This window comes from Mesoplodon bidens, assembly GCF_964165515.1.
Source record: "Mesoplodon bidens genome assembly, chromosome: 2".
NCBI classification, from domain to species: Eukaryota; Metazoa; Chordata; class Mammalia; order Artiodactyla; family Ziphiidae; genus Mesoplodon; species Mesoplodon bidens.
In genome coordinates, this window is record NC_138177.1 from 2349559 (window position 1) to 2493737 (window position 144179).

General features: G+C 43.3%; 2 protein-coding genes and 1 long non-coding RNA gene across 8 annotated transcripts in view; 1 reads left to right on the forward strand and 2 right to left on the reverse strand.

The window, feature by feature from the left end:
- Positions 1–809: 809 nt before the first annotated feature.
- On the reverse strand, positions 810–90121 carry CAMSAP2 (calmodulin regulated spectrin associated protein family member 2). 4 transcript variants are annotated; one of them, XM_081256197.1, is made up of 18 exons: positions 89832–90121; positions 70115–70374; positions 46295–46456; positions 37166–37249; positions 31281–31313; positions 28346–28487; positions 27911–28050; positions 23118–23211; positions 20990–21074; positions 17839–17921; positions 17497–17566; positions 14932–17104; positions 12112–12248; positions 11478–11698; positions 9434–9506; positions 8568–8683; positions 6900–7018; positions 5188–6266 (listed from the first exon to the last, which is right to left on the reverse strand). In XM_081256197.1, exons 1-18 carry the CDS (start codon positions 89968–89970, stop codon positions 5961–5963), a joined length of 4437 nt encoding a protein of 1478 aa, XP_081112323.1. In that variant the 5' UTR covers positions 89971–90121; the 3' UTR covers positions 5188–5960. The 4 variants fall into 4 exon arrangements, with proteins under 4 accessions (XP_081112321.1, XP_081112323.1, XP_081112320.1 ...); XM_081256196.1 differs by lacking the exon at positions 31281–31313 and adding an exon at positions 6759–6833 and having other exon boundaries at positions 6191–6266; XM_081256195.1 differs by lacking the exons at positions 5188–6266; positions 31281–31313 and adding an exon at positions 810–2132.
- A 32411-nt stretch (positions 90122–122532) lies between these two features.
- Positions 122533–125891, reverse strand: LOC308611766. Its single transcript, XR_014015025.1, has 3 exons — positions 125370–125891; positions 123425–123561; positions 122533–123211 (listed from the first exon to the last, which is right to left on the reverse strand). It is a non-coding gene; the product is annotated as an uncharacterized lncRNA (long non-coding RNA).
- Positions 125892–141629: 15738 nt separating this feature from the next.
- The window catches only part of DDX59 (DEAD-box helicase 59), a 21525-nt gene continuing 18975 nt past the window's right edge, over positions 141630–144179 (forward strand). The window contains exons 1-3 of one of the 3 annotated variants that reach the window (XM_081226432.1): positions 141630–141782; positions 142342–142699; positions 142906–143726. In XM_081226432.1, the coding sequence (XP_081082558.1) occupies positions 142917–143726 (810 nt within the window). In that variant the 5' untranslated portion in view covers positions 141630–141782; positions 142342–142699; positions 142906–142916. Of the gene's footprint in view, positions 141783–142072; positions 142175–142341; positions 142700–142905; positions 143727–144179 lie in introns of those variants that run through there. The other 2 variants (XM_081226434.1, XM_081226433.1) reach the window with 2 other exon arrangements.

Below are 144179 nucleotides of genomic sequence, written 5' to 3' on the forward strand. Positions count from 1 at the left end.
TCGACAGACACAAGAGGAGCCATTAAGATAAGCCCAAGCCCGTCCTTAACAGTTTGACCTTTTCTACGACTACCTTGACGACTTACCTCGGAATGTCAGACTGTGTTATTTTCGCGGTGTCTACTGGGGATCTCCTGCCGGTTGCTGTGACGGTGACCTGACCGTGCCGGCTGGGGAGGGCTCCCGAGGCGAGGTCCGGGCCCAGGCGAGGCGGCCCCGCGGTTGTCGGGGGGCGACACTCGAGATGCATCGGGACCCGAGGCTCACCTCCGAGAGCCACCCAACGTGAGACTGGGGGCAGAGGGAGGTGAGGATGGGACACGTGATGGGGGTCAGGGCCTGGGTGCCTTCTGTGCTGCACGGGGGAAGGAGGAAAGGACGCTCTTGAAGGTTTCGGCCTTGGTGGCTGGAGGCTGCCAGGAGGGAGTTGGTTCCACTGGGAGGTTGCTGTTTGGTTCCTGAGCAGGTTGAGCTGGGGATGGCCGTGAACTTCTAGGGGACAGGTCAGGCGCATGGTGGTGGCGGTCGCAGCGCGGGGGGCCGGGACCCTGAGAGGGCAGGGGGTGACCAGGGCCTGGGGTGGGCGTCGGGGAGAGCGGAGCTCTGAGACAGGCCCATAACTCGCGGGGGGAGATGGGGGCCCAGAGAGAAGGTCAGAAGGTCACTGTCGTGATGACCCAGCAGTTTGGAATTTCGAGCTACCCCTGGGTCCCAGGGAATGGTGTGTGAACCGGAGGGGTCAGAGCAGGAAAGCCAACACGGGGTTCTTATTTTGAGGGCAGAAATATCTTTAGTAGGAAAGCAGGGGTGGCCCAGCAGAGACCAGACTAAGTCTGTGTCTGATTTTCAATTCTGGGCCTCCACTGACTCATCTGGTGAATACTGACTCAGCACTGTTATGTTTATACACGGATCGCAGGGTCAGGGATGCAAGCACAGACTTCCAATATCCGCAGACACAGCTGTGCGCTCCCCCGGGACCCCGCGCTCCACCGCCTTCACACCCTGTGGGACGTAGGACGGACAACACAGTGGCTGCCTCTGGCCCCAAGGCAAGAGGGTGCAGTTTACAAGCCGCTACCTTGCTGAAGTGCTGTGGTCGTAAAAATAGGCCCTTACGGCGACTCAAAATTCAGGTCTGAGTCCACGTTGCACGTGCGTCCTACCAGCTGATACTGTAGGACCGTCTTATGTTTCTTACAAAACCGGCTTTCATGAGACTGAACTTGTTGCCCGTTAAGGAGAGAAGGACTTACTTGCCCCCATCACAGCAGAGACTCTACCAGCTGTTTTCAAGGCCTGAGTGCGTCTGCCTGAAGGCAGTCGAGTTCCCTGATGGAAGGGACCCTGCCGTGGTGACCCTCGCATCCGACGACTCTCCTCGATACGTGTAGTCCACCTGTTGGCAGGCTTCGTTGATCTCCAGTACACTTGCAAGCTCTCCATCTTCCCATCCTTGTGGATCTAGGTGTTCAAGGCCACGGGAACACACCAGCCTGGTTTTAGCTGCTGCTGCTGTGTGGATGTTGTTTAGAGAACTGGGCGCCAGAGGGAAGCCCACCTCAACCCTAAGGGCTGTTTCCCACCGCTGGTGAATGCGTGACCGCCTTTTGCAGCTGTCAGACTCCCTTGTCTTTTCATGCCACAGCACCTACGGCCGCGGGACATGCTGCCCCGCGTGGCCCGGGCGGGGGGGGGATCTGAAATCCGCAGGCGGACACGCTGGCTGGGACGCTGTCATTTCTTAGCTTTGTGTCCCTGACGGTCACTAACCTTCCAAGGCCTCATCACCCTCGTCTGTGAAATGGAGATGTCGATGCTCGCGTCTCCACAGACAGCGAATCAGAGAACCTTTTAAGTCCTCAGGCGACGTGAAAGGGGACGGTTTCTGTTTGGTCGGGGCTGAGGGCCACGTTTCCTTTCTCACATCGACGTGCACACCCCGAAGAACGAACCACTGCAGCCGAGTGTAACTGTCAACGACACACGCCATCCTGTGCGTCTTCAGCCTGCGATGCTTTGCACCCCAGCAGGTGCTCCTGAAGGAAGGCGAGGATTCAGCCACCTCAAGTCACAGACTGGGGCGAAGCAGAATAAAATACACCAGGAGCTGAGGTTCCACAGTGGCTTTGCTTAATATGGTAAAAAAAAAAAAAAAAACCCTTAGTGGGCCTTAAAATATTTTTTTGTTAACTCAATTGCCTTTACCCTCTTCAATGGAAAGTAAAAAAATCCTTCTTTTCTTTCTTTCCGACATAAATAGGAACTCACTCTTGTCGGGGCATGGGGTAGGGAACCCGGGGGTGCACAGGGCGGGCCACCGAGACGAGTTTCTAGAGCCCCGATGTGAAGAGCAGCTGACGTACCCCCCGAATGACACAAATAGTTAATTTCTCATTTGTCTCTCTGAAAAGCCAAACTTCCATTTTAAGGAGATGCAGGTCTAGTTTTTAAGCTCCCGTAGCTTCTGAGGGAGGGCAGAATTTCAAACTCACGCCCGATTCCTAGGTCAGAGCCTCACAGCTGTGTTCCCTCTGCTGTTCTCTCTCCGTGTGGACAGGTTACGAAATAAAGGCGCCTGTTCCTATCCACCAGGCTACCTTCCTCTGCCCTAAGCAAGGACTCCCAATGAGCCAGGCCAGGGGGCACACTCCCGGGCGCCACAGTTTGCGCATGCTTCTCTAGTGTCGCCTGAGTCTCATGGTTAAATACTTTCAGTTTTGAAAATGGAAGTGCCACTCTGTGCTGAGGCCTGAGTGTCCTGTCAAAGGACCAAAGGCGGAGAACACACTCGGGCTTGGCAACTGCAGACACTTCTTCAGCTGTGGAATTGTGCAGGAAGGATTTCTGTTGCTGGTAACCAGTTGTTAGATTTTTCTTTTCTTTTTGTTAAGTGCTGTGCTCTGAATGAGGAGAATCAGCAAAATCAAAGTGAAACTTATAGAACAATGACCAAGACCTGCTTTCCCACTGCTGCCAGAGACGGCGGGGTAGGGGGTGAGGGGGTCGCCTCGGCAGCCGTTCAATTCCAAAGGTACAGACGGTTAGTTCTGACACAATTGAATGACTAACTCACCAGAAGAAAGTGAAGCAACACGGACAAAATTAGTGCAGGATGAGCACAAACATTTACACACCACCACACAGACCGTCTGAGCCAAGCACAGGAGGCAACAGACTTTTAGCATTGCCTAAGTCAGGGTTCAAACGATATCTAGTATTAGTTACCTCTTATGAATATCTAAACTGTTCAATTTAAACAGAGGTTAAGAGATAGGAAAAATGATATGATGAGTTTGCCCACGTTCAAATATGACCAAAAAACTCATATTTTATTCAAGAAACAGAAAAGGTCATTTGGTGCCATGCTTTTATTCAAATGAAAGGGGAAAAACTACACTGTACCAGGAAGTAGCAAATATGACAGTATTTTACAGCACAGCATCGTAAAAAAACCTGTAAGCAATGCTCCAGAGTGGACAGTAAGCACACCAGACACTGTACACCACCCAAAGTGTCCATGAAACCACAATTAAAAAGCTGAATTTGGCTTTAAAAACAGCCAAATAAAAACTGTAACAGTCATTCTAAAACAAAACTGAAAAGCTGAGAGGAATGAAAAGCTTTCCAAAGCTGTGTCACATGGCAGAATTTGACAGGCCGCACTGGTAGCCATGACAAGTTTGTTTGGCAAACTTAATTGAATAATTATCCTAACAATGTGACCCTCCAATGATGAGAAGCACCAGTGTGTTTCAATAAGGTTGATGAATATCTCCAGACTTTATGAAATAGCATAATTTTCATTTGTATAATTTTAAAAACATAATTTAAAAAAATCTGCAGACTTAAATATATCCATATTCTTTCTGCATGAAGAAAGTAAAACATCATACTGAGAGCAAGGAACTTTTGTGGCAATATTCACATTCTACCTTTAGACATTGTGGACATTGTTGGACACACACACATTTGAGAATAAAGGGTGGTCCCGTCTGGTTTTACATAGTTAGTTCCTCCAATGTCTGGCAGCCAATTTAAAAAAATTTAATGGCCAAGTAATATCACCAAGAAGATTGCTTTGATAAAGGAAATTTAATTGATTGAAAAGAAGAAATTTAGTAATGTAGAACACTTATTAATTCTCCTTTTGACTCTATTATTTACCACATTTTGATTAGATTCACTTACTTTTTTTTTTAAACTAGTCAATCTAAGCATGTATTTGACAATCATTTCCTTCTCATTGTGATAGAAACGGTTGTCTGAAAGGTAAAATGTGCAGTCCCCCAGTTTAAATCTCCATATATTATATACACGATATGTATACACTTAAAATATAAGAGTTACATATATCCTGGTCTCTTACATGCAAACAGTAGATCACAAATAGTTCTGAGCTACACATATATCTTGCACAGGTACTGGAAAAAATCTGTGAAATATTTTTTTACAGTTTTAACAAATATACATAAATATAAGAACATAAATTACAGTAAAATATTGACAGCATTTGAGAAAATGTTGATAATCCAGATGCACTGATGCCTAAAGGCCTTATAATAATAGAAAAGTACAGTTCAGGGACATCTCATTCCTACTCTTTTTAAAAAATAAGTAAATACATCATATGAGATATTAGTTATTTCTCTAAGCAACTCAATTAGAGAAATGTATATATTTTAGTCTCTACTTCCCGTGAAAGAAAACAGACTACACATCTCATATATGCTACAATACTGTCTTTCCCTCTAAGTTTACACGGTTGTCACAACACTGAAACATAACAGGGTCACAGAATCATTCAAGTCTTTTCCTGAGAATGAAGTTTTTCCCCAACTAACCCTCTGGTATACACTGTTAAAGGAACAAAGACCACATAGAGAAGATTTCAAGTGTGTACTTAATCTAAGCTGAACCACCGGAAAAGGATAAAGAAGAAGAAAAACTCAACTTAAGCAAAAGAATGTGAAGCTCTTTTAAAATTAAAATGTAGCCCTTTGTACATGTTTAAAAATTCTAAATATAATTTTTTATATCAGTTATAAATATAATGTAAAGACCTCTTGAGAACTCACGGCAGGAAGTCTTACATCCTCAGATTCCGAGACTATTCTCCAAGTGTCCTTCACTTCTGCCAGCTTATAAAGTGACATACTTTAAAAGAGATAGAAAGCCTTTTTGTTAAAAGAACAATCCAAATTATTCTGAGTTGGCCAGAAGTGGTGTAAAAACAGCACTGATTTAATCAGCAACTTCTTATAACATCTTCTTGGTTAAGCTCATGTGGTTTAAGTGAACCTATAGCAGCTCTTCACAACTTCTCCTCTTATTTAATAGAGAAACATTAATACTTGAGTGAATAATAAATATGGAATTGTAAATACTTAGCAGAATAATTCTTGCAAATGCTCTAACACCATTAAAACATGAGGGTTACTGTAAAACTAAACACTAGTGTTTCTCTCAGCATCGTAAGAAAGATGCAAGTTACCTCTGAAGGCCTATTTCCTACTCGCATGATCTCCACATGAAACAAAATACAAAGGTATCTTGGAACAAACCCCCAGGAGAGAAAAACAGCAAAATAAACCATCTGAAGACAGGCATGTACGTTAAAAAGTTTTTTTAAAAAAGCAACAAACAAAACACACAATTCGTAATCTTAGCCGTATTTCAACTAGTGTCCGTGAGAACTCAGTGCTTCGATGTATCGAATACCAAGCAGGCGCACCTCCACCCGTAAGCCGGACAGCGCGTCACCACCGCCTGGCCTATCACCCAGGTGAATCTCCTGCACTCCAAACACTGCGGTCTACATTCCAGTTGTCATGACAACAGAGCTGGATGTCCAGTTTCAATTAATAAAAGTCTGTTGGCAATTAGAAAGGTTTTCTATAGGCAGGAAAGATGAAGTGCAAATTTAGCATGAATGTTCTGAAGCAAATATTTCCCGGTTCCTATGCTTTAGTGGGTAAAAGTTTCTTGGGCGTCACTGGTCTCTTGGTCTGCCATAAATGGCTGTGAATGGTAATTGCATCAACACTGGCAGATAAAGTTTTAGCGGGGATGTGGCTGAACTGTTTCCTGTCAGAATTATATTTGTAAAGGCCCTCGATCATCTTTTTAGTGATAGATTTAGGGCCTATCCCAGTCAGCTTATTAATCTCTTCAGTCTCTGGGCAGTAAGTATACAAAGACCTGAACTGGCAGCCTGAATCCCGGAACAAGATTAGGAAGTTGTTGGCATCTGACTTCTCCATTTCCTTTAGGATAAGAAACAAAAATAAAAGCCCTTAAACATTTTGCTGAATATAATTTATATAACTGTGTTACATTTCTTGGCCAGTTTTATGACATGTAATTTAAAATATAAATTCTTAGTAGCCAAAATGAGGCATGCGATCCACGTCCAGCACACGGGGATTGAGATGTGTGCAGAGACCTTACCGCTGAGGTCCTGTTGGCTGTGCCGGAATTGTAATCCCCGAGGGACTTAAAGGGCTGCAGGGTCTGCTAACTCTCTGTCTCAGTCAAACTGTCTCTACCACTAACAACCAGGCACTGGCGATCTCCTTCGCAACAGAGCTCCATTTTAAAAAAGGCAGATCATGTTATCTACATTTATGAAACGTGAACGAGTGACCCTGGGCAAGAAAATAATTTATAATTTTATATTATCATCTTAAGTCTATGCCTAGTCTTTAATAAAATCTGCGGTCTTCCAGAATCCCTTTTGAAAGTAAACTCAGTCTAACAATGAGAACATAGTTACAGATCTTTCATATGCTGTTGAAATTCTAGGAGTCCCCTGAAGAGTATTTCCTCCTGAACTGAAAGAGAAAACTCCTACAGTTTCACAATGTTGCCAAATCTAATTTTCATGCAAACATGCTTACCTCCAGTATTTTTTTCTTCTGACCTTCATTTACTTTTCCAGCCAAACAGCAATGAGCTAAAGCATTTTGTATTATGTGCTTATTGGATTTTGCACTGGGTTCTTTGAAGAGCTTTGGTCCTATGGCAGAATTTAATAACAGTAATAAAACAAAAACAGCATTCCTAAGTCAGAAATACGACTGTGTTTAAACGATGCGACCGTCCCTACACTGATTAAACTCTGTAACAGAAAACCACATTCTGTGCCTGAGGGCCTCTGGCTGCTCTGCAGCGGTCAGAGCACTGTTGCATCCGCAGGGACACCCCTGGGGGCCTTCGCTGGCCTCCCCAGGCCAGGCGGCTCTCAGGCCTTGCTGTCACACTGCCTGTTTCTCCTCTTTCTCGGGTTTGGTAAGGTTCCTGGTGAGCTTAATGCATAAGGGGACGCGAGTAATTTTAGCTTTTAAAAGACAAGAAAAAGCTTCATCTTTTTCTTCTTCCACACCTCTGGGGTTTTTTCTTAGCATTTTTTTTTCACAACGGTGTCTGTAAAGCACAGAAGCCCTTTTTGCCACTTTGCTGGGACATTCGCGCTCGTGAAGGGCCGTGTGCTGGCAGGCTCCCTCCCCCTCCCACTAACTCAGCTCTGCCCCAAGAGGCCCTCGGTAGTGTGCCGAGAAACTGGTTCTTCGGGAAAGAAAAAACATGAGCCCTGATTTTTACCTATTTCTAGAGTAAACTACTCCTACCATGGCTGACTCAGGGCCAGCAATTCTGCAGCCGCATAATTCCTGGAATTTTAACAGTCAGCCCGTGAGCTGGTCTGAGCTGGTCAGGTGCACGCCGCAGCCCTGCAGCTCTGGGCTCCCAGCGGTGCCGCAACACGGCCCTGAAGCTGGCCTTAAAGGCTGACACGCTGCTGAAGGAGGCTGTCTTAGAAGCCACAGAACAGGAAGGAAAAGCTCACACCAAGTCAGCAAGGTCTGCCTCCTTGGGCCTTTGGGGGCCACTTCCAGGGCCAAACGGACGCGGGCGGGCAGGAGGCGGGCGGTCTCTGTTCCTCCCCACTGTTCTTCTGCTGTCCTCCCACCTACCTCTCCACGGCGCTCACATTTCCTCTCCTGCTTCTTTTCTTTAGTTCTTACCTACTTTCCATTCTATGAGCTTTTCCTTCAATAACACCTCTGCAAACAGAGGCTGGAGGAGGGCCTGATGGGGACGTGCAAGGCCGGGTGCCCTCCTAGACCCAATGCATTCCCATGTCTTTTAGAGCCTCTCGACACTTTTTCAAGACGCACTGTTCCAGACACTGAAATCCCAACGTTAGAGGAGGGGCTCGGTGGACTCTAGCTGCTCCCAGTACTCAGGACCAATGCACTGCTGAGGGACCCGCTCTAACACTTCTTCAACCCAAACTACAACACAGAAACGGCCTGCATTTTTAAGGGAGAAGTAGAGGAATGAGGTGTAAGTGGTACTACTGCTTTTTAGAAACTTACCTTAATTCTTCGGGGACAAACCATATCACTGAAACCCACTTACCTGAAAGTGACCACCTGCGTTCACTGTTTCGGATCAGTCTTCCGTGTTTAGAACGAGAGGCAAGTCAGTGAACCTTTCTTAGCACAGCCTGCAGCTAGTCTCGGCCCCATGTTAAACTGTTTCCCTAAAGACGCACAGGCACTGACCTGTGTACTCTGTTCCAGAAGCCACAGAAGAAGTGGTCGAAGCGTTCTCCCAGTCCTTTTCGCCATTTCTACTGCCACAGCGGCTTGGAGATAAGAAGCCTTCTACAGACTCTGATCTAAATAATAAATAACATTTTATGCCTCAGATAGAGAAAAACATTTGGGGCTCAGAAGGGTATATGTGAGCACCAACCAAACTCAACCTAGAGGCTTTAAAACAAGAAGACGGTGATAACTTTGTCTCATTCACAGCTATACATCCAAGTCCTGAGAACTCAGCAGGCACTCCATAAGTGTCTGCCGAATGACAGAATGAATGGTTTGTCCACATGACAATCGGCAATGAATGCAGTAGGGTGGTAATGCAAAGATTAGAGCTCGGAGCTGATGACTGTCACTAGAAACGTTCTTTTCTTTATATGGGTATTATAGTATAAAATAATGAAATACTGACTTTTAGCTTCTAAGGTACATATATCCTAGAGAAAGAAAGAGACAGCGTACAAAAGAGATCTTTCCTAAGTCACAAGCAATAATTCCTTACTTTGGAATTATTCTAATGGAGAAGAAAACTAGAGGCCGGCACTATACAGATGAGGTACTTTCTGTTTTTACCATGATTGTATCACAACCGTAGTGGCAACGACTGATGTACAATTACGGTTAATGTCTTATTGGTGTCATAATTCTAAAATGCTAAAAGATAAAAAACTGAAAGATGAATAGACCTCTTTACATATAAATTTCTTTTAACAGAAACCCAAACTGTCCTAGTGAGCAACACTTATAAACATTTGTGACTATGGTTCATTCACTGGGAAATATAAAATAACGTCTTCTATGAAAACGCTTATGCTACAACTTACCTCGGGGTCCTCCTGCCTGAATGCACACTCTCGCTGTCGCCTGTGTTCAGTGACGCCAAAGAAAGGCTAGAGACTGAAAAGACACGATAAATCCGTGATCCTGAATAAAAACAAGATTAGAAATTCAAAAGGAACAAGTAGAAAAGAGTCTGCTCATTAGGCAACACCAGCATATGAGAATGGAGCTCACGTAGTTTCTTTTCCTTTTTAGATGCATAATATGTTTGCATGCATATATGCATAATTTATTCAAAATTAGCAAGGAACTACTTTTGAGAAATAACGAAATAAGTGAGGAATTAAGAGGTACAAACTTCCAGTTAGAAGATAAATGAGTCACGGGGATGAAATGTACAGGGTGGGGAACATACTCAGTAACTGTGTAATATCTCTGTACAGTGACAGGTGGTACTAGACTAACCCCGGTGATCATTTTGAAATGTATGGAAACATCAAATGAATCACTATGTTGTGTAACAGGAACTAACACAGTGTTGTAGGTCAATTATACTTCAACAAACAAACCAACTCATAGAAAAAGAGATCAGATTTGCGGTTACCAGAGGTGGGGGGAGGGAGGGAGAACTGGAAGAAGGTGGTGGAAAGGTACAACTTCCAGTTATAAGACAAATAGTCCTGGGGATGTGATGTACAGCAAGACGATTACAGTTTATAATTGATCTGACACTGCTGTGTGATATATGACACAAAAACTGCTAAGAGTAAATCCTAGGAGTTCTCATCACAAGGAACAAATATGTTTTTCTTTTCCTTTAATGATGTTATCGATACGAGATGAGATGACGGATGTTCAGTAAATTTACTGTGGTCATCATTTCATGATGTATGTAAGTCAGACCATTATACTGTACATCTTAAACGTATACAGTGTTGTACGCTAATTATATCTCAATAAAGCTGGAAGAAAAAAAAAGAAATAATGACAAAATTAATTGCTGTTAGGATTTAGTCCAGAAACAACGTGGTAATACAAGATATAATACAGTGATTATAAGAAAAAAGTTAACAATAAGAAAAATTAACAAAGAAATTAAGAAGAATAAAATATATTTAGGAATATCTAATTACCCGGTAGAAAATTAATTTATTAATTTCAGCCAATACCGGGTATCAAAAATTTTCACTGACTAGAAAAGGTAGAGTTCTCTTTATTTTTTGAATTGAAGTATAGTTAATTTACAATGTTGTGTTAGTTTCTGGTGTATAGCAAAGTGATTCAGTTACATATAATATATATATATTTATACACATTCTTTTTCAGATTCTTTTCCATTATAAGTCTATTACAAGATACTGAATATAGTTCCCTGTGCTGTACAGTAGGTCCTTGTTGGTTCTCTATTTTATATATAGTAGTGTGTACCTGCTAATCCCAAACTCTTAATTTATCTCACCCACCCCGCCCCTTTTCCCCTTCGGTAACCATAAGTTTGCTTTCTATGTCTGTGAGCATTAGAGGTCTCTTTAAACAGTCAATGTTCTGTTATTTTCCTTCAGTTTTAAAATTACTCTAGGAATTCTCTAAAATTTTCCATGGCATTTAGTTTTAATAAAGTAAACATTAAAAAAAATAAGAGTATGCATGTTGAATTTAGAAAAAAAATATTATCTCAACTCCAGAAATTATACATTTGGATTTTTGACCATTTATATCTTAAAGGAGGGACTCATGAACTCCTGATCTTATATTCCTGGTTATACTGACATGTTCTATACACATTCCAGGCACACAACGCTTATCCTTAAATTTACCAGTACAGAAAGGGCAGTTAATGATCCAGGGAGCTGACGTCTGAGGGTGAGCTCCCTGCCAGGTTAGTGTTTAAGTTGGATGTTCAGCCCCCGTGTTTGCTCTGTTGGCCATATGCATGCACTCATAATACACTCAAGTCACCGGAACCATCCTCTGCTCGTTCTGGTTCTGCACACAGGGAGTGTGCACTTCAGCTCCGAGCACCCCCAGCCAGTGTGACTGCCCAGGCTGCTGTGGCTATGAACAGACTCCTCACAATGCACGTGTTACCTGGAGGACCTTTTATGGGTGTTTTGGGGGATTCAATGTGGTCTCTGTGGATAGACTTCGGCCGCTGCTTTTTCTGCTTTGCTCCCTGAGGCCGAGGCTTGATGACCGTGTCCATGTCTTCCATGAGCTTCAGCTGCTTGCGCCTCAGGTACTCCTGCCGGATGAACTCCCGGCGGGCTCGCTCATCTTCCTTCTTCTGACGTTCTTCCTCGGTTTTACGCCTAGGAAACAAGCGGGTACATTTCTTTGTGCACAACACTGTCAGGTGTGCGCTTACGTGAGAAGGAAGAATGATTCAGCCCCTGGGAAATTGGTTCATTTAAAATGTACTTGAGATAATTTAGGTCACTTAAATATACCATTAATAAGTAACTACTTAAAAAATGTGTGTGTGTGTGTGTGTGTGTGTGTGTGTGTAAAACCCAGGGAAATTACTTTCAATTAATGTTTCTGGAGAACTTTAAGATGCCTCAAACTCAAGATAAAAACATGCAATCAAGTAACACTTTGGAAAATAACTTCTAAAAAGCACCCCAAATCAGCATTGTCTCTATATTCTGAAAAGGTCCCTAAACACCGTTAACAAGAGTCAGGGGGACGCCACCTCCCACGGACCCCGCGCAGCGGCCCCCACCTCGTCTCCTCTTTCTTGTGCTCCATCTCAGCTTCCAGCTGTTGCTTCCGCAGCTGGGTCTCTTTCTCCCTTCTTAATCGTTTCTCCAACAAAGCTGCCCGTTTCATTGCCATATCATTTTCTGCTTTTTGATCATCCTAAGAGTGAATGTCATTGAGAAAGAGGAAACATCTGAGGCACCAATATCCTCATGTTCAATGCTTGTGGCCACTTGGAGGGGTCACTCTTAATAACTGAAAATCCAAACTGTCTAGTGAAGCTCACTCCAACCTCACCATAGATGGACATGTTCCAAAATTATGAGGGAAGAAATGAATTAAAGTGGTAATACTTTTATCTAGTAACAAAGGACACAAACTTCTTTGATTACATGTTTTCAAAACTTAGGAAGTTAGCAAAAAACAACATAAAAAGGGGAAAAAAAAGACAAAGTTTTTTTGGGCCCTTATAAATAACTGATAGAGTGGAGAGTTTCCCCACAATTTTTAAAACTGCATTTAAATTGTATTTAAATACATGCTTAATACAGAAAACTCAAGTAAAAGCATCAAAAAAAATTAGCTACCCAAAGCTGTATCACATAAGTGAAGCTATTGCTGCATGATTTTTTTAAAAAAGTTGAGGTTCTGACAGTTTGCTTGCTGGGTTCTGAACTATACCACAGGTTTTTCCTTTGAAGAGAAGACGGGCATACTTATACTCCTAACCCCAGAGCTAGTTCATGACCTGTAGGTGTCCTGAGCCTGCCCCAGCTTCTACCTGAACGCTCAGGGAGCTCAAAAGTCAGGAAAGTAACCAGCTGTAGAAGTGGTTCCCTGTCGTAACGATGCCTTGCTTATTAATTCAACAAGTGTTTCCTGCGTGTCTAATACACTCACAACATAGTGTCAGACATTACAGATACTAAAATATGAAAAAGATAGGGCACCTTAGGTTAAGGAGCTTCTAGATCCCACGGGGAAGAGGTACAAACAAGGTGCTTTGCACAGAAACCCAGAGAGAGATGAACTCTGAATGGAGAAAGTCAGAAGATACCATTCAAACAGTCAGTCCAAACATTCACACGTCTGTGTCAAACAAACTACACACACTTCAATTTGCCAGGCACTTTACTATGTTCTGGGGATAAGGAGATGCAGTGTCTCTAGGAGTTCACAGTCCAAGAGAAATTGTAACAGAAGCAAATCACAAGGTAATTGGAAATTCTGGGTCAGCAGCATTACTATGAGGATGTTTAGGATACAAGAGACACAGAGAACATATTCACATCTACCCAAGGAATCATGAAAGGCTGCAGCAAACAGATGAGGCCTGAAGTTAGTCTTACAAAACATTCCAAACAGAGTTATGGGGGGAGAGGGTGGACCAACAGGCTTGGATCAGTCTGTGAAAGGCCCCTGAATACATGCTGAGGGGTTTAAGTTTATCCAACAGGCAACTTTAAGAGACTCCGTCAAGTTATGCTACCAAGTGGCAGTGTGACGAATGGGACCATGACAGAGGCAGGGAGCCCCGTGAATGAGCTATGACCACGGTCCAAGGGGGGAGTACTGGGCAGTGAAAACTGAAGTGAGGAAACGAGGGTAGAGATGGACGGTACGTTTTACACCCAAGGATGCCCCTCTGTTCTCCTTTCTCTGCAGGAGCAGAGGTAGCAAGGTCTCTAAAATTAAACACATCTATTACTGTCTACAGTAGCAGCCTATTAAAAAAAAATAGTACTTTTACACGGTTAAGAGACAAAACACAACCCACATTCAAAATTTTAAACATTAAAAAGGGCCGAGAGGGCCATCTCTCTATGACCAACTTCAAAGTAAGTTACCAGGTTCCAATATTTAATAATCCTAAGTAAAACTAGCGATTGTAACCACTTCAGTATTCGCGGGTTTTAACCCCAATAGGACTGCTGTACGTTTCATTTAAAACCCGAAATTATAAACTGTTGCCACTGAGTGCTGTCTTTCTATCTATATTCTTAATTGTGGAGCTATTCAGGATCACAAACTATCTACTTTAGTCTCTTAACTAAAAAAATAAACATGAGTAGCACACATATACATGTTTCTGATTATAAAAAACCATATTATTCCCTAGAGGGAATTTGGAAAAATATAAAAATGAAAAAAGGGATGACAGGAGAAACATTTTTAAATAGTATTAGGCTCTCTGGTTCTAATATCTATGATAAATTTCAAGATCTTACCATCACGAGGTGATACTGTTCAGTATCCATGTTAGTTGGCTGTAGTACTGTTTAAACACATGTCATATCCAACACCGATCCTGAGATTAGGGGTCATATGCTACACCTTCGCCAATGCTTCTAGAGAAGCTATTTCAAGGACAACTGCTCCAATTATATACTTTTAAATGTTTCACCTTGCAAGAGTCTGTCTGGTCAGTTTTCAAAAGATTTTTAAAAAAACAATACATATAAGGGGAGATGGTCAATATTAAGAAAATAAACTAAAACAGACTTACATGCAATGCCAAGTTAGGAGCTTTTTACAAAGTGGCCACTGAACATCTTTTGGAAGAGTGTGAATCACCTGGTTTTCAAAAGGCTTTGGTGAAAGTGAGAGAGAGTCAGAGGGACAAAAACAGCACGTCTAAACATGTACCACGATGTGATGAAAGGAGGGCTGTTCTAGAAACCAATGTGCCTGAACAGAACTGCAGTCCACAAGGGGCGGGCCAGAATACATTTTAGGATTAAAGGCAGATCTGTAACGAGAAGGGCTGCTGCCAAAGAAGCAAGCGCGCCGACAGAAAACACCCACCAGCGAAGAGGCCTAGGACCACGCGGGTTAGCTTTACCTTAAAGAAGAATCCACAGCATACTTTCTGGTCGTCATCAACTTGTTCTTTATCACTTTCTCCGTCATATTTTTCAACAGATACATCAGCCTTTTCAGGGGCTTTCAAATCTGAGAGGGAGACTTCAATCAGATTGGCACTTTTAGGAGCAGCAGGTGGGAAAGCAGGTCTGCAAGGAGGCTCTGCAGGTTGACTCACGCAGTCCTCACTCCGGGTGGGCCACGTGGTCTCCGTGGCGGGCTGCGCCAGGCCCTCGGGAGCCGCAGGGCGCAGGGCCCGCGCCTCCTCGTCCTCCGGGATGTGTCCACGCTGCTCCCGAGGGCCCGTGGACCCCTCCCCCTCCTCCTCCCCCTCCTCGTCCTCCGCTCCCTCCTTGCGTCCGGACTCCTTCGCTTCCGGCTCTCCGCCGCCCCCCAAGCACACGAAGGACCTGGTCTGAATGGGGACCTGACTCGGGGAGAACCTCCTGAGCCGAGGGAGGCTGTCCACAGACCGAGGGGGCGTCAGCGTTCGGTGCAAGGGCGTGAGTTTTAATTCATTTGGCCTGGGAGTCCTCTGAGTTTTCACGGAGAAGGAGGTGCTCTTCCTGGCAGCGGGCTGCGGAGACGGGTGGGCGGGGCGGGGGGCTTCGGCCGGTGGCCGGTGGGGCTTCCCTGCGCGGGCCTGCCGGTGGGGAGAGGGCGGGGGCGGGGAGATGACCCAGGCCTGCTGCTCGCGCATGTGCATCAGCAGCTCCTGCTGCAGCGCCAGGCGCTGCATCTCCCGCTGCAGGACGAGCAAGGAGGCGTTGAGCCTCTCGATGGAGCGCGTGTGCTCCAGCAGCTCGCCGTCCTGCGGCGGCTCCTCCGAGGGGCCGGCCGGGCTCCACGGCCCCTCGGGGTCGCCGGGCGCGCTCGGGGACGGCGGCCACCTGCCCACGGGGCTCTCCGCGCCCTCCTTGGGGTCCACCGGGGACCCGCTCCTCGGCCCGTTTGCCTTGTGCGGCTCCTTCTCCGGCGGCCGCTCCGTGTACACTTTCCCGTCCTCCGCGCCGGCCGCCTCCTCCCGGGCCGGGGAGGGGCCGTCCCCTTTCCTTTTCACCACGGTGAGAAAGGCCGTCCGTCCCATCTTCTGCCTCTGCTTGGTGAACGCGGCCTCCATCTTCTTCTTCTGGGCCTCGATGGCCCGCCGTTTCTCCTCCAGCTTCATCCTGAGATGCACCACCTCGGAGGCCAGCAGCTGCGTGGTGTCCCGGCCGTGCGGAAGGCCCGTGTCCTCCGGGGTCTGTGCCCAGGCCACCACGTGAGGGATGTTGAGCTCCGAGCCCTCTGGCGTGGTCTTCTGAGAACTGCTGCCGCTGCTTTTTCCGTCGGTGTGATTCAGCTTCCTGAATTTCTGTTCGGCAAAGCTGGTCATCTTCACGCCGGAACTGGAGGAGGCGCTGCTACCGGGCTGGGACTTGGTGCTGACGGTGCTGGGACAGGGACTCAAGGCATCTCTGGGGTTGTAGTCCTGGAGGAATTTGGACGTGTCGTCCACGTCAGAGTCCAGACTCACGGTGTAGTCTCTCAGGGAAGAGTCTTCATCCAGAGTTTCCGGAATGTCCTCTGAAGGGACGTGGATCCCCGTGTCCACCTCCGTGTTGTCAGTGACAGGGCTCGAGCCACCTTTCGTGTCCGCCATGCTCTCGGGACTGGACTGGCTGCGCGGGAGGCTGGAGTTCAGGACGCCCATCTCCTGGCTGTGGAGGAAGAAGCCGTTGGCAAGCTGGTCCGGCCGAGGGGTGTGGGCAGGCTTCTCGGTGTCGTGGATTATCTGTAAGGCTTCTTCGATGCTGGGGGTCCCGACCTGACTGCCGAACTCATCAAAGAGCACTCTGTTCTGCAGAGCTCCATTCGGAAGCCTGGGATGCACGTTCTGCTTAGAGCCTAGTTCGTTTGTGTTCAGGGGCACGTAGGCCGTCAGGTGGCCCTGAGAGCCCACGTGAAGTTCCTCTTCAATGCTTCCTGCTCCCTCCTCCCCATTTACTGGCTTGAAGGACAGATTTTTCCTGATGTTCTTGGATACACGGCTGTTGTTCAGAGTGAGTCCTTCATTACTAATGGACCGAGTGATTCCTTGGTTTGGAGCGGATCTCTGTAAACTACTTTCTTTATCAAAAGAAATGTCAAATGAAACGCCATGCACTGATGATCTAAAAAAAAATTAAAGAGAAAATCTTTAAATAATATAAAATTAAAATTTCTCTTTCAAAAATTAAAGAGAAAAATCTTTAAATAATAATCTTTAAATAATTTCTTTGTCGACGTTTTCAGAAAGGAAACAATCTGATATCACTGAACAACAGTTATTTGAAATTATGCTTCCTTTCTTTCCCATTTCTCATAGTCACATTGTCCTCAAGGCGAGGGTAAGGCTGTCGGGCCACCCGTCACATTTGGCCCCTTTGGTCACTCTATCATCAGCCCACGTTGCCCTTTTCAAATGCAGGTACTAATTAAATTGCAATCTGGCTAACAAGGGTGGGGGGCGGAGGATGGGCAGTTCTTGAGAACGTGAGTACACGAAAAATAAGTCTCTGTGTACCTTTTCTCCTTGGGCCATGTCCCTATGAAGCCGTCAACATAGGACATAGATGAAGACCTTCTTATTCCTCCTTCAAATGCATAAAAGTAGAAGTCATTGAAATCATGTCAAAAAAATTTAACTTACAACAATTTAACAGATTTCACATAAGGTAAGTACATGTGGAGAAATAAAGATCATTTTGTTAAGAAGAGCAAGCAGAGAGAAACAGAGCCCTTTTAGCGTGTCATATGTAACACTTTTTAGAAAAAAGAACTGGATACTTTTATTTACATTTATTCTCAATCATTTTCTAGTTAACCACTTAAATGGCATTTTCCTAGGCTTTTTCAAATACATTACCTGAGGCTGAAGGATGAGCTTGGGGACGTGAGTGTCTAGAAGGCAAATGAGGACGAGAGTGTGTAAGCGCAGCTCCTTCCCCACTGCAACGTAAAATACTGGTCACTCAAATGTCATAAAATGTCTAGCTCTTGCATATAAATTTTAGATACAACAGCTGAGGTCGGAAACAACACTGTGACTTCCGACTCTCCATCCTAAGTGAAAAAAAAGAATAAGGAAACATAATATGGTGCTTAAACCAAAGAGTGGCAGCGATTATATGTGTCTCTATGTATTTTATGTCTTTTAGCCCAAGAGCTTGAAACACTACTTTCATATACAGCTCAATGTCCTTGTGAGCTAAGATACGGCACATTATTTTCATTTTACAAATAGAAACAGAGAATTAAAGAAAGTGAAGTTGTCAACTTGCAATATTCTGGTCGAATCTCAATCTCTAAAAGTACAGGAATGATGAATCCTTGTGGAAGAGCCTGGCACCTCCTGCTCGTGGGCACTCTGTACATCTTTAACACTTATATTTTTTCTGATTTAACTCCACCCTGTTCCAATTAATGCAGCGGATTACACAGTCTACTTCTCGGTTTCTGATGACATTTGGCCACAATTTAGTTTTTCTTTTTCTGCGTTTTCAGTCCACCACGGCCTACCTTGTAGCAGGCGAAACTAAGCATCCTGACCCCAAAGGGCTGAGAATAAGCTGGGAGCAGGATGCAGTGACCTCTGCAGCTCTCTGCGACCACACTAGCTCTCGGCTGATGCAAACTGCGAAGATGAACAAGCAACTAAAGGATACAAAGGTAAACCACAATGCTGCATTCTTATGATTTAATGAAAGCTTAACTCACGAGCTTTCCAAAAGCAACAACACCCGGAGCACGTGTATACCTTTGCTTGTCGCTTAACCCCCCCCAGCCCCCGCCCCTGCACGGCACATCAGTGTCCTCTCACTCGCGTCCCCAGTCGTTTCCTGGGAAACCCGAGGGAGAGGACCCCACGCTGCTCCGTCACGTCCGTCTCTCTCATCCCTCCTCCAGTAGCCTTTCCACAGCCTCTACCCTTCCTACATCTACAACAGGAGTGTAATCCTGAAGAGATGCAAGTTCAGTTATTAAAATAGGTTCACTCTTTTCTTCTTCCCCAAGTAATGGCTAAACTGTTGTACCTTCCTACAGTTGCCTTACTTCACGCCTGCATAGAGGATTTTGATGTGGGGTGATTCCTGTACAGGTTAGTAGCCAAGCATGTGCAGTAGCTGCTACAAATGTCTTGCTTTACTGTCTTCTTCCTTTGGCTTTTTTTCCTCATAAGGTCACCACTCAGGTGCGATAACATTTGTAGATGTGGCTGCATTATTCTCAGGAAGAGTAGAAATCCTTGAATCCTTCCCCAAAAGTTCTACAATGGGAGAACTACAAATGGACCATATGGAAACTCATAGAAATGAAAGGATTACACAATGACTCTTCAAGGAAAAGGATTCAGACATCCATCTGGTTATAGGAAGTTCTTCTGCTGGGAGAAAGGAAAAAGGTAGCCACTCAGATATCTGAGAGACAGAGAAGAGATGAGTCTTCCAGAGGATCTTAAGACATTTCCCAGTGTCAGAAAGGTGGAAGATCGTCCACTCAAGTTCCTAGAAATAATAATCATGGAATAACCTAGTCTTTAACTGGAAAGTTTCAGAGGTTTTAAAGATTTAACAGTACGAGAGTTACGACCTAGAATATTGAGTGTTTTCTAAATTTTCAGGGAAGGAAATGCCGCTATCTGACCAACCCAGGAAAGCACTGAGGAAATAGCGTGTACAAAGAAGTTTCCGACGGGATAAAACAGAGACGCTCCTAGATCAGCCACAGTCTAACCTAATCTCTTTGTGGTACATCTCAGGGGTGGTTACGAAATAGAAAACTTAGTGGAAGTAGGAAAATTTATAGGAGTAAATCAGAGGGTAAGGGAAGGAAAATGTGTTCTTAATCTGAAGGAAACACTTAGCGAGATCAGAAGTTCACGGAGCTGAGAAGCCCTGTTACAGACGCAGTAAGAGTACTGTAAGGGTTCTGTCTATGCTCATTAGCACACAGTAGAGAGAGAAACTTCTTAGATGTGAGGAGGGGGTGACAACTTCAGTACAAGCTCATACTTCATGCAGAAAGAACTTTCAATTTCTTACTCATAATTTTTAAAATGTATTTTTAATAGATCTGCTTGAATTTCTAAAAAAAAATAATCCCCCAATACATCCGTTTTAAACTTAAAATAAAAATCAGGTAAGTTAGGGAGCCCAGAGTCAATACACATTTTAGGTTCTAAAAAATAGGCATTAGAAGTGCTTATATGGGCTTCCCTGGTGGCGCAGTGGTTGAGAGTCCGCCTGCCGATGCAGGGGACGCGGGTTTGTGCCCTGGTCTGGGAAGACCCCACATGCCGCGGAGCGGCTGGGCCCATGAGCCCTGGCCGCTGAGCCTGCGCGTCCGGAGCCTGTGCTCCGCAGCGGGAGAGGCCACAACAGTGAGAGGCCCGCATACCGCAAAAAAAAAAAAAAAAAAAAAGTGCTTATAGGATCTGCTGAAAGACATTTTTAAACAAATTAATGTCTCTATCACATACTTGGGTCAGAAGTCAGGATTATCTTGCTATTAAATGTTTACTTTGCTTCCAATTCAGTTCCCAATACTAAGAACTAAAGCATTAGATAAAGATTCAACAGTACAATAAATATTCCACTGTGCTCTATGCATAGCTACAGTAACCGGCAAACAAAACAGTAGGGAAAACTGCCTCAAAGATTAAAAAATTATTAAAAAATTGAAAAATTAAAAATTTCCCCCTGGCCTAAGAGTTACCTATCATTTAACCATCATATAATCTCAATTATAAACAAGTTATCCAGCAAAAGTTTAGTTTTAGGCTGATTATTTGGACCTTCGGATAATATTCCCCCACTTTTCAGTGTGATTCATAAAAGCCTATTTATGAAACATTCATTTCCGTGTAAATTTCAATTACGGTGATGTTAAAACAGGCTTTAATAGGGTAAGTTAATTGAAAAATTTATTTAGTTCAAAGTCCAACTGAAACTTTAAAAACTCTAATGTAATAAAATTTTGATTTCCTTAGTGAATGGAATCGATGTTCTGGACTCTACCTTGGGGTGAAGTCAGAGCTGTCCAAGGCGTTTCTCTGGTCAGCAGTTAAGACAGGAACTGAGGGCAGATCGTCCACAGGTTCAGCTACAGGAAAGGAAAAAAAACCTCAGAATTACATAGTTAGCATGTTTCCAACACTGCTTCAAGAATTATGAGCCACAAATAAATGTTTAAGTTTAACCGCAATTTTCCTTATTATAGAGAAATCTTAGCATATTTAGTTTTCTCCTTAAATAATTTTCAAAAGGACAAATTTTCTTTAAACTGTTCTTGGAAGTGTTCTGGCTTAAAAAATCCACGTGATTGGGGCTTCCCTGGTGGCACGGTGGTTAAGAATCCGCCTGCCAATGCAGGGGACACAGGTTTCAGCCCTGGTCTGGGAAGATCCCACACACCACGGAGCAAGTAAGCCTGTGCACCACAACTACTGAGCCTGTGCTCTAGAGCCCGCAAGCCACAACTACTGAGCCCACATGCCACAACTACTGAAGCCCACGTGCCCTAGAGCCTGTGCTCTGAAGCAAGAGAAGCCACCGCAATGAGAAGCCCGCGCACCGCAACAAAGAGTAGCCCCCGCTCGCCACAGCTAGAGAAAGCCCGCGTGCAGCAACCAAGACCCAAAGCAGCCAAAAATAAATAAATGAATAAAAAAAAATCCACTTGATTAAGGCTAATTGGGAGAAAAAAAGGCATAATATACGATGAATACACATATTTAAAATAAAAATAAACGAGTGTCTAATTTTGCTAAAAGCTTTCACAGAACTTCAGTTACACGCGGTCACTTTTACGTCTATGAAATAGTTGGTATTTTGGTAATCAATTAGAGACAGAATTTCATTGGTTGGCAATTAAAACCACTGGTATAGTTTACATTTGTGTAAATAACGCTCATTTATTTTTTGCTTTGGAGACCTAATATAACAGCTGTTGAATATTTTGAACAGTGGGCTTCACAGATGAGATCATACAAGGCAACGTACATGAAAACTCTAGGTTAACGGTGCAAAGCTGTACAGTATCGTTTGTGGTAACTACTGAAGACACCTGGCTTTAGGCAGTGGCCTTCAGGAAAGGCCTCAGCTGCTCTCTAGGTCTGCCTCGTTACATGACAGCTCTGCCCTAAGCAGCTCAGAGACACAACAGGTTAAACACTCATTTCCCGCATGTTTTACAGTATCTGGCCTGGGACGCAGTGGGCCAGCTGACGGAAGGCAGCTCATTCTACTCACCAGAGTGGTATCGCCCTCCCACATCCCTTACCCACTGCCGCCTCAGTACGTAGTTTTCCCTCCTTCTTGATCTCTTTCTCTTCTCTCATATTTTTTGAGGGAAGGGGTGGGGATGGGGAGAAATGAGGGAAAATACAAAAACGTGGCACCAAGGAAAGCAGCTGGCGAGCTGGGAGGCACAGTGATCCCACTTCGTGCTGGGCAGGGCGCTGGCAGCAGGCAGAGCCCAGAGTTGTGATGGAGGCAGGTTCTCTAGTGGGCCCTCACTTAGCATGTGGGATTGATTTTCCCCTACAGAAATGAAACTCTGGTTTTATAATGGAAGCCGGTGGAAAATTTGTTCTGCTTTAGAGAAAATAGAGAAAGATTTTTTTTGTTCTTCATTTCCAGAGATCTTTATAGTAACATACCCCTGTATTTCTTATCAGTGTCCTTATTATGAGCAATCAATAGATCGTGGTACTGTAACAATCACAAAACCTACTAGGTTTAAAAAGAAAGATAACAAGCCCCTTTATGGTTTAAGGGCAAGTTCAAATTACAGATTAAAGCCAAGCCATAATTTGAGTGGCTTCTGGGCAACAATGTTAAAAAACTCAGACTCTAACAGGGAACAAAAGCTAGGGATGGGGGTAAAAGATGCAGAGAGAGGAAAGTGGGCAAACAGTCAAAGCTAAAAGGTCCATAGCATAAGCCGCGGGATGCAGGGCTGTTCTCGCCACCTCCTTTTCCTCCCCTACACCACGTCTGTCACGGAGAATTTAGTGGCTTTAAACGTTGAGAGAGAATTTATCAAGGCTAGACTAGGAAACAGCAACAGGCTTTCCTGTAAAAGAATAACCAGGTGAGGCTATCTGAACGCTCCATCCTGCTTGTTTACGGGAACACTGATCACCTCCTTGCGGACGAGCATCGCGGGGCTGGACGAAGGAGGGCTTCACGACCTCAAACCACCAGAAGAGCTCCGCCATGAACACCAGGTAGTTACTCTGTGCGAGAGGCAAGAAGTTAGGAGAGAAAGCAGGTAACGCCCGACCAGAAAGCAATGACAGAGAGTTACCTATTAAAACACAGCTCGATATAGCATTCACCCATCAAAATCTGTGGGTTTTTTTTTTTTAAAGAAATGATAAAGCTTATAATCCCTAAGGCTGTGCTGTGGGTTCCTTCTCAGAAGCTTTCCATTCTCAGTTATATTTCTTTCTCCTATACGTTTATTCTTCTCCTCAGCTGAGTCCTTCGCGCTTGGCTTGTACACGTGCTCAAACCTCTGCCACTGAACGCAGCCGAAACCGGCACGCGATCCTTCATCCTCCGGCTTCCGTCCACCCGGCCTGCTCGTCGCTTCAGACTTCTGTAACACCGGCCTCTCCCAGCAACCTGCTCTCGGCCCTCCTCTCCCTAATCCACTCCGGTCTGGCACTCAGGCGCCCTCGCTCTAAGCCAGCATTTGCTTAAGTCACCAATGTCTGTGTCACTAAATGAAACAGATTTTTTCGTCTTCATCGCCCCCAAGCCCTCAGCAGCATTCAATACTCCTGATGTCTGAACACCGCCGCCCATACCCACCAGCTATCAAAGGGCCCCCAAAGGCACGACTGCACTTGCACATGCACTTTCTATTTCTCTGTGCCAGGCGTCTTCCCCGCAAGTCTGATCAGACCCCATCCTTACTTCCCTGAACGGCAGCCACCTTCCCAGTGCACAAAGCAAACCTGGGAGTCACCGCGACACCAGCCTCTTTCTCCCCTCATACCCGATTTGCCGCCGAGGCCTGCAGGTTCTGCGCCTCAGCAGCCCTGGAATCCACCCACTTCTCTCCACCTGCATCCTAACTACCCTCACTCAAACTGTTTCCGCCTCTTGGTTAGCACACGGTCATTTCTTCTTCGGCTTATGAAGCCAAACTTTTCAAAATGCAACACCCCTTCCCCCGCTTGCCCCTGCCCTTGGGAGACTGACTGTAGCTTACAAGCGGGTACCTGATTGGGTCCCTTTTCAATTTCTCCAGCTTCATCTAATACCATATTCTCCAGGGTTCCTCATCTTACCCATCAGACTATATGGTCAAAAGGACAAAGCTGTGCTCACCACTACATCTTCAGTGTTTAAGACAGTGCCTGGTACATAATAGATGTCCAATAAATATTTATTGAACGAACATATAAATGAATGAATAAACATATCATAAGAAAGGCCAGTCACTGGCAAAGCGTTGAAATGTTGATACGGAATATCTCTGGGCAGTAAGATGATTGTGATTTATAGTTTTTCTTTATACTTATCTCACAGTATACTTTCTAAAACCAAAGTATAAAATTATATTTAAAGCATTGGTGCTAGGTTCCAGCTCTACTAGTACAGTTCACTGAAAGCTATGTATATCTTTTGGAAAAACAGTGTTTAAGTTCCCCATAATTGTCTGTTGATAGGAAATTAATTACTATCTTAAGGACCCCGGAGCTCAACATCACTAATCATCAGGGAAACGCAAATCAAAACCACAAGGAGAGACCACCTCACACCTGTCAGAATGGCCATCGTCAAAAAGATAAGCGATAACAAGCGCTGATGAGGGTGTGGAGAAAAGGGAACCCTTGTGCATTGTTGGTGGGGATGTAAAATGGTGCAGCCGCTATGGAAAACAGTATGCAGATTCCTCAAAAAATTAAAAATAGAACCACCATATGATCCAGCAATCCTATCTGGGTACCTAAGCAAGGAAAATGAAAACAGATCTCTTGAAGAGATATCTGCACTTCCATGTTCACTGCAGCCAAGACATGGAAATGACCCGAGTGTCCACCAGCAGATGAATGGATAAAGATGCGGTGTACGTGCAGCCATGAGAAACAAGGGAAGTCTGCCATTTGCAACCACACAGGCGGATCTTGAAGGCACTGTGTGAAGTGAAATTAAGTCAGACGGAGAAACACAGTTGTATGTGGAATCTGAAAAAGCCAGACCCACAGAAACAGAACAGAACAGAGCGGTGGTTCCCAGGGACTGGGGTAGGGGAGATGTGGGAGTACTGGTCAAGGGTGCAAACTCCCAATTATAAAATGAATACGTTCTGGGGATCAACTAATTATAGTTCATGATAACTGTATTATATACATGAACATTGCTGAAAGAGTAGATCTTAAATGTTCACAACAAAAATGGTAATTATGTGACGTGATGAGGGTGTTGACTGACACTACGGTGATAATCATTCTGCTGTATGTAAGTGAATCAAATCAACACACTGTACACCTTAAACTTATACAATGTTATATGTCAATTATATCTCAATAAAGCTGGAAAAAATTTAGTTTAAGCACCTTGGTAAGATAACTGTCCTAATAACATAATTGTACTGTGTTTGGCCACTAGATGTCAGCATAGTAAGAAATAATTTTCCCAGTGACTAGTTTATGAAGAGAATTTCTTTCTGAATTTACGATGATTAAACAGCAATAAATCTGTCACCATATTCCTGGAATGGTACCAGATTAATTTCTTCTTTCCTTCTTTCAGTTAAGACAGTCATGCAGCTATACATTAACGTTCTTAAACACTGTAAACGATATCAAAGAATACAAATACACAGAACATAGAATAAAAAGTAAAAGTATACTTTAAACTCCTCTCCCTCACATCCTAATACTGCACTCAGAAGAAACCACTGTTAACAGTTCTGTGCTTATCTCTCTACAGACCTCTTCCCATGCATCTGTATGTGTGTAGATGTGCATACAAACAGAAAAAGGATTTTTAAAATATATGTAAATTGCATCAGGCCGTATATAACGTGTGCTCCCCGCGCGCTTCCCTTAGTAACTCCTAGCGAGCTTTCCGCATCAGTAAGATACCCCTGCCTCCTTCAAACAGCTACTTTACAAGACATTTCAAGTGCGGCCCTCCCGAGGTGAACTGCCGCCAACTCTTCACCACCACGAGCAATCCTTATACGTCCTTCTGTGTGCTTTAAATGTGGTTAGAGAATGCCCATCTGCCCTCTAAAAAGAGCACACCAGTGTACAAGTCCACCACGAGGGGAAAAGAGGGCTCACTCCCTATTCCCCACAAACAGTTGTTACTCAAGTTAACAAATGACAAGGTGGCCAGCACCGTGGACCGAGCAACCTCTGGCAGGCTTGGAGTCTTAAAACACTCACTTGAGGTCAAAACTGTGGTTCTAATAATTTAGCAGAGAGCCCAGAAAGTGACCAAAGTCTTCTCTGCAGATAATTTTCTATTTTTAAAGTGCCTGATTTAAGAAAATGTCTTTGTATCTGGATCATGCCCAGACTAAGCTAATCTAAACATCAGGGATATATGTTATTTATTGGAAGTCCAAGGTATACAACTTAAGCAAATGTAACCTTACAACTCAATGCATTTAATGAGGTCATTTTTTTTCTTTGAGATCTCAGTAGAAGTATTTAAAATTTTTAATAGGAAGCGCCAGAAAAAGTATTAAGATAAATATGAAAATATCTCCTAACTTCCATTTTGGTAAAAATGGCAAAGTGTAAACATTCAAAATCAGTCAAGGTTTTTCTTCTGATGTGCTGGACAGTGGGGAATGGGCACTATTCTGGTCAACAGGGGCAGTGGCTTATTTTGGAAACGCCGTTACCCCTGGCTCCGTCAATCTGCCTTGCGGTAAACGAGAAACGGGTACAGGAGAAAGAGAGAGACCAGAGGACAAGAATTTCAAGCATCACAAGGCACTAGCATTACGCTGGGAGGGGTCCTTTAGCAGCTTCTATGAAGGTGGGCATCGCAAAGACAATTAGGACTGACATAAAGCTGTTCCTCTCAGACTTCAAACAAATCTATTTTAAGATCACGTATTCCTAAAGCCTTCAGACCGAAGTGTTAACTTCAGGCAGGTGTACGAGAGCCGTGAAGGAATTCTGCAGCTGCAGCTGCCGGTAACAACAAGGCAACGTTCCCACCATGAAGTTCTGGAACCTGCAGCTCAGAAGCCATCACGCCTGAGACACGCATCTGTCTTCACCACTAGAAAGAACGCCCTAAAAGGACTGGGCGGGGGGGGTGTCTTTGTGTTGTCTGCTGATTTATCCCAACCACCTAGAACACTGTGAGGCACTCAATAAACATTTCTTGAAAGAAAGGCACTAAGCAACGGCCCGAAGCTAAGAGGTCGTGTGACGTCCTGAAGCAAGGGACAAGTGTATGGCTAATAAATGCGATTCCTTCCTAAAAGGTTCATTTCCAGATGAACGTAACGTTTCCTTCCCTCTTCCCTTCGCAAGGCTTTGCCTCAAGTTCTGGGACCTGAGGGGCCCTTCTTCCCAGAGTCCACAGTCCTGCTGAGTGTCCACAGCGGCCACACCTCCTGCACGCTCCCCACAAGCGGCAGCAGCCGTCCAGGACCCAGAAACGCTTACTGGCTTATCCTCTGTTTTGCTAACAACGTGAGAACAACGGTTTAGTTCTGTACTATGACATTAACTTTAGCTTTGTACTATACAAGGAACCTGTAGCTAACAGTGTAGGTTTTTTAAAAATAAAATAAAATCAGCAGAAAAATCAAACAATAACTATTTTTTCAAGAGTTCTTTTGTCTGAAATTACAGTTAATTTTGTAAGCTTAAAGCAGCTATACTGTTTATGTACCTAGTTATATGTTTTTTCAACAAACTTGAACAAAGGGGAAAAGGGTGATCGAAGTACCTTTATGGAGGAAGCAGCGTAGAGCATGTCTTCCAGGGTGAAATGGCAACACTGGTTCAAATATTCTTGGCAAAATTCTTGAATCAGCTGCAGATTATAGAGGCTATCCGCCAAAGACATGGTTTCTTTCAAGCAAATATCTTCAAACAGGAAAAGAGCAAGGGTTAATTCTGATAATGTACATTTCATATTCATTTTGTAAGTATTACCTTAATACAGATACACAACTACGTAGAATCTGTCTGACCCACACGTATAATGGCAGTGATCACTACACAGGGGCTTAGAGACCAAGCCCTCCTTTACTCAGCTACTTCCTAGAATTATACATAAATGTTCTTCTTAAAAAAAGCCGTCATTACTTACTAAATTTACTGTCTTAACTATTTCTTACCAGCTATCCACAGTTTAGAAACATGTCAATGGAACACTTACCTTCTAATCTGACGACGCCAGGACAGTAAAAATGAATAAGGGCAGCTAACGCACAGCCATCTGAGCCGTCTTTCAACAAATTTTCTACCAGCGGAATGCAAGGCAGTTGCTTAAGCAACGTCTGCTCTTTCCTGTAACGAGCCTACATTAAAAAAAAAGAGGTAAAAATGAATAAGTACTAAGCAACATACAGGAAAAAAACAGTCCTGTAGATTCCAGTGTATCAGTAACAAAATATAAGTCACGAGAAATGAGAACTACTCACCAACATCCTCCTTTTCTAGACGTTACCACTAGACCTCACTTAACCAACAGCACTTTGGTTCTGAAGCTAAGTACTTAACATAATATTACAGCGCTCATTTATGTGAAATGCACTTAGCCTAAGAATTTACATGTGAAAGCATCCCAAAATGGATTTTGAACATTTGTTATCCAAATCATTAGTTCTGCTCTTTTGCAGATGATGAAATTTGTTCACTTTAAGGTTAGACTTCGCTTAGACCACACGTTCTTATATGGAAACAGTGAGACTCGAGCTGAACGTATGAGGAGAGGCATCAGAGCTGGGAACAGGCAGAGGAATGTGAAACTGTCCTTAAAGGAAATGTGGCGATAAGAAACATCACTCTGAGGAACTGGAATAATATTCAATACCATGAAGATATTCTGGCTTCTCATCTGAATGCTGAGACAAGGCAAATAAAGTGTAATGACTTTGAAGCTGAAAAAAAACCCTCCTGGCTGAGGTTTCACTAACCAGTAACAGAGCACGTATGAGGGTTTCTGCTCCCTCTCAGAAAAACAGATGAAGTTCTTGTTTTTGAAACACTGGCTGGTGTGAGTGGATACAAACTTGTAAGGTGGTTCTCTAGACATGAGACATGCTGTAAAACTCAGAGGTTACGAGAACGAGCTCTTAAGTCAGATCACCTAGGCTCAAATCCTGGTTCTGCCACTTCTCAGCTCTGTGATCTTGGACAAGGTACTTGAGTGCTCATGTCTCGGTTTCCCCATCTGTGAAATGGGGATGATCGCAGTACCTACTTCACAGCAGCACGGAGGGTTACAGAAGATGATGGACGTAAAGTGCGATGCACGCACGGGCGCACAGCTGGTAACCGCCAGAGGCCAACGGCTATGAGCTCTCCTCAGGCCAAGAAAAATAATGCTGGAGGCTTCATGAAGATGCACACTGAAGTACTTTATTAGCAAAATGTACAATCATGGTGGTTACTGATATTTAAATACGGGTTTTTTTTTAAAGTAATCAAAACTAATTTTTCTTCTAATTCCATCTAAACTGATTATATTTCATAATTAAAATACAATTATGAAATATAATACTTTCGTGAGAATAAGAGAAAAATATTATGATTTACTGAAAGAGAAAATTTACTATGTGGTGGTGATGTCACATTTCCTCTAAATGATGCCCCTCAGAAGAGCGCACACATTCAAGGAGACATGTATCCCTATTTCCCTGTCACTGGCTACTCAAGAACAAGATTCATGGAACATCTTTTCCTCTGAAGATTTTCAGAGGAGCTTGTTCTTATGAATCAGTGGGGACTGGACATCTGTGTTTAATGGTATGTTCCAAACTCATAGACTACCTATATTCAGGAAAAGAGTCACATAGATACACTACATAAATTCTTTAACTGATTACTGACTTTTACATAATCCTTAGAAAACTTCCTCATTTTGCTGCTGGCAGACAGTTTAAAAATCAGCCACGAGAAAAGAGGAGAGAGGAGGGGAGGAAGGGAGAGAGAGAAAGAACTCAGCCAGTGGCCTCTTCTGGCCTTACACTGCCCCTCACACTTCCAGGTCCTCCTCCTCCTTTCTAGGGCCAGCTAGAAACAAAATAGCCACCTCTTGGGAATCCCCTACATGGGCTGGGCTCAGGGCCAAACTTCCCAGAGCTCCAGGTCTACCCTTGTTTTCAGCCCATGGTCTGAACTGGGCTGAGCTCAGTGCCCAGAGTCATGGAACAAAGAACTGAATTGTGTGCTGTGTTGTACTGCACCCTGCCAAGGAGCACTGCTGCACAAGGTACACACAGACACATACACACGGAGCTTCGTAAGGCTGCAGCCACAGAGGCCCACGGCTTAGACCAATCAGAGATTTATACGTGGCATGCCGAAACACCTTCCTGAAGATTTTATCCTAGAAGAGGCCTCAGGTAAACCAACTTTTAATCTTGAAGTCATGTGGGACTCCCCGAAAGTTCATCTGCAGTTCACAAAGGTTACAGAGTCTTTTTTTACTTGAACGTGCTCTATGCTTTACAAACTTACTGCTCTTTCTACAAATGGAGAAATCTGGCATTTAAAAGGGACATACTTTCTATCTTTCAACATTATGGTGCACTTCTAAGTTACATTTCTGTTTCTGAGGGTGTAAAATACTTAAGTGGTCTAACCCCCAGATGTCACCATGAAAGATCAACTCTTCCAGTCAAACCAGAATTGAATCTAGCTCAGGTCCAATACTGGGAGCGACACAGAATCCGTCACTTCTTTATTATACAAAAAAGTATCCTCCACAGTTCAGGCCAAAAGGAAATGATCCTTTCAAAAAGATGACTTTACAAGACAAATAATTCACATGTGCAATTCATATTCACTTTTATTAACATTATTAAAACTAATGCAAATCTATATCCATACTTTTTTTGTTACCTAGTTACTGATGGTCTCGGAGTACTGACAGACTAGCTTAAAATTATTTTTAAAGCTTCGAATCCAAATTTTGGCTATATTTTTAAAATCCTTCTGTTTTACATTATGATCAAAAACACCTTAAAATCCAATCTCTACTTGTGACTAATAGAATTATATGTAATGACCATATCGGCAAGACATAAACGATACCGTTCTACAATTACACTTCTGGAGAGCAAGTTGAAGAAGCTGTGCAAACTTACTGGAACCAATTTCCAAAACCATTTGGAAGGAGACTTCGGAGGAAGCAGCAGGAAAAAAGGGGAAGCAAAAGGTAAAGGGAAAATTCATCAGAAGTTTTTAAAATTAACAAGGTATAGTAAAGCTTCTGTTAGTGGAGTTCCAAGTTTATAGTTCTCAGAACATTTTTTAAATGTTAATACTTGACAATTTAGCTTAAACTATAGAGGTTCCTAATGATAAAGACCACCACCTTCCCTCCTCCCCTCACTCCTCTCCCAACATGGATGTGCGTTTTTAGGGTACCCAGGACATGCTGTGCACTTCGGCAGCAAAGAATTTTACCTCCCAGTTCTGGGATCACACATCACATTAGAAACTAAATTTATATCACAAGAGGGAGTAGAAAGATTCTAGGGCTGGACTTGCAATCATTAATTCTCAGACATTAGGAGGCCAAGTCTGATAAGGTAGTCTTCTTCCCAGAAGGAAAAGAAGACTGTTTCGTAAGTGCATGAATAAAAGCAAATAACAATGTAGAATTGAACACAATGATCATTCCTTTTAATGACATACAGAATTTCTTTCAATTAATGGGGGATAAAAAACCAGTTGGCAATTCTCACCAGTTAGTATTTTTATAGAGTCTCTAAGGCAAGTAGCTACTAACACAAAGAGAATATAAATGTTATTAATTTTACTATCTAGGGGTGTTCCAAAGAATATAATTTTATGTCTTTAAGAAGATGAATATACAATAAGCCCATAATTTCAGATAATATGAGAATAATTTGTAACTGTTTATCTTTGTATTTTCTAGCACAGTTTTTTGGCAGCCCTAAATAAATATTTGTTGAAGTGAACCAAACTAAATGGGGTCTGAGTTAAAACTCATATTCAACATCTATGTAGAAAGTTTTTCCTATAGAAATTAATAGTAAAAATAACATTATTTGGAAAAATAATACAAATGAGGTCTTTTTCAAGAACTTCAAAAATCAGAAAAATGTCATCTCAAGAATCAGAAAAATACCAGCTTCCCACAAAAAGATAATATTTCCAATAAGTTTTTCTTACTGCATCAGGAAGAATAACCCTAATAATTTTTTTGCATGTATTTGAATCTCTCGTTTAACCAAAAGTTTTTGGCAGCTGCAGTTACAATAGCCATGAAAAGTGCAAAAGCAGGACCGAAGAGCAGGAAGCCCCTGTGAATGCGTCGGGGCTCCCAATGAATAACAGAAATTTCAAAAACAGGAGTTTTCTTGTTTTGAGACCAGAAGAATCCATAACACAGCAACTGATGATAATAAGAAATTGCTATGGATTATACAAAACAGGAGATGAGCAAAGGAGCCTCTCGTGGTTCAAATCAGTCTGCATTTCTTGCAAAATATTCCATACTTGAACTTTTTACTAATTCAGACAACTCTGGAAGAGCTCCCAATGGCTGCAGCTGGAAAAACTGAGCAACAAGTCAATACCACAGACTGGATTGTAACCCAAACTATACAGTACATACACAGGAGTCCATATCAATACAAGTTAACACAGACTGCACTGTAACCCCAAGTACAGAGCACATACACACCCATCCATATTGATACAAATAAGCGGCTGAAGGATATAAATAAATGGAGAAAGTACAAATCTCACTTACAGAAGAATTCCAGATGGTATATATACGCTTCCCTTCGGGGAGGGAGCTTAACTTCCCTCTCCTGGAACGTGGGGTGGGTTTAGTGACCCACTTCCGAAGAAAAGAGCATCAGAGAGGGAAAGAGAAACTTTACAATGAAGGAGACCACTTCAACCAAGTGATCAAGGTGGACACCATCAGTGACAAATCGTGTTCACGTCACGTGCTCCCTGATGTAATGTGATGAGACGTGAAGCCACCTCTGTGATGTTCTTCTCAAAAGGCCCACAGGCCCAATCTCATCACAGGACACAGGAGACAAACCCCAATTCAGGGACACTGTACAACACCTGGTCAGTACACAAACTGGTGTAATCTAAATAAAGTCTGTAGTGTTGTCAATGATAACGCACCAGTGTTATTTTCCTGGTGTTCCCAAATGGGCCACGATTATGTAAGATGTTAACATTGGGGGAAACTGGATGAAGCTGTACTATCTTTGGAGCTTCTCTGTAAATCTAAAATTATTCCACAATACAGTTGACTTCAAAAATAAATACACACGAAATTAGGTGAAGGTGGTCAAAAGGCACAGACCTCCAGTTACAAGATAGTAAGTACTAGGGATGTGATGTGCAGTGTACTGTCAACACTGCTGCATGTTATATAGGAAAGCTGCGAAGGGGGTAAATCCCAAGGGTTCTCATCACAAGGAACAAATATGCTTTTCTATTTCTTTAATGCTGTATCTATACAAGATGATGAATGTTCACTAAACCTATTGTGGTCATCATTTCATCATGTATGTAAGTCAAATCGTTATGGCGCACACCCTAAATTTACACAGGGCTGTATGTCAATTAGATCTCAATAAAACTGGGAATGAACGAATCAATGAACACATGAATAATGATGGAGAGAAACAGATTATAACCCATTAAATAAAATAAGGATCCATCAGTTCATACAGATAATAAAGACATGATAGGTAGACTGATAAATAGATGAGGTCAGATTTGCTTATAACAGAATCCTAACTAATAAACGTAGAAGAAATGATAAAGTTAGAGAATTGCCATTTTGTAACCACCATAGTAAAAAGCAACTGAAGTAGGTATCATCAATAAATGCTAAATCTAGGAGGTGGGGAAACACTGAAGAGGAACAGGATGTTTACAGTCTCAAAGTAGCCTCCTCTCAAATTACTTATAACGAAAGGAAAAATAATAATCATGCAGTCAAAAAACCCAAACAATATCTTAACCAACTGATCAAAATTAGTATCACCTAGTAGGGGCAAATGGATATCACATGCCTCTGGATACAATACTGTGAAAAGGACACACTTTACATAGTATTCTAGGCTAAAAAAAGCACAACTTAATCTAACTATGAGGAAATATCAGAAGAACTGAAATTGAGGGATATTCTATGAAAATGACCTGTATTCTTAAAAAATGTCAAGGTCACGAATGAAAAAGAAAAGCTGAGGACTGTTCCAGTTTAAAGAAGATGAGAGACACAACAACTAAATACCTTACATGACCCTGGACTAGATCCTGGACTAGAAAAATATATAAAGTTCAGTTGGGATGACTGACAAAACTGGAACATAGGCTGTAAGTCTGATCAAAGCACTTTATTGACATTAAGTTACCTATCGTGTGGTCGTGTAAATGAATAGCTTTCTTCCTAGGAAATATACATTGAAATATTAAGGGGTGAAGGGGTATGATACATGCAACCTTCTTTCAAATGTTTCAGAAAAATTTACACATATATACGTCTGTATGTGCAACATGTAATGCACAGAGCACACAAAATGTTACACTGATGAATCTGGGTAAAGAACATATAAGGGTTCTTTGAACTATCCTTGCAACTTTTTGTTAAATTCCAAGTATTTCAAAATAAATGTTCTTAACAAGTTATATTAAATCCATACCAATCCAAATCTTTGTAGGGTCTTGTATCCAAATGCACAAGACTATTGATCTATGAAGCTGCTGAAGAAATCTAATGTTTATAGTACTCTCAGGCAAAGATTAAAATCACGGTACTAGGATATCTAACTAATATATGTTTCTTCAGACCAAATCATCTTTATAAAATATTGCTTCGAGAAAAAAAAGTTATGGTACCATCTCTGAATTTAAAAAATGTTTAAATATATACATAAATGTGAAAGTTTATAATGAAGAATTTTGTTTTTACAAGAATGTAAATCAAGAATAAAATGATTATATTTCTAGCCAAACCAAATAGTTCAAATGCCAAAAATCCCACGGTTGGGTAACAGAGCAAGACTCCATAACCTACTCTGTGCTTGGCAGTGTGTTCTTCATGAGGACCCCTGTACTTTACAGACTATGTGAAATGAACACTGACTTTCACAAAGATTTTAACAATGAGAAAAAGGATAGAATTCATTTGAAAATGAAGGTATTGAATCTCAAACATGACACAGATGAACTTATCTATGAAACAGAAGGAGACTCACAGACTTAGAGAACAGACTTGTGGTTGCCAAGGGGGAGGGGAGATGGGGGAGGGACAGACTGGGAGTTTGCCATTAGCAGATGCAAACTATTGCATACAGGATGGATAAACCGCAAGGTCGTACTGTACAGCACAGGGAACTCTATTCAATATCCTGGGATAAACCGTATGGAAAAGAGTATGAATAAGAATGTATATATGTGTATAACTGAGTCACTCTGCTGTACAGCAGAAATTAACACAACATTTTATAAATCAACTATACTTCAATAAAAAAGTAAATGAAAAAAATAATAAAAGAGGAAAAAAAGAAAATGAAGGTATAAATGCTATGTCTGTGCTAAAATAAAAACGTGCACTAACCCAAATATGTAAGTGAAGCACACGCATTCATTCATTTCCTCAATCACTCACTCAGCAAATCCTGGTTGTGAGGTTAGTATGTACAATTCCATGGGCCAAGTGCCATGAAAAAGTCAGAGTGACATGATCCAGTAGTGTCTGGATACCATACAGTTTGTTTTTCTTAAAGGTCACTTAATCTGCAGTCGTTTGGAACACAAATAGCACTTTTTTCCATAGAAACAAGGTTTACTGGATCCTATGTCAGCATATAAAACCCCCATTTAGTTCATAATGTGTATGCAAAACTACAGAATTACATCATATATATAATAAACGAGGTTTCCATGGAAATCCTGTAACTTAGGCTGATGCTGAATCTTATTCCTGATTAGAGCCAGGAGCAAAATGGGGGGCGGGGGGGGCAGAATTAAATCCATCTCCAAAGCAAGGGTTTCTACTACTACAGGGAGGGAAAGAGCAAGTGGGGAAACTGGAAGGAAAGGGCTGGGGGACTCGAGGGACAAGGCGGGGGCAGAGGTGGGGGAAGCAAGGAAGTGGGGGCAGATATCCACTGGGGAAGGGGGTCAACAGAGACAAGAACCAAGCCCAGGGAAACCACTGTCACCCCAAGCACCAGATCCAGACAGAAGTGCAGGTGGTCTCCGCACAACTTGCCTGGTGAAGCTGGTGACGCACAAACCAGCTTCTCCCCTTTCCCTCCTCTGGTCTCCTCTCTTACAGAGTATCAGTGACTAGCAGCATTGGCCCAAAAGGAACAGAAGTGCTGTGTAATAATGAAGATACTTAAAATAACCCAGATGGAAAATAAAGTCTCTGCATAAGGTAATTTCTTATACCTCAATTCAAATGCTAGACAACATGTTTAAAGGGCTCTCGTTATATTTTAAAAGATGTAGGAAATATACTTTAGGTTGTAGTATATGACAAACACAAACACACAAGTGTTTGGAGAAAAAAAACTCTAAAAGCCTGTTCAAGAAGTTTAAAGAATTAATCCATGTTCATGTTTCTTCTTCCTTCACAAAATAACCATATGTACAACTTATAATTCCTGGAATGTAATTTTAGAGGCTGGTCTTACTACAAGTCATTATGAGGCTGATACATTGAAAACTGTTTTCCCGTTTCATATATTTTACCAAACAAAGGCAAACACATTATTTTTTGCCAAAAGAATGTCAGAAGCTGAGCTCTAGTCATTAACAATTTTTCCTAAACACCATCATCCAATTAACCTTCATTTTGCACTGCTACTTACTTGGTATTTATGGAAAGGCTTTCTAGGGTACAGTTAAGATCACCAAAAAATAATTTGATGAACACACTATTAACGCTTCCCCAAACAGCACACACATATGAACACAGGGTCTCACAAAGGCACCTTTTTTTCTTAAGAACATGTACCTTTTGACCTCCTGAAGCTTCCACTGTGTGGTGGTCTTTCAATTTCTGTTCTTGTTCCATTATGTCTTTCAAATGTTCATTTACCTTAAAATATAAAAACATTAATTTGAATTTATAGTCAAATATAACAGTAAAATAACACGTACCTTAAAATGCCTGTGTTCAGGTCTCTGATGTCAAATACCAGTACCACGCAAATGAACAGAATTCCATTTTCGCAACCAGAAAAAAGTATTTTACAGGTGTTTTGTTTGAAATTCTAAAATTCATGACTTTACCAAATACTTGTTGAGTACCTAGTACATGTCAGGTACTAGTTGGAGTGCTAGGGGGAAAAAAAGGTACCTGATAACTTCCGTTATAATGCTTGGGAAACAATAAAACTATTTTCAGTAAAAAGTTTACAATCTCTTTTAGGACTACTAAGTGGGGCTTCCCTGGTGGCGCAGTGGTTCAGAGTCCGCCTGCCGATGCAGGGGACGTGAGTTCGTGCCCCGGTCTGGGAAGATCCCACATGCCGCGGAGCGGCTGGGTCCGTGAGCCATGGCCGCTGAGCCTGCACGTCCGGAGCCTGTGCTCCGCAATGGGAGAGGCCACAACGGTGAGAGGTCCGCGTACCGCAAAAAAAAAAAAAAAAAAAAAAAGTACTACTAAGTGAAAATTATTTTCCTCAAAACCACTCTGAATCAAATTCTTTTTTTAAAATGTCTTCCATGTCTTTTATTCTTTTCTTTAAAATAAATTTATTTATTTATTTATTTTTGGCTGCATTGGGTCTTCGTTGCTGTACGTGGGCTTTCTCTAGTTGCAGTGAGCAGGGGCTACTCTACATTGCGGTGAGCAGGCTTCTCATTGCAATGGCTTCTCTTGTTGCAGAGCAGGGGCTCTAAGTGCCCAGGCTTCAGTAGTTGTGGCATGCGGGCTCAGTAGTCGTGGCTTGGGGGCTCTAGAGTGCAGGCTCAGTAGCTGTGGCACGTAGGCTCAGTGGCTCCGCGGCATGTGGGATCTCTGAGCTGGACCAGGGCTCGAACCCGTGTCCCCTGCATTGGCAGGCGGATTCTTAACCACTGCGCCACCAGGGAAGCACTGAATCAAATTCTTAGGTCTGTCCCTGGATCATGAGTGGGTTTTAGTGTGGTCATAAGGCCACAGTTAAAATACATAAAAAATGTTTGCATATGGGAACTTCTCAGGGAGAAGGTCTGATTTATCTATCAGATTGTTCAAACAGCCCATAATTCAAGATGATTAAGAAACAATCTGTCGGGCTTCCCTGGTGGCGCAGTGGTTGAGAATCTGCCTGCCAATGCAGGGGACACGGGTTCGAGCCCTGGTCTGGGAAGATCCCACATGCCGCGGAGCAACTAGGCCCGTGAGCCACAACTACAGAGCCTGCGCGTCTGGAGCCTGTGCTCCGCAACAAGAGAGCCGCGACAGTGAGAGGCCCACACACCGTGATGAAGAGTGGCCCCTGCTCGCCGCAACTAGAGAAAGCCCTCACACAGAAACGAAGACCCAACACAGCCAAAAATAAATATAAATAAATAAAGATACATATAAAGTTTGAATAAACTATTTAAAAAAAAAAAGAAAAGAAACAATCTGTCTAGTGCAAAAGTATTTCTTCAGAATAGTTTAGACAATTTTGGATTCTGAGTTACTGACTTTAAGGTCAGTCTAGTAATAATAAGCAAACGTTCAAGTTAATTAATAATGGCATTCTGGAAAATCTGAATGGTATTATCAACCACTGTAACTCTAAACTAAATCAATAATTTTCTAACCTCTTCTGTTGCTTAAAATTCAGTTCAGTGCCTAAGAAAAAAAGACTGAAGAATTTGAATTTATGAGAAATTTAACTAACAGTTACGACACGCTCCGAGGCGTTAGAAGGAATTTAACCAACACACAGATTCATCTTGGTTGGTACTGCCAAGTAGGCTGCCGTGCTCTAAGACCTTAGGGCACCGACTTGGCGGTGTAAAACACTCTTCCAAAGAGACAGCAGAAGCAGAAGCGACCCGGCTCTGACTCAAAACCCCCACTCCCAAGCCATGACCTGAATAATTTCCTGATACCTGAGCCTTCGTTGCCAGCTGGAATACAACCTACTTCACAAGAGGTTTGGAGACTATGGCTCTAAGACGGTCCCCAGAATACAGCTAAGGGGATGGGATACCACTGTGGCACTTATGTCTCGCACACTAAGCCCCACTCTCTCCTGCTGGCTTTGAGGAAGCACACAGCCATCCCTCGAGCTGCCCTACGGAGAGGCCTGCGTGGTAAGGAGCTGGGGGCAGCCTCCGGCCAGCAGCCAGTAAGGAAGCGAGGCTCTCCGTCCAACTGCTGGACCTAAGCCCTGCCAACAACCACGTGGGCTTGGAGTGGACCCTCCACACCCAAACTTTCCAGTAAGACCCCAGGCCTGGGCAACACCTTGACCCAACCTAGTGACAGACCCTGAAGATGGAGCATGCAGGTAAGCAAGGTCTGGATCCCTGACCCACAGAAACTGGTAACACTGAGATGATTATAATAAGTAAATAACTGAGCTAACAGAAGTTTTAAGCAGTTAAGTTTGTGGTAATTATTATGGCAAAACAACTAATACAGAGAATAAAAGAGATAATGTATAAAATGTACCAAGTAAACTGCATAATACAGAGCACAGACTCCATAAATAGAAACTACTGCCATTACTTAGAAACAATATACCCCCAATGTAATTCCCGATAGTTAAATGTCTGTAAGGGCTTTAACAAATCCTACTCAAAATACTTTAAGTTGATGTAATGGCATAAATCATCCAAAATACCAAACTCATGATTATAAGAAAATTTTACCTGTTGATAATTCATTAACTTTCATAACAGGGAAACGACACAAAAAGTACAAGACATGGTCACTTCAAGTTATTTAACCTACCTGGGTACACAAGACAGACAAAGGAGATAATTAGCTTAGTAATTCTTAAGCCAGTTCCCAGATGCTGGTTAGAAAGTTCTAGCACTAAAGTTGAGTCATGACATTCTTTGCACAACTCACGGATAAAAGTTAAAGATGTGTGTGTACCAGAGAGCCCGCCATGACTTGGAGGCAGTTCACCACTGGAACCAGCACTGAGGACCAGTGAACTAGAGAACATACAACAAACAGCTGGCGCTGGCACATGAATTAAAAATAAATGTGCTAGAACGTCACATGCATTTTTACATATCCATTAATGTAAAAATGTACACTAGCTTTTATTTAGTTTTTTTCATGTAAAAATACAAAATAGTCACGTGTATCCTTGCCCTGATGTAAGTCTAAAGTCAGTCAATATTTTTTCCTTCCTCCTGAAGAATACAAAAACCTTAGAAAGGCTCTAATTCAGATCACCTCCTCTCACCCCTCATGTTACTTTAACCTAGCAACATAGTTCTTCCTTTTCAAGGGCCTCAGAACTAGGCACGATGATGATTTTTTAATAACACTTGCTTAGCTTTACCCATGTGCACACCAACTCCCCTTTTTATCATTGCTTCCTACACCCCACCTTTTCCTCTAGGTTCCACTTCTTTCTTCCTGAAGTACAACCTTTCAGTACTTCTTTCTGCAAAGGTCTGAGTGATAAACCACCTCTGTCTGAACAAATCTCGATTACAACTTTAGTCCTGGGCAAAAGTACAGAACTCTAGGTTCATCGTTATTTTTCTTCGGCACTTTGATGATTTTGCTGCACTGTCTTCTGGCTCAGCTATTACTGCTGAGATGTCTACTATCGTGTTCCTTTGAGAGAGACTGTCTTTTATCTTTGGATCCTGCCGTTTCATTGCTATATATGTAGGCGTGGATTTATTTTCATTTATCCTGCTTCAAATTCACGATGATTCCTGAATTTCAGTATCTATACTTTTCATCTATTGTAAAACATTTTTTTTCTTTTTTTTTAAAGAAGATGTTGCGGGTAGGAGTTTAGTAATTTATTTATTTATTTCTGCTGTGTTAGGTCTTCGTTTCTGTGCGAGGGCTTTCTCTAGTTGCGGCAAGTGGGGGCCACTCTTCATCGCGGTGCGCGGGCCTCTCACCATCACGGCCTCTCTCGTTGCAGAGCACAGGCTCCAGACGTGCAGGCTCAGTAGTTGTGGCCCATGGGCTCAGTTGCTCCGCGGCATGTGGGATCCTCCCAGACCAGGGCTCGAACCCGTGTCCCCTGCATTAGCAGGCAGATTCTCAACCACTGTGCCACCAGGGAAGCCCCGTAAAACATTTTTATCCATTGTCTCTTCAATTATTCTCTCCCCAGCCTACCCACTCCCTGTTAACTCCTTTTGGAATTCTAATCAGGCCTCTAGGCAAGTCTGTTAACCTCAATGTCATATATCCCATCTCATCTCTCTGGGCTGATTCTGGGTAATTTCTTCTCATTAATTAACTCCCCTCTTCAACTACGTCTAATCTTCTGTTTAATCTTTTTATTTCAATGACTAAAATTTTCCATTTCTAAAGTTATATTTTATTCTTTTTCCAATATACCCTCCATGCTGCCTTATTCTCTCCTATGGCCTTTATTCCGTGTTTTATTTTCAGCCACTCAAGCATTTATTTTTGTCTTTTCAGACTGTTCTGCTCTCTGCAGCTCTCGGCATGTGGGCCTTGTTTGTCAGGTTTGCTGACTCTCCCGTGTACGTGACGGCATCTTCATCATTTCCTAAACACTGGTTGTTGGTACTTCTGCATCTGCGAGAAGAGTATCCCTCCCCCACTGCTGGGGACTGTCACAGTTTGGGTGTAGAAGTGACCTTCAGAGTAACTTTACCTCTGCTGGTCTGCCAGGTGCCAGGAAGATACCACTGGCCTGGCACTGGGCTTTCTGGTCATCTGTTGCCCCCCACCCCACGTTCAGTCCAGGAGGCCTCCTCCCCAGACCTGGAGGGAGACGCAAAGTCAGCCCACGATGACCCGACAGGCCGTGTCTTCTCGCCAGGGGGTGGTTTAGGTGTGGGCCTGAGAACCACTCTCCTGGGGGAGACCTTCTGGGGGAAGGTTCCTTCGCTAATAGCAGCGCCCAGAAGACCCTAGTCTCATCTTTGCCAGACACCGTTATGACTGCACGTGTACGACCTCTGGAATCACCGCAGCCATCGTAAAACCACGCATGGAAGTAGCCTCGTGGCAAAGCTGGAACCCCTGCATTCCTGATGACACTAACACCGACACGGCCCACCTCCAGGTGGCACTTAAGAGCAAAGACATTGCGGCTGGTGTGCTGTTTCCACCGAGGGCGCGAGCTCTTGGTGGGTCTACGTAGAGGTCACGGTTCCAACTTCCCGTAACCGGCAAAACCCACGGCCTCATCTGGCATTTAGCGACTCTCAAGCCCCGGCAGAGGCTCAACGGCCCCTGAGAGGCCACCAAAGCCTGCAGCCCCGCTTTGTTTCTGGCACCCGACGGTTTCCTTTTCTGTCTCTGATGCTCAGCTCTGTAGCATAAACCTTTCCAACTGCATTTTATCAAACATGTCCAGGAGTGTGTAACAGGAAGGGCCACCGCTGAACCTGACACGCTGCCAAAATAACTAAAATGTTCTGTTCTGGCAACACGTGTTACAAGGCGTCATAACGTCCATGCATCTTGAAGCATTTTGACGGATTTACCAATTATGGGGGGTAGGGGTTGACAGGGCCCAAACCTGGGAAAGTTTATAACTTTTTCTGGGTTTTTGGTTTGGTTCTTTTTCTTAGCATTTTCTTTTCTCTTCTAAGTTAAAAAAGAAACACTTTCGAATTCAATATCAGGTAGTTGTAACTGATCTGTCGGTTTAGAAGTATCTTCATGATTTTTTAAAAAGTCCTTAACTGATTCTCTCCGAAAAGCAAACTGGTCACACGTGAACATTCTGAGCCACACTATTCCTTCACTTACTCATCCACACAGTCAACAGCTATTTACTGAACTCCGGACATTATATTAAGAGGCTAGGGACGCAATGGTGCATAAATACAGTCTAGTCCCTGTCCTCACGGAATAAGGGAGACACAACAAAAAAAGAAAAAATGGTAAAAAACTCCCCCCCACAAAAGCACTCTGTGAGGAGTGGTACAAATCAATAAAGAGGGGAGTAGAAAATCACAGGAGTGGGGAGACCTATGTTGGCAGGGACGCTGTCCCAGAGGCGGCCTCTGAGGCCACAGCCACGACACAGAGAGGAGGATGAAACACAAGCAAAGGCCCTGTGGTGGGAAAACCTGGTGTGTTCGGGGGAGTGAAAGACAGTATGGCTGGAGCCTGGTGACCCCAAGGGCAGCTACAGATGGAACTACAGAGAGAGGCCGGGCCAAGTGACATAAGGTTCCTGTATTCATAACTCTGGGGCACCCCGCCTGACTTGGCCATTACGATCTTGTCCTCCGTGATCTCGCTTTTCTTAAGTTTAAACTCATTTACGGCCCACAATGCTGATAACTATTCTAGCCACGTAATTCCCATTTTTCTATGGTAGCTTGTTTTTTTTTTTAAAAAATACTTGCATTATCCAGAAGAAAAGGCAACTAGGTCAGGATGAGCCAAAATAAGAGCCAGAAGAAGCAGTACAGACTCCACTGGAGAGCGGAGGGTGATGTCACAACCAGAGAATAGACGCCGACGCCGGGGCTGGTGGAACAAGCGAGAAGAAGCTACTCTGAGCTACTCTGAGGTGCAGGTTCAATCAACTGGTTCCAATCATGATCTGAAAACTGAAGAGGGTGGACACGGCTGCCTAAAGGTATTGGACGCTCCTAATTAGGTGATCTCCTTATCTTTCCGTAGACTCCCAAGGTTCTACAGTGCCGAGCCTGATTCTGTGGCTTCAACTCCCTCTTCGATGTATTAAACACCATCGCTTTGCCAAACACTGCACTAGCCCAGGCACTAGCACTAAAAAAAAGAAAGATGGGCACAGTACTTATCCTCATATCGATTATTCTAGCTTGTTTAAATGATTAAACTCTGAAAAGTGCTATAAAGGAAACAGAGCATCACAGTAGAAAATAAGACTTGCCAGGTGCCTACTTTATTTATTTATTTATTGTTTTGTTTTGTGGGTGTGTTTTTTTGTTTTTGTTTTTGTTTTTCTGTACGCAGGCCTCTCACTGTTGTGGCCTCTCCCGTTGCGGAGCACAGGCTCCGGACGCGCAGGCTCAGCGGCCATGGCTCACGGGCCCAGCCGCTCCGTGGCATGTGGGATCCTCCCGGACCGGGGCACGAACCCGTGTCCCCTGCATCCCAACCACTGCACCACCAGGGAAGCCCATCCCAGGAGATTCTTATACACATTAAAGTGTATTAAAGAAAAACTGAAGCTGAGGACCAGTGGCTGTGAAGAAGGCAAGAGAGAGGAGGAGTTCTAGAGCAATAAGTAGGGGGGACTGGCCTTTGACAGGAAGGGGACACTCTCCACTGAGAGAGCCGCAAAAGAAAGACAATGATGCTGATGAGGAAAGGTCTACAGATTCGGCAGCAAGAACAGGGACTTCCCACCGGATGCCTTCCCGTCTCTACGCTACGAGACAAGCACTCGTGATGTCCTGGGCTGACGGCGATGGGGGAAGGGCTGGGGAAGGTCCCAGGAGCAGAGGACGGGTGGTCACGCTGAAGTGCGGGAAAGGGACCTGCTCAGGGACACGCCTGTCGGGCTGGCAGTGAGCGCTGCGGGTCCGCCTGAAGCTGGTGCTCAGGAATGTCCACTAGCCTCCCCGTGTGAATTCCTCCAGCAGTGTTAACCTCACAGGTGCATCTATGGGGTAAGGTGGTAGCTGGGCTCAGCTGGCGTTTTATCAGACGAGCACAAGGGAAGGAGAAGGATGCAGAACTGACCGCCCAGGCAAGAATCTAAGTTCAGAGAGGAGAAATGTGAAGTCAGGTGAGACCGGGAGAATTAAAGGGCTCGGTGGTTTGGGACTCCCGATAAAGGCGAGCATTTTTAATAGTGGGGGTGTGGGAGGGAGGGAAAAGAACTAATCAAGAACGGGGGGTCTGCGGCGGGTTGTGAAGGCCACGTGGTTGCTGACGATGAGTGGGTCCAGGATAGGACCGGGATCCCTACAGCTTACGAGGGAGGGCAGAGCGCCACACGGGCCTTTGGCACGGACGCTGATGTTACGGACCACGACGGCAGGCGCAGGCGTCTTCACACTTAGCTTCTTCTTACAAGCTCCACGCAAGCATTCAAGGGAGGGCACCTGAAGATGTAACTTCTTTTAAATCCCTTCAGGTTTTGCTCACCGATAAGGTTTAATTTTCTCTGGGGTTACAGTTGTAAACGAAAGAGAATCAAGAGGAATTAACTATTCAAATTGGTAAAGGGAGCGATAAATTGACAATTTAAGCATCTTCAGAGCACAAATAACGAATCACAGTTCTATAAAAACTTCCAAGAGGAGGAATCTACAATCTGTATAGTCTTATGCAAGTCAGTCAAGCAAACCTAAAAATCATCTAGTTGGAAATGAGAAACTTATTTCATTCCTGGATGCAAAGAATACTTACTGAGCACCCGCAGTGTATAGTTAGTTCCCTGCTTGGAGTGCTCTGAATTTTGTAATAATCTAATATGAACTAGATTAATCAGTAAATGTAACTACAGATATTGTGGAATACATAAAATCGATTTCCATCATTTTAACAGTATATATATTTTTTTAAGTCTAAAGGTAATGGGAAATTTCAAGTAAGATCGCACAACTTTAGTTTTCACTTTGATTTAAAACAAGAAGAGTAATGGAATCTGTCTTAGTCCGTTCAGGCTGCTACAACAAAAATACCACAGACTGGGTGGTCTGTAAGCAACAGAAATGTACTTCTCAGAGTTCTGGAGGCTGGGAAGTCCGAGATCAAGGCGCCAGCAGACTGTGTCTGGTGAGCCTGCTTTGTCACACGGCAGAAGGGGCGAGGGAGTTCTCTGGGGTCTCTTTATAAAGACAGTGGCACAGGTCTCACACATGAGGGCCAGGCCCTCACGACCTCCTAACACCACCACATTGGGGCTCAGGACTTCAACATATGAATTGGGGGGCAGGGGGACACAAACATTCAGTGTGCAGCAGAGTGGGGATATGATGTTTTCTGGTTCTGAGACTCTTTTTACCCGAGGGAGCATATCCCTACCTTATTTATCCAGTACATGACGGCATCCTCAATGTCATAGGGCAGATCTGTGGCTTGGAAGAAAGCCGAGTACTGCTGAGCACACGCGGCCACCTTCTCCACACTGACCATCTCCACGGTGTAGGCCATCATGAGGGTGTCCATCATGGCCAGGTGAGCACTCTGGAAACAGAAACCGAGAACAACTGTTAGAAATTGCTGCTTATATATGTTTACATATTAATAATATTTCCTAACAAACAGGAGCAGAACTAAAGGCTATGGAAGACAAGCCTTGATAAGAAAGCATAAATGGGGCTTCCCTGGTGGCGCAGTGGTTGAGAGTCCGCCTGCCGATGCAGGGGACACGGGTTCGTGTCCCGGTCCAGGAAGATCCCACGTGCTGCGGAGCGGCTGGGCCCGTGAGCCATGGCCGCTGAGCCTGCGTGTCCGGAGCCTGTGCTCCGCAACGGGAGAGGCCACAACAGTGAGAGGCCCGCGTACCGAAAAAAAAAAAAAAAAACCTAAGCTAATTTCTACTCATTTCTTTAGGTCTTGGACTAACATGGCATCACCCAGAAAGGTTTCCCTGATCACTACTCCCCCACCTCTGACTGGATTAGGCTTAGGTGCCTCTCTGGGAGGCTCCCCAGCACCTAGCAGCAGCAGGTACCATGAAGCAGTTGCCTCTTCCTTGTCTGTGACTCTAAGTGTTCCCATCGTGTAGCTCTGTATTAATACACATTAGGTGATCGACAGAGAAGTGCCTGCCGAATGAATGAGCGTGCAAGAAACACACCGTGTAACACTGACTGGAAGAACCAGTCCCCTCAGGACACACCCTAGAGAACTGAAAACAGGAATTCCAACAAAAACTTGCAAATGAATAGCCACAGCAGTATTGTTCATAGTAACCAAAAAGTAGAAACCACCTAAATGTCCATCAATTTATGAATGGATAAATAGAATGTGTTCTATCCCTACAATAGAATGCTTGTTGGCAATAAAAAGGAATGAAGTATGGCTATGTGCATAGAAGAACCTTGAAAGTATTATGCAAAGTAAAGGCGCCAATCAAAAGAAGGCCACATATTGTATGAGTCCATTTATATAAAATGTCAAGAATGAACAAATCTACAGAGACAGAAAGGAGACTGATGGTTGCTGTGGGCTGTGGCAATGCAGTGGGGAGGTTCGGGAGTAACTGTTGATGGGCATAGGCTTTCAGGTGTGTGGTGGAAAGTTCTGGAGCTAAGTAATGGCGATGACTGCACAACACTGTACTTAATGCCACTGAACTGTACTCTTTAAAATGGTAAGTTCTATGTTTTATATATTTTATGACAAACAGATAAATAGATAAATAAACTGGTCATACAACCAAAAAACCCCCAAGATGTTTCCATTATTAATGAAAGATTTCAACCCATAGAACCAAAAATTTAAGTGAGCCCTTTGCAGAATATATATAAAGAAAAACGCACATAGGCATCTCATAGTCAAACTTCTGAAAAAAGGGGAAATCTTGAAAGAAGCCAAAATATTAATATATGAAGAAAAACAGAATTAAAAAGAGAAATCCACAATTAGTTGAAGTTTTTAATACTTCTTTTTCAAAAACCAGTAGAATAACTGAACAGAAAATCAGAAGGGGTATGGAAGACTTGAAAAGCATCAAGCAAAATGACCTGATGTTTACAGAACACGATACCAAAGAACAGTTCTTTTCAAGTACACATAAACACTCACCAAGACAGATTCAAATGCTGAGCCATAAAACAGTCTCAACGTATTTAAAAGGACTGAAATCATACGAAGTATGTTCTCTAACTACAACAGATGTAAATTAGAAATCAATAATAAAAAAAAGGTATCTGGAAAACATCTAGGTACTTGGAAATTAAATCATCTGAATTTCTATGAGGCAAAGAAGAAATCACCAGGGAATTCAGAAAATATTTTGAACTGAATGGTAATGAACAACATTCATTGGTTTTTGACTCCATGTCAAAATTTGCAGGTTGCAGCTAAACCAGAGCTTAGAGGGCAACTTATGGCTTTCAGTGTTTATAACAGAAAAGAATACTTTTAAATCAATTACCTATGATTCCATCCTTAAAAAGCTAGAAAAAGAGGAGCAAATTGAATCAAAATAAGGAGAAGAAAGGAAATAATAAAACTAAGAGCAGAAATTAATGAAACAGTAAAAAAGCAAAAAAAAAAATGAAATGAAAGCTGGTTCTTGGAAAAGATTAATAGACTTGATAAACCTCTACACAAATTAATAATATCAGACAAGAAAAAGGGGGCATCACTACAGGTTCTACAGATATTAAAAGGATAATAAGGGAATATTATGAACAACCTAGTGCTAGTAAATTTGACAAATTTAGCTGAAATGAACAAAGTCCTTGAAAAGACACAAAATAACCAAAATTGACGTAGAAACAAAAAAAATTTATAGCTGTAAATATAATTTACAGCATTTATAGCATTCACCACCCACTTAAACCTATTTTTTTTAACGAAGTTGTAATTTTAAAACTTTCCCGCAAAGAAAACATCAAGCCCTGATGGTTCACTGGTGAATTCTATCAAACATTTAAGGAAGAAACAATGCCAATCTTAGACAAAGTCTTTCAGAAAACAGAAGAGTTATATTTTGCAACTCAACATGTAAGGTCAGTATTACTCTGATTCTGAAACCAGACAAAGAAATTAGAAGAAAAATATCTTTCATAAAAATGGCTGCAAATATCCTTGAGAAAATATTAACAAATGAAATCCACCAATATATAAAGGAGATAATACATCATGACCAAATGAATTTAACTCCAGGAATTCAAGACTGGTATAATATTTGAGAATCAATCAATGTAATTCACATGTTAACAGAATAAATGAGGAAGCCATATGATCATATCAACAGAGGCAAAAAAGGCAGTTGACAAAATATAGCACCTATTCATGATGTAAAACACACACATACACAGAATTCTTAGCAAACCAGGAATAGAAGAGAACCTCCTAAACCTGATAAAGAACATCCTACAGATATCCAGAATTCCTACAGATAACATCATGCTTAACAATGAGAACCAAATACACTCTCCTTAAGACCAGGAGTAAGACAAGGATGTCTGGTCTCACCACTTTTATTTAACATTGTCTGGAAATCTCAGGAAGTTCAATAAGAGAAGGAAAAAGAAGGCAAACATACTGGACAGGAAGAAGTAAGTCTGTTTATTCATGAACAACAGGATTGTGCATGTAGGGAATTCTGACTACTCCACAAAAAACCTACCGGCAACAAATGCAAGGTTGCAACATACAAAAATCAATGTTCAGGGGGCTCCCCTGGTGGCGCAGTGGTTGAGAGTCCACCTGCCGATGCAGGGGACACGGGTTCGTGCCCCGGTCCGGGAAGATCCCACGTGCCGCGGAGCGGCTGGGCCCGTGAGCCATGGCCGCTGAGTCTGCGCGTCCGGAGCCTGTGCTCCCCAACGGGAGAGGCCACAACAGTGAGAGGCCCGCGTACCGCAAAAAAATATATATATACCGGCTGAGTGAACTGGTCCACTGCTGGATCTGTGTTCATGCCGTCTCTGTACTACTCACTATCATAACACGCAGTACAGACCCCAGAAGGGAGGCATTTGTGTTGCAACCATACCTCCCTGTAGATGTTTTATCTGGACGATGGATGGGTGCTACGCCACGGTTGGCCAGGTGCATGCATGGTGGATGGGAGTTATTCAGAGCTATAGTCAAGGCCTGTCCACATGTCTGGTCCGAACGCTCAGAAATGAAGGACTGACACCTGGTTACCAACAGACTAAAAGGACATATTGCTGATAAGAAAAAAGTACCCGTGTGCTCATCTGTCCTGAAGGAGCTCGCATGAGCGATACTGCAGTCATGATGTTTAAAAGGGAAGCTTTAAAACTGGAGGAACCACACATCCAGCTGCAATTAAGTATAATCCTTAGTGTGCTGATGCATTTTGGAACAGCAGTAAATACAACACGGTGAGCTACCTGCTTTGAGTGATGACCAGCTGGGCCACTGTCTGTGCTGTGTGGTACACGCCCCCCATGACCAGAGAGAAAGGAGAAGATGCAGTCCAGTTTGCTACTAGGGTTAAGCCTGCTATTGCTGAACAAGGAGGGCTGGCTGAGCTTCCGTGGGATGCAGGGCTGAGGAGAGCCTAGGTGAAGGACGTCTCTAAGGAAGAGCAACAGAGGAAGTACAGCAAGATGACTGTGGGCCGTGGGTATCTCAACACGGAAGCAGACTGAACGCCACCCAGGCTTCCCAGAACTAGCCCTTGGAAATGGAATGTGGTGGGGTTTTTTTTTGCTTTTTTTGGGGGGGGGTGTGTGCACTGTTTTGTTTTACCGTTTTTGTTTTTTCATTGTTAATCTTTTCTACAGGATGACTGTCTCTACCTCTTTATGCCAGAGGTAGAATCCACGGTGCCCTTTTGGCTTTTGTTGTTGCTACTGCATTAGCCTCATGAGCTGTTAAGTAGTTTACTGAGTTTCAACATATTCTGCCTTTTGTAAAACGACTGTGTCATTGTGAATTGAATGACATATTTGTACCGGAAAAAGTACTTCTAAAACATCTGTGGAACTCAGTTGTGTTTGGAACTCGTTGATACCGTAATTCTCAAGAAAATACCCCGAACTGTGTTCATGATAAGCTTTCTCACGCCCTCGCCTCCCTTCCCTTCTATCACTTAAACATGGATTTCCCATCACTCAAGGTACTGCTATGGTTTTGTTCTACTACAAGGTTGAAAAGAAAACTGGAGGACAGTACTTAGGAGAACGGACAGATTTGTGGCCACTTGATCTGAAAGTGGAAAGGAAATTAAATATTGTTTACGAGCGTGTTAGAAGAGACCTTCTATTTGGTGAGCTTTCCCAAAGAAAATGAGTCCATGTTACTGTGTGTGCACATTTATATGTAGGCAACTTGCGAATAAGTTAGCCAGCAATAGGTGATAGTTTCTGGTCTTCCTTGTTTGTGCGCTGAAGATCTATACTTAAGGCCTCTCCCATCTACTGATTTGCTTGATCTTGGAACCAACACATTTCAAACAGGAGCCGTTGACAACAACTGCAGATCCCGCTGAGCGTCTTCAGCGGGGGCGGGAGTGAAGGAAGCACTGTTCCTCCCCTTTCACCCCTTCGTCCCTTATTTCAGAATTTTCCCAGCTTCTTAAACAGGAAAATAAGTGGCAAAACTACCTTTTGGAAACTGAGCTTTTAATTTTTTTAAAGGGGAAAGTAAGTGTTTCCCGACTCTGCAGCACAAGCAATGTTGACAGCAATATAGTGTCATCCAAGTGTTAGTTCTCTTCTGGTAACCATGTACAAAATGTGACACCGTTTTACGGTGAATATAAATAAATTCTACATTTCTAAAAAAAAAATACATTAAAAAAGTAAAAGTTCATACGTTACGCTTTCGTCTATATGAAATTCCAGAACAGGCAAAACTCACCTACAGGGACAGAAAGGAGACTGATGGAGATCTAGCGTGGGATGCGGATGGGGGGCTGACAGCAAAGAGGCACCAAGGGATTCTGGGAGCCAATAAAAACATTTTATATTTTAACTGGAGCAGTATTTACATGAGTGTATACATTTGTCAAAACTCAGACTATTTACTTCAAATAGGTACACTTCATTTAAATTATGCCTCAACAAAGCTGATTTTTAAAAAGAAAGATGACCTGAAAGTCACTCAGACTTCACTGAGCGTCCTCTTCTTCATCTGTTAAATGTGGGTAATACTTAATTTCTCACCCCACAAGGCATCAAATGAGACCAAAGTACATGAAAGTACTCTAGAAGCTGTTATGCGACACAATGATTTGTAGTGTTTTATTACTTCAGGCATTAGACAGTCAGTGTATGACTATGGGATTAGCCTGCAGAATAATTTATTACCTAAAGATAATCTTCAAACTTCATCGTAATCATTTATTTTTATGTTTCCCAAACAAATGCTACATGGATCGCTACTTTAAGGAATGAAATCAGGAGTGTGCCTGGCCCACTAAGAGTGGGGCTGCAATGAGCCACCAAAGACAGCGGAAGCAGGAAAAGACAACCACCACTGGGACAACAAAGCGTGCGCTGCTTTACAGAAAACCCACGAAAGGAGACGATTATATCCAACACGTCAAGATTTCAGTACAGAACGTCTGTGTTTTTCAAACGTCCTAACCATAGTGACCTGGGCAAGTCTTATTTTTTGACCATTTATAGCCTGACGAGCTCAGGCTCGTCCACCACCACTCAACATAATTGCTGCCACCTCATGCCAACAACGTACAATGACAGCCACGTCCTTTCATTTGCTAACCAATGCGACATTCCTAGTATAGCTGAACCAGTCACATATGGTGTACTTCAAAGTATGTTTGCGTTTTATAGCTTTCCAGATTGGAAAGTTTTCCAGGCATACTGGATGCTGAGCCAAAAACTGTGCTTCAAATCTCAAAATCTAAAACAAGTTGCATAAAATACACTGAAATATGCTTCATCATAAAAAAATAACCATCAGTAAAAGCTCCAGTTAACACTCAAAAAATTACCCGAATGTTAAGTTTGTCAGCAAATTTCTTTCAGCTGGGAACGTATGAAAAATGCACCTGCCAGTACTAGCTTTACCAGAAAAAAAAAGAAAGTGAACCACACGAAGTTCTGACACAATCATAGCTGTTCCCTGATGTGCCCACCATGCAGTCAGGATTCATCTGCCAAGCACTGTCTATGGGGAAGAGAAAAAGGAAGGTCATGATGTCTCTCCCTGGTGACGTGGAAGGTGACCACCCAGGTTTTTAGAAACTACAAAGACAAGTTGAAGTTGAATAACAGTGGGCAAAATTTCACAAGATTTGAACACAGCTATGGCAGAAACTCAAACAGCAAAGTAAGAAGTAGGAACACCTTTCCTCCAACCCTCCAAGTAGAGGTCACCATTTCCTTCCAGATGAAGGCCTGTTGGCAAGCAGTGCCGAGACAAACATGCCACAGCGGCAGAACTAAGACACCAAACTTCACCGAGGCCGGCATCACGGCCTCTACACATAGATACTGGCCAGAGGTAAAGAGCTGTAGATCTGGGAGGTACCTCACTAGGTAACTGGCAGGAAAGCTTACGTGAACGGCATCTAAATATGTATAGGAGCCAGTGCACTTAGAACAGATGCTGGCAGTCATGAGACCCCCAAACTAACCTGGTGACTCTTAAGAAATGCTCCTACCTACAGTAAAACTGTCAAATCTCCCCTATGTTCATTCTAAGGTGAAGAAATGTGTAAAGAGATCAAAAGACTATCAAGTTTTTCTGTTAACCCTCTGAGCTGGTAATACAATACCTTACTGTCCACATAAAATGCCACCACTATAATTTTGGTAGACCGTAACAAACGTAACTCCTTGAAAACATTAATTTTTAATGACCCATTAAGTACTGACATTATCCAAGTCTAAATTCTAATTTAGATCATTAAAAAATTCAAGAAATAATGCTATTATTTATCAATAACAATGCTGTTTAATGAAAGAAAGATAGAAAAAAAATCAGTTTTCCTTATATTTTCAGGCTTTCTTCAGTAACGTTCTTATAGGTATATGGAAACCAGTGGTGTGGCATCAATTCTGCCAAAGATGGGAAGGAAAAGCTGAGTATAAACAAGTGGTACCAGCGCACCATACTGCAATTAATAAAATGTCAAAACTCCCAAAGCATTTCTGAACCTATATGCCTCATCATTTTTTTAAAGGAAACTTTTAAGGTTTTTTTTTCAAAACTACTTTAGAAAAATCTATGAGATCATTCTTAATATATCATGATGTTCTACATATTAAACAGACAGGTTTAAATACTTTCCCAGTCTGGGATATAAGACCAAAAAATAATTACCGAGCAAAATGAGGATAAAAATCATTCAGAAAAACAGATGTCATCAGAACAAGAAGACTCTTGATACTATCAAGAAATGTTCAGTTTTTCATCCTACACCTTTGTCTGTTCTCCACAGTGTCTTCTGTGCATTACTTAAATATTTGTTGCTTCTAACAATTCCATTCCTAACCTTCTCTCTTTCCTCTGAAACATGCCCTCCCTAGTCATCTCAATCCCATGGCTTCAACTATCCAGGACTACTCAGGTGATTCCCAAATCTCTATTTTCAGCACACACCTCAACGGGCATCTCTTCCTGGATGTCCTGAAGGTGTCTTAAACCTAACCCATCCCAAAGTGAAGCCTCTGTCCACTGTAGCATGGCCATTTCCCGCACTGCAATTCCTCCTCTCCCCTTTTCCCTACCTCAGTAAAGGTCACTACAATATGCACTCAGCCTGCTCGGTCTTAGTTACACAGTCTCTTATTTCTATGTTTTAAGCATGGAACTCTGGTCATGTCATTGTTATACTTACAAACCTTTCAGTGCAGGGAGGTTCTAAACATCCATCAAGGAACTGGGCAAATAAATTATGGTCTTTTCACACCACAGAGTATTGTACAGTCTTGAAAAATGATGGCATGGGTCTATATTCATCAATGTGGAAAGATGGTTATGACCCTTTCCAGGCGCTCTCCCTGCCCCTAACTCCACCGTCTGCCATGCCTTCCCAGCCCTAACTCTCCCTCCTCAGGACTCTCTGCTTAGTTTCTCAATCTGCTAACAAGCAAATTCCTTCCATGGTTTGTTCAGATTTCTGAAGCAGAGACTCTCATTGGCTTCATTTACCATCTTGGGCTAAGCAACCAGGCAGAAGCTAGGGGGTCAACGACTCCTTGGATTTAATCTGCTCTTACCAAAAAATGGCTCTGGCCAAATGCAATAAAACTCTGAAGTTACTTTATAATTAAAATATTTCTAGAGAAATACCACGTAACTATATAATGAAAGAATCTGAGCAACAACCTAAAATCTACTGTAACTGGATTTAGTTTCTAAAATATATCCTTGGTATTAATAGACCTAATTATATCTCAAGCATACTTCACTTCATGAAAACAAACTGGTAAAAATGCATTAATTAATTCTGTGTTATAAACAGAATTAATTAATGTGAATTTTTTTAACATTTCAGCTTCACTGAGGTATTGCTGACATAAAATTGTTAAGACATTTAAAATGTACATCCTGGTGATTTGAAATATGAATTGTGAAGTTTTAAACAGCACAGCTGGATACAGAAAGCAGAGGTGGAGAGGGAAGTCAACAAACACATGACCATCAGCTGATCATCTGAAAGCAGACAGACACTTACTATATTAAAATGGTGAAGTAGAAAGCCAACAATCTCATCACTTAATTAGATTCTCAGGGCCTCCCTCCCCCAGAAGACCTCATCTGGAAGCTCAGTAAACATGAGTGTCGTGTCATGAATAATCACAGCTCACGCTATTCACATCTGTAGGCAAACAAAACCAAAAACCGCATCTCTACCACTCTCTCAGTTGTAATTCTGAATGACTTCTCTTTCAAAATAGATTTAATTCTTAATTTAAATATGCACTAACATCTCTTCTTCCTTCACTGCGGCAGCATCTTCTCTGGGCCAGGAGCTGGGAACACAACATGATCAACACAGCCCTGATTTTGTGGAGCTGATTCTGCACAAAAAGCGCACTCTGTCGGCTGGACGGAGAACTGCGAAGTAGGAAACGGCTCTTCCCTATTTAGAACTTTATCTGAGGAATTTCATTTTGGCTCCAGCATACAAAAATAAGCTGAACTCTGTGATTCACTCTTTCTAAAAAAATGACTTCTATAGAGTTAAAAAAAGAAAAAAAGAAAGAAAAAGAAAAAAGCGTTAGCAGATAAAGCCGTTGGTTGTGTGGAGGATCAGTACTCTCTCTCCATCGTCATCTCCCAAACAGAGACAACAAAAAGCTTCACAGTAGGGATAAAACTGAACCTACTGCAATATAAACACCTATCATTATGCTGTACACCTAAAACTAATACAATGTGCTATGTCAGTTGTATCTCAATAAAAATAAAACACTGTAAGAAAAAAATGGAGATACGGGCTTCCCTGGTGGCGCAGTGGTTGAGAGTCCGCCTGCCGATGCAGGGGACACGGGTTCGTGCCCCGGTCCGGGAAGATCCCACATGCCGCGGAGTGGCTGGGCCCGTGAGCCGTGGCCGCTGAGCCTGCGCGTCCGGAGCCTGTGCTCCGCAACGGGAGAGGCCACAACAGGGAGAGGCCCGCGTACCGCAAAAAAAAAAAAAAAAAAAAAGGAGATAAATACAATATTCTATTTCCTTCCAGAGTATTATCCAAGATTTTCCACCACTGCTTTTCCAATTAGTTTTAAGTGTTTTTCTGAAGTAGCTTTATCATCCAGACCAAAAAAAAAAAAAAAAAATCTAAACCGTTTTAATCATAAAATTGGCTTAAGGAAAAGGAAATACACTCTCTCTTCTAAGCCCTCACATCCTTCCCTTTAGTCCATACCCAGGAAAGAGAAATATTGATAAGAAATGGACTCCAGCCAAAGCAATTGTGAGAAAAAAGAACAAAACTGGAGGTGTCACGATCCTTGACTTCAGACTATACTATACTGCCATCAAAACAGTACGGTACTGACACAAAAACAGACATATAGATCAATGGAACAGAACAGAGAGCCCAGAAATAAACCCACACACCTACGGTCAATTAATCTACAACAAAGGAGGCAAGAAATACAGTGGAGGAAAGACAGTCTCTTCGATGAGTGGTGCTGGGAAAACTGGACAGCTACGGGTAAAAGAATAAAATTAGAACAACATTTTCTCACATCATACACAAAAATAAACCTCAAAATCATTTAAAGACCTAAAATGTAAGACCTGAACTCCTAGAAGAAAATACAGGCAGAAAACTCTTTGACCCTGGTCTTAGCGATCTTTTTCTGGATCTGTCTTCTCAGGCAAGGGAAAGAAAAGCAAAAATAAACCAATGGGACCTCATCAAACTTAAAAGCTTTTGCACAGTGAAGGAAACCGTCAACAAAACAAAAAGGCCACCTACTGAATGGGAAAAGGTATCTGCAAATGATAAGGGGCTAATACCCAAAATATACAAAGAACTCATACAACTCAAATCAAAAACAAAACAAAGCCAAAAAAAAAAAGACCAAAAAAAGCAACCAAAAAAAAAAAAATTTAAAAATGGGCAGAGGACCTGAATAGACATTTTTCCAAAGAAGACATATGGAGAATCTGGCCAAGAGGCATCATGAAAAGATGCTCAACATCACTCATCATCTTGCTCATGACCAACCTCAGTGGCCTTCTTTCAGTTCCTGAAACAGACATCCAGGCCTTTAGCTTGCTGTCCCTTTTCCCTGGATTGTTCTTTTCCCAGATGTCACACATGCTGCTTCTTTCTGTATTTAGGTCTCAGTTCAAATGTCAACTCTCTAGACAAGGCTTCCCTGACCACCTCCTATGAAAAGAGCATTCTTCACTCCCTCTACCTCTTTCTTTTTGATTCATTTTCTTCAGAGCATTTACTACTATCTGCAGTTATTACAATTTGTTTGGCTTTTCATTGCTCACCTTTGCTACTAAAACATTAGCTCTGTGAAAGCAAGGCTTGCTCCGTCTTCTCATCACTGTCTCCTATCGCCTAGGCCCACAGTAATTCTCAACCAGGATTACTGAATGAATCAAGTAGTTCATACTGTACAAATTACAAGTCAAATAAATGTGGCCCTAAAATTTCAAGTTCCTGAACATGTTTCATCCGGGAAACTCTTAGCAGGAACTTTACCATCCAGACGTGAAGCTGATTTATTTTGAGGCTCCCTCTGTCAGCGATGCTCTCCCCCTTATCTCGGCCTAACTGAACCCTCAAGGAGACCTCTGCTCACCCTCACACGCCAGGCTGCCCCAACCATTCTATCCAGGATGGACACGCATACGATTCCCTCGATCGCTCCGTCACATCATGCCGCTTTTATCTGCTTCACAGTCCTCATCACTCCCTAAAGTTACCTTTTTAATCTGTTTACTAGTTGGACTGTTTACCACAAACTAAATATTTTAGCTTCAGGAGAACAATAATCAGCATTCTTAGATCCCTGAAAGTATATAAGAGCTTCCTGAAAAGACAGGCCCCAGGGACAGCTTTGTCACACAGCTCACTTTGTAACCCAGCTCATTAAAACCCTCTTTTCAACCACAGGACACTGCGAGCTCAGAAGAAACCGAGTATTACAAAGATTTTCTTTTCCCCCATTACAGAAGCTCATTTATCCAGGTGTCTAAACACAGGCAAGCATTCGAATGGGACAGTCTGTAAAGTTTTTTTTTTTTTTGGTAAAGTTTTTAAATGATCATCTATTTTCCTTCTTTAAATCTTATTACTGACATTAATTAAAAACAATCGGCTAAACTACTACAATCTACCAAGCTACAAAAATGGGTCGGTATCATGGAGATGGGGATGGGGGATCAATCTGTTCCACCCAGACTGGGGTGTCGGTGGCTGCGAACCACTGCTGGGACCGTGCACCACTAGACAGCACTGGGCTGTAAACGTGCAGATTAGAAAAATCCGCATTTCTACACCAAACCTGCTAAAACAGCTCAATCTTGGTTCTCCAATTATAAGATACTAATGCTGTATGTCATATAAAGGAAAATCATCCTCTACAGTACTACCTACGTAAGTTTAGTAACCTACAATGAATAGATAGTTCTCTTTCTTCTCTTTTTAAAAGATGAAAAGTCCTAGTTAATATGCGTTTACTTCACCTTCAATAATCATCAAAAAGTACTGCTGGTAGGTCTGTAATATCAGACCACTTCCTAAGTATCTTAGCTTTTGCTACTTTGAAGATGTTATGGAGATGAGATTACAAAAAGAAAGAATAAAACTTTCATTATTTACAAGTGAATTCTCTAGTTTACAGACGAAGTTTGAATTTGTTACACCACACTTTAGACACTAGCTCTGAAAGTCAATTTTTTTTAAAAGAATACGCATCTGAATCCGTAATGTATACTGCATTTCAAGTCAAATAAAATGATTAAAGATTTTTAATTGGAAAATAAGACAGATATCAAAGTGTTATTTCAGGAAAATTAATCTGGCAGCAGTATACCAAAGAAATTAGATAAGATAGATAGATAGATACAGATATAGACATATATTTTTATGCCTTACTGTGTGGCTTGTGGGATCTTAGTTCCCAGACCAGGGATTGAATCTGGGCCCACGGTAGTAGAAAACGCTGCATCCTAACCCCTGGACTGCCAGGGAAGTCCCTAGGTAACATAAATCTTAAGGAGGCAAGTCCACATACAAACTCTATTCCCACAGTTCTTTTCATTAAAAGATACACGTTGGTAACTTGTATATTAGAATACATTTTTAAGAAAAACATGAGTATGGTTATTTAGTTTTCAGTACCAACACTCTCATTTCACCATTCTTCCCTATTAAAAAAAACTTAATTAAACAAGCAATTTTAAACGTGGGTTTATGCCCCACTCATGGTCACGCGTGAAGTAGGTTCAGTCAATTGCAGTCCACATTTTTTCCAAATAGAACAGGAAAAATATCAAGTTACAAGGATAACTGTCACATGTGTTTATCTAGCTAGACCAGGCGTGGGTCCTGAGGCAGAATGTATTTCTAACTGTGAGTCTTAGTCAAGAGAATTTCAAAACTCCAGGCCAGATGGTTGTGATGGTCTCTTTTCGCTCTAAAACTTTACTTTCACGGTTAAATCTGTCCTCACCTGGAAATAAAGGGAAATGAGTGGCTTCTTTATTTAATGTTTAGCTATGTTTCTTTTAATGGCAGGCAACGGAGTCTGTTGAATTAATTACACTAATTTAAACAACAACTGGGACTTACTGACGGGGACACTGAAGCAGTGCGCAGACTCTGGGAGCGCTGGACCAGTGGCCTCAGGAAGGACAGAAACCGAAGGGCTCCGGGGCCTCGGCAGGGCACCTGCAAGCTCGGCCTCGCCTTCCACCACAGTGCTGTGAGTTTCTCACCGCACAATGCAATCGGCCCTCCTACATCAGGCAGCCTAACCCCTGGATAAACCAGCAACAGCAGGGAGGGAGTGCAGACATGGTCTCTGCGGAAACAAACTCTCCACCATCCCAACTTGTCTAAAACATCTGATTTTTATGGCCAGAAATTAACATTTCATTTTTAAGCACTATGTACTAGGCATAATATTTGGTTCGATATGATCAGTATACATAGTGTATGTGTACATTAAAACATTAAATTGTATACCTTAAATATATGCAAGTTTTATCAATAAAGCTGGGGAAAAATGAGAAATATAAAATATGTTTTCAACAGATAAAGGAGACTGTGCTAAAGGATAAAGTATAAAATATGTTTTCAACAGATAAAGGAGACTGTATGTAAGAGCCAGTCTTTTAAAATAATGAACATTACATTGCACATTATAATAAGGACGATATTTTTCATTTCACGTATTCTTAGAAACTTGGGTTATTGAAAGTCATATTTCTCCAAAGCAATGTTGTAAAAATAAATCCTGGTGTAAAGCATTTATAGAATTTAAAAATTATTTTGCAAAGTGAATCACTCTATTTTTAAAAGTCTGTATCTTCATACGTCAGCTGTCACTAAATGAGACGTCCCTATGTAAGAAGAGTACCTGCTGTGATCTCAATGTCTGTGTTCCCCCAAAACTCCTATGCTGAACCCTAAAGCCCCAGGTGATGGCACGAGGAGGCGGGGCCTCTGGGAGGTGGTCAGGTCCTGAGGTGGGGTCCTTGTGAACAGGATTTGTGCCCTTGTAAGAGAGGCTCCGGAGAGCTCCCTGCCTGTTCCCCCACGTGAGGTCACAGCGGGAAACTGGCAGCCTACAACCCAGAAAAGGCCTGCACCAAAACCCGACCTTGCTGACTCCTTGACCTTGGCCTTCCCAGCCTCCAGAACTGGGGGGGATAAATTTCGCTTGTTCATAAACCACGGAGTCTGTGGGATTCTGTTACAGCAGCCTGAAGAGACTAAGACAGCCCCTCGCTTGGGCGACCAGAACAACTCTCCTTCCCGCCGACCTGCCCTGCTCTTGGGGTTCCTCGCCCACTCCTCTCACCACTCCGTGTGTCTGCTGCACACCCTCTCACTGTGGCACATCCTGCTTCATGCTGGCATTCTCTGCCGGCCTCCCCAGAATCCATGCAGAATAAAATCCACAAGGACAGGAACAAGGATGGCAGCACAGTGTATGTGCAGAACAAGCACTGGGTCAGGAGTCAGGGAGGCCCGAGCCTGTCACTGTTCTGTCACCAACTGGCTACACAATCACCATCTGTGCACTGCCTCTTTGCACGCCGGTTCCAGTAGGAACTGAACAAGTACTAACAACATCCATCCATAAAGTTTCCTTACTTGTTATAAAAAGAGATGGTAATCACTGCCCTATTTACTTTTCCTAGTTGTTACCAAAAAAAAAAAAAAAAAAAAAGTGTAAATGCTTTATAAGCTGTTAAGCACTACAGAAATACTAGGGTTTTGTGTGTGTGTGTGTTAGGGTTTTTGGAAGGCCATACGTGTAAACGGGATGAGCATGGGCTTGGGAGTCAGCAGATACAAGCTAAGCCCGAGCATCAGCGTTTCTTACCTGTCTGGCCTTGGGCAAGTTAACTCACCTTCTGGAGTATCAGTTTCCTCATCTATAAAACAGTGATACTAACACCTGTATCACATATTGCATGGATAATTAACATCTGTAAAGTATGTTCAACTCTCCTCATACCTGACTTCATCCCCACAACTCTCCACGTTCGGTCCTATCCCATTTTCACATTACAGATCCTTCAATCCATGTGACTCCTCACCTCAGGTCTCCAGGTCTCTTTGGGGCAGAGACCATAGACTTCATCACCAACGCCTAGCCTAGAGTACATAGTGGGAACTCAGTAAGTACATTAAAGAAGTGAATTCCCATCCACCTTCTTGCTAACAACGTAAGTGTAACATAACAAACTAAAAAACCAGACATTTCTAACAAAATGCTTATCAATCTTACTCCATTCCTTAGTACAACAAAGACCCACTTTCACTTACATACATCCCTATGTTTTTTAATAGGTGCTAAGAAGAAAAGAGAAGCTTAAGACGAGACTTAGAGTAACCTTTATCTTTCTGACCAAAAATAAGACATACGACCATCAGCTCAAGATTTTTAAACTAAAAGGCTGTCCCTTTACTTATTTTGTTTTTTTAACCTATTAGGTAAAAGTATCAGTATTCAAAACCACCAGAAGCAACAGAGGATGGGAAGCTAAAATCTAGACCCTGAGGCTCCCAGAATGAAGCGCAACCAGAGAGCTGGTTTTCCCAGCTTCTAGCAGTTGGCCAACAATTAATTACTTGGAGTTGATATAAGGGCTAAAATCTTTTGGCCAGTCCTTATCCTAGGTTCTCTTCTTCATTTCCCAACTGAGGACCTGACTTCAGACTATATTACAAAGCTACAGTCATCAAAACAGTGTGGTACTGGCACAAAAATCAACATATAGATCAATGGACAGAAAGAACAGGACAGAAAGCACAGAAATAAACCCATACACTTACGGTCAATTAATCTACAACAAACGAGGCAAGACTATTAAATGGAGGAAAGAGAGTCTCTTCAATAAACAGTGCTGGGAAAACTGAAGAGCTACATGTCAAAAAATGAAATTAGAATGCTCTTTAACACCACACACAAAAATAAACTCAAAATGGATTAAATACCTAAACGTAAGACCTGATACCGTAAAACTGTTAGAGGAAAACATAGGCCAAACACTCTCTGACATAAATCGCAGCAATATATTTTTCGATCCATCTCCCAGAGTAATGGAAGTAAAAATAAACAAATGGGACCCAATTAAACTCAAAAGCTTTAGCACAGCAAAGGAAACCATAAACAAAGCAAAAAGACAACCCACAGAATGGGAGAAAATATTTGCAAAGAATGCAACCTATAAGGGATTAGTCTTCAAAAATTTCAAACAACTCATACGTCTCAATACCAAAAAAAACAAATACCCAATCAAAAAATGGGCAGATGACCTAAAGAGACGTTTCTCCAAAGAAGACATACAGATGGCCAAGAGGCACATGAAAAGATGCTTAACATTACTAATTATTAGAGAAATGCATATTTAAACTACAGTGAGGTATCACTTCACACAGGTCAGAATGGCCATCATCAAAAAAATCTACAAACAATAAATGCTGGAGAGGATGTGGAGAAAAGGGAACCCTCCTACACTGTTGGTGGGAATGTAAACTGATACAGTCACTATGGAGAACAGTATGGAGGTTCCTTAAAAAACTAAAAACAGAATTACCATATGACCCAGCAATCCCACTCATGGGCATATATATCTGGAGAAAAACTTGGTTCAAAAGGATACATGCACCCCAATGTTCACTGCAGCACTGTTTACAATAGCCAAGACATGGAAGCAACCTAAGTGTCTATCAACAGAGAAATGGATAAAGAAGATGTGGTACAGATATACAATGGAATATTACTCAGCCATTAAAAAGTGAACTAATGCCACTTGCAGCAACAGGGATGGACCTGAAGATTATCACACTAAGTGAAGTCAGTCAGACAGAGAAAGACAAATACCATATGATATCACTTACATGTGGAATCTAAAAAAAATGATACAAATGACCTTATTTACAAAACAGAAACAGGCTCATAGACTTAGAGAAGGAACTTATGGTTACCAGGGGGAAGGGTGGGGGGTAGGGACAGATGTTTTAAAAAAATCATCTCAATTCCACCTCAAAAACGCTTCTCCTGAAATTCCACCGCCTCCAGCGGTGTCTCTCCCACGGCAGAGTGACTGTAACACAAGTCTGATGCCCTCCTCCCTGGTTTAAAGCTCCATCACTTCCCGGATGAAGTGACACTTGGGGGACACAGAAGCTCATCCGTGCCCTGTCCCCATCCAACGGTCTGGCCTCGGTTCTCATCGGCCCCGACACGTAGCCTGGGCTAAAGCTGTGATGGTGCACACGGCTCTCACACCCTTGGCACTCACGCACCACCTACAACAGGCGCTTCTGTGCCCACCTGGCAACCCCTTCAGAGCCGTCAAGACTCAGACCAAGATTAGGACTGAGTTTGGTGCCTCTAAACTCCTGAAACGTGCGTACTACAGTGTGCTTAGGTTTCCATAATCTCCAGTAGAAAGTGAGCCACTGAAGGACAGGGACTCTGTTTCATCACAGCAGGTAATACAGAGTACACGACAGAAGCTCCGTAACTAAACTGAATAAGTTAATAAACGGCCTGACTGACTTCAGTTTTATTATAAATATAAAGGTTACTGTGAGATCATCTGGTAAAATAAGCACCAGTCGTCAAGTTATTTCTATGAGAAAGTAATATGGAGTTCTAAATAACTGTTACAAATAAACTCAAACACAATAAACACGGGTTGTTAAGATATCAAAAGATACTGTGACTTTGTAACTGAGGCGTATATGTTACCTCGAAATACTAATGGAGCCCAAACTAGGTACATGATCCATGGGAAACAGAAAGACGCGGCACTCTGCATGAAGAAAAAACCCCGCTCAACAATGGCTGAGAATTTAAAATAATTTTTCACAGACAAGCTCAGCTCATAAGTTTGTAAGGCATTTTTACACAAGGGTGACTAGAAATAAGTACGTTCTCAACCACTACTATAATGTTACGTTTATATAATCCTTTTCCTCTAAAGTGCAATTTTTAACCTTCTTACACGGGAAAAGATTTTTTAAAGCTTCTGCATGGGTACAGGACCCCGAGTTCCAGGGACAGAGGTGCCAAGGAAATCCCAAGAGCAGCTGCTGACCGGACCAGTGTGCTGGCAGTTGGCAGGGAGGCAGGGAAGGAAACAGGAGGAAGAAGGACTGCACGATGCTCCCCCCCGCGCGGCTCGTCCGCTCCGCGCTTTCCGTGTGCCCAGCAGAATCGGGGGTAACCGGGGGGTCACCACGCACAGTCTTAAACCACCCCCCAGGAAGACCCGATCACAGCTCTGCTGCACCCGCCCTCCGTCCGCAGCCCTTCACGCGAGGCTGCAGGAGCAGAAGCCTGGGCCGAGGGCTGCGCAGGCTTCCAGGGGCACACGGCGCTGCTCCCTCCCGCCCACAGCCCCTCTCTCCTCCCACCCGCTCCCGCTCCCGCTCCCGTCCGCCCGCCCCCCAGGACTTCCCGGACCCAGGCAAAGAGGAAACTAGAGCCAGCCCAGCCGCAGCAGAGCGGGCCTGAATCCCGCCTCCGCCCCTCCCCGCGCTGGCTCCGTGGCCGGTGGCCGCGTTCTCAAAGCCTCAGCTTCCTCAGCCGTACAGCGGGGACCATACACTTTCCTCTAAGGATTGTTGTAAGATTTAAATTATGTGAGACGGGGGATGAAACGTGGAGGCACACTGCCTGGCACAGAGTAAGCTAAACCAAAAGGGCTTCCAGGTGGGATGGTGCGTGAACATGTATACAGATGGATATAAGCAAATCAGTACACAAAGTGCTTCACAGTGTTTTGCCATGTTTTGTTTGCTTGACGCAGGTTGGGAAAAAAAAAAGGCAACAAACCACCACTACCACCACCACCACTGACAAAAACCCCAGAAAAACTGTACGAAAACTTATTCCATGATCCTGTAACCACAAAAAAAGCTGCAGACCCTCCACTTCGGCTCACAGCCTCCTCACCATCTAGGACGCCCACCCTATCTTTTAGCCTCATCTCACATTTATGCCTCCACACAGGCAACACTGTAATTAGTGACATATACGCTTTCAGTTCAAACTTGGGTCGAGAATTCCTTCAGGCCAGTCACTTCTGTCACGCACCCCTTCTCCCAAGCACTGAAACCCCATTAATCATTCACCCTCTGAAGCCTTTCCTCATCCTCCCCGGCAGAAACCATCACGCCCATCTGTACGTTCCCAATGCCTATTGCTTAAACTCACACTTAGAGCACTTGTTTCATGCTAATTAGCATTTTTTCCAATCTTCTTCCTCACTGGATTCTAAGTTCCACGTCATTCAAGTGGAGGTGTCAGTGGTCAGGTGAATGCACACACCACAGAACGTAATAAAATGAAGTAACACTTCTTTACCTACAGGAATGTCCTTGAGGGTAAACAAATATTTCCGTCATCTTTCTGTGTTCTAGACACACTTCACTGGCCTGCCACTACTACAAAGCAGTGTAATGGCCAGTAGCAGGGAGACATACTAACTTTTTAGCTTATGTTTTCTGAATATCCGAAAACATCCCTTATACCAATCCTGACAGTTCACTGAGAGAACATTGTATACCTTACTTATCAAATGGTTTATCAGCCCACTTTAATTTCCATTAATTAAGCAGAGTATTAAATCTTGTTATTACTCGTTAAAAGAAAGCACTTCAAAATAAAATTTTTGTTATATGATGATGACTGTTCCAAAACAAAATCTGATTAAATAATAAACGTTATTTTATAAATCAAATATGAAAATCGATCTCCTTGTTTCATATCACACATACGATATACATTTACTTTAGTGGCGTTTTATACATATCAACTCTTATTTCCTACATATACAAACATGGCTGGAACGCTGAGTTACGACCAACAGTTTGATTCATAAGCAGTCTACGGTTTAGATAGTATGAGTCCAAATGTTTTAAGTGCTCAAATCTGCTTCCACTTACAGCACTCTAAATTAGAAAGTCACAGTTTTAGCTCATTCAGATTACAATTCTACTTTTGCTACTAAATAACAGTGCTACCCTAGGCAAATCACTTAACCTCTCTAAATTCTACGTTTCACATCGTTGACATGACTCTGGATTAGATCATATTTCCCAGACCCCATTCTCATCATACGAATCACCGTGAGCACCGGTTTGGAAATACGTGTCCTGACCCCCCCTCGAAAGGCTCTATGCTACCAGCTCTGCCTTGGGGGCCGGGGGGGGGGGGTCTGTGTTCAAAGTTCCCACGGACTCGTGTTCCCCAGGCTCCTCCGGATTGGGAAGTTTTCTACTACACACTGGTTTCTGATCTCTAATGCTCTTCCTGGCTCTAAAGTGCTATGAATTTAAGATTTTCTGACATGGATCAAATCCCCCCAGCCCAACCTGGTGATACCGAACACAATCCACGTGCAACGTCACTTTGCTGGGCAGGAAGGTTCAAAAGGTATCATTCTTAACAGCTGGCTCCATTTGCTGTACAAGCCCCTCGCTTTTCAAGCCATCCTACATACCAGTATTTGTGCTGACAAACAATCTGACAGCTAACCTGATCTGGGTCAGAACACACTTCTGGTTGAAGGTGCTCCCCCGTGGTTTTAATGCACACAACTCGCCGTACGTTGAACGCTGACTCACGTGTTAGTGTCAGCTCTCAGAGCCTGTGCTCCCAGCCCTGCAGCTGTGCCTGGTTCACATCTGTCCTTTACTCACATATGTGTGACAGCCATCGGGCAGACCACAACTCTACAACCCCGTCTAGCAATCTGACAGATAATGATTAGGTGCTGAATAAACTTTAATACATCATAACTATTAACTGGCTTTGAAACATAATGCCTGAAAATACTTGCCCATGGATATAAATATAGAAGAAGACACTTAAAAGGCTATACTCTCAAAATCTGTCTTTAAAAGCACTGTGATAGAAAGCATATGCTCTCCAACGGGTGTTCTCATTTTTAAAAAAAGGCACTGCTTTCAATCCCCACCCACCGCAAGTTAATAAAATCTGGTTAGTCAAACTTGCCTTAGAGTGATATTTCTCCTACCAGCACACACTTCTTTCCCCCAAAAGGCTGTGACGCAGCATACAGAAATAAAAGATCTCAAACATACCAAGATAATTTAGAGGTGGGAAGTGTGGTAGGGGTCAATATATTCAGTACAGTTAAACAGACCAGTTTTCACTATACTTCTCAAAAAGCAGGACAAGGCAGGAAACTGATTCTTACTACTCGAAAACCAGACCAAACAGTTTCTCAGGAAACAAAGTTTTTACTAGTACTCTGAGAAATTTTCTCACATAGGTCTTAGAAAAATAGTTATGGTACAGCATCATCAATCAAAATTTCACAGCAACTGGAAAACTTTAAATCAGACTGTAAGAAAAACTGAAAGTATACAATTAAAACACAGATCAGTAGGTGTGGCACTGCAAGGGTGAAGGTGATGAGTGTCTGAGGCCCACAGACAGAAGCCAGACCCAGAGAACCAGAGGTCATATCATTTACATCACGTTCCTTAAATCTCATCTACTGAGGCAGATTTAATAGCAGGATCGATACAGAGTGAAAGAAACCTGACGGGAATGCGATCAGTCGTCTGCCAAACCTGTATCTTCACACACACAAGCTGCACTAGGAAAAATAATGAAGAAAATGTGGGAAGTTTGTTTCACTCTTATTAAGGAGGATCTAAAATCGATAACCTCCTCTGATGCTAGAAGGACAGGTCACGTGACGTGTATCTCTGGTACCTGAAAGAACGGGTACTGAGCAAACACAGACACAGACTCAACGTCGCGGACGTGCTTTGTAACCATCGATTTGGCCTGAACGATGCAAGTAAAAATAATCAGAGCAGGAGCATCCCACTAGCGCAGCGACTGTAGAGAGGTGGCGGTGAGCACCTGTGGGGACACCTGAGTAGAGCCTGCTCAGCCCTGGTGCTGGCACGCCATTCACGTGTATGACGTGCACAGGGACAGGTGCACAACGATCGGGGGAACCCGCAAGGTGGACTTGAAGCCGTCAGTGAGAGGTGAAAATCTCACATCTGATAATAAACACTCTTAGTTTTCCTTAATAATTCTATTATAAATCTATTACTAAATTCATTAAATTTTTCTTGAGACATTATTCCCCATTTCTTGAAAGTAACCGTGTTTTTTTTTTAAGAAGGAAAATAGGCAGAAAGCAGAAGTGGGTCAATCATCTCTTTCAGCACTATTTTTGGTAAACTACTTTTCGTTCATTCTTTGAAATTCTTCAATTTCAAAATTTCATATATTCTTCTTGTATATCTCTCTCCTTCCTCCGAAGTAAGGAATGTCCCATACAAGAGCATGATTTAATTAAATGTGCGAATCCGCTGTTCTAATGCCATTCTCGACGATGCCCAGGGTTTTGTAAACCTGAGCTAAAGCGGTACCGCAGATTGAAGCAGCATACGATGAACCTCAGCATCTGTGTGTCTCCAGAGACTATCATGAGAGAGGCCTGCCTGCTAGTCCCAAGCCAGCGCAGAGCCCTTCGTTGTGTGTTTTCCACAAGAACGAATTCAAGTTGTTAAATAAACTCAAGTATCTGATGTACAGACATTTACCAAGAGGTCATGTCATTCAAGCTTGTACATGAACACTTACAAATCCCGTCTCTTTCCTAATGAGAATAAAAGGATGCACTTTACATCTCTTCTAGTCTCTATGATGGAAAAAAGTTCTTACATCAAAAAAAATAATCACTTTACTTTCGTTGGAAATTATGTAATTGTTTCTCCCAGGTATTATTATAGCACCAAACGTTCCAAAATAGTTTATTAAAATCTTCCTTCATTTGTTCACTTTGCTAAACACCTGAAACACAACACTGTAAATCGACTATACTTCAATTTTAAAAAATCTTCCTTAATCTGAAAATGAGGCTTGTAAGAAAAAAAGGTATTTTTTAAACTCTAGGCAGAGATGACAATGCAATTGTAAAACCTATGTCCCTCCGTATCAGAATACAATTCACAAACGTACGCGCTTGAAACAAAATAATCCTGGGTGTATAAAGACTCACCATCTGTATGGGTTTCTTGTGGAGATCTCGTTCTGTTACCAATTTTTCTTGGTCGGTGACATACAGACCTTTCTGTGCTAAAGCCTGCATGACAGCATCGTGGCCCAGAAGGGGTTTGGCGGCGTCGCTCTTGAGAATGAGGCTCCCGGCGCGACAGTACAGTTCAGCCGAGAGAAGCAAGTTAACAACCGGCGGCTTGATGTGCTCCTGGTCGTACTGATCTGTGTAAAACGGCTCGCGAAGCTCCTCTGGCACATTTTCTACAAAGATTAAGGGGAAACGATTTCTTACAAGATTTTTATAAAAGAAACACAGTTTATCTAATAATTATTCATGTCTTAAAAGTTAAGATTCCTTCTAAAAATAACAATAACGCTGTAACTGAAAAGATGATTTATTCGACCTTGGCAGGTAATCTGCAACGAGAAGGAGAGAGAATTTTCCTTTACAGAGGATACGGTTCCGAGTATGTTCTCAAAAGCGACTACCAAGCGATCCAGGAGAGACGTCTGCTGAGTCCGGGGAGTCTGCGGAAAGTCTCCCCACGTGCACGCTGCAACACAGAGAGCCAGCTAAAAGGCTCCGAAAAGCCCATTCCAGCGAATCCGCTCATTCAGGCGCTCAACCAGGAAACGCGCGATAACAGCTATTTCCGGGGAACGCTAGGCCTCGACGCCTGGGAGTATAAAATCCCTTGCCCAAAGCTGCCCAGCTCGCCGGCTGCCAATTAGAACCCGCCCACTGCGAGCCGTCCCTCCGCCTCCGCCCGCCGCTGGCCTCTCCCTTCCTGCGGGCCCGCGGAGGCTGCTGAGCGGCAGCTACAGCTGCGGTTCACGGAGAACCACCCTTACAAGTCCCGCACACCGGGAAGCCCTGTTTCCTCCGCCTTCCCGCCGACCCCACCCCCCACCCCAAAAAGCCTTCCTGGGCACCCAGCTGCTCCCTCCGAGGGAGACAGACAGGGCAGCTGGGCGACGGGACGGCCTCTGAGTTTCTCTCTGGCGGCCAGGCCATCCCCCCGGGGAAGAACGCCAGGCAAGGCCGGGCGCCGTCCCCCACGAGGAAAGGCGGGCATCTGAGCAGGAAGCTGGCGTAGAGCCACAGTCACAGAACCTGGCAGCTCTGGCCCGACACCAGCCAGGCCCCCGCCCGCCTGCTCCGGAGAATGAGGGTTCGGGGCCACCCGCAGCCCACAGGGCTTCGAGGAGCCTCCTGAACAGGCAGCTTCAGCGTGAGCCCGGCGATGCCACAGCGCTCAGCAACGTCAGCCTCCCAAAAGGTGTTCTCGCGATATTAATATACAACGTAGCAATTTTACCTTCAAGTTTTTGACAGGTCCTATCATTTAGAAAAATATTTTCAACAAATAATAGTATCATAATGATGGCACGTTCCCTTTATATATGAGTTTGGTTCTGGGGAATTCAAGGATTTAGAAATAATCCTTACCCTCCAGGAGCCAGTAGTCTACAAATAATCTAGACAGACAGCAATTCAGAAACTGGAGACAACACTAAGCAATAAATGATCAAGGGGCTTCCCTGGTGGCGCAGTGGTTAAGAATCCGCCTGCCAATGCAGGGAACACGGGTTCGAGCCCTGGTCTGCGAAGATCCCACATGCCGTGGAGCAATTACGCCTGTGCACCACAACTACTGAGCCTGCGCTCTAGAGCCCGCGAGCCACAACTACTGAGCCTCTGTGCCACAACTCCTGAAGCCCGCGCGCCTAGAGCCCATGCTCCGCAACAAGAGAAGCCACCGCAGTGAGAAGCCCGCACACCGCAATGAAGAGTAGCCCCCGCTCGCCGCAACTAGAGAAAGCCCGCACGCAGCAAGAAAGACCCAACGCAGCCAAAAATAAATAAATAAATTTAAAATTTAAAAAATAAAAGAGAAAAGAAAATCAGAGGAAGCATCAACTCCAGAAGCAAGATCATAAACTTAGCTTTACATACGCTGAGTTTGAAACAACAGCAAAAATATCCAAGTGGAAATATCCAAAAAGCAGCTGGGAATACAGGACTCCGGAAAGAGGTCAAGCGTAGATGTACCAATTGGGGATTTTGGAGACATCTAAAAATATCATCCTCATTTAATAACTGAAAACACTTCCCTTCCTTCATAGCGGCATTAACCAGTAGTGAGCCAGCCTTAAACTCAGTAGCTGCCTCAGCGTGATCCACGAGCTCCGTTGTAATCTACAGGACACGGTGCTGGCACCCACTTAAATTTTAGTATCACAGGAGCTAAATGGAAGCTACTCGGAGAGCAAATTTAAAAGGGAAATTATTTGATTTTAAGATAATTATTATAAAATGTATACATAATAGATGTTTTCCCCTATAACAATAAAAAGTGACTAATGCAGGTGACTTGGTACCTAAACATCAGCTGTGCAAAGAAAAGTGACTGCTCATGATCAGGATTACAAACTTCACCACACCTGTACATCCGCTTACATTTATTTACGGCTTTTACGTCCATTCTCACACATGATGTTTATTACAACTTGGTGGAACTGTCAAATCAGACAATACACAGGAAAATATTAGGAATGTATAATACCTCGTAAGGGCCTTTATGCGCGGGCACTGTCACAAACATGCATTCTGTCGTTCAACACTAACAACCCTCTTGTCCCTATTTTACAGATAAGGAACTCAAGAAAGGTTACCTTGCCCAAGGACACATAGCTGATAAATGCAGAGTCTTAGCTCTAAACCTTGTAGCTAAACAGATTCAAAAATAACAATGGTTTGCCAGGATCAACAAGCTGGAAGGTGGAAAACATATGGCTTAGGGGCTATTTTCATTTTATTACGACGAACCCACAAATCTAAGTGATGAAAATGTAAGTTTCAAAAAGATCTCAATGCAAGGAAAAGGGAAGGGATCCACAGCAAGTCAACGAATGTTTCAAGAATATGACAAAAACAGATTATTCCACCCCAAAAGAATGCAAAACTGCATACTGAGTATTGTAAAGTAGGTCACTTTTAAGAACAAGTCTTCAAGAACTAAATATGCTTAAAAGAAGACTTTGAAAATGTCTATCATTTTGCCAACAGTACAAGACTATCATTTTTTAGAAAACAGTTTGGAGTTGTATCACATTTTTAAAACAAATGAACTGAAACCACGTATTAGAAAATAAACAGGCAAAATCAAAGATAAGAGGTTTCACCCTCCCCCTCACCTCCAGAGTACAAGAAGGTAAGAAATTAATACTTCAAGAAACTGAAACTCCATTCCCAGAATTGCAAAGGATGAGACAAGTTTTTCTTGTGCACCAGGACTTAAGCAAGAACCTACCTTACTTGTGTTATCATAAATCCTGACTAGAGCTAAGCTTTGAAATTAACAATCACCTGAAATGCTTGGGCACACGCAGAGGGCACAGAAACAGTCTTGCTCAAGGCACTTTTCTATAAAGCTGAGTTAGTACTAGTTGCATCCATACACCAGCAAATGACACAGATTTCCTTAGAACAGTGAACGGTCAGGGGGTACAAGGGGAACGCAATTCAGAGATATCACCACTCAACCATGGGAACACTGCCTTATTTTCCACAACTAAAAATTATGTCCAAGGCAATTACTAAGACAGAATTTGTGAGTTTCAAAAACTCCAAGTAAAAGTAAGCCCTACACCTGGAACTCTAAATTAACCAAAAGACACAAAAATGGTCAGTTAACATTTTTTTTAAAAAATCATAGTACCGGTAATCAAAGAAAGTTACAATGAGACTCTGCCTATCAAAATGGCAAATAATTTTTAAACCCACTGTTGACAAGGATGTACTAAAATGAGTACCTCACAGAAATCCAAAAAAGAGGGGATATATGTATACGTAGAGCTGATTCACTTTGCTGTAGAGCAGAAACTAACACAACGTTGTAAAGCAACTATACTCCAATAAAGATTAACTAAAAAAACAAGAGTACCTCCTACATGACCAGAGGGCAAGGACCATAATTACTCCCCATAATACAAACCGTAGCATCTTATGCCTGATACATGGCAAGCACGAAATAAATACTTGATGAATGAAAATGTTATTATTTTTTTTTATTTTAGTCATTAGTCTTGTCCTAAAGGGACTCCCACCAGATTTCAAATTTCCCCTCAACTCCCAGATTCTGTACTAGTAATCCTAATTTACTCCTGTACCTGCTTTGAAAAACCTGAGTTTTCCCCCCTAGGCCACTCTTCTGCAATAGTATCCCTCTCAAAACCAACCCTTTTTCAGTTAACCGACATTCACTACCAGCAGGAGGCAGCATGACAGAGTGGGGAAAACCGGGGCTTTGGATTTAAAAGCTGTGTCTTCCTTGACCCGGGACCGTGAGCGCAGGAACCGTCTGTCCTGAGTTCAGGCTCCACAGCCTGCACAGGTGTGCAGCCGTGGCTGCCCTTGACTTCAAGTTCCTCCACCTCTGGGCCCACCACACCGCAGACACTACAGGGTGCCACGTCTGTCCCTCGGGGCCTGGGCACCAGCTACTCCCCGGCCCCTCACCCTCCTCCTGCGGTCGGCCCTTCCCATCGGGAGCTCAGTCAGCGGTCATCTCCCATACACACCTTCCCTGACCCTACGCAGTCGTCCTGTTTCAATTACTACTATCCCATAATATTTAGGTTAGCCTATTTCGACCCCCTCCCACTACAACCCAGCCTCAAGGAGAGCGGGATACTTTCCTGTCCTCCGTCACAGCACCTAGAACAGTGCCTGGAACACAGTAGGCACTCAAATATTTAAGAATGTACAAGGTAAAGTACATAAACTGAGCCTGGCCTTCAAGGAAGACGCCAGCTAAGGTAGTGCCCCTGCTCCCTCCCCGCACCCAAGACTTGCTGAAGTCACCTCCTCCACTCCTCTCCCTGCCCAGAGAGCCACAGGGACCTCTCCTGAGCTCCAGGTCCTCACAACTCTTCACATCGCAAAGAAACCCCAAACCCCAAACCAGAGCCTGGTTTATCAGAGACAAGGGCAGTAAGAAACATGGAAAGGCGGGGTCAGAGCGAGCTCTGTGGGGCTGGACTGAGATGGGAAGTGTCAGTGTGGACACATTGTGGTTGGCATGTATCTGTGACCGAGAGAGAAGCAGCTGTAGCTGCATGTCACATCTGCACATGCGTGTTTCCTAGCTCTGTCTGCTAAATCCCAGCGGCAATAAGCCTCGCACCTATATCTCAGTTTCTAATACGCGTCCCATTAAAACAAACCAAGACTCCTCCAGAAATGGCTGTTTCCTCCCGGGCTGGAGCAGGAAAACTGCAAGATCAGCTCAGAACGTGTGTGTGTGTGCGTGTGTGTGTGTGTGTGCGTGTGTGTGCGAAAGCTAACAAATGATGGGACCATGTCAAAAGGTCACAGGATTCAGCCAGAAGGAGATCCCATTGACCAAATCTGAGACAATCTGAACATCAAAATAAATAATGACAATAAAAGATTATAACCCACTGAATAAAACAAGAATGTCCACCCTGATGTAAACAAATAAATGAATAAGTATGTGAAAGAAAAAGAAGGGAAAACTCTTCCTTGTAGTAGAATACCAACTAAAAATGGGATAAAATAAATGGGATAACAACTGATTCAAGCAAGAATCATTTTGGATGCTAAATTGGTGGGTTTGATGAACAGGGTATTTCAAATTATCTCCTCATGAATTGCTTCTTAATTAAAGATGGAAAATAATAACTTTATAGCGGAAAGAAGTGGCAGATACTGCCTGAAGCAAGTGATCAAAGTCTGCATCAACAACTGAACGGACATCGTGTGCCCCTGACACAACCCACACTGAAAACACAGCACCTCTTCTGTGGTCGTCCCGCCAGGTTTGTATAACTTGAATCCATCAAGTAGACGCGTTAGATAGATCCAAATGAGGGACATTCTATAAAATAACTGGCCTACTGTTTTCATAAGATAAAAAGACATTTTAATAAGGGGAACAAATCGACACTGCAGGCTCAGACATTTTGGGGGTATTGAGAACTGGGATTTCCTACTTCCTGCCCCCACCTCCCTGGCATCTCGGTGTATGAGGGAGGATGTCAAGCTGTCTGATCCTGGGAGGAACAGAGGGTAAGGAAACTGAGCTCTGTCTAGATATTTCTCCTCTGGGGTTGCCTGGCTGCCCAGTGGTTCATCTCTGGTGCCTGCTGGGCATCCCTGCCCAAGCCCCCTGAGGAACACAGGGATGCTGCCAGGTAGGGGGCAACAAAGCACACCTGCTGCTCGAGAGACAGGTGATGGAGGTGGCAGGGATGAGAGGGGGTGCGAGGGCGGGTCAGCTGGAGGCGAGCAGGGAGGGAAGGAGGGAGAGTAGAGAGTAGGTGGTCAAAGGACAAGAAGGAAGAACGCCACAGAAGATGGGGTGGCACCAGGGGACAGGAGGAGGAGGGGGTCGGGAAACGTCTCCGGTTCCTGGGTCTCCATCACCTCTTGCCTGAGGCAGGCGTCTGTGTACTGTGCCTTCAGACTGGCTAGGTTTTCTTGTTGGGACACTGCCCGCAGCCACGCCAGAATCTCATCGTCGTCCCAGTCATGGAGCCCAGGGGCGGAATGAGGGCCCAGCGTTCCGGAGAGGGCAGAGGACCCCGAGGCAGGAGGTGGCCCAGCTGGAGCCTGCACGGAACTGCCTGCTTGTGCCAGGGGCACAGGGCAAAGACAGTGCCCAGGGCAGGGGCCTGCCACCCAGCTCAGCATGCTGCTGGGGTGCTGAGGCTTCACAGTGTCAGTATCATGGGAGACACAGACAGTCGGAAACACCGTTCCAGGTTAAGGAGCTGACAGAGACAAGTCTACTAAATGTGCTGCACGATCCTGGACTGCATCTTGGAATGGGAAAAAAAAGCAGCAACACAGGACATTGAGACACTGGCCAATCTGAACAGGGGATGTGGATTAGATAATACGGTGTCGAAGTTAAATTTCCTTATTTTTATAATTTTACTGAGATGATCTCAGACTTATCGTTCATCTCTCATCAGGAGAGAGTCTGAAGTATTTAGGGGTAGAGGGTACAATGTCTCTGATTCTTTCTCAGACAGCTCAGAAAACATTACGTGTGTGTCTGTGTATGACACACACGGATTTGTGTGGGGGAAGGGAAAGGGAGAAAATGGGACAAAAGGTTAACAACTGGTAACCCTGGGGAGAGGGTATGCAGGAATTCCTTGTACTGTTCTTATACATTTGAAATTACGCTGCAGAGAGTCATGAAACCTCAAAATGCCCCAAATCCATCTTCTCCCCAAGCGTCATCACTCCCGGTGTTCCCTGCATCACAGAAGTTCAGCGGCATCTAGGCGTCCCTCAAGCCCCAGACCAGATCCATCACCAAATCCGGCCCAACCCTCCCCTTCTCGCCATCTCAACTCACACCTCCTGGTCCCGGCTCTCGGAACTTTGCATCTGCACTACTGCATTACTCCTAAACTTGTCTTTGCAATGTTCACACCTGTCCCCACTCCAAACCATTCTCTACTGTAGCCAGAATCTGCTTATTTCCCGTAGGCAAACTTGAGCATGTCACACACCCTGCCAAACCTCAGGGTTTTCAATGACTTCTGCTTCTTTAAGGACTCAAAGCCTTCCTCTGACCTACAAGAAAGACAGGACCCTGCCCCTGCCGGCCCATTCAGTTCCCGGAACCATGCACGCTCCCGTCCCCTGCAAAGCCTTTGCACATTCTCGTCACCACTGTTTATATGCTCTTTCTCCCTATTCTTTACTCCCTTCCAGATTCTTGGGGGCCAGTGATCCATTCAGTTGGGCCCAATTTCCCCCCAATAAAGGAAAAGAACAGAACAGTTATCCTGCCTTTCCTGTACCTCAGAAAATGCACTTTTACTTCCGAGGCGATCCAATTCTGTTATAAAAGACGCCTAAGTTTGTAAAATATATGTGAAACCTTTTAAGATATTTGAAGTATAGATAAGTACTAGTAAGCAAAAAGTTGTTAATCATGGACAGAACTCAAAGAATGTACCAAATAAAGGTAAGTGGTTAGCAGCATATGTATGTTAAACATAGTAAGGAATGGAAAAACCAGAAGATACCTAATATTCATGAGGTCCCAAGGTGCTAACTATTCATGATACACAAGATACAGCAGGCAATACATATTCATGATATAGTAAATATACATGAGGCTAAACAAACAATAGGCAATGAACACTAAATATACATGAACACTTAAAATTCATGAATGCTCAACTGGGCCACCCATCAGTGACACACATTCTGGCCTGCCCAAGGCGCACAAGACCCAAGGCTATTCATCAGGCTTCCCGACAAGCCACAGCTGTGACAGGCATGCATGTCCTCTGCGTCTCTGATGGAGCAAGTGTGCAGCCTTGTGTCACTGTGGGCCTCCTTGTTCAAACCTCAGCGCTGGTTGTTGCAACCGTACCATCTGTGGGCAAGGCTGATGGAGCAGAAAGAGATGGACAAAGAACGAGGTGTGGTGTGCTGCAGGATTCGGGGAGGGTGTGTTCATTCACCCCACCTTTCTTTCCCCTCGCTTCGCACTGTGAACTGATTTAACAATCCATGTGATTGAAGCACTCTTGAGTTTGTGTGTGAGTCTTCCTGCTCCGTGACCTCCAGGGTGGCTGCCTGGCAGTTCGTTGTGGAAATTTCTCCCCCAGGGCACCCGGCATTTAATACAGGAAGAGAATTCCCACTAACAAACAAAGAAGTCACGACACAAAGAGAAATAACGAGACATCAAGTGCCTCCTGGTGGAAGTACACAAGCCTATGGAGTAAGCAAAAAAAAAAAAAATCAAACTTGAATCTGTACAATTCTCTATATTTAACTGTCAATGTGTAAGAAATACAGGGGACAAAAAGAAACCTGTTAAACAATCCCGTGGCGATCCAGGCCGTGGGAAACGACAGGACAAATACTACGGTTTCTCCAGTAAGTAAACTGTAAGGAAAACAAAATTCGATGGAGGGGGAGCCTATATATTTAAAAAACTTAGAGAGACATACCAAATTGCAAAGGCTGGCCCCTGTTTAGATACTGACTGGAACAAATGAACTGTAAGACAGAAAAGTGAAAACAAAAAGATGACTGGTGATGTGGAGCGGTGTGATGATGGCAGGACCACGGCCAAGTTTAAAAAGGGAGCGCCTGGGGACTTGCCCGTCGGTCCAGTGGTTAAGACTTCACCTTCCAAGGCAGGGGGTGCGGTTCGATTCCTGGCTGGGGAGCTAGGATCCCACATGCCTCCGGGCCAAAACAAAAACCCAAACGTCAAACTGAAGCAACACCGTAACAAACTCAATAAAGACCTTAAAAATGGTCCACATCAAAAAATCTTAAAAAAAAATAAATTAATTAAAAAAATAAAAAGGGAGCCCCTGGCTGCCGGAGACACTAGTATGTTTATAGATGCAATGACACGATGTCGGGGACTTGCTTTAAATAACCGGCGGCTGGGTCGGGGGTGAGCCGCTGGCCGTGGAGGTCAGACGCGGGGTACAGGGAGTTCGCTGTCATCGTAGCTGTTTGGGATTTGCCATCGTCAAACGGATTTGTCCGCTTGAAGAGGAAGGAGGAGGCGGGAGAAGGGCAGAGAAGTTTCCCTGAGGAGCCCTGGGTGCCGTGGGACAGGACGTGAGAGAGGGCGGGGCGCGGGAGGAGGGCTCCGCCCACCCCCACCCCGCCAGGCCCGAGCCTGCCCCCCTCACCCCACCCCGACCGCTGCCAGACGCCGACCCAGGTCCCAGGTGCGCTTTCCATGCCGCAGTGAACACACCCCGGCCGCCCCGCCCGCTTCGCTTCCCCGCTTCCCCTCCACACCTTCCGCCGAGCTGCGAAATCCCGAGGCGCCTCCGGCCACGCCTTCACCCCGCAAGCTGGACCTCCTGTCCCGCTTCCTCACTTCCCCTCTGGTCACTCTCTGCGGCTCTCCTGTCTTGGGGGCCTCCCCACACTCTCCCGCGGGGTGACTGGCACTTACCCACCCTGTGTGTCTCCATCACCACTTCGCCGCTCATCCCCGAGATCTTCTGAGCCCCACGCGGGCCTCTCCAAGGGCCCAGCGCACAGCCCACCGTCTCGGCGCTGCCCCCTCCCGCCCTTTCCTTCGCACACACAACCCGGCCCTCGCCCACTGTTCTGTTCCTCAGTAAGGAAAAGCAGTCTTCACACGCCCCACAATATCATCTTCCCCTCGCCGTGCCCAACCAACTACCAAGTCTTACCTTTGACGCGCATCCACTTCCTTCCGTATCCATCCACCTTCAAGCCGCTGCCACCTCTCACCTGGATCATAACAACTTCCTAACTGTTCCCCCTTCACAACCCTTCGTCTCCCTCCGATGCATTTTCTGCTCTGTATCCAAGAGATCTTTTTCCTTGTTGTGGTCAAATACACGTGACATTAAAATCACCATTTCAACCATTTGTAAGTGCACTCCCAGAGATCTTCTGAGAAACAGTCTTCCAACAACATTACCAAGTTTAAAACACAAACTGAGTGGCTCAGGGTCCAGGAGGGAAGGAGACTTTCCACTAGACCTAGCCTTTTATACCTCTGGACTTTTGAATCAGTGCCTGTCTCACCTCTTCAAAAACTATTAAGTGTCCAAAGTAAAATTTCAAGAACTTATAATCAAGACCTCTAAAATCTATGTTTAAAAAAATGGAGGTAGGGCTTCCCTGGTGGCGCAGTGGTTGAGAGTCCGCCTGCCGATGCGGGGGACACGGGTTCGTGCCCCGGTCCGGGAGGATCCCACATGCCGTGGAGCGGCTGGGCCCGTGAGCCATGGCCGCTGAGCCTGCGCGTCCGGAGCCTGTGCTCCGCAACGGGAGAGGCCACAACAGTGAGAGGCCCGCGTACCACAAAAAAAAAAAAAAAAAAAAAAAAAAATGGAGGTAGCTAAAAAAGAAAAAAGGTTATTTCTGCTGTTTCAAAATCTGTTACAAAATTCTACAAAACGCGTAAATCAGAGAAAAATTTACAAGTCAGCACCCTCGTAATATGAATGTCACAAAAAAAAAAGGAAAACAAGAAGACAGTTGAAAGAGAATCTTGAAAGTAGCAGTAAAATGCCAGCAGAAAAAAATGAAAACCATCTACTTTGAAACTTTCCTTTGCTGAGGACAAATGTCTTTTAAAGTATTTCAAACATTTCAAATATTTTTTATTCTAAGAGCCTAAAGTACTTAAAATTTCCTTGTAATTCCCATTTAGAGACAGAAAATGGTTTGAAGGAGAGGGCTGGGAGTGGGAGCGGGGGTAGATTCAAAATAACTTTTCAAGATCATACACACACGTTCCCAGGAACCTGTATTTGTTAAATATGGAGTAAGGAGACGAACACTTTTTCAGTGAACTGAAATTCTATTTCTTTACCTCAAAAAACCATTTTCTGGGACTTCCCTGGTGGCACAGTGGTTGAGAACCCGCCTGCCAATGCAGGGGACATGGGTTCGAGCCCCAGTCGGGGAGGATCCCACATGCTGCGGAGCGTGTGCCACAGCTACTGAGCCTGTGCTCCAGAGCCCGCGAGCCACAACTACTGAAGCCCGCATGCCTGGAGCCTGTGCTCCGCAACAAGAGAAGCCACTGCAGTGAGAGGCCCGCGCACCGCTATGGGGAGTGGCTCCTGCTCACAGCAACAAAGACCCAATGCAGCCAAAAATAAATAAGTTAAATTAAATTAAAAAAAAAAAAAAAACATTTTCAGGTGCTTCATAAACATGACTAGGCCTAACACTCAGGGTGCGACTGTGAGGGTTACAGAGGGACTTCGGTTTTCTCTCTAGTGCTGGATTCCCAGCCTCTGTTTTATTTTTCCCAGTTCATAGTTGAAAAAGTTTATTTTTTTTTAATTTTTGAATTTTATTTTATTTTTTTTTTGTATACAGCAGGTTCTTATTAGTCATCGGTTTTATACACATCAGTGTATACATGTCAATCCCAATCACCCAATTCATCCCACCACCACCACCCCCGCCCTCGCCGTGGCTTTCCCCCCTTGGTGTCCATACGTTTGTTCTCTACATCTGTGTCTCAATTTCTGCCCTACAAAACGGTTCATCTGTACCATTTTTCTAGGTTCCACATATATGCATTAATATACGATATTTGTTTTTCTCTTTCTGACTTACTTCACTCTGTATGACAGTCTCTAGATATATCCACGTCTCTATAAATGACCCAATTTCATTCCTGAAAAAAGTATTTTGAATAAAAAGAATTCTTTGAAATTATTAAAGAAATACAATCCCATTCCACAATGGGAAACAGAATATCCAAAGGTAGCCTAAGTGTGAGATGGATCAATTCATGTTTCAATGTATATGCTTTTTCTTCTAAAGAAGGCAAAACAAATGCTTATCATCATGACTATTTGGCAAGCAGGGGAACTGAGACAAAGACTTTAGGAAAAAGGCCCCCAGAAAGGGAGCAGGTGGTAGAAGGAGAGCTGGAAAGACACTACAGTGTTGGGGTGTCGCCCTTTAACCCAGAACGTTATGTTGATGCAGAATGCGTGTTTAAAAAGAAAAGGAGGGGCTTCCCTGGTGGTGCAGTGGTTGAGAATCTGCCTGCCAATGCAGGGGACACGGGTTCGTGCCCCGGTCCGGGAAGATCCCACATGCCGCGGAGCAACTAGGCCTGTGAGCCACAACTACTGAGCCTGCGCGTCTGGAGCCTGTGCTCCACAACAAGAGAGGCCGCGACAGTGAGAGGCCCGCGCACCGCAATGAAGAGTGGCCCCCGCTTGCCACAACTAGAGAAAGCCCTCGCACAGAAACGAAGACCCAATACAGCAAAAATAAATAAAAACTCCTATCCCCAACATTATAAATAAATAAATAAATAAATAAAAAGAAAAAGAAAAGGAGAAACCATGCAAGGCACAGGAAGGAAAGTGCTAAATGTGACCAGTAAATACAATTATTATCTCAGCAGAAGCACCACACTGTGACTATTAACAAATGTGTAATATTAATTTAAAGATCATTACTTGTAATTTACCAATAGAAAAGGCCCATAAACTAGTACCTAAAAAACTAGATCCACTGTGGGGGGGGGCGGGGAACGACCCTGAAATGACAGATGGATGCTAAATATGTTTCCTAGTTCTGTATTAACTAATCAAATACAAACAGGTTTGTTGAAGAAAAATTAAATATACTTTTTTTTAAATATACTTTTAAATTCCACAAAAAATTTAAGACTTACATTTGAAAGGTTTTCACGCTTTCTTTGTGCCTTCACTTCCAGTATTATACTACAAAACTGTAATGAACTCTAGGAAGAGTATAACACAGAGGTCAAAATACAAACTTTAGTATCACAAAGGTTTTGACTCTAATTTTTGTTCCACCATTTAAAAGCTGGATGATCAAGGGCAAGTTATTTAACCCCTCTAAACCCATTTCCTCTTTTATAAAAAGGGTAAACTATCATATTTCCTAAAATCTTATTTTCCATTTGAGTATCTGTGAAATCAGGACATGTTGTAACAAATTTGTACTTCAATGTCCAAAAAACCTTTTTAAATTCAAGGTGTATCTCACAGTCTTCATGGCAGTGATTCTTAAGCTGGGGTCGTATTGGCCCCAGGAGACACTGGCAATGTCTGGAGACATTTCTGGGTGTTACAACTGGGGAAGAAGTAGGAGTGGGGAATACCACTGTCACCTAGTGGGTAGAGGCCAGGATGCTGCTAAAATCCTACAATGCATAGGACGGCCCCCTCAACAAGGAAGGAGCCAGCCAGTAGTTCTGCAGTGGGAAACCCTACCTTAGAGTGGCAGACGAAGAAATAAAATAATATCTACTTAATAGGGTCGTTCTCAGAATTAAAATACGGCATATAAAATGTTCAAAACTGTACTTAACACAAAGTATGTGCTCAATAAATCATAGTAGCTTTTTCAAAAATCCAATGTGCTTAGGATAATTTATTTATCTACTAAACAAAAGCCAAATTCCCTAAACAAATACCAAATCAAACAATCCCAATTTACCTTTCAAGCTGCATCTCCCACTACTCATCACATAAACCTCCTCCAGTCCTACTGGTCTATGTTGTTGCACTAACGGTACTGGGTTCCCAGCTCTGTGCTGGCACACAGACCACGTGCTCCACCCGCCACCCGTATGTGCCACTCAGGGGTGGTTTAAATACCTGTAGCCTTTGACACTGTTAATAAGACCACCCTCCTGGAAACTTTCTCCTTCCAGGGCCTCAGTATCTTCACACTTCCTTAATTCTCTTCCTAACTCCCTGCTCTAATTCCACCTTCTTTTCCTCAGCCTCCTCCCAAAACTATTCTGAGTGTTCACCACCGTAGATTCTGTCTCAAATCTTTTCTGTCGCTCTATGGTGTCATCTACTTCTGATTCCAATCACACTTTATACGCAGAAGATTCCCAAATTGCTATTTTGTAGTTTCACCTGGTCAATCATACACCCTACCCACCTTTACAGCTACCTATGGTACTAGATTTCTCAGATAAGGTATCTGGCCAACACATCAAGCTCAAGGTTCCCCAGAACAAAGCTGACTTGCCGTTTAACTTGCTGCTCTCCGTCTCTGCCAATGGCACTGGACTCACCCTCCCAGTCACCAGATCTCAAAAGCTCAAGTAACCTCATTCTCCTCGCTACCTCAGGGGGCCTTATTCTCCCCCCATGCACCCTGAATTCAGTCATTTAGAAACACTAGGGGGACTTCCCTGGTGGCGCAGTGGTTAAGAATCTGCCTGCCAATGCAGAGGACACGGGTTTGAGCCCTGGTCCAGGAAGATCCCACATGCACAGAGCAACTAAGCCCGTGTGCCACAACTACTGAGCCTGCGCTCTAGAGCCTGTGAGCCACAATTACTGAGCCCACACGCCACAAATACTGAAGCCCGCGCGCCTAGAGCCCGTGCTCCGCAGCAAAGAGAAGCCACTGCAATGAGAAGCCTGCGCACTGCAACGAAGAGTAGCCCCAGCTCGCAGCAACTAGAGAAAGCCTGCGTGCAGCAACGAAGACCCAATGCAGCTAAAACTAAATAAATAAATAAACAAATTTATTTAAAAAAAAAAAAGAAACACTAGGGATTATACCTTTGCAATGTTTTTTCTATCTTTTGCCTCTTTTCCATTAATTTGACTTCTCCCCAGACAGCACATGGTAAAGTGGGCAGCCTGAAATCAGGTTCAGAACACAGCACCATAAGCTGGGTGGCTTTGGGTGGGTCCCTAACCCTCTGGGCCTCATTTCCTCATCAGTAACACTGGAGTGATGGACAGTTTCCACCTCTCAAGGCCGTCATGAGGATTAAAATGAGATGATACATGGAAAGCGACCGACACACAGTAAGTACTCAATAAATATTAGCAGCATCTCTGCGCGGCTGCTTCAAGCTCTCAGCATCTCTTGCCCAGACTCCTACAAGAACTTCCCAGACAGGCCTCTCTGCAATCAGTCTCTGTCCGCTGACAGCACATCCTTCACACGTGCATGAGAGTCAGGTGTGAGACAGGATTTTGAGAAAACGTGTTGGGATATATAAAGAAATGAAATAAGGGGTATTTAAAATAGCAGATGATTTTATATTCTGCTATATGTTTTGTAGTTTGTATCAAACTACACGGTATGAAAGGGAGAATGATAGTTGATAAAGTTGAAATGATAAAGTGACACTAGGAATTGGGCCTTAAGTTCCACGTTACGAACTCCAAATGCTGGGAGTTCCCTGGCAGTCCAGGGGTTAGGACTCAGCGCTCGCACTGCCATGGCCTGGGTTCAATCCCTGACTGGGGAACCGAGATCCTGCAAGCCTCACATAGCTGCCTCCAAATGCAAGAATTTAGTAAGGAAGAAGGTCATAAAAGGGTTTGCACCCACCATTTTCCCCAAAGCACTTAAAGCAAACGCAGTAATATCACCGCTAAACGGGTTAAGCTGCTCAAATACAGTAGACACAGCACAGTTCAACTTCCCCCTCTTCCGCAATTTGGTTTACAGATTAAAATTCACCCAAACAAACTTATTCTTCATTTGATCAAAACTGCACCTGCCTTCTTCCACACAATAAACTATGAAGATTTGAGTTATTTGGAATATTTTTAGTGTAAAGAAAAAGAATATGATTCCAAGCTCTGATAGAAGACTTCAAATTAAGTAAATACCCTATCTGCTTTCTAGGTATTAAAATGCTAGCGCTTTATTTGCTTTTTATAGTTCAGTAACTTCATTCTGTGCCCAAAATTGACTTCTAGCTATCATTTTAAATGAATTTTCCAACATACAGTTTAAAATTGACTTCTTTTTAATATGTCAAACGTTAGAAACTTTCTCACGGAAAAAGACTAAATTGGTGCCTGAAGACCGGACATGTCATCATTAAAGAAGTGATTTTAGTAAATCATAACTTAAATTTGGGGTAATGTTTTGAATGATTAACTGAATACCACTAGCAACACCTCTGAAATATGCTGTCTACTAACATCTGCCATATAACAGTGTCTGCAGCAAATGCAGAAAATTTACATCAAAAGAAATGAAACATTACATTTTTTCAACTCACTCCATATAAATTTATACGTTGAAAGACTGTTGATTAAAGAATAAACAAAATGTACACAGATAACATTCTTAATAATATAATTTCTTGTTACTAAGTGACTCTTAAGGTCTTCTAAGCTTGATTTTCATTCCATTTTGAATATGACTTTCATCCACTCTAACTGTTGCCAAGACAACTGTAAGTACCAACAACGTTCATCTAAGCCATCTGAGAGTGTGTTAAGATCTGCCCATCCTTTCAAGAAAATAAATCAATAAGACTTCTAACGCGTGCTGTATGCCCATTCTGCACACTGGCAGATAAGAGGCTTACTCCGCAGAGCAGCGTAAGCAGCACAGACTTCAGAGTCAGAAAGACCCGCACTGGCCCGCAGGATCCACCGCTCGCCAGATGTTTAACCTTGAGCAAATTCATCTGAGCTTCTTCCCTCACCTGCAAAACGAGGACAATATCTTTCTAAAGGGATGCTGTGGGAATAAACGAAGCAATGTGTTTGAGGTATCGGGCATACAAGGGGCATGCCTGCCCTCACCAACGCCATACCCTTTAGTCAGACAATCAAATCAAAGCTCATGTCTGCCCGTACTAAAACTGTGACCGTGGGGAAGTTGTTTAACCCCTCTCTGCACTGGCGTCCTCTCTTTTTTAAATGGGGAGTACGCTACCTACATCACAGAGCTGCTGTAAGTCCCGAATATACAACATAATGCAAAGCATCTAGTGCAGTGCCCAGGCGCAACACACGTTCCACTGATAGTCTGTGCCTTCCTCTTCTCTTCTTCGCCAAGTGTGTTCGACACTTGTTTCTCAAGTGGTCCAGGATCTAGTAAGCTTGCCTGACAGGTGTCCAGAGAATAGGCCGTTTTCTGGTTAGGAACCCTTGTGAATCCAGGGCAACGCTGTGACATCTGTACTACAAGTTTCCCCTCAGTTTCAGAAGGAAAGAAAATATTTTTGCTATTCCCTCTGCCTTCCATCTTGTACACACTGCTTTTCCACAGAGGTCACTATATCAATTTAAGTCTTTCCATCTTTTCTAAAGACTTAAATAGGGACTTCCCTGGCAGTCCATTGGTTAAGACTTCACCTTCCAATGCAGGGGGTGCGGGTTCAATCCCTGGTCGGGGAGCTGAGATCCCACATGCCGCCCAGCCAAGAAACCAAGAACATAAAACAGAAGCAGTATTGTAACAAATTCAATAAAGACTTTAAAAAATGGTCCACATCAAAAAAAAATCTTAAATAAAAACCTTAAATAGCTTTCATTTCTCCTCTAAATGGATATTAGCTTCAGTATGCTGCTTAAGTTAAAACCAAAATACATCAATTATTTTCACCACCGATATCAGTGGTGCCAGGAAACAAAAATATACTAACACTTTGTGTTTCCTCCGAGGTGTTACTCTACACATTTAGTTCCAAAGAAATCTTCAAAATCTAAATTATTTCAAATTAAATTTTTTATTATATACTCCTGATGCTAATTTTAAAACCTTTAACATCGGGACTTCCCTGGTGGCACAGTGGTTAAGAATCCGCCTGCCAATGCAGGGGACACGGGTTTGAGCCCTGGTCCAGTAAGATCCCACATGCTGCGGAGCAACTAAGCCCATGCGCCACAACTACTGAGCCCGTGAGCCACAACTACTGAAGCCCGTGCACCTAGAGCCCATGCTCCATGCAACAAAGAGAAGCCACCGCAATGAGAAGCCCGCGCACCGCAACGAAGAGCAGCCCCTGCTCGCCACAACTAGAGAAAACCCCGCACGCAGCAATGAAGACCCAACGCAGCCAAAAATAAATAAATAAATAAAACCTTTAACATCTTTCTACTTCAATATCAAAGCACGATAATTCAAATTAAAAAAAAGCTGTCATAAGCACAAAATCACGGTAACGTGAAGTTTCCCTCAAAACTAATTCAAATAGTTTTTAAACACTGAGATTCATTTGCTAGTTAACTAAATATGCAGTCCTGATAGTCACCTGTGTATGTATCCAGCTGTGTATGTTTAAACAGTAAGAATGAATTAAAACATTTACGCACAAATTTTCACGGTCCTAAAATTGGAAATAAGCCATCCTCTTCCCCTCAAAAAAAACCAAACCAAAACAAAAAAAACCCTGTATTTAACATCTAGAGAAAAGTCTGTAAATACTAAGAAACTTCTCAATAAATATTTTACACATCCAATATTTATTAACTAGGCCACAGAAATCTTACAAAATCACTCAAAGTTATCAGATTAAATTACCTTCCAGGAGCATCTCCACATGAGAAGGTAATGTTTTCAGAGCTCCACAACATGGGCTCCTAAAGCAACAGCTAAGGAATTACAACAGGAGGCCCTTTTCCTGTCATTTTGCAGACTGGGTAAAGGCGGGAGTGTCTGACGCCTACTGTCCTATACAATTTGTGTCAACAGCACATGCCCTCAAAAAACTCTTCTATTAAAAAAAAAAATCCCACAGTAGGGAGTTGTTGTTTTTCTTAATTTATGAAGCCAAAATGTTTGGGAAAAGGAATGTGTCTGAACACGAAGTAAAAACAGGACGTGACACTCAGCAAGCTAAATATCGGGTTTAAATAACTGGTTTAATAGAGCCTGAAACGTGTACGGGAGGACACGGGCTTCAAGAATGACGACAAAAATTAACACTGCGCTCCGACAGAGGCCACGGTACAGCCCACGGATCCTGAATCGCAGCCATGGTTACAAATGTCAAAATCAACGTAGCCTGTGTGCCATCCACCTCCTTCCAATAATAACGAAACCAACTCAGATTTCTCGGTGGTGTAATCACAACTATGACTGTGGGGGAAATGAATGCAGCACAATGAGGAAAATACCACAAATTAAAACCACCCCATGTAAAAACAGGACAAAATTGGTCACTGGGAGGGGGAAAAAAAAACACCCACTTTTGCTATCCAATAAAAGAAATCTGGCCGCATCCCACCTGCCCAAATCAAGGGCTCCTGATTGAAGAGCAAACCTGCGTTATCCCCCCCCTCCTTTCTTCTCCCATCGCGTCCCCGAGCCTGTGCGCGGAGACACGCGCGAAGGGGACCAGAGGATGGGAAACAAAACGGGGACGCGCGTAGCCTGCGGGGACGGAGGGATGGAGGGATGGGGGGCGGGCACCACGTACCTGTCCCGAAGGCCTTGGCCACCAGCCAGGCCAGATTGCAGGCGATTTTGGCCCTGGAGAAGTCGTAGTGGTCGAAGGGCTTGATGGCTGGAACAATGAACGTCCTCCTCCCGTCCCGGGGGTCCACAGCATCCCCCATCTTCACGCGCTCGGGGCGCCGGGCCGCCCTTCACATGGTGCTGCCGGCCGCGGGGTAGGCGCTGGGGGGTGGGGGTCGGGGTCTGGGTCCGGGCCGGGGTCCGGGCCGCTCAGAGCATCGGCCCCGCGCGCCCGGCCCGGGATGAGGCGGCGCCGCGTCCGGCCGTCCCGCGAGCCTCCCGCGAGCGCGCGTGCGGGCGCCTCCCCTTTGTCTCGGCGCGGCCGGGCCCGGGCGCGGCGGGGGCGTCCTCAGCGGTCACGTCGCGGGGGCCGTCCCGCCATCGCGCCGCCCGCAGCGCCGCCCTCCGCTCGCGGCCCTGCCCTCGGGGCGCCCGCCGGCCGGAGCGCGGGGCCGCTGGGACCCGCAGGAGACGCGGCGGAGGTACTCGGGCGGCCCCCACCCGGCGCAGCCAGAGCCGCCGCGGAGAACGTCAAAGTCCCTGCGGCGCGGGCGCCGGCAGCCGTCCCTCCTAGCGCCCGCTCCCCGCCGCCGCCGCGCTGCCGCCCCGCGCCCTCCGCCTTGCGGACGCCGTCAGCCCGGCGCTCGGGCCCCGCCCAGCCAGCCCTGCCCCGCGCTTCCCCTGCGGCCGCCCGCGCGGTAGCCGCCTCCGCCGCCGCAGCTGCGGTTTTCCAGCTGCCGCACTGGACCGAGCGGCGGCGCGGGTCTGCGCATGCGTCCTCGCGCGGCCCGCCCCGCCCGCCGCCCCGCGGGGGTCCAGGCGGCCGGCGGAGCATGCGCGGTGGCGGCGGCTCTGCTGGTCAGCCGAGTGCACATCCTGGCGTCCTGGCTCGGCGTGAGGCGGCCGCTGACCCTGCTGGAGAGGCGGGGAGGGAGGGGGAGACAGGCCTCGCCGTGGCTTTCGTGTTTTCGCGACGCAGTGCTGAGGCACAGAGAACTGATGTTTATTAAAATGCTTATTCGGTGACACACACTTTGCTGCCAACTTGTGCCTAAACAATTTCATCTAGTCCTCGAAGTAACCCGAGGGGGGTGGGTGTGATCGCTGGTTGACCACAAAGGTATAGAGGTTACTAGGGCAATTAAGTCACACGTGGGGCTTGACCAGGATCGAGGATCTGGGAAGCTCCGCACCGGTGTTGATTTCATGACTTCAGGATACTTTACTCCATGCTCTCCACTTAAATGTCCTCTCTCGGGAGGGGGCACATCCATCAGCGCCTCCAAACAAAGCATCAGTTCCTGCACGAAGCCAACCGCATGACCTGGCATCCACAAACCCTTGTGGCTGCATTTTGTCAGAGCCGCTCCGTTTTCCCGAAGGGGCATCTTCTCAGATGTCAGTGTCCTGGCTCAGCCGTGCTCCCTCTGTCCCCTTGGCTCACTCCTACTCGGCCCGCAAGGCTCTCACAGGAATCACCTCCTCCTGGAAGCCTTCCCTGACAGCTCTTGATCCTCCCCGTCAGGGCTGCCAGGCAGGTGCTCTCCTGTTCCCAGAGCACCGTGTTCTTGTTCCGTCCCAGCTCTTGCACATACTGTACATGCAATCATCTAGGACTTGTCTGTCTTCCCACTGATGACAGCGTCTATCTCCCACACCCATGTAGGGCCCAACCCATAGTACTTGCTCAATTAATGTACAAGGACTCGGGATGGATATCATTGTAGTTCACTCTTGTTGAGCTTATTTAACTCAGAATTCCTCACATTATCTCCTTTCAATACATTATCGAATTTTAATCATTGTCCAACCCTGTGTTATCTTCATTTCACACACATACAAAAAAGGAAAGCTCAGAAAAATTTGAAAATTACCCCATATCACACAACTAGTAAACTGGTTGACCCAAGATTTGAACCCAGGACTGTCTTACTCCAAAGCCCATGCTTTAACTACTAGGGCTTCTCTGGTACTCCCTGCCCTTAAGATAGAAGCAGGACATACGAAATACGGGGGGGGGTGGGGAGGGGGCTTTGGACCCTACTATCTAAAAGGGCAGCTCCACTGGCAAGCAGGCCCCTTTGATCCCTACAGATACGCCGGGGGAACCTAGTAGGGCATTACAGATAAACCTACTAACAATATGGGCAACAAGAAGAACGTGAGTGACAAGAATAATACACCACAGGGTGGTTGATGTCATTTTTCAATAAGTGAATGAATATTAATGAAGTATTTCTCATGGGCAAGGCCTTTTGCTAGATCATTCAGGGGATAATAAAACTAGCATATGAATAATAGTTGACACAGCACATTCATATGATAACTACCTTAATTCTCACATCCATGCTGTGAAATAGATGTTATTACTATCTTCCAATTCTAGATACAGGACTGAGGATCTGAGGGTTTAAGTTGCGTGGGCAAGTTTCATGGTTGATTCATACCTGGGGCTGGCTTCAAAAACAAGCACAGGTCTTCTGGCTCCGCTCCCCGGGCTCCTTTCCCTTTGCCTTTTCCCTCCCTGGATTATGGAGGCTGACATGTACATAAATAAATATAATACAATGACGTAAAAGAGGTAAGTGCACATAAAGTGCAGCGGGAACATCTGGATAGAGGGATCAGGGGGGTTTCGTAGAGACTCTGTTAAACCGAATGCACTCAAGTTCACCTTCAACGAAATCCTAAAGTGACACGTCAAATTAAGAGAAACCTATATACTGGAAAGGTTGAAGAGAGACGCCAAAGCATTTCACCAGTCACTGTGACCATCTGCAAACCAATGCAAGATTCTCGAGGCCAGAAACCATGCCCAACCAACTCTGCGCTGTGTTTGCGACCTAGCACAGTGCTTCGCTCACAGAGGGTGCTGGGTGAATGCTTGTTGAATCTTACGGAAAACAATTTCAACCTAAATAAACATGATGAGGAAGAGAAGGAAGCACAGACAGTTGCTCTGCTTGTCCTTTGATTTAGTGGTGATGCATTTAGTAGCGATGGCATAACTATGACCCCAATTGGGGAGGAGTGTGTGTAGGAATGGAAAAAAAAAATGCCTACACAAAGAGCAGCTTTTACTTTCAGGGAGGCTATGAAACTTGGGGTCACAGTAGGAGGCTATTATTAACAGAGAAACACCCTGAGTACAAAGAAGAAGGATTTACTTTCAGGGAGACAGACACTCTAATAGGGTGCTCTTTGTGATACCTTCCGAATGATCCCTTTAACAACTGGAAATCTCTGCAGAGTACCGCTGTCAAAAAGAAACGCTCTCCGCTGCCTTCTTGAGGTATCTGACTTCATTAAAAAACAGAAACAAAACCCAATGATTCTTTGGGCCAACTTGTCCAACTGCACAGCCATCCCTCTATTTTTTATCTCCAGGCTTGGAATCTATCCATCAGGCAACAGTTACACTATTCCTACATGTCTATTCCTCCCCCTCTCTGTTTTAAAAGTTGATCTCCTTTCTCCTGGAAAATCCACAGTGTCAGCCAGACTTCCTTCTTTGGGGCCATCCTCCATTTCTCTGTCTTTGGATAGACTCATAAATTTATTCATTCATTCATAAGCCAATATTGATTGAGTACCCGGTGCTGAGGCTGCACTGTTGAACAAGACAGCTGAGAAAGCAAATTTTGTTTTTTGTTTGTTTTTTTTTTGCGGTACGCGGGCCTCTCACTGTTGTGACCTCTCCCGTTGCGGAGCACAGGCTCCGGACGCGCAGGCTCAGCGGCCGTGGCTCACGGGCCTAGCCGCTCCGCAGCATGTGGGATCTTCCCGGACTGGGGCATGAACCCGTGTCCCCTGCATCGGCAGGCGGACTCTCAACCACTGCGCCACCAGGGAAGCCCAAGAGAAAGCAAATTTTGAATGGGAAAACTGAGAGATCTCCGGGCCTGGGCAGCCCAGCTCTCCTCCCATTGTCATGATTAGATCTTTGCAGGCTCAAAGCCTTGTTACTTCACCCACAGAAATCTTCATTGCGTCCCCTCGGAAACAGAGAAACACTAAACACTACACTACACTAAGCACTACAGTAAGAATGCCCATTATTCCTTTAACTGAATGCATGTATTCACATACTGTCATCCATTTTCAATTAGTTACACTGACAGGAGCTAATGCTTATTGAGCACTTTCTGTGTATCAGGCACTGTTCCACATGCATTAACTTATTTAACCTTCACCACAGCCCTATTTTCCTCATTTGGCAAATGGAGTAACCAAGGTTCAGAGGACTTAAGGAAGTGGTGGAGACCTTATGTTATTTTGGAACTCAAGGAACTAGCATAAGTCACCTTTGAATCATCCAGGTTAAGAATGACCGGCAGGGGTGGGGTAGGTTTAAAAAAAACAAGAATGCTAAGCTAACCGATGACAATAAGATGTTAAAGTGGCTGAAGTATGGCCGCATCTGATAAACCAAGCTGCGTAGAAGAGTGGGGGCCGAATGGCAGGCACTCCATCATTTCTAGACACGCTTGTGGTTTTTGTCCGCAGAGCTAACAGAGTTTCACAAGGATTACCTCATCAACCTTCACAACGACTCCAGCAAGGCCTGTGTGGTCTGAGGCCAAGTGTGGAGCTGGAGCAGCTGCAACACTGGGATCCCCGAAACCTCCCAGCAGGGCCCTGTGAGTCAGTACCTAAACCCAACCGTGAAGCCTGGCCCTCAGCTTCCCAGGGGCGGCCCTCCCGTTTCCCAGATCCCTATGCCATTGGTCCTTTATTTATTCCCTGCTCACACCTGAGCCTCCAGTAATGGGCAATGCTTCTACTACTTTCAGAATCATTGAAGACGGGTAAGGGGGCTTCCCTGGTGGCGCAGTGGTTGAGAGTCCGCCTGCCGATGCAGGGGACACAGGTTCGGGCCCCGGTCCAGGAAGATCCCACATGCCGCAGAGCAGCTGGGCCCGTGAGCCATGGCCTCTGAGCCTGCGCGTCCGGAGCTTGTGCTCTGCAACGGGAGAGGCCACAACAGTGAGAGGCCCGCGTACCAAAAAAAAAAAAAGACGGGTAAGGATGTTGGAGGAAACAGAAAGAACACCAGTCAGGGGGAACTCCCTGGTGATCCAATGGTTCGGGCCCTGCACTCTCACTGCCGGGGCCGGGTTCAATCCCTGGTCAGGGAACTAAGATCCCACAAGCTGCATGGCGTGGCCAAAAAACAAAAAAACAAACAAAACAAAAAAGAGAGTGAGGGCTTCCCTGGTGGCACAGTGGTTAAGAATCCACCGGCCAAGGCAGGCAACACGGGTTCGAGCGCTAGTCGGGGAAGATCCCACATGCCGCAGAGCAACTAAGCCTGTGCCACAGCTACTGAAGCTCACGCGCCTAGAGCCCGTGCTCCGCAACAAGAGAAGCCACCGCAGTGAGAAGCCCACAGTGAGAAGCCCACGCACTGCAACGAAGAGTAGCCCCCGCTTGCCGCAACTAGAGAAAGCCCGCACGCAGCAACAAAGACCCAATGCAGCCATAAATAAATATATAAATGAATTTATTTAAAAAAAAAAAAGGAAGTGAGGACCCTGGGGTCCACTACTGTTTGGCCACGTGATTTGAGGGAACACATGTCACTTCTCTGCTGATTTCCACCTCTGTAAAACAAAGGAGGTACAGTTAGGCAAATTCTAAGGTACTCGCAATGCCAACAGTCCACAATGGGAGGGTGACATCTCTGTACTTTACCAGATCATAACTGAAGGTTTAATCAGTCAGCTGGCTAGCGTTCAAGATTTAAATCTCTAGAGCGGAAGTTACTTTTTTTTATTTCCGGAAAGCATTATGATAGGATAATGTAAAAAGGCTAGGGGAGGTTACGGGACAAGAAACAGGGTCCTCCAGTGAAGGCAAGGACCAAATAACAACAGGAAGGGGGCTTCCCTGGCGGTCCAGTGGTTAAGACTCCACATTCCCAACGCAGCAGGGAAGGGGGCACGGGTTCAATACCCGGTGGGGGAAGATCCCACGTGCTGCATGACTTGGCCAAAAAAAAAACCTGGAAGGAGTCTAGCAAGAGGGAATGGATGCAGCTGTTTGTGGGTAAATCCAGTAGTTCTGCTACTTGAGTCATCAAGGTCTAGAGTTTTAGAACGTCACGTAGTCACTCATGAAGATTTTGTTCTTTTTATCAAGTTCTTGATGGAAACATCCCACATATCCACCAATAGAGCATTGTGTCAAGACTGATCAAATAAATTACGCTGTACATCGGGATCATATAGAGAGACCTCCAAGACATCATATGGTCAAGTAGAAAGAGGGGTGCAGAGTAGTAGGTTTTAGTTGGTATTTCGAAAACGTGCCTGATATGTTACTATAAATTCAGATTATGAAGAATCAGGTATATATTAAAATGTGTGAGGGGCTTCCCTGGTGGCGCAGTGGTTCAGAGTCCGCCTGCTGATGCAGGGGACACGGGTTCGTGCCCCGGTCCGGGAAGATCCCACATGTCGCGGAGCGGCTGGGCCCGTGAGCCATGGCCGCTGAACCTGCACGTCCAGAGCCTGTGCTCCGCAACGGGAGAGGCCACAACAGTGAGAGGCCCGCGTACCGCAAAAAAAAAAAAAAAAAAAAATCTGTGAAGCTATCATAAAATAACAATAAAAAAATTCTCGGTACTAAAAAAACCCGAAAACCAAAAATCAAAAACAAAAATACATATTCATTGACTCTCCATGGATATTCCTGAATGTTTGAACAAGAAATTGGAGGAGTAGGTGAGAGACCTAGGTTCCTCTTTGGTACCTTTTGATTCATAGGCATCTTTACTTATTCCAAATATTAACTTAATCTATTTTAAACTCACCTCTTTACTCTTTCCTGCGATGTGGCTTTGGCTCCCACCGAACCACTGACACTGTGCTCACAGAAGTCCTTCAGGAGCTCCTGTTGTGACTCCTGTGCTCCTGTTTCTTTGGCCCCTGTGACGTGTGGCGCTTACAACTGCCCCTTTGCTCCTGAGGCCATCTTCTCTCTCAGGTTCTGTGGGCTCCAGGAGACCGGTGTTCTCTCTGCTGTCCTTCCAAGCCCAGCAGAGGAGATGGTCAAAACTCAGCCCTTGGTCTCCTTCCTCTACACTCCTGCTCTTGGCATCACAGGGATGTCTTTATGGCTTCAACTCTCATCACTGGACCAGGTGGTTCCCTAATCCGTGTCTCAGCTTCTGACTCGCACGTGCTGCTAACATGTGTCATTGTCCTTGAGCCCTGCGCCCAACCAATCCGAATATCTCTCACTTCCGTTCCCTCTCATCCACTCCCACTGTTTCTCACTTTCTGAGCCCACAGGTGAATGTGAGAATCTTCCTAAACCTGAATTTTGGTGATTCAACAAATATCCACAACCAGCAAACTTTCATGGTTTCAGACTATGTGTCAGATACTGTCCTAGGCCTTTCACATACTGCAGCTGATTGGATTGAATAATAAGATAGCATGTAATCGAGGTATTAATCGCATTTTACAGCTGGAAAATGGAGGCCCAGAGAGAGTAAGAGAATTCCTCAAGGTTTCATGGGGAGAACAGAGCGGACACTCAAAATCACGGCTCCTGATTTCAAGGTCAGGAATCTCTCCACCCGCACACACCTGCTTGCTTGCTCTGCCTGGCTTCCTAGACGCGGTCTAAACATTTGCCTTGATTCTGAGGATCCCTACAAAATGGCCTTCGCTATGCTTGTATTTCCCCAGGACTCTCCAGTAGATATGGAGCCAAATTGCTCTCAAGACCTTAAACATATTGAATCCTTTCCCAGGCTTATTGGTTTGGATGATTTTTTTTTTAACCTCTTTCCATAACACCCTCCACCAGACCAACATGAGCTATCGAAATCCTCTCATCTTTCAATATCTGCCTCAAATGCCACCTTCTCCGTGAAGCCTTTACTGCCCCACCCTTGGCTTCCCGGATCGATTTGTGCCCTTTTATGGTAAGTTTTGTCTTGAATTATAATTCTTTCTGTGCACCGTAAGAGAAGAGACAATCTTCTCATGCAGCTCAATATTGAAAAAACAAACAACCCAATCAAAAAATGGGCAGGAGACCTAAAGAGACATTTCTCCAAAGAAGACATACAGATGGTCAACTAACACATGTAAAGATGCTCAACATCAGTAATTATTAGAGAAATGCAAATCAAAACTGCAATGAGGTGTCACCTCACACCGGTTAGAATGGGCATCATCAGAAAATCTACAAACAACAAATGTTGGAGAGGGTGTAGAGAGAAGAGAGCCCTCTTGCACTGTTGGTGGGAATGTAAACTGATACAGCCACTATGGAGAACAGTATGGAGGTTCCTCAAAAAACTAAAAATAGAATTACCATATGATCCAGCAATCCCACTACTGGGCATATACCCAGAGGAAACCATAATTCAGAAAGACACATGCACCCCATTGTTCATTGCAGCACAATTCACAATAGCCAGGTCATGGAAGCAACCTAAATGCCCATCGACAGATGAATGGATACAGAAGATGTGGTACATACATATAATGGAATATTACTCAGCCATAAAAAGGAATGAAATTGGGTCATTTGTAGAGATGTGGATGGATCTAGAGACTGTCATACAGAGTGAAGTCAGTCAGAAAGAGAAAAACAAACATCGTATATTAACGCATATATGTGGAATCTAGAAAACTGGTACAGATGAACCGGTTTGCAAGGCAGAAATAGAGACACAGATGTAGAGAACAAATGTATGGACACCAAGGGGGGAAAGTGGCAGGGGCGTGGGGCAGTGGTTTGATGAATTGAGAAATTGGGATTGACATGTATACACTAATATGTATAAAATGGATAACTAATAAGAACCTGCTGTATAAAAAATAAATAAAATTAAATTAAAAAAAAAGAGAAGAGACAATCTTATTCTGCTTCATAACCTCCATCAGTGCCTAATAAATAATAGACCACAGCAAGTATTTGTTGAATAGAAGAAAGAATCAGTGAATTAACAGGTAACAAAAAATACACATTAACACACATTCTAAGGCCGTGAAACAGACCAATATAACTTAACTAGCTTATATGGGAATTAAAAGTGGAAAGTTAATCTCCTTAATACTATACTAAGTCATTTCCATTGGTTCCTAAATACTAGTCTATTATGTTTTATTAGAATTTATAGTGAGAAAATGTAGTGATTTTTTCCATAAACTAATTTTCTTCCTCTGAAGGACTATTTTTTTATTATGAGATTGTTCCCTTCCTGATTTTTTTCTGTTAAAATGTCCTTTCTCTCAGGCAATAACCATGATCATTGACGATGGTTGAGCTTTCTGTATCCTCATCTAGAGAAATGAAAAGTGGACAACCCTGTATTTTCTCCTCTCCAGTTTATTTACTTATTCATTCATTTGGGAACTATCGCTGCTCTGTGAAATCCCAGTCTGGAGGTCACTGCTCTAATCGACCAAACTAAGTAAATTAGTCCTGCCTAGCTTCTTAAACAAAACTGGCTCCAAACAGCATTCAGGAAAACAAAGCACAACTGTGTTATTTTTGTGTTATCATATTTGCTATGGAAACAGTTATCACTGTCGTTTCAAATATGTTCCTATTTGAACAAGTGATGGCATATGGGCTAAATTTTCCTTCTTTTTTAGTCACTAAAAATATAAGTCAATTCTTCCTTTAAACCTCTTGTTAGGAGTTATGCTTCAACTTTTGTGGACCTCTTTCTAAATGGATTTCGAACTGTTGCTGAAGACAGGATACGGTCATTCCTTTCGTGATGACCTATAGACAGCTAGAAGAATGTACTGCCCCCTCTCTCTGATGTTTGATCTTTTGGGCCAGGCTACTGGGAGGATGCTGAATATATGATTTTGATGAACAAAAACAAAATATGGTGGCTTCCTTCTCCGGATTTAGTTTTCTCATCTGTCCCCATCTTCCTCCTCATTTTCTACATCAGAGAAATGCAGCTTCCTGTTTAGTTTCTTCTGTTGTTGATTTAAAGGTTCTGGATAAAACTGGAAGAGGAAAATTACAGCTTGAGCTTGAGCATTTGAAAAGGCAAAAGCTTGTGGCATCCACAGTGATATTGCTTATGGCACTTGGGTAACTCAATATTATTTTTGCCACTTGAGAAACACTTAGGGTCTTCAAAATCAAAGCTGGAGGTGAAAAGTCAGGAAAAGCAACAAATGGCCCAGTGGGTTAAAAATGTGCAGAGATCGTCCTCCAGGATTCCCAAACTAAAGAGGTGTCCTTGAAAACAGAAGAAAGACGCTGGAGCTCTAGCTAATCCATTTTAAATCTGCTTAAACCTGTTTCTTATTGCATTTTAAAACATTTTTTGTTACATTAGTGGACACAACTCAGAATAACAACAACCATTTGTAAAGAGTATCAGGAGGTTTTTATTTGAAGGTAAATAGGATCGGAAATGCTCGGAACCACCATGTGCGAAAAGCAAACCATTTTCTCACCACTGATCTTGTTTGTCCACATGAATATTCAAAGAGCGGGGCTGGTTCAAGCAGGTTGGATACTTGTACATCATTTAACTTTTGATTTCATTTGAAGTGAGTTTTGTTGTTTACCTTCCACAGGCCACTTAGTTAGTCTGGTTAACTTTGGGGAGTGAGGATGGAAGCGAGAGATGAGAGCAGAGACGTGGTGGGTAGGATCGGAAAAAAATGGTCAGAACCACAGCCTGTTCCCAAATCTTGGCCAGCACTTTTTAAAGTATGTATTTTTTCATTAGGAAAAGGGAAAACAGTACAGATAACTTAAGGAACCCTACATTAATACTAAAAACAATTTAGAATACGTTCTTCTAATTGCAATTGGTATATTTTTTATACTTAAAACTCACAATTTTTTCTCATGGTGAAAGCAATCCACATTTATTTCTTTGATTTAGAAAATACAGAAAAGCAAATGGAAAACAGAAACACCTGTAATTTCACCACCCAGAGATATGCTTTGCATATACTTCCATATATTTTGTACCAAAGTGAGATCATACTGTATATCCCGTTTGTACCTTGCTTCTTTCACATAATAGTATTATTAATATACCTTGATATTAATAATTATTCATCTAAAACATCAATTTAATGCATAGTAGAATTCCATTGTTTGGATGCATTACTTTTGTTTGTTTGTAACCAAACCCGTTACAGGATATTTTTGTTATTTCGATAATTTTTGTTTTTATGATAAAGCTGTAAGGAATACCCTTGAACATACATCTTTGCTTACTTCACTGATTATTCTTAGATACGGATAAGTTCTTAAATGTGAATTGTCCATTCATTTTTGTTGTCTTTTGATATATATGCTATACTGTTCTTCAGAGTTGTACAAATTTTCATGCATACCAGCAATAGGTAAGTGTACACATTGTTTTTTAAAATTTATATTTCTTTAATTGCTAACTGATGTTAAACATTTCTTCATAATTTTATTTGCCTTTTTTCTCTTACAAGACTAGTTTTCCATTTATCTATTACAGTATTCATCTTCTTGTATTGATTTGTGAGAGGCATACTATATATTAAATATATTAGCTGTGTCTCTCAAATAGTCATTTTTCCAAATTTATCACTTCTTTTTTTAAAAAATTATTCCAAATGGGTGCACCATTTGTTTTATTTTACTTTTTATTGGAGAATAATTGCTTTACAGTGTTGTGTTAGTTTCTGCTGTACAACGAAGTGAATCAGCTATATGCATACCTATATCCCCTCCCCCGTGGACCTCCCATCCCCCCCATCTAGGTCCTTACAGAGTACTGAGCTGAGCTCCCTGTGCTATACAGCAGGTTCCCACTAGCTGTCTATTTTATACAGGGTAGTATAACTTCTCTTTTAATGTTACTTATAGCTTTTTGTTTTTTTGTGTTTTTTTGGTCACACCATGCAGTTTCTGGGATCTTAGTTCCCCGGCCAGAGATTGAACCCCGGCCCTTGGCAGTGAAAGCACCAAGTCCTAACCACTGGACCGCCAGGGAATTCCTACTTATAGCTTTTTTTTTTTTATAAATGTATTTTTTTAAATTAATTTATTTATTTATTTTTGCTGCGTTGGGTCTTCGTTGCGGTGTGAGGGCTTCTCATTGCGGTGGCTTCTCTTGTTGTGGAGCGCGGGCTTCAGTAGCTGTGGCACGGGAGCTCAGTAGTTTTGTCTCATGGGCTCTAGAGCGCAGGCTCAGTAGTTGTGGCGCACGGGCTTAGGTGCTCCGTGGCATGTGGGATCTTCTTGGACCAAGGATCGAACCCATGTCCCCTGCATTGGCAGGCGGATTCTTAACCACTGTGCCACCAGGGAAGCCCACCACTTATGGCATTTTTATGATGTATTTGTTTTCCTGTAGTCAACTCTGTCAATCTTTGCTTTTCCAGTTTCTACCTCAGATGTTAAACTTAAAAAGATGTTCCTCCACTGCCACCCCACCCAAAAGGTTATATAAATGCACATATAAATTAATAAAATACACAAATGAATGAATTGTCACAGGTATTTTGTCTGCAGAGGTATTGAGACTGCACTGTTTTGATCTCGAGAACATTTTTACTCTATGTAGTAACACAAGCATTTTAGCCAGAAGTATACCAACAATGTTGATTATGAAGATAGTATTTTCACAGTGAGTGCCATCAGGCTAATCTAAATCTTTGACCAATTTTCTGTACTGTGAAGTTAAACCACTCTCATCTTTTTTCATTTTCTTTCGCTGTTTTACCCAAGTTATATTTTTACTGGAATTAGTTCTTTTCCATGTAAATTTACAAGATTTATTTATTTTTTTGTAAGACCTTTTTGGCCATATCAAATTCTAACAGCAACCTGCGATTATAAGTTTTCTTTTGTGGCCTACAATTTTATTTAACAAGTTCAGCTTTCCTGAGTCACATTTTTATACCTCTAAGTTTGTTTACAAAATGGGATTCTCCAAGCAGCTGTTTATTTATTACTGCTTTTACTGTCTGTAATCTGGGCTGTTGTCTTTTTCATTTTGTGTGGATTATTTCTTTCAGTGATTTTCATTATGAGTTGGGTAGTAGACTGATGGGTGGCAACATTTGTAAACGCCATGTTTCACTATAGCACACGAGAGAACAAAGTGGGACCCCTTTGCCAGCCCAGGGACAGTAAGTGATGCGGTGATTTAAAATATGTCCACGGGCTTCCCTGGTGGCACAGTGGTTGAGAGTCTGCCTGCCGATGCAGGGGACACGGGTTCGTGCCCCGGTCCGGGAAGATCCCACATGCCGTGGAGCGGCTGGGCCCGTGAGCCATGGCCACTGAGACTGCGCGTCCGGAGCCTGTGCTCCGCAACGGGAGAGGCCACAACAGTGAGAGGCCCACGTACCGCAAAAAAATAAAAAAATAAAAAATAAATAAAAATAATATATGTCCACAAATTCTTCTTCAGGTGACGTGCCCTTCAAAAGTTGGAGCCTGATTCCCATCTCTCGAGTGTGGCCTAAACAAAGGGACTCAGTTCTAAGGAACAGGGAAGAAGCACAGGGGGCAGCATCCATCAACCCAGTCCCTGGAGACGAGGTCCCGAAAGGCGTGGCAGCCGTCGGCCTGCTCTCTGATCACTTGCCCCTGGAAATCCTGCTGCTGTGTCATAAGGACACTCACGTGGTTTCTGGAGAGGCCCCCTCGGTGGAGAACTGAGGCCACGGGTCAACAGCCCTGTGTGGGCACCACCTTGGAAGTGGATCCTCTGGTCCCCGGTCCCCAGCAAGCCATCAGAAGAGGCCAGCAGCCTCCTGGGAGGCCAAGCCACAGGGACTCAGCCAAACTGCTCCTGGATCCCTGACCCTCTGAAACTATGTAAGATAGTTTGGGGTTAATTTGTTCTCAGCCATCGTGAAGGGGAGATGACACTGAGTTGAGGGGAGGGGTCAGAAAAGGCTTCCTGGAGGCGGCACCTGGGCAGTCATTTGCTCTCCATCAGGGACGCTGCAGCTGGTGATGCCCATCTCTGCTGCTCCACCCTCCAACCCACCTCTCCTTTCAGCCTCACCTCCCTACCTCCCTGTCCTTACCTTTCTTCCCCTCCCTGGTCACTCTCTCCCCCTCCTGTCTCTTCCCAATCACACAGCAATGGGAAGGGTTGTATAAACCCTTCTGGATTTGTGGTAGGAAGAAAACAGCTTTGATGATCATGGATTAGCCCCACTCAAAACATTCACTTCCACGGTACAGATTCCCATGGGATGGAGAGGTACTCCACACGCCCTTTCATCCTCCTAAGACGTTCATCACTTTGTGTCCACGGTGGCTGGGCAGCGCAGGATGTCAAAGGAACTGTTGGGGAAATAGATACTTTATAGCTCAGGGGATGTTCATAATTAACAGTGATACAAACACAGGGCCCTTAAATAGTCAAATTAGATACTTGGTTTTTATTGATGAACAGAACGAAGAGAATAGAACCATAGTCCTAATATGTCTTTTGCCAAGAAGAAAATTTGCTGACAGACATGGGATGAACAGCTGAAAACTCAAAAGTCAAGCCTATGTGTACCGCTTTTCGAAAGATTTGCATTTGGTGTGGTGATATTGCTTACAGAATTGTCCATTCCCCGCAGAGCTCTCTTGGCCTCAGTTCTTCCGTTGGCTGCTTCAGTGTCCTCACAACATGGCAGCAGGAGTCGCCTGGAGCAAGTGACCCAAGACCACAATGCTTATAAAAAGATGCCTCTGTAGTTTACGTAATAATCAGATTTTCAATTTGTTTACTCCTGTCACTCACATAAATGAAGCACCTTAATTGCCTCTTCCTTTTTTTAATAGGTCCCTTGACAAATATTCTTTGGGGCCCATCAGCTACCATATGTTTTGTGTCTTGAGGTAACTTCTTTCCTTCAATCAACTGTTTTCCACCACACACTTCCAACTAAACATCCAAAACGATAGTATGTCATTTTACAGTATAACTGTATGTAAGAAAGCAATAAAACCTCAAAATAAAGATGTGTTGTAGCAGGACCACATTATAGTATGACTCCACACAGAACTACCTCTTCTGAAACATAATGACCAAATACAGTAAACGTTTGAACTGTGCTAATCTATAGGTTGCATACCACCCTAACATCCAGGCCCAAACAGAATTCCAACATAAGAAAAGAGGGTCATTGCCTTAATTTTAAATCTCTTAACGGAGATTAGAAGCCGCATTCAATTTAGGAAAACCACTCAGCACTGCTTCAGTGGATGAAATGCTGGAATAACAATTGTAATTCCAAGGACCGTGTTGTGTTGCTTTAGACATTCCAAGGGGACTAGAGAACAATGCTGAATAAAACCATGAAGGGGACAGTCTAGCCTCGTGGAAAGACAGAGTGGCCTCAGAGGGCTTGTTCAACCCTTGAGCTCTGTGACACTTCAGTGGCTTCTCACAGTTTCATGAAAGTTAATAAAAATGGTTTTGTCATACGCTTTTAAAAAAATCTATTAATTATTGTAGTTTAGAACAACATTACATGGTCTTTACTACAAGGTGTTTTTTTAAAGTGATTCAGTAGGACCCCAGGTACTTTTTTGCAGAGGAAATTCTCTAAAAGAAAACAAATTACCACTTTTTCCAGGCAAATATCTTAGTTCTTTCTAAATCCCAAATGGAACTAAAACTACATTATGTAAAAGATGTTTGCCAAGAGCATGACTGGGTTTTGATCAAAGGTCTTATTGAAACACACACTTTCCTAATTTCATCCTTTCCCCAAACTTCTTACAATAAAAAGTGAGAACATAATTAATGAAGGGAGAAAGTCAGGCTCTACATAACATGTTCGGTTTGCTTTACCTGGTGTGTGTGTTTTCAGAATTTGTAAAAAACCAAACCAAAACAAAAGAAAAATCCTACCACCACAACAATCCCTTGAAGCAAAGTTGTATGATGAATACAGTGTTACAGCCAAGTTATACATCTCCGCACGGGGAGGTCTGAATGGCAAGTGCTGGGCAGGACGGAGCCCTCAGGTCAGCAGAGCCCCTGGAACAAAGAAGCATTCAGGAGTCTCCAGGCCACTGCATGCTCCAGTCTGTCACTAGCTAAACATGAGGCTGCTGGAGCTGTTAGTGGGGTTTGCCTGGAAAACTCAAAGGCATGGAAAGAAACACATTGAAGTGTGCCTGGCATCTGCCCACGCACTGCGCTTCTGATAGACCAAATATTACTTTGGCACATGTATTATTTCATTAGCTAATAATGAGCTTTTACCATTCAGCAAAACTAAGACACTTCAAGCTCAGTGTATCATGCTCCCAATTTGGTTTTTGTTTGCTTTTTTCCTTTTACTTCACATTCTGTCTTAAAGCACATAACCACTTCCTAACCATCAACGTCAAACCATCATCAAAAACCACAGTTTACTGTTTACATTTGATATGTCACTTTTTTTAAAAAAGGCAATCATTGCAATCATCTTGGAGGTGTGCAGAGGCCAGCTTCTCCTCTGCAGGTTGTACTCTTATTTTAGGGCCTAATTAGAGAAGATTCCTTTTTGATACTGTACTGGATTTCAAGGAATGAGTTACAGAGAATGTTCTCTCAGAAAAGCAGAAATAAAAATAGTATAAGAATGGATTAATGTAACAGTTCTCAACATTTTTTATTCTCAGCTGCCCATTTATAATTCCCTATATCATTTGTCAATTTAAATACCTAAAACAGAAGAAGCATGCCCAATTAACCTTTTTAAAGAAGGCTTAAAAATACAAGAAGACTACACAGGTGTAAAAGTTTAACTCACTATGTCCCTCTGCTGCCATTTTTGGGTTTTTCTTAGCCTGGGTGTGTCCCTTGAACTGCCCTCGCACCCCACCCTCACCCAGCACCACTTCGTGGCAGGTGGAGACCCAGGTGCATGAGGTGGTGCTGTGAAGAGAAAGAATCACTGCATCCAGGTGCCCTGAGGGCCGTGAGTTCTTCCAGCTCTGCACTTGACCACAGGATGACTTACCTCACTGGGACTCAGTTTTCCCATTTCGAAGTAGGGTGTTGAAGAAGGCGTTAGGAATGGCCTAAGTTAAGTTAAATCACATTTGGCATCTAAGTCTGCCCTTTAAAATAGTTTCTATAATTACGTAAATAATTACCCACTCTATACATATATACAGTGAAATACTACTCAGCCACAAAAAAGAATGAAATAATGCCATTTGCAGCAACATGGATGAACCTAGAGATTATCATACTAAGTGAAGTAAATCAGAGAGAGAGACAAATGTTATATGATATCACTTACATGTGGAATTTAAAATATGACACAAACGAACTTATCTACAAAGCAGAAGCAGATGCACAGACATAGAGAACAGACTTGTGGTTGCCAAGTGGGAGGGGATTGGGGAGGCATGGACTGGGAGTTTGGGATTAGCAGATGCAAACTATTACATATAGAATGGATAACCAACAAGGTCCTACTGTAGAGCACAGGAAACTATATTCAATATTCTATGATAAACCATAATGGACAAGAATATTTTTTAAAAGTATACGTACATATAACTGAATCACTTTGCTGTACAGCAGAAATTAACACAACACTGTAAATCAACTCTACTTCAATAAAAAATATTAAAATAGGGGCTTCCCTGGTGGCGCAGTAGTTGAGAGTCCGCCTGCCGATGCAGGGGACACGGGTTCGTGCCCCGGTCCGGGAAGATCCCACATGCCGCGGAGCGGCTGGGCCCATGAGCTATGGCTGCTGAGCCTGCGCGTCCGGAGCCTGTGCTCTGCAACGGGAGAGGCCACAGCAGTGAGAGGCCCGCGTACCGCAAAAAAAAAAAAATATTAAAATTGAAAAAATTTAAAAAAATTTTAAGGTTCTGAACTTTAAAAAAAAATTTACCCACTCGTATTATTTTCAATCTGCTCCCTTTATTTTTGGTCTTGGGCCTCTGTCTTTAAAAATGATTTTCCTTTCCTCTGGTTCCCTTCTCCTCCTGGTTGCTCAGTTGTATTCCTCTCTATCCCTATGTTCCCCGCCAAGGCTGGTTCACTTTTTCCTTCATTATTCTCCCAATTTTATTAAATACGACTGCGTCTTCACTCTTTCACCCTAGTAAAGTAATTTTGGAAAACACTGCTTGATTTTAAATGATTTATTCATTTGCTGTGTTATACGTAGAAAATGCTAGTATTAAATCAATGTATCATAAGACATTCCTACTCAAGTTCAAAATGTTAGAATAATAGGACTTGTATTCAGCAACTACTGCAACTATTTGAAGGTATAAATCAGGCAGGACTGGCTTTGCTTTGTTTTAAAATATTTCAGGAAACTTGCTTAGAATATTTCAAGAACATTACAGAAAGTTACAGAAAATAGCATAAAGTACTGACCATTGATCTTTGTCAAATCTGAATATTTTGCTATATTTGCTCCAAGTTTTAAAAATAAAATGTTACAGGTACAGTTAAAACCTTCTATATGTTTTCCCCATCTCATTCCTCACCCTCTGCTTCCCATGTATACATTATACACTGAACGTTTTTTCCCTTCTTTTTATAATTTTATTACATATGAAAGTGTAACAAAACACATTACTGACATATGCTTTTAAATTTTATATTAATGATATCAGACCATCTTTCAATGTTAACATTTACCCATGTTGATCCATTTAACTCAAGTTCATTCATTTTGATTGTTGTATAGCATCCTTTTACATGAATATACTACGGTTTATTGATCCACTTTACTATTGGTGGATATTTAGGTGGTTTCTAGTTATTTGCTATTGCAAACAGTGTTACAGTAAATATTCTTGTACCTGTTTTCTTGGGCATGTGTGTGAGAGTTGCTGGGGTTACAAAGATGCACCTTTTCAACCTAAATATGTATTTCTCAATGGCTCTCAAAAGTGTGTGAGTTTCAGGGGACTTCCCTGGTGGCGGGTGCAGTGGTTAGGAATCTGCTTGCCAATGCAGGGGACACGGGTTCGAGCCCTGGTCCAGGAAGATCCCACATGCCTCGGAGCAACTAAGCCCATGTGTCACAACTACTGAGCCTGCACTCTAGAGCCCATGAGCCACAGCTACTGAGCCTGTGTGCCACGACTACTGAATCCTATGTGCCTAGAGCCCGTGCTCTGCAACAAGACAAGCCACCGCAATGAGAAGCCCACGCACTGCAACGAAGAGTAATCACCGCTCGCCGCAACTAGAGAAAAGCCTGCGCGCAGCAACAGACCCAACGCAGCCAAAAATAAATAAACAAATTAATTAATTAAAAAAAAAAAAAGATGTCTCCTCGGTTGTAAAAAAGTGTGTGTGTTTCTCCTGGTCCACATCCATACCAGCTCTTGACATCATCAGATGTTTACATTTTTTCTGATCCGATGTATGGAAATGCAAGATCATTTTCATTAGAATTTGCATTTCTCTGATTGCAAGTGAGTTGGATCATTTTTGTTTCATGTTAATTGAATTTCTTCTGTGACTTGCCTATTTTCATCCTTTACTCATTTTGCATTTGAGTTGTCTTTATTTTATTTAGATTTTTCCTTTGTGCATTGTGTGCGATAGGTATGTTATTTTATTTTTTCCCACATGATTGATCAGTTTTGCCACCATCAATCATTGAAGTGTTTGTCCTTTCCCCGCAAATTTGTAATGTCATATGCAGTTTCCATGTAGGAATGGTTTCATTTTGCAAATTTTTGTTTGGTGTTTTTGATCTACTTTCCCATCTCTGAACCAATATTAATTATAATAGGCACAGTCATAACTTCTAATAAGCTTTCTTACATGGCAGGGAAAATTCTTTTACCTTGTTCTTTTTCTCTGAAAGCATCTCCTCATATAAATTTTAGAATTCATTTCTGAAAACCCTGTAGAGATTTTGGTTGGAAATACTGTGAGTTCAGAGATTCATTGGAAGAGAATGGACATTTTTACAATATTGAATCTTCCAATAAACAAGATATAGCTCTACATTTATATGTCTCCTTTTATTTATTTTGATTAGTCTCAGATTTTTTTTTTAAAGGTTCCCAACATGTTTTGTTAGATTTACTCCTAAGAATCTTATGGGTTTGGGTACTATTATATTGATGATATGTAGAAATGCAATTTGGTTTTCTAAAACTCTATTTTTAGTTCTAGTAATTTATTGATTCTCTGGATTTTCTATGATAACTGTGATAATTGGTCATTTGGGAATTATAGTTTAGTTTCTTTTTTTCCAACTTTTACACTTTTCTTTTTTCATCTCTTATGGCTGAGGCTTAAACTTCTAATACAATGATGAATGTAAATTGTGATAACAGGTACCTTTGATTTGTTCTTGACTTTAAAAGTCATGCCTCTGGGCTTCCCTGGTGGTGCAGTGGTTGAGAGTCTGCCTGCCGATGCAGGGGACGCGGGTTCGTGCCCCGGTCTGGGAGGATCCCACATGCCACGGAGCGGCTGGGCCTGTGAGCCATGGCCGCTGAGCCTGCGTGTCCGGAGCCTGTGCTCCGCAATGGGAGAGGCCACAACAGTGAGAGGCCCGCGTACCGCAAAATAAATAAATAAATAAATAATAAAAGTCATGCTTCTAACAATTCACAACTAAGTACCATGTTTGCATAGGGTTTTGGTAGATAATCTTTACCAGATTAAGGAAGTTCCTTTTTTGTGTGTGTGTGTGTGGTACGCGGGCCTCTCACTCTTGTGGTGTCTCCCGTTGCAGAGCACAGGCTCCGGATGCGCAGGCTCAGCGGCCATGGCTCACGGGCCCTGCCGCTCCACGGCATGTGGGATCTTCCCAGACCAGGGCACAAACCTGCGTCCCCTGCATCGGCAGGCGGACTCTCAATCACTGCGCCACCAGGGAAGCCATCATTAATAGTTTTAAAAAGTAACTTTTGGGGAATTCCTGGTGGTCCAGTAGTTAGGACTCAGCACTTTCACTGCCAGGGCCTGGGTTTGATTCCTGGTCAGGAAACAAAGACCCCACAAGCCATTCAGCGCAGCCAAAAAAATAAGTAAATAAATAAAAATAAAATAAAAACTAACTTTTGCTTTTATTGATCTAGTCTCCCTTTGTTTCCTATCTTGTTAATCTCTGCTCCTACCTTTATTTCCTTCATTCTATTTTCTTTGGGTTTACAGTGCTGTTCTCTTTATTACTTCTAAAGTTGATTCTAGCTCACTAATCTTTACTTTTTTTCCTTTTTTAATGTGACTGTTTAAGGCCATAAATTTCTAAGAACTCCTTAGTCTTTGACCCACAAATGTTGATGTATATTATTTTTCAGTTATAAGAATTGTCTAGTTTATATCATTACTTCTTTCTTGACATGATAATTATGCGTTTTTATTAAGAAAAATTTCAAAGCATGATGTTCAGAGAGCACATTCTATGTATGATATTGATTATTTGATATGCGTTAGGATTTTTATTGTGCTCCTGTGTGATGTATTTTATATATGTTCCATGCATGCTTGGACAGATTGGATTTTATCTAATTATTTGTTGCAAGGTTCTTTAAACGTGCATTTGATTAAGGTTGATATATGTGTTTTTCAAACATCTGTATCTTTTCCAATTTTTGTCTGCTTTCTGTGCCAATTACTCAGAGAGGAATAGTCATACCTCAACAATATGCTTGTTCATGTTTCAGTTTCTCCTTGTACTTTGGACAATTTTGGCTTTGTATACTCTGAAGCTATGTTATTAGGTGCCTGCAAGTTTAGAGTTATATTTTTCTGGAAAATTGTTTCATCTTATCATTGGATAGTTACTCTCTTTGTCCCTGATAATGCTTTTTGGCTTAATCATGGAGCTTTCTTTTGTTAGAATTTACCTAACATAGCTTTTCCCATCTTACCTTTTCAGCCTTTTGGTGTCCTTACATTTTAAGTTTCCTGCTTATTGATGAGAGACAAACAGGTCGTCCTTGAGGCTCATTCCCTTCTACATTTGGTAGCTTAAGGAGAAAGTAGCTCAGCAGATTAACTTGATGGAAGGACAGGCTGATACCACATCCTAGTAGTGCCAGCTTCCTCTTCCTAATAAGTCCATTTCTTCCATCAAGAAGGTCCCACTGTTTTGCTGTAAAATAGATGTTCCTTGCCTCTCCTTCCAACATCCTGAGAAATATGTAGAACAATAAAGGGGGGGGCCTCTTTTTGGATCCTGTGACACATCACAAAGTCCCCACTTGAGCACATTTCTCTGGGGGATAATGAGAGATGGGAAGATCGTGTGCCCTCTGTTGTTCTCAGCCTGTAAGTTCCCTCAACAAACAGCACTTTAATTTTCCATCACATGTACCTAGTGGTATATATTAGTCTGCTCAGGCTGCCAGGACAAACACCATAGACTGGGTGGCATAAACAACAGAAATTAATTTTCTCCTAGTTTTGGAGGCTGAAAGTCCATGATCAAGCCTCCAGATGACTCAGTTTGTGGTGAGAGCTCTCTTCCTGGCTTGCAGACAGATGTTTTCTTGCTGTGTCTTCACATGGCCTTTCCTTGGTGTGCACATGTGCACCACGCACACACACACACACACACACACACCAAGCTCCCCGATGTCTCTTCTTATAAGAACACTAATTCTATCAGATCAGGGCCCCACCCTTATGACGTCATTTAACCTTAATTCTTCCTTAAAGACCCCACCTCCAAATACAGCCATACAAAAGGCTTGAGAAAAACTCCAGTATAAGCAGTGAGAGGTAAGGTAAATGATGTAAGGTTATTTTTATATTTACTTAAATTTACAGAATTTATCAGAAACATTTAGTCAAATATCTCCTAATAAATTTGGTATGAAAATCTGAGCACGCGCTAAGTCAACTATCACATGAAGCATTAATCATTCTGTTATTACTCTAATGTTAGCCAAGAAGGGTTTCATCTTGCATAACATCTATAATATACAGCAAAGTAGATGAGGAGATCATCTTAATGCATTCTGTAACTCATTCCTTAAAATTAAATATCAATTATAATTGTTTTGCCTAAATTCTAAAGTGTCTCTTAAAGGAAATTTGGAATTACTACTCTTTTAAAAAAAATAAGTTTATTTATTTATTTATTTTTGGCTGCATTGGGTCTTCGTTGCTGTGCTTGGGCTTTCTCTAGTTGCGGTGAGCGGGGGCTACTCTTCATTGTGGTGCACAGGCCTCTCATTGCGGTGGCTTCTCTTTGTTGCAAAGTGAGGGCTTCAGTAGTTGTGGCTCGCCAGCTTAGTTGTTCCGCGCGCGGCATGTGGGATCTTCCTGGACCAGGGCTCGAACCCATGTCCCCTGCATTGGCAGGAGGATTCTTAACCACTGCGCCATCAGGGAAGTCCTGGAATTACTACTCTTATTCAATATTCAGAGAGGGAAATTTTGATGACAAATCAATAACATATTGCTTTAAATATTTTATAGAAAGTGTTTTAAATAAGATAACTTGAAATGATAATCATTTTTTCAATAATCAATTTCCAGTCCTTGCATTTAGGTGCAACTTTGCCTACCAAAAACCTTGAAAGAGCCGACGTACATCTACACTAACAACAAAAACTGTCATAAGTCTTTAAGTGGTGCTTGGGTGAAATCAACTTCTAAATACTCAGCTGCAATGACATGGCAGGGTTTCTTAATCAGAACTGTTTTGGTTTTGGGCAATAGAAATCTACTCAAGCCATCTTGAAAATATACTATATAAAGGGTTTATTATAAGTAATTAGGTTATCACAAGGAACCTCAAGAATGGGGCAATGTGAAGAATTAGACAACTAAACAAGAAAACTAAATTAGAAAACTAAGCCTCTGCATTCTTACTTGGGGACTCTGTGGCCTCCTGTGTTCATCACATTTCTCTCTTTCTCTCTGCAGACCTCTTTCCCTGTGCTCATAGTCAAACATTTGCCCCCATTGGCTCTCAAGTATAATCATAACAGAAACCTGAAAATGTATGAGAGGACTCTCTAATTTCAGGTAGTCATATCTAACAACTAGGCTCAAGGCTCAGGAGTAAAGTGATTTTTTCAACAATTATCTAAAAAGTTTAGAATTCTTATTTTCATTCACCAAACTCAGGAAGGAAACTATTAATCTTCGAGTTGGTTTATTGCTGGAGTTTCATGAGATTAAAAGCAAGTTTGAGGGATGTGATGGTTTCTTTTTCCAAACCACCATATTTGGAAATACAAGACACGCTCCAATTTTACAAAGAACTCTTCCACTGGGAAAATTAAATACTTGTCATCACACGTGTATTGATCCTGCCTTGCTCTCCATCCCTTCTTCCCGGGACCCCTTCATCAGTCCCCGGCCTCTGGCCCCCGTTGCTCTTTGCCTGCGTCCCAGGCAGGACTGCTCACTCTTTTTTTTATGTGTGTGTGGTACGCGGGCCTCTCACTCTTGTGGCCTCTCCCGTTGCGGAGCACAGGCTCCGGACGCGCAGGCTCAGCGGCCATGGCTCACGGGCCCAGCCGCTCCGCGGCATGTGGGATCTTCCCGGACCGGGGCACGAACCCGTGTCCCCTGCATCGGCAGGCGGACTCTCAACCACTGTGCCACCAGGGAAGCCCTCTCTATTTCATCTTGATTGAATTTTGGTAGTTGGTGGTTTTTAAGAAATTTGTCCATTTAAGTTGTCAAACTTATGAACATAAAGCTGTTCATGGGATTCCTTGAAGGATTTAGAGTAGCATCCCTGATGTTCTGTTTTGTGTCAGCTCTCTTTACTTTTGTCAGTCTTGCTAGAGATGATCAATTTTAGTGAATTTTTTTTTAAGAACCAGCTTTTTTTTACCATTGATTTTCTATGTTTTTCTATTTCCAATTCCATTAATTTTTGTTCTTTTTTTTAAACTCTCCTTCTACTTGCTGGGGCCTTATTTTGTTTCTCTCCTTTTAGTTTCTTGAGGTAGGCACTTAGATGACTGGTTTAAGACCTTTACTTGCTTCTAATGTGAGTGTTTGATACTATAAATTTCCCTCTCAGCACTGCTTTAGCTGCATCACATATATTTTGATATGTTGTATTTTTACTGTCCATTATTTATATTTTTAAAAAATTTCCATTGAGACTTTCTCTTTGACCCATGGGTTCTTTAGAATTATGTTGCTTGATTTCCCCATGTGCAGAGGAACTAAGACCTCTGGTCAACAGCCATCCAACTTGCTGGTCGTATGAGTGACCCATCTTGGGTGCAGATTCTGCAGCCCCAGGTAAGTCTTTAAGTGACTGTAGCCCTGGCCCACACTGTGAGTTCATCTTTGTAGCCTCCTAGCTAAGCCACTCTTTTTTTTTTTTTTTAAAGAATGTACATTTAAAAAATTTATTTAGCTGTGCTGGGTCTCATTTGCAGCACGCAGGATCTTCACTGCGGCCTGCAGGATCTTTTTTAGTTGTGACACGTGGGATCTAGTTCCCTGACCAGGGATCGAACGCGGGCCCCCTGCATTAGGAGTGTGGAGTCTTAACCACTGGACCACCAGGGAAGTCCCGCTAAGCCACTCTTGATCCACAAAAACTGTGAGAGATTAGTATTGCTTCAAGCCCCTAAGTTCTGGGGTAATTTGTTATCTATCATGGATAATTAATACAATATAAGCTCTGTTCAGATTAATTTGTTATTTTAGCTCACTTTCTCAAGTTTTTTCCTCAACTGGTGGTTTGTCTATGATATGTTCTCTGAATCCTTGTATATTTACAAGTATCTTTCATTCAAACTGATGGGTAAGTGATAATTCACCTGGGTATAGAATTCTTGGATTTCAATCCTTTTCTCTTAGTACTTTGCAAAGTTTGCTCCACTGTCTTTTAACCTCCAGAACTGAAGATAAGTCACATGCCTGTCTGATTCTCTTTCTTCATAGTTTGCTCATGTATTTTCCTGGAAACTCATAAGATTTTATCTTTATGTTGAAGTTCAAAAATTTTACTCATATATGCCTAGAAATGGTTCTCGTTAATTATGCCTGGAACTTAGTCAGCCGTTTGAAGTTGCAGACTCTGGTCTTTCTTCAACGCAAAAATATTTTCTTCTATTTTTATCTCTTCTCCACCTGCTCCTTGCCCTCCTTCTAGAATCTATCCTCCAAGGTCTATCTTCCAAATCTCTTATCTTTATGTTTTTGTTTGTCTATGCAATTTCTCCCTTTGTGCTTTTGCTCTGTCATTTGAGATTTTATTCCATTGAATTTTCCAGGCCTCTAATTTGAGTCTCAGCAATGGCCTTCATTTTACTACAATTTTAGTCAGAAAAGAAAGGTTTGATTTATCTAGAGAGCCTCTTTTATGCTGCACATAGATCTCCTTCGTGTTATTAGTTTTTTCTTACTGTTTTTCTTACAAGTTGTTGTCTGTCTCTTCCAGCGGCTCTATTTCCTAAGGGACTTAATCTGATAGTTTGATTTGCTCCTTCTCTTTCTGGTTGTGGAATTCCTGGGAGAAGCTTAAGTATCAGTGGTAGAGGGAGGATGGAAGGACAATGGTCTCTGATTGTCTGATGGCACAGCAGCAGACAGGTCCTCAGGAAGGAAACCCTTTTGCTCCCTGATCTCCTTTAATTCTCCCGGCCTTGGTTTGGTTCTTCTCCAGCTCTTTGGGATCAACAAAAATATACCCATGTACAAGGGGCAGAAATCAACCTGCTGGCAGGCCAACTATTATGGCATAATCAGGGGGTCTGTCTACTAGACATCACCGGTTTTAGTTCTTCACATCAGTTCTATCCTACCCTGCCCCCCAACCCCCGTCCTGCCCAGAGTGAAGAAGGCATCACACAGGTCTGTGATTCCCAGCCCTCTTGCCTACTGAGTGGCCCCAGCAGAAGGAGTTGGAATGCAGTTGGAGTTAGAAGCAGAGGGAACGTGAGCGACAGTAAGCTGCAATCTTTCCCTGGCGTAAATTTGAAATTAATTATTTTTTCACATTCATTCAGATCATCTTTCATGCTAAGTAGACAGTGTGCAAATAAAGTTTTTGTGAGTCATCTAAATATAAAAACATGCTTGGAACTAAAATTCCAAGAACATTTTATAGACTCCTTACAGAACTCCAGCCAACCAAATGACTTTTGTTCAGACTCTCCAATGTGAATGTTTATATGTAGACATCAAGCATGAGAAATGTCAGACCTGGCATAAAAACGGAACAAACGGCAGAGTCTATGGTTTTAGAAGGAACGGTTACTTGATCTCCGTGCAAACCTCAGCATATTTCTTCTCTTTTTTTTTTTATCCTCTGGAAAGCTATAATTTGAATTTAAGAGCAGTAGTTAGAAGCAAAATGCTAATCAAAATCAGAAAACCATACATTAAACCCTCGCATGAGTGAGGCGCTATGTAAAGCTGAACCCAGCACCCGTTTCTGAGGACTCGAAGCACTTTTTCCGACCCCAGCATCAGCCCCTCACTGTCCCAAATTTCTTCTTGCTGATCCCAGGATTTCCCCAGATGGCTCCCCTTCTTGGCTATGAACAGTCTGGTTTCTCTTCCAGAAATCCCATTCTCCAAGGTTAGCCTCAAACAGGGCTACTCCTGCCATTTTTGAAGCCAGACACAAGCCTTTTCATTTGAAGGGTTTTCACTGCTCCACGTTATTGAGAAATAGGGAATTAAAAGTAAACAAATGTTGGAAAAGTCACAGAAGTTTAAGAACTTAGCAAAAGTTATCTTAAATATGTGTCCTTAGGCTGCAGTAAAATGTAGCTGAGGCTGGGATGCCTCATCCAACGTCTTTCTTTGGTTGCTCACATAGAGAGTTGTAAGCGCCAGCCTTGTGGGGCTTCCCCCTTCTGTTTCTATCACTCTTACTCCTCTGACTACAGCTCAGGGAGACTTCCTCTCCCAGGCCCCCACCCTGAGCCCCTCTCCTTTTCTATCAGGTTCGGATATTCTGATGATCTTATTGGAGTAGAACTTTGGGTGCCCTAGTAATTCAACCAAATGCCTACAGGCATTTGAAGTGGGTCATTTATATCCCCAGAGCAGTTCTGTGTCTATAACCTTCATACAGGACATGTCACTAAATTATTCTTTAACAAGTATCACAGATGGAGGGAATTATAAAGCAATTATGAAGTCAGTGTCCTTAGTTTTCAGGAACAAACAGGCTCACGTGTAAGTCACAAATCCAAGTAGGGTAATGTAAGTTAGAGAAGAGGTTCAAAGCAAATTCAAATGATTAAGGACTTCCCTGGTGGTGCAGTGGTTAAGAATCCATCTGCCAATATAGGGGACACAGGTTCGAGCCCTGGTCCAGGAAGATCCCACATGCCGTGGAGCAACTAAGCCCATGAGCCACTACTACAGAGCCTGCGCTCTAGAGCCCGCGAGCCACAACTGCTGAGCCTGCGTGCCACAACTACTGAAGCCCGCGCACCACAACTACTGAAGCCCATGTGCCACAACTACCAAAGCCCACACACCTAGAGCCCATGCTCCGCAACGAGAAGCCACCACAACAAAGAGTAGCCCCTGCTCGCCACAACTAGAGAAAGCCCAGGCACAGCAATGAAGACCCAATGCAGCCAAAAATAAAATAAATATTTTAAAAAATCAGAAAGAAAATTCAAATGATTACTAAAGGTCTGGAAAATAAGAATATACTAAGAAGATAAATAGTTTATCAACCTTGGTACTATTAACACTGGAGGATAATTCTTTGGAGGGCTGTGTGCATGTGTGTCCATGTGTGTCCGTGTGTGTGTGTGTTTGTGTGTAGAACCATCGTGCGCATTGTAGGGTGTTTAGAGCATCCCTGCCCTCTACCCACTAGACGCCAGTAGCATTTGCCCTCCAGTTGTGACAACCAAAAAAGTCTGTGCACATTGCCAAATGTCCCCTGGGGATAAAATCAGCCCAGTTGAGAATGACTGGGTTAAAGGAGTTAATATATTCAGCACAGGGGCAGAGATAAATTAGGAGTTTGGGATTAACATGTATATATAGAATAGATAAACAACAAGGACCTACTGTAGAGCACAGGGAGCTATATTCAATATCTTATAATAGGGCTTCCCTGGCGGCACAGTGGTTGAGAGTCCGCCTGCCGATACAGGGGACACGGGTTCGTGCCCCGGTCCGGGAGGATCCCACATGCCGCGGAGCAACTAAGCCCATGAGCCATGGCCGCTGGGCCTGCGCGTCCGGAGCCTGTGCTCCGCAACGGGCGAGGCCACAACAGTGAGAGGCCCGCGTAACACACACACACACACACACAAAATCTTAAAATAACCTATAATGGAAAAGAATCTGAAAAAGACTATTATGTATATATATAGTTGAATATATTTACAATTGAATATATATATACATCTATATATAAAACAGAATCACTTTGCTGTATACCTGAAACCAATATAACATTGTAACTTAACTCTCCTTCCATTTAAAGATGGTTTTTAAAAAAGAAATCATAAAAAAGATACTCAGCACAAAACAGAGCTTTTAATACAGGGTTCAGCTACATGAAGGGGCCTCACACTGATGATAGTCAGTAGCTTTCTAATTCCACTGAGGACAGAGGAATTTCAACCCAACGGATTTGGATAAAACATAGTTGATTAACTTCTTGTGAGGCTTGTTACGTAACTAGTAACTACATGAGTTACTAAAAAGGACTGGGGGCTTCCCTGGTGGCGCAGTGGTTGAGAGTCCGCCTGCCGATGCGAGGGGACACGGGTTCGTGCTCCGGTCTGGGAAGATCCCACATGCCGCGGAGCGGCTGGGCCCGTGAGCCATGGCCGCTGGGCCTGCGCGTCCGGAACCTGTGCTCCGCAACGGGAGAGGCCGCAGCAGTGAGAGGCCCGCGTACCGCAAAATAAAATAAAATAAAAATAAAATAAAATAAAAAGGACCAGAACTCCATCCTCTGCCCATCTTTTTTTAAAATTAACTTATTTATTTACTTATTTTGGCTGCGTTGGGTTTTAGTTGCTGCGCGCGGGCTCTCTCTAGTTGCGGTGAGCGGGGGCCACTCTTCGTTGCAGTACAAGGGCTTCTCTTTGCAGTGGCTTCTCTTGTTGGGGAGCACGAGCTCTAGGCGCGAGGGATTCAGTAGATGTGGTGCGTGGGCTCAGTCGTTGTGGCTCGCGGGCTCTAGAGCGCAGGCTCAGTAGTTGTAGCGCCCGGGCTTTGTTGCTCCGCGGCATGTGGGATCTTCCTGGACCAGGGATCGAACCCGTGTCCCCTGCACTGGCAGGTAGATTCTTAACGGCTGTACCACCCGGGAAGCCCCTGCCCCTATTTAAGATGAGATAAGCCCTTTGTTTCTAAGGTAACTCTGACGCGGTCGTTCGTTAGAGAAGATATGATAGAACACCTTTCTGTTCCCCTCTGCCCGCGTACCTTGATCTCGCACAAGGCAGGAGCCTTGCAGGGTTCGCGTGCCTGCTACCAGCACCACCCTGTCGGTCAAACGGGCCTTTGCCAAACAGACAATGTGAAGTATGAGTGTTGTTATTATGTTGACCTTATTAAGAAGAATAGAGGAATCCATAATAGTGTCCTTCAGTGTTGTCTTTTGAAGACACATCTTAAAGGACTTGGAAGAAGTCTATCAGTTCTAAGTTCCATTGGGTATTATTTTACCCTGAATTATTTATTCACCGTAAGTGGTAAGAAGAAGTATTGTTGGCGTCTTTTAAGAACCACAGGGTGAGAACAAGAGGTCTGTGTAAAAGGAGAGTTGGACTTCCTAGAAAAGAAGAAGGAATGGCTTGATGCCTTTTAAACTTATTTATATTCCCACGTCGTTCCAGGAAGATTTAAGGCTGAATTCTTGATAATGACGGAATTTTCAAGCTCTTAAATCTACAGTAATATTCGTTACTGAGCAATGTGTGACAAAGAATCCTTGCAGCCTGTGATCAGGCTAGGGCTTCAGATTCTGGCAGGACGGTGTAGAACAGCGACGCTTTGTATGTCTCTGCTATATAACAGCTCATTCATGCAAACAGATGAACTAGTCAGATATTTTACTTGGTTTTTAATGATCTTATTTAATTAATTATTTTAATTGTTTATTGTGTACGTTTCCATTTAGGAGAGTTAGGAATAATCTCAAATGTATCAGTTAGGATTTTTTTTTCTTTTCCAAGTTACAGAAAACCCACTACAAACTGGTGTAAGGAGAAAAACAAAACAGGGATGGAGAAGGATTTCCTGGATCTCGTGGCTAAGAAGCCCCAATGGAGAGCAGACGTGAAACGTGGCTGGATCCTGGGCTAAAAAAAAAGTTCTTTTATTGTCATATGCTCCACATGGCAAGATGGCAGCAGAATGAAAGGAACCTGCTTTTCTAGTCGCTGGAATGAGTCACGTGCCAATCCCGACCCAGTCACGCTTGTCCAGGGACTGTGGGGCTCTGAGAGGTCTGGCTAGGTCACAAGTCGCCCCCAGACTCCCCCTCAACCAGACGGACCGAGAGGAAGCCTAGATTCCCAAACAAAACCCGGAATTCTGACTGGAGGTGGACTGAACGGGTGTTCGTCAGCCCAGAACAAACGTCTTTCACACACGTTCCTTGTATTTGAATATTTCAGTGAAACTCTCCGTTTAGGACGGTTACGTTGCAGTTTGTGCTTCCTGCTCATCTGGTGTGAAACTCCTCGGATTCAAGCTTTGTTCAGCAAAGTGGAGTCCCAACGGCCAGTGTCAACCGGCAGGCTAGTTGTTCTAAAGCGTCGGGTGCCGGACTGTGAGTGCGTCCCTATGGTGAGCTAAGAGCGTTCCTTTAGATGAGGACTTTGTTTTTTGTTTGTTTAATTTTTATTTTTATTGTATATCGAAGCATAGGTGATTAACAATGTTGTGTTAGTAAGACAAATATACGATATCGATATGCGGAATCTAAAAAGAAAAATGCTACAAATGAACTTATGTACAATACAGGAACAGACTCACAGACTTAGAGAATGAATTTAAGGACTTGCCTTGTAAGGTCATGGAAACCTTCGCTGGCACAGAGTAACGGCTGGAGATGAGAGGCCCTGGGGCAGCACCTGCCCACCTCCAGGCAGACCCCCCAGAGTCAGACACTGAAGGCTCTCCGCTGGAGGATCCGACCTGACACTGCTGGATGTCCAGGCGCTGCCCGAGGCCCTGTCCCAGCCGAGGGCGAGTCCCGCTCACAGGTGTCCTGAAACCATCACCAACCAGGGACCCTGCTGGCGCTGAGCTGCGTCCTCCCGGACTTCTCCTTGGTGAGGTCGGTACCCCTTCTCTGTTTTCCCTACTCTTACTCAGCTGTGCTGTGTGCTCATCACGTGCACTAAATTCTATGATTCCTGAACTGAATACTGGCTCCGTTCTGTGTGTCTCCACTCCCGTGACCCTTACGCAGCCTCACCGCTGGGCCCGGTGACAAAACCAGGACACACTGTCATTATGCTATGTGGTCGCATAGCTTCTATTTAGAGTCATCGTGGCAGAGATGCCAAGAGCCTCCCCACGCTGCCTTCTTCCCTCCTTCCAGAGGAGGAAAAGTACCCCGGCACCTCGGTCCCCAGACACACACTACCTCTCCCAGCTCCCTGAAGGCAGGTGCAGCCACGTGGCAACATTCCAGCCAATGAGGTGTGAGTACAAGGGATGTGTACAGTTGCTAGGTCTTGTCCTAAAAGTGAGTGTGGGTTAGGCTACCCTTTTCTCATAATATACATATATATTATTATATATAATTTATACTTCATTATTTATTATATTTTAAAAAATATATAAACCTGTATTACCAATAGTTCAAAGAGCAAGCAATGTTTACCCTGGGGAAGAGAAAACCACTTTTAGGGACTTCCCTGGTGGTCCAGTGGTTAAGACTTCACCTTCCAACACAGGGGCTGTGGGTTCGATCCCACACCCCCTGCACTGGGGGAGCTAAGCTCCCACATGCCTTGTAGCCGAAAAACCAAGACATAAAACAGAAGCAATATTGTAACAAATTCAATAAAGACTTTAAAAATGGTCCACGTCAAAACCAAAAACTCTTTAGAAAAGTAAAATAAAACCATTTTTAAAGACTTTAGCATATGTTCTTGCTTTCTAAGCACCGGAATAAATTTTTAACCTCAACAGAGCACCATGGCGTCTAAGGAAAGGCCCCCACCTGCTAGCCTTGGCTGCTCCAAGGGGCTGATGTTGTCCAGGACGATGGCTGTTGCCTCACATTCCCTAGACTCCAGGTAGGAGTCACTGACTCGGGGTGGGGATGAGAACACTGTCTCTAAGACTCGAAGTGCTGTCCCGGGAAATGGGGCAGATTGGCTCCTGGTGAGACATCAGTGAAGCGTCCTGAAATGTGGCTGAGATTTCCTGCCATTGGAGGTGTTTATGGGGAGTGGTTGGTTACCTACCAGGGACGCTGTCCAAGGACCTCACACCTTGCCTTTCCACCTTCACTTGGATTTCACCTTAATTTTTTTTTTTTGTGGTACGCGGGCCTCTCACTGTTGTGGCCTCTCCCGTTGCGGAGCACAGGCTCCAGATGCGCAGGCTCAGCTGCCATGGCTCACGGGCCCAGCCGCTCCGCGGCATGTGGGATCTTCCCGGACCGGGGCGCGAACCCACATCCCCTGCATCGGCAGGCGGACTCTCAACTACTGCGCCACCAGGGAAGCCCTCACCTTAATTTGAAAAGTGACCCCGTGGCGTATGGCCCTGGGAGACCAGGAGACAGTCGTGCTGCTTTGGAGTCAAAACTGCACCAAAGGGCTTCACTGGTTGGTTTGAAATATTTAGTCTTCTAAACTCTTGTTCATTCCTATTAAGACATACAGAAAAAAAAAAATTCCAAAGACAAAACAAGAAATCAGAACATCACCATCTTCGCCAGGCCTGCTCCATCCCCCTTGACCAGCGTATCACTTGCAATCGACTCTGAAGAATCAAATGTGTAAAGACCAGGGAGCTCAGTACACTCATGAAGTCAGTGATATTTGATTCCTGAGTTTTCCCTTTTTTCTGTATGATCGCCCCATTTCCAGGGACTTTTAGAAAAATCATCACCTTCGAGCTGTAGATGTTTCCCTGACGCCCGCCTTTGGGAAACAAGCTCAGGAACTCAGCAAAGTCTGAGAGTCTGTGACTGATGAGGTTTAATGTGCTGACTTGTAAAGGGTGTGAGCTCTGGACAAGAAGGCTGAACTAAAAGGCACACCTCTTTAATTACAGGATTTACGCCAAGAAAAGTCAAAGACAGTGGGTGGGGTTTGTGACCCTGTCTTTGCCTTTAGCAGAGAAAGCCTTCTTGGTAGCTCTTGAATTTTTTTTTTTTAACGACCAGTTTGTGTAAGTTAAGAGCCAAATAAGGGTCACGTGTTACATTCAGTTTCTATGTCTCTTCTAAGCCATGGGTTCCTCCTGTTTCGGTCAGGCTCACTTTCTTTCTTTTCCTTGAAATGTATTTGTCATTTTTTCCTGTAAGTTTTTCCACAGTCTGAATCTTGCTAATTGCATGCTACTGATGTTGTTTAAAAGCCTCCTCTGTCTCTTATTTTCTGTAAATTCATACATCTAGAGGCTCAATCAGATTTAGGTTCAATTTTTTTGGCGTGAATACGGTGTAAGTGGTTTTGCGTACTTCCAACGGGAAGCACGGAGTATCTGTCTGTTTCTGTGACGCTGGGACTGTTCAGAGGGCTCAGGCCCTGCCAGGCTGACTCATAACACTATGAAGGTCTGTCCATTTTTCACCTAATGCTTTTAGCAGCCGTTGGTGATCTCTGCTTACACCCGTTATTTTATTGGAGGCTGCAGCCCTGTGGTTTTTCTGGATCTATGAGGCCTGCTTCGCTTCTTAGCTGGAAGCTCTCTACAAAGGGAAACCATTTCATCAACTAATGGTTACCCTCAGGTACAGTTTGTACAGGAAGGCCAGACAACTGTTTGATTCCCTTTTTATTTATAAGTTGTTAGAATGATAGGTTGGGTCCTAAAATAAAAATATGACTCTTTCTTCTACTCATACAACTTCTGAGGCCAGATGTGTGGGATTTTCTGTCCCATTTAACTACCCAAGAGGCACAGTCCCAAAAGACCAGCCCCAACTTCAGATGCTAGTTGCAAATCCCAGGTACCTGTACTTCTGACCAACCCGCTATACATTGGAGGTCCCCACAACCCTCTCCTCAGCTTGGTCATTTGCTCACAGAAGTTAGGAAGGCACTTACTATCACCCATTTATGATAAAGGATACAACTCAGGAACAGCCAAAGGGACAAGATGCACAGGTATGGGGGGAGGGCTGGAGCATCCATGCCCACCACTCCCAGCACTTGGACGTGTTCACCAACCCAGATACTCTCCAACACCTGTTGTTTAGAGTTTTTACGGAGGCTTCATTTCTTAGGCGCGATCAATTATATCATTGGCCATTGGTGATTAAGTCCATCTCCAGCCCCTTGCCCCTCCCCCGAGGTCAGTGGGTGGGGCTGAAAGGTCTGACCCTCTAATCACCCCAGCCTCCCCTCAGTCCCATCCTTAGGGTCTTTTCTAAGTCACCTCATTAACATAAATTCAGGTGTGGTTGAAAGAGTCTAGTTATAAATAAGCAAAGAGGTCTCATTTTACCCGATCACTCAAGAAATTCCAAGTGTTTCAGGAGCTCTGTGCCAGGAAGCCAGTGTAGACACCAAATACATATTTCTTATTATGTCACAGTTCCCTGGCATCCTCCGTGGGTGACTCATGATTCCTTTTTTTCTTTTCTTCTTCTTTTTTTTTTGGTCATTATGAAATCTATCTACATAAAAGATAAACATAAGAAAGGCTAAGTAAAATGATTTATTACATTCATTTTCCAATTTCTTACGTTGTAAAAGGAAATCGATTCCACATCCTACTGTATAACATATTTAAGCTACTACGGTGTCTTAATCTGTTCCAGATGCTCTAACAAAATACCATAGACTGTTGTTCTGTAAACAAAAGAAATTTATTTCTCATAATTCTGGAGGCTGGGAAGTCCACGATCAACACCGTGCCAGCAATTCGGTGTCTGGCGAGGGTCCAGTTCCTCATTCATAGACGGTGCCTCACACAATGGAAGGGGCGAGGAAGTTCTGTGGGGTCTCTTTTATGAGAACACTAATCCCATTCATGAGGGCTCCACCTTTATGCCCTAAGCATCTCCCCAAAGTCTCACCTCCTAAGACTGTCATGTTGGGAGTTAAGATTTCAACAGATGAATTTTGGGATGACACAAACATTCAGATTATAGCATAGGTTTTTTTTTTTAAGTAATTGAAAGGTAAACTAAATACTGATTTTTTTACTCACAGGATGAAAATTATAATTATAGACATACAAATTGATACTTGGCTATTTATAGAAAGCGAGTGAGGTCAAGTTACAGCAGCCATATTCATAGTGAAATTTTACTTGACTTAGGAAATGTAGCATCTTCACGTTTCTCAAAGTTGAATCCTAATCCAGAAATATTTGTAATGCTTTTTAGGAATAATCCAAGTGGCACACTTATCGAAATCTATTACCTTTCAGAGAAACAAGCTAACCAAGCTTGTGGTGCAAGCTTTTGTACGACCCACTCTTATAAAAAGGAGATACTGGGACTTCCCTAGTGGTGCAGTGGATAAGAATCTGCCTGCCAATGCAGGGGACACGGGTTCAATCTCTGCTCCGGGAAGACCCCACGTGCCGCGGAGCAACTAAGCCCGTGTGCCACAACTACTGAGCCTGCGCTCTAGAGCCCGCGAGCCACAACTACTGAGCCCTCGTGCCACAACTACTGAAGCCCACATGCCTAGAGCCCGTGCTCCGCAACGAGAAGCCACCACAGTGAGAAGCCCCAACGAGGCAACAAAGAGCAGCCCCCACTCGCCACAACTAGAGAAAGCCCGTGCACAGCAACGAAGACCCAATGCAGCCAAAAATAAATAAATAAATAAATAAAATTTTAAAAATAAATAAAAAGGAGATACTCCAGGTGTAGGAACAAGAATGTTTAAGGTGGAGCATATTAGGGGCCAGGAACTCCCTTTGGTTGTTATCTTACCCAATGAGAATCTACAATCAGCTCCTGTTACCAGCTCTCTCTACTCTGAGAGCCACCAATTACCTTAAACTGGAGAATAAATTCTTATCGTTTAGTTGGTAACTTGGTAGATTATTACATCCTTGTAAATCATTCAAATATTTTTGATGTGCCAAGGCCTACAAAGATGTTGGTAACAAAAAGGGGAAAATTCAGGGTCTCTGCCCTCAAGGAATTACAGCAGGTGAGGCAGACCGGAGACAGGCAGGCAATCTTAGCAAAGGGCTCTGATAAAGCCTCAGTGTGATTCTTTTTCCTCCAAAATAAGTATTACATGATAATCCTGAGTGGAAACGTGTATCTTGTACCTGACAGCATTTCTCCGACGCCCCACCCGCTGGTCTTTTGCTTAAGCAAAGTCTCCAAGGGGTACACACACAACTGCATCCTCAGCTCTGTGACACAAATCTGGGCTGTTATGTAGCAAACACTTCTGACAGCGGGTTCTAGCCCAGCTGTGGGTCTGTCTGCATCGCCATATAAGGGCTTTCCCTTTTCCACCTTAGAATTCAGGGGCAGGTCACAACTGCAAAGATGTAAACGTTTACGTACGTGGTCACTGAAAACCAGCGTTGGTTTCCAAGCTTTTTTCCATTTTTTTTTAAGCTCCAGACCCAGTATTTAAATGAAATCACCCCTTGGTAGAAAACTGAAGGCTGCTACCCACATTCCCAATTTCCAGGCGCCTCTGCAGAACCCCGGCTGTTTTTCAGAACACTGACTTCAAGGATAAAATTCAAAAACATAAGCAAAAACCTTGAACTTGAAATTTCTCGCAAAGGCTTATGTTCATGTTCTTTAAGACCATATATCTTCTTGCTTCACATAATAATAATTTCTATTTTATAGTGCTTTTAACTTTCGGAAGTGTTTTTCTATGAATTATACCAGATTTTGTGGTCTGGTCCCCCCTCCCTTTAATGTAGTTATTTCTAATCTCATGGCCTATGTCTAAGAAGAAAATTTGATATTATTACCTATTCATGGATTTTTCTCACTGTTTAAGCAATGTAGCCTTTTGACTAAGTAGATCTCTTTTAAGCAAGTATGACTTGAAAGTTATTTTCCTTAAGCCCAGTTATCATCTGATACTGATTGATCCACCCACCTGCAAAAAAGAATTAATCAACATATGAACATATGCTATAATAAAGAGAAAATCTCCAATTCTTTAAAATACTTTTATATAATCTTTCAGACTATTTATAATCTATTTTAACACAGTCATTTTAATTCCCACAGTATATTATTATACTGTCAAATTGAAACTTAAGATTTTTTCTTTTTTTTTTTTTTGCAAAACACTGTTGCTTGTATTTATCACTGTGAAGGGATTACCACCAAATGCTAACTGGTCATGGAGTAAGGGAAGGATGTGCTAAAGTGGATTAAAGTATTAAACCCAATTTGTGAAACCACACTGAATGTATTACCATTGCAAATTAAGATTTTTAAAGTGCAGAGGTTCTTGGGATGTCGCAAATAATGAAAAGTCAAAAATGGAAAGGCATTCAGCCTGGAATGAATCACCACACAAGATGAGAAAAGTAGAAACACCCACCAGATATCATTATTTGATGGAAAAAAAAACCAAAAATGTTCCTCTATTTTACAGTAGAGGACAATTAGAAGATGTAGGAATGGCTTGGGAGAACGGAGCAGTTTTCTTCTGAAGACAGTTATTTAACTTAAGAATGGTCTTAAACCCAAGAACTTCTATACTTAATTCTAAGAAGTTACCTTGCTTAGACAAACCATTTAAACGAATAACTTTCTTTTTTCTTATGACTAGAAACGTTTGTTCACTGCAGAGGATACAGATGAACAGAAAGATAAAAACCAGCATAAGCTCACCTTCCAGGAAGAGCTACTATTAACACTTTAGAAAGCTTTCTTGAGATTCACATACCGTACGATTCACCCATTTTAAGTGTATAATTAAATATTTTAAAATGTACTGGGTTGTACAACCATCACCACAATATAATTTTAGAACATTCCATTACCCCAAAAAGAAACCCATTAGCCATCACTTCCCATTTTTCCCTACCACACAGCACCCCCCTACTCAGCCCTAGACAACCACTGATCTGCTTCCTGTCTCTGTAAATTTGCTTATTCTGGACCTTTCATGTAAGTGGAATCACAATATGTGGTCTTTTGTGACTGACCTCTTTCACTTAACTTAATGTTTCCAAGATTCATCCAAATTGTAGCATGTATCAGTACTTAATTTTTTATTGCTGAATAATATTCCAATGTATGGATATGCCACTTTTTAAAGATCCATTTATAACACACATTGGATTGTTTCCAGGTTCTGATTGTCAGGAATAATGCTGCTATGAATATTCCTGTACAAGTTTTTGTTTGAACACCTGTTTTTGAGTTTCTTGGAGTGCAGGAGTAGAATTTCTGGGTTACATGGTGACTCTATGCTTAACATTTTGAGCAACTGCCAGACTGTTTTCCAGAATGGTTGTGTACCACTTTACACTCCCATCAGCAATGTAAGAAGGTTTCAGTTTCTCCATATAACACTTTTTATTGTCTGTCATTTTTCTCTTTTAAATAGCAATCCTAGTTGGTGTGAAGTGGTATCTCCTTGTGGTTTTGATTTGTATTTCCCTAATAAATAATAGTATTGAGCGTTTTTTTCTTATGTTTATTGGCTATTTGTATATCTTCTATGGAGAAATGTCTATTCAAACTGTTTGCCCTTTTAAAAACTGGGTTACTTTTCTTTATATTGTTGGGTTGTCAGACTTCTTTATATACTCTGGATATAAGGCTCTTATCAGATATATGAATTACAAATCGTTTCTCCCAATCTGTGAGCTGTCTTTTCACTTTCTTGACATCATTTCTAGCACAAAAGTTTTAAACTGATCTATTTTTTTCTTTTTTCCCTTGTGCTTTTGGTGTCATATCTAAGAAGGTTTTGCCTAACCCAAGGTCATGAAGATCACTCCTATGTTTTCTTCTAGGAGTTTTAAAATCTTAGCTCTTACATTTGAGTCTATCCATTTTGAGTGAATTTTTGTGTATAGTGTGAGTCAGGGACCCACTTTCATTTTTTGCATGTGGCTATCTGGTCCCACCACCGTTTGCTGAAAAGACTATTCTTTCCCCTATTGAATTTTCTTGGCACCCTTATTGAAAAACAGTTGACCATAAATGTAAGGATTTATTTCTGGACTTTCAATTTTATTCCACTGATCTAAATGTCTACTATTAATATTTGCCACGACTCCTCCCTCTTTTTTTCTGGGTATTTATTAATATTTTTCAAAATAATTTGATCATACTAAATACAGTTTTTAACCTATTTTTTTAAGAAATCACTAACATCCTCTCATCATTAAATATTCAACATAACTTTTTTTTTTTCGACATAACATTTAATGGCTGCCTTTTACTCCATTGTACAGATATACAATATTAATTTAATTCCCTTTTGGTGAATATTTAGGCTGTTCCCACAACAACATTATCATCAAATGATGTAATAAAAAAATATGCCCAAAATATACCTTATGTGGATCAGTAATTAGTTTATAAGGAAAAAATCTAGAGTGGGAATATTTTTAAGTCCTTGATACATACAAGAGCTTAAGCGTCCCTCAGTATAGACGGAGATTACTGTTGTGAAATCTTGACTAATTCTGAATTCACATTTTATCATAGACGTACACAAAGAGGGACATCTCAAAACTAACAGTTTTTGATAGCTTGACTTAAAGTCAAATAACCAACTCTTCCCCCTGTCTTAAAAATCTCAGTTTAATGTTATTTTCTTCTCCTATATGAAGTACTAATTTGTTTTGCTGCACTAGGTAAACTGTCACTGAAAGTGAACGTTTCAAATGAAGCAACTGAACGAAACCACCAAGGTTTGTGGCAGGTGTGCTGAAGTTAACCCCACAGTACATAATCTAAGTTGGATACGATGGGAAAGGAAGACAGAAGATGGCACACATGTTGGGAGAAAATAGAGAAATTAATAGACTAGTGGTCCCAGTGTGGTTGAAAAATGATCACAGCAGGAAAAGTAGGGCAGGGAAAGCTGGGAGGAAGGAAAATTGTTGCCAGATAAAAGATATCTGAATTGCCGCTCTCAATTTGTCCACTGCTGAGAAATTTAGAGTTGCCTTGGAAAAACTTAAGATCTCGAGGGGACTTAGCTGGTGGTCCAGTGGTTAAGAACCTGCCTGCCAATGCAGGGGACGCAGGTTCAATCTCTGGTCCAGGAAGATCCGACATGCCACGGAGCCACCAAGCATGTGCGTCACAACTACTGAGCCCACATGCCCCAAGTACTGAAGTCCGTGCGCCCTAGAGCCCGTGTGCCACAACTACTGAGACTGCGTGCTGAAACTACTGAAGCTCGCGCGCCTAGAGCCCATGCTCCGCAACAAGAGAAGCCAGAACGAGAAGCCCGCGCACCGCGACGAAGAGTAGGCCCTGCTCGCTGCAACTAGAGAAAGCCCGTGTGCAGCAATGAAGACTCAACACAGCCAAAAAAATAAATAAATATTTTAAAAAGAAAAAAAAAAGATCTCTTGAGAATATAATGTCCCAGAGACAGGCCTAATCTTGAAAGTGACAGTCCACGCAGCATCTTTCCCTCTGGAAAATGGACGCACGCCGGCAGCAGGTTTCTAAGTGTTCCAACGGGCATGGCTCGTGAATGACGTCTTCAGAGTATACCAGCTTTGCAGTGTTTAATCTAATGAAAACTGTATGTACCTCCCTTCGCTAAGGTCTACATATGCGGACTTTATAGTGTAGGGGAGCAAAATTTTCACCCCAAAATGTCTCTTTGGGATATGGATTATTTTGAGCTGAAAACAGTCAAGGACAAAAGACGCAGGGAGAAACTCTGACCTTCCCCCAGCTGCCTAAAAGAATTTCGATAGAGGGCCTGTTCCCAAAATAGAGCTATCTGCCAGAGAGCTCTGCAAAGAATACGGGCCAGGTGTGGTGGGGAAGTTGGCAGGGCTGGGAGACCAGAGTCCACTCTGTCCCATTGTGTCTGCTGGCTCAGCAAACACTTGCTCACCAAGTATTTGCTTTTCCATCTCCATGTAAATTGCCTTTCTCCCCTTTGAGGTCCCAAACCACTACGCCCAACTTCCTCTTTTGTCTTTAGTTGAAGACGGTATTTAAGGTGAGGGTTTTGGCCATTTGGGGGAGTTACTCAGTTTTTGTGGATCTCTCCCATGAAGACATGTTATGAAACTTTGCATGGTTTTCTCCTGTTAATGTTTCATGTCAATTTAATTCTTAGACCAGCCAGAAGAACCTAGAAGGGTAGAGGGAAATTTCTTCCTCCCTGACAATTGCTCAGTACCGGTCTATTTTTTCTAACCATACAATGACTTTGTAAGCTCAAGGGTTTTTTTTTTAATTTTTGTTTTTTGATGTGGACCATTTTTTAAGTCTTTATTGAATTTGTTACAATATTGCTTCTGTTTTATGTTTTGGTTTTTTGGCCACTGGGCATGTGGGATCTTAGCTCCCTGACCAGGGATTGAACCCGCACCCCCTGCATTGGAAGGCGAAGTCTTAACCACTGGACTGCCAGGAAGTCCCATAAGTTCAAGTTTTAGGATGAAGTTTTAGATTTGTAACACACACCTAGTTTTAACTAGACACCTCCTAATTTGGCATCCCAGAAGCCTCACTGCCAAGAATTATGTAGTTCTGTGAATACATCTGTGCCAGGAGTTTGGGCAGAAGGAATAATGATTACCAAGATCATTAACTCTATGATGTGTTCAAGATTAGTAGGAAGACGTTTCTAAAATGATTAACAATAAAATATTTATCATGCTATTGTGTGTATTAAATTCATCTCTATAAAAGCTTTAATCTTCCTGCTCTGCTCTGTGGTTAGAATAAAGCAACTCAAGTGTCAACCATGGTTCCTTTCTTTCACCCTCCACATCCAGTCAACCAGGGAGAGCTAGTAACTCTACTTCTTATGCATCTCTTGATTCCGTCCACTCCTCCGTATCCCCATGGCCTCTACCTGCGTTCAGGCCACCGTCTGCTCCAGCCTGAATGACTACCTCAGCTTCCTCCCTCAGTTTTACCCCCAACAATCTTTTCTCCACATTGCAGCATGAATGAGAAATAAACCACTGTTGCTGTTGTGTGCCACTGAGACTTGGGGTCACTTGTTACTGCAGCATAACTTGGCCTAAGCAGATGATACCTAACCTCTTTCAGTTCCTTGGATGTGCCATACTCTCACTTTGGGCCTTTCCCTCCTCTTTTTCCTGTTTCAATTGTCCCAATTTATCTTTGGCCTTTCAGATCTCAGCTTAGATGTCACTTCCTCTGGAAGGGCTTCTCTTTTTCCCCATGTCTGGTTTGTGTCCCCATCCTACACACTCCTCTGACATTCTGTACATCCCGTCACAGCACTTACTGTGTAATTATCGCCCCACCTCTACTGTAAGACAGAGACTATGTCTTTCTTGTTCATCATTGTATTCCTACGCTTGCCATGTGGTAGATGCCAGAAATCCCTTGAATGAGTAAATCAATTTTTAGAACTTGAAGATTTTGTCCTAGTGTTTATCGGGAAAAGTCACCAACGGCAGAAAGTAGTTGAGTCCAAGTTGTGGTCTGATTCACTGTGATGATACAAGTGAAAAAAATATCCATGGCAGCCAAATGCTATCAACCTCTGCTTCCCTGTCTTCCCCTCGATGTAAGTTATACAGGTTTCCAAGCCTCCCTTACAAAAAGAATAAGGAGTAATACATATATTTATAACTGAATCACTTCGCTGTACACCTGAAACTAACACAACATTGTAAATCAACTATACCCCAATTTAAAAAAAAAAAGGAGTAGCTATAAATGAATAGGTGTGAGACTGAAAGTCCCCGGAATCAAAGAATGATAGGCATTATTATTTCTGTACATGTCTGAACAGCACATGAGGATAACATACAGGTCAGCTCACATTCTTGCGGCATTTCCGGTTCTAAGACACAGCCTAAGGCAAACTCTTAGCATGGTCATGCAGGATGTACGCATTCCACAACTCTTGTCTAACTGAGTCACCCTGGATAGTTTCCTGTGCCTCCCTGCCATAAAGCATAATGCACAAGAACAATGCATTCATCATGCCATCTGTGATTCCCATGTGAACTACCATAGGTAAGGCTTTCTGTGGTCCCACAATTAAAAGACCATCTGAAAACCACGTCGGTGAAGACTTTTTGTGCAGAAAGCAGGAGTCGCAGCTTAGGCTAATTAGACTGTGCTCTGGTGAGACCTAAGAGGAAATCTGACTCTGAGCTCTCGACTAAGGAGCATACAGTGGGGTAGAGCCACATGTGAGGCCTGAGTGGTTCTGAGGTTGACTTATTGTAATACCCCAAAAGACGAAGGGCTTGATGTTTAATAGTAGGCTTCATGTAGCATGCCTAACTCACGTGCAGAAATGAGTTTAACTCACTAGGCTATACATTAAGAATGAAACATCCCACAGGTAAAAATTGCCTAGTTTTTGAAAAAGAAAAAACAGAAGAGAAAGACTGACTAGTTTTCTGAAAGTCATAGTAAGCATAGGCATGTATACAACAAGGGTCCAAATCTTCTATGAGAAAACTGATGAGCGTCAGGCAGGGCAGGGTTATGCAACACGTATTAGCTTGAACTATTTCTGAGGTTTCCAACGGATTAGAAAATGCTGGGAATGCTAGAAAGGATGGTTAGAACCAGGTCCCTTGGTTGAAAGTTAAGAGGACATGGTTTTAGGCTCAACGTAAAGAAGCACTTGTGAATGGAGTCTAATGGATTTAGGAGACAGACCTGAGCTTCAGTTCCTGCTCTTCCACTACTACCTGTGTGACCCTGGGCAACTTGCTTAATTACCTGTTTCTTCATTAGTGCAATTCGGATAAAATACCTACTTTATAAGACTGTACTGAGAATTAAACATGATAATGTTTGTAAAATGCTTTGCACAATGCTGGCTAATTAAATGGTAATTATAATCAAGCAGAGATCTCCAATGCAGAACTGGGCTTCCCTGTAAGCTAAGAAGTTCACTGCCTCTAAAAGTACTTAATAAGTCAATTGGTCATGTGCGGTAAAACAATTCCTCCTGTCTGGGTACGGAGAGTGGCAGGGACTATAATTGGACTCTGGTAAATGCATTCAAATCTAAGATTCCAAGACATATTGATGCTTAAATTTTTTGTACACACGGATTCTAAAATAAAATGGCCCCCAAATACACAAAACTAAAATTGCTGGAACTACAGGGAAAAATGGACAGATCCACCATTTTAATAAGAGATTGACTGACCTATTTTATCTATTAATGGGTGATAGAGAGGCATACTGATAGGCAAATCTGAACATGAGCGTTAGTAAAGATGTAAACAGTCTGAACTACCAAGTTTGATTTATTTGATACACATCCCTGCACCTATCTACCTGCTGGTGAAATCAACATTCTTCTTTGGTTTAGACTATTTCTAAAAATGGACCAGCTCATACAGCAAGCCTCAAAGATGTTTGATTCTCTGGCCACAATGCAACAAATATATATGTACAAAACATAAATATATTTTGAATTGAAAAGTCCTTAAATAACTCATGGTTTAAAAAAGAAATAAGAATGGACATTTTAATATACCAGAACTGAATAAAAATACTATGTATCAAAACTTGTGGGATGCAGAAAAAGCAGTAATTTGAGGAAAACTTATAGCCTTAGATGCTTATATTAGAAAAATAGAAAGATTAAAGATGAATATGTTAAAGTCATTAACTGAAAAATAGAATAATCTGAAGACAGTAGCAGAGAGGAAAAAAAACATAAATCAGTGAAATGGAAAACAAACTTGCAATAAAGAGGATCAACAAGGTCAAAAGTTGATTCTTGGAAAATGTACAGTGAGACAAACTTTCTGGTGAGATGGATTAAGAAAAACAAGAGAGAAAGATCAAGTCAGTATTAATGAAAAAGAGACATAATATTATATATAAAAGACATTTTAAAAAGATAAAATGAAGAACTTTCTGAAAGTAAATATGAAACAGTTGAAAAGAACATTAAAACATATAACTTAGCAACACTGACCCAAGAATTCCTTACGAAAGGCTGAATAGTTCTGTGACTGTGAAAAACAATGAATCTAAAGGTAGGGCTTCCCTGGTGGTGCAGTGGTTGGGAGTCCGCCTGCTGATGCAGGGGACGTGGGTTCGTGCCCCGGTCTGGGAGGATCTCATGTGCTGTGGAGCGGCTGGGCCCGTGAGCCATGGCAGCTGAGCCTGTGCATCCGGAGCCTGTGCTCTGCAACAGGAGAGGCCACGGCAGTGAGAGGCCCGCGTACTGAAAAAAAAAAAATCTAAAGGTAAAAATCTTTCTACCCACACAAAAAAAACTCGACACCCAGATAATTTATAGGGAGTTCTGCCAAACTGTCAGCAGACAGGTCATTTCAATATTATATAATTTATTCCAGAGAATAATGGAGGAAAAAAAAGAAATATTCCCCAATTCATTCTTTGATGCCTGTAAAACCATGGATAGTGTGAGAAAGGAAAATTACAGATCAATTTTACTTATAAACTTAAAAATCCTAAACAAAATGTTAACATAAAATATCAGATATATAAAATACATTATGGCCAAGTTAGGCTTATTTCAGGAATGCAAAGGTGTTTAACATTTGAAAAACCTTTAAATTATAAATATAATTCTTCATATTGCTAGATAAGGGGGAAATGCTTTTGCTGATCTCAACAGATTAAAAAAGAGAGGAAAAAAGCATTTGATAAAATCCAGTACTCTTTCATGGTGAAATTTTTAGCAAATTCAGAATGAAACATAACTTCCTTAACTCAATAAAGGGTATTTGAAAAACCTGCAACACACGTCATTCCTAATGAGGAAACGTGTGAATTAAAGTATTTTAAAACCAGGAACTAGACAAGAATGTCTGCTATCATCACATGTATTCAACCCCATGCTGGAGATGGTAGCCAGCATGATAAGGTAAGAGAAAGAAAAGGAAAGGAAAAACAAAACTGTCATTACTTAAGATGTAACCCTTTAAATAGAAAACTAAAAATAATCTACATATTATTGGAAATATGAAGAGCATTTAGCAAGGTGGCTAAAATATCAATATGTGAAAATCAATTTCATTTTTATAAACCAGCAAATAATTCAAAAACATAAGTTTAAGGACTTCCCTGGTGGCGCAGTGGTTGAGAATCTGCCTGCCAATGCAGGGGACAAGGGTTTGATCCCTGGTCCGGGAAGATCCCACATGCCACAGAGCAACTAAGGCCATGTGTCACAACTACTGAGCCTGCGCTCTAGGGCCTGCGTGCCACAACTACTGAGTCCACGTGCCACAACTACTGAAGCCCACACGCCTAGAGCCCATGCTCTGCAACGAGAAGCCACTGCAATGAGAACTAAGAGTAGCCTCCACTCGTCACAACTAGAGAAAGCCCGTATGCAGCAACAAAGACCCAACGCAGCCAAAAAAATTAAAAATAAACAAATAAATAGTCACCAAAAAGTCTTATTAAAAAAAACCAAAAACATAAGTTTAAGAAACCATTTATGATAACATAAACTGTAATGAATCTAGAATAAATCTGACCAAAGATGAGCAAGTATCTCTAGAGAAAATTAGAAATTCTATAGAAATCATTAAAGAAAACCTAAATAACTAGAGATATATAGCAAAATATTACTATAGGAATTTCAATTCTCCCCCCAAATTGACGTACAAAATTAATGCATTTCCAATCATAATCACATCAGGACTTTTTTGTGGAAATTGACAAGTTGATCCTAAAACGTATATGCAAGAAAAAAGGGCCAAGAATAGCCAAGACAAGCCTGAAGCAAACTTGCTCAACCGGACAGCAAAATGTGTAAAGCTATAGTAAGTAAGGCAGAAGGGTACTGGCACAGGGACAGAAAACTAGGAAGAGAATAGTGGATCCAGAAACAGACGTTCACACTTTGGGGCCTTGATATATGACCAGAGATGGTACCGCAGGTCACTGGAGAAAGGGTTCTAGTCAACACATGGTGTTTGGACAATTGGCTGGCTATCTGGAGAACAGGAAAGGAAAGGAAATGGATCCCTACTTCATACCAGACAAAACCCAATTCCCTACGGATTAATGATTTAAATGTAGAAGGCAAAACTTTAAAATTTTCCCCCAATTCTAAGAAATACCTTTCAGATAGCAGGGTAGACAAGGATATTTTTTTCTCTTTGATAGACTTTATTTTCTACAGCAGCTTTAGGTTCACAGCAAAACTGAGAAGGTACAGAGATGCCCCGCCTACCTGCTGCCGCTACACAGGCCCAGCCCCCCCATTATCAACGCCCCCCCCACCAGATGGCATGTTTGCTTCAACGAACCTACAGACATGCATCACCATCACCCAGAGTCCATGGTTCACCTTAGGGTTCACTCCGCTTGTACATTCCACGGGTTTGGACAAAGGTATAATGACACGTGTTCCCCATGACAGTGTCACACAGAATAGTTTCACTGCCCTAAATATTCCCTGCGCTTTGCTCATTCATCCCTCCCTCCCCTCAACCCCTGGCAAGACCAGGAGTTTTTCAAGACATCAAAGCTTGCTAATTACAAAGGAAAGGAAAGGATAGACATATTTAACTATGCTAAACCTAATATTTATCTAAAGATAGTATAGATAAAGATAGTATAGAAACAAAGAAAGTGAAAAGATCTTGGACTGGACCCTGGCCTGGGGGTGTGGGGGATTGCTCTAAATCATTGCTCCCCAACCTTTTTGGCACCAGGGACCGGTTTCGTGCAACACAATTTTTCCACGGACGGGGGATGGGGTGGGGGGGTAACGTCAGCCATGGGGATAGCAGATGCCGCTTCGCTCACTCACCCGCCGCTCACCTCCTGCTGTGTGGCCTGGGGGTTGGGGACCCCTGGTCTAAATGACATTATTGGAACAACTGATGAAATTTCAATGTGGACTGTATATTAGACGTATCATATCAGTGCTAAATTACCTATATTTGAAAATTGTTCTGTGCCAACATAAGGAAACATCATTGTTTTCAGAGGTGCAGGCGGCAACTTACTCTCAAATGGTTCAGCAAAAATAATTTATATATTGTCTCTCTTACATACAAATACAGCAAACTGTGAGTCTATGTGAAGGGTATACAGGAGTTCATTGTATTAGTCCTGAAACTTTTCTGTAAGTTTGATATTTTGTTTTCAAAATAAGAAGTCAAAATTTAAAAAAATATTTGAAAACACATGCTATAAACAGGGAGAAAATATTTGCAACACATACAATTGACAGAAGATCGGTATCCAGAATGTTTTTTAAAATAAAAACGCTTAGAAGAGGAAAAGAAACATAAATGAACAATCAGCACATGAAAAAATGCTCGACATTATCAGTAATTAGAGAATGCAAATTAAGACCATAATCTTGTACCAATTTACTCTCAGTAGACTAGCAAAAATTAAGAAGTTTGACCAAAACAATGATTGGAAAGAATGTGGAATAACAGGAAAGGGCTGATCCGTGCTGGTGGCAGTATAGATTGGTACCAGCACTTTGAAAACATGTTGGCGTCATCGTGTAAAGCTGTATACCCCATTCCTCTGACCCAGTTCTGCTACTCCTAGGTTCAAATGAGACAAGTGCAAGAGGTATGCACAGGAAGGCCCTTGCCAGCCTTGTGAGTATCACCCAGGCAGGCTCAGGTTTTGTTGGGCATGAGCTTATGTAATTGGAGAAAAATCACAACAAATTGCAAATGTGACAAAACCCAGGAAAGTACCATATTCGTTTTTAAATCAACTGTCTCACACACCTCTATACCCTTTTCCTTCATTCTTTTGGCTGCACATGCTTAATCCCCTCTTTATATGACAATGATTTCCATAATATCATTTTCCATAGAGAAAATGAGAAGATTGCCCTTCTTCTAACATAGTTTACTGAACATTTTTTATTATTAGTATTTGGGATGTAGAAAACATGTGTCTTCACATCCAGACAGACTCACCGTAGTTCTGTTGTAGGGTTGTGACCTACAAACTCAGGGAATCTGACAAATTTTACTTTGTGTGATTCTCATCATTAAAGAAAACATGTAAAATGCATTTATAAACATATAAGCACGACTACATTCCTGACAGGAGAGAACTTCCAGGTCAGAACTGGATCCTCCACTTACAATTTTACACATCTGAGTTTTTTCAGATTAGCTTCCAGCTCCCTACATTTCAAACTAGGTTTCTGCCCCAACACACACATACGTCAGGTGCTGGAGGCTATGGGACATTCCTATTCTGATATGACTATCTGTTCATGCACCCTCCCACCCTGGGGCGAAAAGCAAGAGCCTGACATTAAAGACTGCAAACCTCACCCACACTCTCCACTGAACTCAAACGCATCCCTGATAAAACGCACCTTGGCTCAAGCCCAAATGCCTGCAGCCATGTATCACCCAAGCTGAAAAGGGCTGAAGGAGGGGGAGCAGGAATGTAAAGAGAAAGTGGTCCTCTTCCATCGTGGTTTAAATGTCTTCCTTCTGTAGATTTTACAAAAACATATGACCATGGGAACACATTGCCAAGGCTCCTCTTTCGGGTCGATGGGAGAGACCCATGGGAGGGGCCCTGAAACTCCAATTTCATTAGCTTCATGGTCAGTTTGCCTCCAACAATAACAAAATACTGGAGACAAGTGTCCACAGAAAAATGGATAAACAACTAGACATAAACGACTTCACAGAAACGCAATGCTACAGAAGTAAAGATAAATGTTCTACAGCTTGCTTACACTTAACAGCTTGGGTGAATCAAAGAAACGTTCAACGATAAAAGCAAATCCCACAAGACTGTGTATCATTTGTATAAAGCTCAAAAAGAGAAAAGTCAAACAATATATCCTTTGGGAATGCCTCTACTTATAATAAAACGACTAAGAATGTCAAGGAGAGACAAAGTTCAGGACAGTGGTGGTCGAAGGAAGAAGCAAGGGGTAGAACCCAGGCGGAAGCACCCGTATATATGCTCCACGTGGATAGTGTGGAGTCACAGACTTCCGTTTCCTCAGTGTGCTTTAAAACTTACATATTTGCTCAACATGTGATTTCGAGGGCATCCAGTATTAGCCTGAAAGTGCTGAAGTCCTGGAGCCCCGAGTCCCTCCCTCCGGTCCCGCGCTTTCCCCATCACTTCACTGCCAGCGGCTCGGGGACCAGTTCCAGCGAAGTGCGACCCCCCGGGACCCACCCGGCACGTGACTGTGTGACTATCCCCGCCGTCGGGTGGGGCGGGTGGAAAGGTCCAGAGTATCTCACGTGCACACTAAACCTGCTCCGTTAATTCCAGTTATTCGCCAGCTAGAAGCAGATCAGGGTTCGAGGCCCACAGGGCCTCACCCACTCCCCGCAACACCCCCCCACACACCCGCCTCCAAGCTTGCCAACACCCCCACTCCCACCCTCGTCCCCGCCCCGCCCCTTTCCCGGCACCTTGACTCTTTTCCTCCAGCCCCGCCCACTCGATTACGCGAATTTTCCAAGAGGATCCCCACGCCTGCCCCTCCCCACGGAACCCGCCCGCTCAAACCAGTCTCTGGGATTTACAACCAGCCGGAAGCCGGGAAAGGGGCGTGGAAAACGCGCGGAACTGCCCGCCCCCGCCCCCTCCCTTCCGGCCTCTCCGTCGGGCTCCGCCTTCCCCGTGCGCCGCGGCGCATCCCAAAAGCCGGAGAAGTGGATTCTGCGCTCCGCACGGTCTCCCAGCTGCAGGGTGGCGGCGTGGCCCGGGCTCAGCGGCCGGAAGCCCGGCCCAGCGCCTCAAGGGGGAGCCGCCCCGAGAGGGAGCGGACGCGGCCGCAGTCCGCGCGGGTGAGCGTGCCCCCGGCCCCAAGGCTCGGGCTTGCCTCCCGTCCTACTCCTCTCGTGCGGGACCTGGGCGCCGAGCCGCGGCGGCGGGACGGGCCCTGCGCAGTCCCCTCCCCCTCCCTGTTACCCCCAAGCCCGGGCCATGGCAGCGCCGTGACGTCACGCGCCTCTGCGTGCGGAACCGCGGTGGGGGGGCGACGCACGAGGGGATTGACGTCGGGGGGAGGGACGACGCCCGGGGGCAGGGGAGGGGAGGGGCGTTGGCGCGAACAGGAGCAGCGCGTATTCAGCCCCGCCCGCTCCGGCTCTGTTCCGTCGCGAGGACCTGCGTTCCGAGCTCCTCCCTCTCGAGTGCAACCGCCCCTCCCCTCCCTTGACCTTTTCGGAGACTTGAGGTGGTAACCCTAGACCTTAACTTGTAATTTCGTTGGAATTTTTCTGGAAAAATGGAATCTGGCAATATATCCTAAGAATTTTTGTTTTGAGAAAAATGTTTCTTAGCATATTTGGCAGCCCCCAAATTAGGTTAAAAGTCTGTTTACCAAACGCTGTCATTTTGCAGAAACCTGTTTTGTTGTAAATGGGAAGCGCTGTGGTTGGAGGCTTGCACACGCTGAGAAGGTGTGAGCTTCAAGTCCCTCAGCCTCCAGGTGCTGAGTCCCCCGTGAGAACTGAACCCACGCAGGGTGCAACGTAACAGAACGCGCGTGCCTACTTCGCGCTCAGCTCTGACCTTGGAACCTAGTAACTGCTGCACACGTGTTACTAGTGATGCTTGTGGCTTCGTTTTAAAGACTCCAGTTGTGAAGTAGACCTTTTTCTTTTTGTGTTTTCGTTTGTGAACGTGTAACAGAAGGGTTTACCCCCAGAATTTCTGTGATGTCTGGTATGTCAAAGTGCAAGTCAGTCCACAGACGGAGGTCAGTGGTGTGAAGCCGTGTGCAGTGTATGCAGACAGAAGTGTCTTCACCCGGCGGACTTGGGCGGGGGCGGAAGGGAAGCTTGATGGGAGCATCGCCTTCTTTGTTCTTTTGAGGCAAAACGTGGGGACATGATGAAATTAGGGTTCTTTATCTGTGACTTTATTGAGGGTAAAATAAACCTCAGTGTATAATTTCTTCCACAGAATATTGAAGGATGTTCGTTCCAAGATCCCTGAAAGTCAGGCGGAATGCTCACGATGATGGTGGAAGTTGTGCAGCCAAGAAAGTCAAACCAGAAGCAGAAGACCCCCAGCTGGGTGCAGGCGGGGATGGTCCAGCCGATGACGCCTCAGGTACCAAAGAAACCGCACTAGCGGCGCGTCACGGCGCCCAGCCGTGCCCTCTCCCCGGGCCTGCCAGCCAGGTGCCTGAGGGGGGTCTGGCTGGACCCGGGCAGCGGGCGCAGGACAGCGATCTCCTCGAAGAGCCGGTGAAGTCCTTCTCCAAAACGCAGCGCCAGGCCGAGCCCGGGGAGCCGGTGTGCGTGGTATGCGGGCGGTACGGAGAGTACATCTGCAATGAGACGGATGAAGACGTGTGTAGCCTGGAGTGTAAAGCAAAACACCTTCTGCAGGTGAGCGGAACGGAGGAGCAGTTAGCGCCGGGCGGTCCACAGAAAGCGGGTTCTGGGCCAGCGGCTCCACGTGCTGCTTCGTATGTCTACACCGAGCACGCCTTCATCTCGAACCTTCGGGAGGACCAGATTGAAAACCTCAGACGGCAGCTGGGAATCGTGGTTCAAGGGCCAGGCGTCCCCAGGCCCATCATTGACTTTGAGCATTGCGGCTTCCCTGAGGCCTTAAACCTCAACCTGAAGACCTCGGGCTACGAGGTCCCCACCCCCATCCAGATGCAGATGGTCCCCCTGGGGCTTCTGGGCCGAGACGTGCTGGCCAGCGCGGACACCGGCTCTGGGAAGACGGCCGCCTTCCTGCTTCCCGTCATCATGCGAGCTCTCTTTCAGGTAAGGTAGAGCTCACCTGTATGAACCTCAGGAACAGTCAAGGTGTTTACCAAGTGTCTTCCTCAACTACGTTAAAATTGCAAACTGAAACCAAGTACTTAGACCTTTAGTCACTGGGACTAAATTTTATTATACTGAACCAGTCTCTTCATTGAAGGTCTAAAAAATTGCTTTCCTTACAAAGTGTTGTCTTTTTAACAAATTTTCTATTCAAGGAACAGGCTTTGGGTTTGGGGCGAAAATCCTGCTGACCAGGTGAGCTGTGATTTTTGTGTCAGTCTAGCCTGCTGCAATTTTGTGTTTCGAAAAACCTGATACCAAAGTCAGAACACTGTTGTAGAGTTTCAAAATATACCACTAAGCGTGACCTGCGTTTCATCTTAAAATGATACCACCTTACCTTACTCGTTGCTTTATAAGCACTGCTGCACATAGTTTAACAGATGTTTTGAG

What these genes read in the sequence shown, in the direction of transcription:
- CAMSAP2 (XM_081256197.1), bottom strand. Translation starts at nt 89,970, where the DNA reads ATGGGGGATGCTGTGGACCCCCGGGACGGGAGGAGGACGTTCATTGTT. An exon ending in CGATGCTCGTCCGCAAGGAG is followed by an intron (nt 21,075 to 23,117) that starts GTGATCAGTGTT and finishes CCTTTCCTGTAG; the next exon opens with CTGAACCTGTGGACGATCTG. An exon ending in AGCTCATCCTTCAGCCTCAG is followed by an intron (nt 17,567 to 17,838) that starts GTAATGTATTTG and finishes ATGCATTTGAAG; the next exon opens with GAGGAATAAGAAGGTCTTCA.